This window comes from Crinia signifera, chromosome 1, assembly GCF_055691185.1.
Source record: "Crinia signifera chromosome 1, ASM5569118v1, whole genome shotgun sequence".
In the NCBI taxonomy this organism is placed as follows: domain Eukaryota; kingdom Metazoa; phylum Chordata; class Amphibia; order Anura; family Myobatrachidae; genus Crinia; species Crinia signifera.
In genome coordinates, this window is record NC_139217.1 from 398,890,383 (window position 1) to 399,034,561 (window position 144,179).

Consider the following 144,179-nt stretch of genomic DNA (forward strand, 5'->3'; position numbering starts at 1 on the left):
AAGACAAGTCACACTCTGGAGAAGTCAAAGCAGAACTAACTTTTACAAGAGTCATTGTTGTCATGCCTGTTGCTGAAGTGTCAGCAACACCATACTGGCCTCATTATCGGCCTGTGGTACCCAAACATGTGGTGAGAAGCAGGCGTTCTATAGGTGCTGTTGTGGGCCGCCTTACCTCCTCCTCCACCGCCGACGGCCATGTTCCTGTAGCCGTCTTTCAAAACATGGCCGCCGACGCTAGCCGCTCAGGAGTCAGGACAGCCTGCAAAGCAGGGATGCTCTGCGCTGGAGAGGCACTCTCCCTGCTATGCTGATCCTGCTCCTTTGAACTGCTGCTGCCGCACTTGTCAAATTGTATGACAGCGCAGGCAGAGCCAGCACTGAGCAGACGGCAGCAGGGAAAAGCACAAGGGGACAGAGGCAGGCTGTGCTCATGGTCCGGGCTGTCCCCTGTGCAGATGTACATTAAGGAGACGGCAACAGTAGCAGCAGCAGTACAGGAGTTGCCACAATACCTGAATACCCACCCCTGGTCAATCCATCAGGCTGTATATATCACTGCAGCTGTAGTCTCCAGGAGCCTGGGCTGACTAAGGGGGAGGTGTAGCGCGCAGCTCCTCTCCTCCTGTGAACTTGAATTAAAGCCTGGCAAGTGATCTCCTCTCCTCCGCACACCATGCTGCATCCGCCCCCTCCTCATAATCTATCCCAGCTACTACCCCACCTCCATATATATTGCAGCGGGCACATTAAGCACTGGGATTTTGGGTTTTTCTAAAATTGGGAGCACCTAAATCCCAAATTATTTCTTCTGTTTGCAGCCTGTGTTGCTGTTATTGTGCAGGGGCAGCAGCCTATGGTATCCGGTACTTATGTAGTATCTGGACGCCCGATTATCGCATCGCATCCGACCAAATCGCATGCGATGCAATGCAATGCGATGGACCCGATTTTCCATAGGATTCTATGGGAAAAAGGGTCCATTTCATTTCCCCACTATCCAACTACGCATGGAGTTGGATATAAACCTGTGGCGAGCGCAGCGAGCCACCGAGCCCGAAGCGTGGCGAGTGCAGCGAGGGGACGCGGATTTGTTAAAAAGTATTCTGCATCCCCTCGCGGGGCTCGCTGCGCTCGCCACGCTTCGGGCTCGCTACGCTCGCCACAGGTTTATATCCAACTCCATGCGTAGTTGGATAGTGGGAAATGAAAAGGACCCTTTTTCCCATAGAATCCTATGTTAAAATGGACACAGTCCATTTAAACAATGAATCCTATGGAAAAATCGGGTCTATCGCATTGCGTCGCATGCGATGGACCCGGTTTTTTAATCGGGCGTCCAGATACTACATAAGTACCTGGTATCCTTGTTATTCAGGGTTAGCAGCCTGTGGTGTCCTGGTTATTATGCAGGGGGAACAGCCTGTGGTGTCCTGGTTATTATGCAGGGGGAGCTGCCTGTGGTGTCCTGATTATTATGCAGGGGAGCAGCCTGTGGTGTCCTGGTTATTATGCAGGGAGAGCAGCCTGTGGTGTCCTGCAGTGGCGTAACTACAGTGGGTGCAGGGGGTGCACTTGCTATGGGGCCCGGCCGCTCCGGGGGCCCGCGAGCCCAGCAAGCAACCCCCTGCACCTTTCGGCAAGATGAGGTAGAAGCCGGGCACGGGCGGCAGTGATAGGGTCCCCGCCCGGCAGCAGCGCAGTGCATAACAAGCGCTGTGACAGGAGAGTGGAGTGGAGACACTCACACAACGCACCCGCCGCACCCGCCCAGCAACAGCGTGCTGCCTGCTAGGAGCACCACGGCAGGGACAGGGCCTCTGCCCGGCACCAGCGCGATGCATAAGGCCCCCGCACCAGCCCAGCAGCAGCGCCTAGGAGCACCTGCCGGCGGCGGTGACAGGGCCCCCGAAGCATTTTGAGCCTAAAGCTGGCCGCAGCAACTGCCAGCAGCAGCTCCAGCAGCACTCAGACAGCGGTAAGCATAAGCAGTAATTCCCTGGCGCAAAGAGGTGGCGGTGGGGGAAATTTGGGTTGGGGTATACAGTTTATGTATGTAGTCAGTATATTGATATATATGGATTGATGGATATGGGAATCAGGGTATGTATATGCAGTATGTATGTACCGTTTGTATGTATGTATGTATGTATGTATGTATGTATGTACAGTATGTGGGAGGCACTGTATGCATGTTTGTGGAAGGCAGTGTTTGTATGTATGTATGTATGTATGTATGTATTAGGAAGGCTATGTATGTATGTATAGGAAGGCTATGTATGTATGTATGTATGTATGTATGTATGTATGTAAGGCTATGTATGTATGTATGTATTAGGAAGGCTATGTATGTATGTATGTATGTATGTATGTATGAGGTAGGCAGTGTATGTATGTATGTATGTATGTATGTATGTATGAGGAAGGCTATGTATGTATGTAGGCAGTGTATGTATGTGGAAGGCAGTGTATGTATGTGTGTGTGTGTGTGTGTGTGTGTGTGTATGTATGTCGAAGGCAGTGTATGTATGTGGAAGGCAATGTATGGACGGGATACCTACGCTGTATGTATGAGGAAGGCTATGTATGTATGTATGAGGTAGGCCATGTATGTATGTGGAAGGCAGTGTATGTATGTATGTATGTATGTATGTATGTATGAGGTAGGCAGTGTATGTATGTGGAAGGCAGTGTGTGTATGTATGTATGTATGTATGTATGAGGTAGGCAGTGTATGTATGTGGAAGGCAGTGTATGTGTGTATGTGGAAGGCTGTGTATGCTTGTATGTATGTATGTGAAGGGCAATGTATGGATGGGATACCTACGCTATTAGGATGCTGGTGGTCAAAAGAATGATCTCGGCATCCTGAATCTGAGAATCATGACAGAGGTTCCATAGCACCCTTCCCCTCTTCCACTGCCCTTCTAACATTCCCTTGCATCAGCCTAACCATCCCCTCCCCACTAGTGCATAAACCTAACCCCCTATAAAGTGCCTAAACCTTCCCCCGCAGCCTAACCGTAAGTCGCCCCACTAGTGGCTAAACCTATCCCCCTTTTCTCAGTATCCTGCTTACCGCATACTTACCATTTGGGATGCCGTCTGTCGGCATTCCGGCCTCTATGCAGTTCCAGCGCCGGTCTTTCTGAAGGCAGTCCTGATGCCAACATCGGTATACTAAAGTTTGGCATCAGGACCGCCATGATGCGGACTGTATGTATGTAGGCATGTATGTATGTATGTATGTATGTGCGTGCGTGTGTATGTGGGAGGCAGTGTATAGATATATAGATGGATATGTATATATAGATATATCTCTATATATATAAAAGAAAGGAGGGGGATGAATGTATGTATTTATGTATGTATGTATGTATGTATGTGAGAAGCAGTGTATGTAGGACCTGTATTGTGGACTGTATTGGAATACAGTCCTGGTGACCCCACCACCCACACTGCCCGCCAGCCAGCACTCGGGACACACAGAGTTTTAATAGAGGATAGCTTTTGAAAAATAAATCTTCACAAACGAGTGGGTTGCTTGCTGTGCCAACATTAAGATGCTGGCAACACTTACCACACCTCTTGTGCGGCAATAGACATGCTGACTTTATTGGAGACCTGAGTTGGGGGGGCCCCTTCAAAAAATTTGCTATGGGGCCCACAAAGTTCTAGTTACGCCTCTGGTGTCCTGGTTATTATGCAGGGGGAGCAGCCTGTGGTGTCCTGGTTATTATGCGGGGGAGCAGCCTTGGTGTCCTGGTTATTATGCAGGGGGAGCAGCCTGCGGTGTACTGGTTATCCCAGCCCCCCCCCCCCCCTTTTACTTATGGGCCAATGCTCTGAACTTGCCCCCTAGGCTAAAAGTTGCCAGCCAGCCCCTGGTGAGAAGGCACCCAACATCTGAGCGGGTCTCTATATTTACAGACAAAAATCCAGCCAAGGTTAAGCTGGTGACCCAGGGCAGAACCTCCATTGATAGTAAACAAGCTGGTCATTATTTTTAGGATAGCCAAGCTCCAAGTCTGCAGGCGAATCCAAGTGAGGCAAGATACTTACCTCCTGCGGGTATCTGTACCCTAGAAGGCTGGGTATATATGAGAAGACATCAAGTTTTACGAGAGGTATCTGGAGGACGTTAATGATAGCAGTGGTTATGATGTGTCTGTGTCGTGGGTTTGTGAGAGAAGTAACAGCAATGCATTGGTATACAGTAGGCAGTTACCATTGTGACATCACAAATACTCAGAAAGAGTCAGTGTGTGACAAACTGCCAGTACAAAGTAGCTGACAGCAGCTGGGAGTGCTCTGTGTAGGGAGGCAGGGTTAGTGTGACATCACAATGACAATGACATCACAATGCATTCAGGTGTCCGGTACCGATGGCTGTATGGCCTATGCTTAGGAGATGGAAGAACACTTTAAAATATAAAAAAAAAAAAACACTGCGCACAGGGTGAAGCCCATGGTGCTTAGGTGGGAACAGTTTGGGAACCACTAGCTTAGGGGGTAAATCAGACTTCAGACTTGATCTCAGTTGTGCAATTTTGCAATCTGTTCAATTACGGAATGACTGGGCATGCCTATGGCTCGTAGCATGTATGCCCAAGGCCAAATAGTGGTCAAAATAGTGTATAGATCTAATCACAATCCCCTTTCAATTTAAATAACAGGATGCCGGAGTTTGTGGGTGGTAACCGGGTGTTTTCTGGGTGTGTCAGGAAAAATGCAGCTGTGTCCAGACGGTTTATGGGAGTGTCTATGATATCAGCGTCGGCTGATTAGCCTGATTACAGTATGTTGCTGAGTTATGGAAGGGACCGATCTGCTCACATTTGCACAGACCGGGAAAATCATTCCATGGTGAGTGAAGACAATAGTGAATAGCGTTCCATTCACAATTCTCTCTCAGACTTGCACATGGCAGGATTTCACTGTCTGGGTGCTGGCAGGGCCGGCGCCACCACTAGGCAAATCTAGGCATTTGCCTAGGGCGCCGGCCACTGGAGGGCGGCATTTTGCTCCCCCTCCCCCGTGCCGCGGGGGTAGCTGTCCTGCGGCGCTGTGTATTTAACCCCTTGAGTGGTTTGCCCAGAGATTTTCCGGGCTCAGCTGCGCTGCCGCAGCGGGCTGTCCCGGAAAATCTCCGGGCAAACCACTAACATACAATAGGTGCGCGCCAGTGGTGTCCAGGTGTGCACCACTGGCGCAGCACCTCTAGTGCCCACCCCCCGCCACAAACCTTGTGTCCCCCCCTGTCTCCAACATGACCTTTTGTCCGGCGGCAACGATCCCCTGCCGCCCGCTAGCCGCCCGCCGCCCGTCACTCATTTTACAGTGACGTCGGCGGCAGGCTCGGGTATGGTCGGCGCGGGAGGACTCGGGAGCGCTCAGGCACCCGAGTCCTTCCAAGTGACAGGCGGCCGGGAGTCTGACAGCGCAGCGGCAGCACGGGAGCTCCGGCGTACTAACGCCGGAGCAGAGGTGAGGGGGGGGGGGGGAGAGGCTTACAAATACACAGCGCCGCAGGACAGCTACCTCCCCCCCCCCCCCGGCACCGGGGCGCCCCCACCCCGACTCGCCTGGGGCGCTCCGGTGCCTTGCACCGGCCCTGGGTGCTGGCTATCTAACTCACAGTCATCTGCGAATTTGCAGGTGAGTGGTCAGGTCTAAATTAGACCTTCAGTACATCTGGACCATAGGATGGAATTCCAGTGTGGTTGATAGGTGTGAATTGCTGTTGCCATGGACTTCATGTACGGAGATCAGACACAATGACGCCACGGAACGATATCGCTAACAATATCATTCAGTGTGTCTGCTCTATATCGTCCACCCAGGAGTTCAAGGGAAATCATTGTCAACATAATTTGTAAATTATATGATCTAGTGTGTATGGGGCAGTAGAGCTTGTAGATAATACCACTGGAGTACCTGCTACAATCTTGGCTGGGGGGGAAGACACACATTGACTGGTCAATATGCTATTATATTCTATTGTAAGTACACCATGTATAGGAGCTGCCTGTTACAATCAGTGGGGCAACGATATATAATCAATACAGTCATACTGAATGATGGGTGTAATATTGGGTATTATAAGAGATGGGGACCTGCTAGGCTGCTATAATCAGTAATGTGGTGGGGACCACTCATTTATAATGCAGTCAAACACTGATAGGATTGGGTGTATTGGTGATAAGAGAAGATGCTTAACACATACCTCCCAACTTTGTCCACAAGCAAGGAGAGACCCCAAATTAGGTTGCGTGGTCTATGGTCCCAGCACTCCTTCGAGGCCACGCCCTGTTTCAGCCGCTGCGGGGGTATGGCCAGTACTCTGAGAGCTACTGGCCACGCTCCCAACCCCTCTGTCTCTCTGAATAGATGCTGTGTGAGCATACATACAGCATCTATTCCCTGCATCTAACCTGGTCGTCTGCCAACCGCATAACACAGCGTACCGGTGCACAATGAAGAAGCACCAGCATGTATGTGACAGCACCAGGGATCTAGGGATCTGTGCCACTACAAGGAATGTAAGAACAAGTGTCCTCCCAAGATAATGGCAGAAGAGGTCAGAAGAGTGGAGACGACCAAGGTGAGTCCATCGTTGTGTGCAGTTACATATGTGTACACCGGGCCTGGTTCGGGGATGGACGCAGTGGGTAGCACTGCTGGGTCTTTGTACGTAATATGATAATACTGGATAGATAACTAGCCACCTCCTGGACATGCTTAGATCCCATGCAATCTGTGCATCATACACACAAGGATCCGTGTATTGGGATTACAGGAGTCACATATTACTTCTGTACCTGGAACATCACACAATAGGCACTCTTTGTGCCCCTCCGACCTAACATAGGCAAATCTAGGGGGTGGTCCGGGGGTGCACACATTTTGTAGCTGAGGGATGGGGCTTTCCAACGAGCCCAGACCCGTGTCTCTAGCCCCCTGGGAACCAGAGATACTGCCAGGCAAAGCTGGAACGTTTTCCCTATAGGATAACATGGGACCTGCTAATTCCGACCCCCACCCAGTTCAACGGCTGCCAGTTCCCCCTTCGGCATCACTGAAGCTCGAGGTTGATCTCAGTCGAACCCAAATCGCTGGGCCTTCAATCTGATACCAGGCTGGATCCATATGGGTTAATTGGTTCCACGGATATTGAGGTTAAACCATTTTTTCTTAAAAGTAATTTCATGACTGTTTATGTTCTTTGAGGGCAGATTTCTCTGGAACCAAACAGCCCAGTTTCACAGGCCCAAAATCATTCGAAGCCAACTCAAAAGTTCTTCAATATGATACTGGTCTCATGTAAATGGGTCATTTGGGTCCGAAGATATAGCTGGTTGGTTAAAGGGGGGTAGGGAGAGGGGAGTGGTTGTCCCTCCCCCTCACACCAGAAAATGCAGGGACTTGGCTGGTGTATAAGGGGTCAGCCTGGGAATGTCCCTGCATGACCCTGGGACCATATTCCCAGGTAAATCCTTGCATTTGCTGTTGTGAAAGGGGTATTATTTCAAATAGCCGTGACCTGCAGTGCTCTGAATACAGCTGGGAAGCCCCCTGCTCTCTGCCCAGCTATCAATGACTGTCACCCCTGCAGCTTCCGCTCCAATTCTTCTCCCCGCTTTCACCTCAGCCCGCCCCCCCCCCCCCCTTTAAGCATGTGGTGCCGGCGCCCGGCGTGCTCCCCCGACGTCACGCACAACAACAGCGCACACAATATTTCAAATGTCCACTCGGCTAGAGGGGACACCAGGAGGGGAGTGGGAGAGTGCTCTGCGCTGCGCTTTGTTCCTCTCCCCATAGAAGCAGCTGCACTGCTCTCCATCTCTCCCTGCAGCAGCAGCGAAGGCTCATATAAAAATTTACAGTAAGTGGCACTTTTGGGGGCATTGCTTAAGGGACGCTACAAGTGGCGGTATGTGGGGGCATTACGCATAATGTGTGGCTTAATGTGTAAGGAGCATTATGTGTGCAGCATCATGTGTAAGGGACATTATGTGTGCGGGAAGCGGTCATCTATTAGAATAAACTTAGGTCTACAGTCATTAGGTCGACCCCACTAGGTCGACTGGCAGGAAGGTCGACCTGACTTAAGGTCGACATGGGCCAAGGTCGACATGACTTAAGGTCGAATTTGCATAAAGGTCGACATGAGGAAGGTCGACTGGTCATAAGGTCGACATGGGTTTTTCACTGTTTTTTGAGCCGACATGTGCTGACAGGCGGTATTTTATGCCCTACCATCCACTAGGGCGTGGAGGAGGTTATTAAAGCTGTGGCGAGCGAAGCGAGCCACCGTGCCCGAAGCATTGCGAGCGAAGCGAGCGATGCGAGGGTCCGATTCTCATTGCCAACTGTGTCCATGTCGACTGTGTCGACATTCGGGAAAAAAAACAGTGAACAACCCATGTCGACCTTATGACCAGTCGACCTTCCTCATGTCGACCTTTATGCAAATTCGACCTTAAGTCATGTGGAACTTGGCCCATGTCGACCTTAAGTCAGGTCGACCTTCCTGCCAGTCGACCTAGTGGGGTCGACCTAATGACTGTAGACCTAAGTGTGGTCTGACAGATGTACCTATTCCATGTGTGCAGTATCATGTGTAATGGGTACTATGGTGCGCGGCATCATGTGTAATGGGTACTATGGTGTGCAGCATCATGTGTAATGGGTACAAGGGTGTGTGGCATCATGTGTAATGAGTACTATGGTGTGTGGCATCATGTGTAATGGGTACTATGGTGCCATCAAGCAAGAACCCCCTAGCAATGAGCACGTAGGTAAGCAGCACTTATGTGGCAAATATGTAATGGGCATTACGGTTTGTTATACAGTATGTAATGGGCATCATGATGTGTGGCACAATGTGTAATGGGCATTATGGTGTGTGGCCTTATGTGTAATTGGCATTACGGTGTGTGGCTTTATGTGTAATGGGTATTACAGAGTTTGCTAAAATGTGTCATGGGCATTACTGTGTATGGTCTAAAGTGTAATGCCACACCCCTTTTTGTGATGCCACGCCTCCTTCCCATGAGGCCATGCCCCCTTTTTGCCACGCAAAGGTCTTCCTACTATTATGTCTAGATCTGGGACCACCCATTTCCATAATTCTAGATTCGCCTATGCCCAGGATACCCTGATTGTCTGCTTTTATACTGTAGTTATTGATTTGCAGGGCAAACTGTGAAAGAACAATAGACATATCCCTCTGGGTGGAACTGGAAAGCCTCCCCCACAACATCAATCAGCTGCTGCTTGTTTATTAACAAAAAAGAAAACACAGACTGAATAAAAAAGAAAAAGGAAGCAAAATAATCTATACAGAACCATAAAGCCAGCAGACTAGAACAGTGTCAGTAAGGCTGTGTAGGATATATTGTACTGATTCTGGTCGGGAGCAGATACAGATGGAGCCTGCCCGATCACCAGATCTCATGTGCTGCCGCAGGCTGGCGGACAACAGCTCCATCTCAGGGCTGGCGACCACAGCAGCCACCTGCATTAAGTACAACAAGGATCCTCATAGACATCCTTGATTTTTTTATTTGCAGTCTTGGTGGTGCTGCCCCCAGATCCCGGCACCCTAGGCAGCTGCCTAAAGCTGCTTAATGGTAGAGCCGGCCCTGATCCTACATAATAAAAGGCTAATGCTGTTCCTCTCCTCCATGGAAGGAATTGTATAGTTGTGCGCACTGGTGGCAATTCGATTGCGCCTGATGGAGCAATTTAAGTGTTGCTCTGTTTTGGAGGTAACAGATGTTGGCGCTATTATTGTCATGTTGTTCAATATATATAAATATATATATAATGTCCAGTATGGAGCGGCACTTCCTCAACAGCAAGCAGTAAATAGTGGTGCCTTCCAATGATCCCGAAGGGATCCAACACATCCAACAGACGGCGGCACTCAGCAATACAAACGGACTCAGGATAGCAGGATTTGTCAACGTTGCAAACCTCTTTTATTGGGTGTCCTGAGGAAGAACCCAATAAAAGTGGTTCGAAACGTTGGCAAATCCTGCTATCCTGAGTCCGTTTGTATTGCTGAGTGCCGCTGTCTGTTGGATAAATATATATATATATATATATATATATATATATATACATATATGCATGCATACTGGGCCTTATTCAGATTCATTCAGTCATTCATTCATTCATTCATTCATTCATTCATTCATTCAGTGTGTTCGCATGGATGACCGATGTTTTGTGTCTGCGCAGGTGTGTTTCTGTGAATGTGCAGACACAGTGTTGCGTGCACCCACAGCAAACTTTCGGTTCACCGGGTGCACGCACCCCACATGCCAAACGGGGGGCGGAGAAGGGCGGGGGGTGCTGGGCAGCCCCATTAGCATATGAGAATTTCCAGCGATTTTGCGGGAGATGCAATGCGATTCGATCTCCTGGGGCCAACAGAGCAGTGAATAAATTCGCACGGCACTAAAATGGCCCATGAGATGCGATGCAAAGTGATTTTACTACCGAGAATAGTCCTGTACACTTAGAGCATACAGTGCGCCCTGCTATTAAACAAGTACCCAATAAAAGTATATGGGCGAGATGTACTAAGCCTTGAAAAGTGATTCAAATAGAGGGGTAGATGTATGAAGCTGTGATAAGGAAGGAGAAGTGATAAAGAGCCTGTTACTTTATCACCGGCCAATCAGCTCCTGACTGTTCAGTTACAGTTGGGAACTGATTGGCCAGTGATAAAGTACCAGGCACTTTATCACTTCTCCTCCCTTATCACTGCTTCATACATCTACCCCTGAGAGTGATAAACCACCTACCAATTGGCCTCTAACTGTCATTTTCTGCCAGTCTATAGAATGGCTGATTGGCTGGTGGTTTATAATTCTCCATTTTATCACTTTTCAAGCTTAGTACATCTGGCCCTATGTGTTGTAATAGGATGCTGTGAAAAGATGCAGATAACTATCTTTAGATACTAAAGCAGTGGTCAGGGAACAGGAGTAAATTACCCAAAATGGTGTAGAAATTATATTCCTGGGGGTAATGGACAGTTGCCCTGCCGAGACACAGCCGGGCATGCATATGAATCTATATGCATACCCAGCTGTGTCTTGGCAGTGCGACCGTCCGTTACCCCCAGGAATTTAATTTAATTGCATATAGAATCTATATATAGAATCTATATATGCATGCCCAGCTGTGTGTGTTAAGGGCCCCATACATCAGCAATTAATTGTGACAATTTTCAGATATAGAGATGATTGCCACAATTAATTTTAGATGTGTGGGCTCCCCCTTTTGGCAATCCCAATCAGAATCGCCAATCGATTGCTTAATCAGGTTTTTAAACATGTTTAATAATCTGGTATTATCTGCGGATCTTTTTTAGATGTGTGGGCATTCCCAATTCGTCTTCTTCATCTATTTACATTTAGAACAGCTGAAATGACAATCGATTGGGGCAATTTCCAGATATGAAGATGCAATCTTTAGATGGAAAAATCTGCCGATCACTGAAAAAAATCTGTAATGTGTGGGCAAAGTCGGATAGATCTGAAAATCCATTTATCTGGCCAAAATATCTCAATATCTAAAAATCCATAAATTGTGATTGCTGATGTATGGGGCCCATTACAGTACTGTAGTGTGTCAGGCCCTTCCCTGCGTGAACTTGTCTTGCGATATCACTTACAGCCCCATCAGCCGCAGTATTGTTGGCATGTCAACACCGTTCTTCAAATGAGGGTCATGTCACCCCGTTTTGAAGGCGTGATGGGTCCAGGATCTAGGGTCTGAGTGTGCGGATCCTACATCAGAAAGCTCACACAGGCTGGCCAGTGCCTAAAACCATCGCAAACGATGGGTTGCCATGGTGATCCGAGGCAGGGTGCACAGACGATCTGGTTTCATTTGAATTTTAATGACACCTAATGTTCCCTGCAGGTCAGCAATTCGCACCAAACATGAATTAGGCCCAATGAGCTTATTAGCTTTCCCCATGGTACATTCTGACTATATAACTTAGCATTTACACCAATAGTATGCACTGATGTTATCATTAGCCTCATGGTGCACAGTGATAAGCAGCAACCTATGGTTATATCTTGTTATCTATAACAATAATATGCAGTGATAATGCTTAACCTACGTATTAGCCACAAGGTACACAACATTTATATGCAGATTATTAACTATCCCATGATATACAATGATAATACAGTATGTTGCTTAGTAACAGTCATCATGGTGTGTATTTGTAGGTTAGTAATTATTCCCATGATACATAGGGGCTGATTTTGAGATGGGAGCAAATAAAAACACAAACACTTTGGATCTGGAACAAGCATAAGTAGTGCAAATATATTTATTTCAATACTTTTATTTGTGTGCAGGCTAAATCCTGGCTGCTTTTGCATGTAGCCGACAAATACAGTACTAGCCTACAGTGTATCAAACTGAAATCTAGGGCGATATTTAATGATGAGATGTCCACCAAATGTAAAACTATGCCTTGTAAGCTAATTCCCCTTTAAAAAAAACATCAGAGTTCGGCAGACATCTCGCACTGCAGCTGAACTCGGGAGGCATTAAATCTCACCCTAGATTTTAGATTGTTACACCCACCTCAACTCTGCAATATGGTTATAGCAATGTGCAGTTGCTCTTTTTAGCTTTGCTCCCACAGCCCCAAAGCAACAATATGAGGGAAATGTACTAATATGGATTCGTATTAAAATTCGTATTCGTATTTGTATGTCGAGGTGTTACGAATGTGTACGCACGCTGTTTTCGTAGACGTATTCGTATTCCGGAATGGAATGTACAAAGATGTTTTATTTTGAAAAGTCGTATTTTCCGATGTCGTAGCCATTCGTATGCTGTTTTACGTACGTAAAAATCGTCCGTGAAATTCGTACATTGAAATACGAATGTCGTAACAAGTTTTGTTTGAAACCTTAGTTATTTTACGATTTTTCGTAGATTACATTACGAAAAGTCGTAAACAGTTTAACATACGTGAAGACGTAAACGGAAGCTGACCTGTGATTGGTGTCTTGTGTTTACACATGGGAGGGCTCACACAGGCCTATATAAGTCCTGTTTGACCCACTAATGCTTGTGGGTGTAGGTTGGAGTGTGGAGAGAGGAGCAGAGGTGGCTTGTTAGGTGTGGTGAGTATTTTGATCAGTGTGATTTCTGACTGTGTATTGTTGCTGAAAGGTGTCTTGTGTTATTGTTTGTCTTTGTATTGTCAAAGTTTGTTTTTTATTTTTTTTTGTTTAAGTGGCTGTTGTGTCTATATTTGTGTGTGTGTGTGTGTGTGTGTGTGTGTTGTGTTAGAGTGAAGGAGCTGGAGTGTGTTTAGTGTTGTTTGTGTTTATATTTCTGTGTGTTTGTCTTTTGAATTTAGGGGGAAATGTCTGAGAGTGGGGATAGCTTCATGGATTTGGGTGAGGTAGAGGAGGTGTTGGTGGGTGATGATTTGCTTGAGGAGGAGGAGGAGGAATATATGCCAGAGGAAGGTGTGGGTGATGATGAGGATGATGATGATGATGTGTCTGCTGCCACCCCTGCTGCCTCAAAAAAGGGCAACAAAAACCCTGGCAAGAAGATGCCTATGTTCACGGCTGCTGAAAGCAGTGCCCTTGTGAACACTATAATGAAATACAAGGCACCCCTGTTTCTGCAAGCAGTTTCTGCTGGACGAAAGGCAGCTATATGGAGGACTGTAGTAGAAGTGGTCAATGCCCACGGGTCTATTCAGCGTGACTTTGCCAGCTGTAAGAAGCGCTTCTATGACATTCGCCGCCGTGTAAAGGCTAAGATGACCAAGGCAGAGAAACATGAGCGCAAGTATGGGGCCAATGTGCCCTCCCACATTGAGTGGAAGCCCTATGAGCGGGCAATGGCGACTCTGATACCCAAGGTAGTCATCAGTCCACCAGGTGTCATTGATTCTGATGCCCGTCATGCTGGTGAGTATAACTTTTGGGGAAGGGATTCATATTGCTGTGTATTGTTCTGTGCAGAGTTATTTAGCTGACATAGTTTAATCAGCAATGAGGCACCCTCAATAATTAGTGTAATTGTGCAGGTCACATGATACATGGCGCACATGTTTTTTCTGATTGGCAGTAATTTTGTATGGACACATTCCGTCAACACAACCACTATGTTGACATGTGTTTGTAAGGGCTTGTAATGGGGACATGTATAGTGTGTGTTGTTGTTGTATTATTTTGTTGTGTTATTTGTTGTTCTTTGTGCATGTAATCACAGCTGCCCGTGCTAAAAAAGACCGCACCTCATCCCCCTCTGGATCTTCTGTGTCCGGACACAAACATGGGTCTAGCCAAAAGCAACACCATCGTGGTCCCCACACTACTGGTGTGTCTAGTCGTCATGCTGCAAGACTTCAAAAGGCACACTGTGGTTCAGTTGCATTGCAAGATGTGCAATTATCAGATGATGACACAGGTGTGTATTGTTATAAAGTGCGTCATCAAAATATTATATGAGTCCACAATCATAGAAGCGCCTAAGTGACACCATGGGGATTGACCAACAGGAAGGCCCTCTGCAGCTGTGACTGAGACTGTGGTGTGTACATTACAGCCATGCAGAGATTGTCTGTGTCCTTTTGATTGATATTGTTTGTGGCAAATTACTCATTATGCACACTTCTCTCTCTCTCTCTCTCTCTCTCTCTCTCTCTCTCTCTCTCTCTCTCTCTCTCTCTCTCTCTCTCTCTCTCTCTCTCTCTCTCTTCTCTCTCTCTCTCTCTCTCTCTCTCTCTCTCTCTCTCTCTCTCTCTCTCTCTCTCTCTCTCTCTCTTTTAGTAGTGTTGGCTAAGTTTCCTTTGTTGTGTCTTCTCCATACAGCATCCAAGGTACCATCACGGTCGGTTCCGGCACAGTCACGCAGGACATCTGCAGCATCCTCCACTGAGCAAGGGCAAGGCGGGTTGTTTGATGTGGAGACTGGTATGTGTTCTACCACTAATACAAACACACCATGTACTCTTTCTTTCTGTATGGCTCTCTCTCTCTCTCTCTCTCTCTCTCTCTCTCTCTCTCTCTCTCTCTCTCTCTCTCTCTCTCTCTCTCTCTCTCTCTCTTTTAGTAGTGTTGGCTAAGTTTCCTTTGTTGTGTCTTCTCCATACAGCATCCAAGGTACCATCACGGTCGGTTCCGGCACAGTCACGCAGGACATCTGCAGCATCCTCCACTGAGCAAGGGCAAGGCGGGTTGTTTGATGTGGAGACTGGTATGTGTTCTACCACTAATACAAACACACCATGTACTCTTTCTTTCTGTATGGCTCTCTCTCTCTCTCTATCTCTCTCTCTCTCTCTCTCTGTCTCTCACTCTCTCTCTCTCTCTATGGTTTCGTCAATTTAATACTCACTTCTCTCTACCATACAGCATTGCGCACAGCAGCACACACTGTCCCATCAAGGCCACACAGGTCATCAGCAGCATCATCCACTGACCCTGCCCATGGCCATTCTGATGTCGGGAGAGGTTAATATGTCTTCACAGCGTCAGCTGCAGCATAAACTCTGTCTGTATGTGTTTCCCATTCTCTCTGTTTGGCTTACATTTTGAATGTCTCCCTTTACACATCCATACAGCACCCCGTCCTGCAACGCACACTGACCCCTCAAGGGCACACAGGACAACAGGCTCATTCACAATTGACCATGGCCAAGGGGATGTATCGGATGCTGGGAGAGGTGTGTTACAATTTATCCTCATCTTTGCCTGTGTGTGTGTGTGTATCTGTATGGTGTTGTGGGAATAATATTTTATGTTCCTATCTCCATACAGTAATACGTCCTGCACCGGCCTATGTCCACACAAGGAGCCATGCCACACCACTCTCCAGTGTGTACAATGTTCCCCTTGGGGACTTTTTCGAGATCGAAATGGGTAATCCTATTTTTCAATGTATGTTTATTATTTTTTTTTTTGTGTAATTTGGTGTGTCTCTCTCTCTCTCTCTCACTCTCACACTCTCTTTCTCTCTCATTTTTTGCCATGGCCAATAAGGAATGGTTTTGTGCTTTTTGGTGTACAAATCTTAGTACCAGTATATTGGTTGCAGTATGTACATAAATGTTCCCATGTAGGTTTTTTCCAACGGCTATATATGTTTCCAGATATGTACCTTTGTTGACTGAAGTGTTGTTGGTACTGTGCTTATATATTGTTGTGTTATCTGCAGCGCCAAGCCCTTCTGCTGGTCCAGCGAGTGTGCGCCAGTCAGCCCCTACAGCAACGGTCTCGGTGGCCCCTCAAGCCACTGATGATGACCTTGATATAGGTAAATTGTTCCCACATTCTATTGTCTGGTTTTGAGTAAAGCAATTTCCAGGATGTTCATCATCTACATTTGATCCTGCATTTATTTGACTATTGGTGCAAAGCATGCTGGTGTCATGTGTCTGTGATCCACATCAGGTGTAGCACAATGTGTCATTGTGAAATTTGTGTGCACAGTATTGGCATGAACCTTGAAGGTTTAATTTCCATTGTTGACACTTGTCATTTATCTCTGTTTTTTCAGCACAAGATTCTCAAACAGTAACTTCCCAACCACTTGGACCAATGGTGATTCTACCACCTGTGCTTACCCCACAACGCCACACCACTCAGCAGCAACAAACAGACAAACGTAAGTTATGATCATGTGACACATAACACACACCATGACCATAACCAGGTGCAATGGACACCCTCATCCCTGTAGTGTAGATAAATGTAAGTTTACACCTGTGCTTATGTGCAAAATATCTGCTCATGCTCATCAGCACAGGTGTGGTTAATCAGAGTTCAATCGATGTGTCAATGAGGCAATAATTAGCACACTCCTGTAGTTGCTAATGTTATTTTGTGTGTGGTGAGTTTGTTTAGTAGGGCTAATCTACCCCAAATAACACTGATCCACCACACACACAGAAATTAAAAAGCGCTGTATGTTGTGCAAATGTACATTGACACGGACATGAAATTTGGGATACTAGATTAGTCTGAACAAACGCCTAATGCAAGACACACATCAGACCAACTTCCCTCCAAACAAGTAGTTGTTTGGGGAAAAATAAAAACCTGGTACTGGATGGGTGCAAAGTCCAATCTGAAAAGAGTTTTAAAACCCATGATATTGCTCTAAATTAAGCTGACAAAATCATTAAATGTAACCGATTCAACTACAGTACCATGTTTGCATGTCAGTTTTTGTTGTTGTTAAGATGTAGCCCACATTAAAACCACAGTAACAAAAACATTCGCTCCCATCCAGTACCACCTTTTAAACAATCCAAACAACCAGATGGCTGGTTGATTGGAAGTTGGTGTGATGTCTGCCCAGCAGAACAGAGGTCAGATGGAAATTAGTTTACACTATGGCATATTTCAAAGCCACACCATCCGTGAGCCTGAGTGTGTCCTTCTTACAACCAGAATAAGTGGATTGTGGGCCTAACCAAAATAAACATCTAACTCATAAAATTACTTACCTAACTCACTCATCATCTTTGTTAATGGTTTGGGTGTGTTGGACTGCAAACATTTCCATGCCAATTTCACTAACACACTTCCCACACAATCAAACTAATTAATGTGGAGATGCAACTAATGAACACAACCTTTTTTGGGCACATCATCAGTGCAGCAGCTGACACCAATGTTTCAGTTTACATCACATACTCTACATTAGAGTGAAGCTGCTTGCAATTAGGCAACACACATTATTTGCCAGTAACCTTTAACACCTTAAAGCTATATTTCGCATTCCATTACATGTGGTTAGCAAACAGTATTGCGGCTGTGGAAGAGTTAAGCCTTTCATGGTGACAGCACCAATAATGATTGTGTGATTGCATTAGCTGCATTTATTAGGCTCCAGCCTTATTAGTCATTACACAGGGGAATTGACCAGGAATCACAGTACTATGTTAATGTGCACATACAGCAGTTAACAAACACATGGTATAGTGCAGCCATCCTCTAAATTTGGCCCTCCAGCTGTTGTGAAAGTACAAGTCCCATCATGGGCTGCCAGAGTTTGGGTACTACCACATGCTAAAACTTGGCCAAGTCACGCTGGGATGTGTAGTGTCACAACAGCTGGAGGGCCATAGTTTGAGGATGCCTGGTATAGTGCCAATTATGTTCAACAAATGGTTATAGTTGTATGAACATTTGTCAGGTTAGATGCATTTCTAAGCTAACGCACATCGAGTGTTTGCAACCATACCAACGCTTCCAACAAGCACACACACAATAATGTGCAGCAGCCTCTACAGTGTCCATACTGTCATTGTTATCATTGGTATGAAAGTATAATACCCATATAGGCATGTTCATTTCAGGAAAAGATGACTGAGCAAGAATAACATAATGCTTAGGATATATGTTTTTATTTACATCATATGGTCACTTTACATTGTCACATATCTAACAGAAGTTCTCACTTGCAAAACTAATTCGTTGTGTCAAATTATTCAATAAGGCAATGTTAGTGTGATAGCATAAATGTAGTATGACAAAATATTCATCATAACCTTTCATTATAACAGGTGTGGAGATACCAGAGGACAATGCACCTGCAGCAGCAGAACAGGAGGATGACTACTTGGCCCATTTCAGCGACACAAACCCATCAGCTCCACCCAGACAAATTCAACAGCGGCCACAATTGCCAATATGTCCACCACAGGAAGCTTGTGGTCCAGGTGCGGAATTCACATCATCCTGGGCAGCACAACAAGAGCGCGGCGAAGCCGCATTGCAGCGACAAGCCCAGAACATGGACAAAATCCATTTGGAGATTTCGCGAATTGGGAAAACCCTCACTCTCCTGCACAAGGACAACCGGACCCTTTTAAAGTGCATGACAGAGATGCGTGTAGAAAATCTCACCTTCCAAAATCGCATGCTAACAATTATGGAATCCCTTATCCAGCAGCAGAGTACACACAGCAGGCTGTTGGAAGATATTTCAGTGTCATTTAAGGAACGCAATCTGCTGGCAGCCGCACACAGCCCAGCCTCCCAGAGCAGCAGTGGCACGGGTCAAACAACACCACTCCCATCCCCCACACGCCGCACAACCAGACACACGCAAAAAGACACACAACCTGCAAAGGGGTCTAGGGCGTCAAAGCGTGGGGGTAAATGAATATTGCTTCATACAACTGTGTCCAAGGCAATGATGTTATGTTGCCACTGATGTGCTTATTAAAGTTATGTTTGAACAACACATTTGTGTCGTCACTTTCCATTGATGCAACAACACAGCACTGATGCTATTAGAATGTCACTTTCAAAGCAAAAACACACCTGTGGTAAGTGGGTTTAAATGTCTACCTCACAGAACGGAGTTATGTGACAGGCAAAATACACAGGCCACACACGCACAGTACAGAATATTGAAAATGTAGAATGTGGTCCAAAATAGGAAGTATATGGTGATTGATTAGTCCAACTCCAGCATTGGTGAACATCACAGATCTGCAAAGAAATATATGATTAGGCAACTTGGACAACACATACATACACCTATAAAGAGAGGGACCACTTACTTACACACAGTACAGAGGCAGCCAATACATCTCAATATCAACCACACAATGAAGTATCTGTGCATTGTCCACACACATCTGTACCAGCAGCACTGTTTGAGAGCAGAAAACACAGGTTGGTGTTACATGCTGCATACTTCATAGCTTTACACACACATAAGGGTCGCAACATTTTGCCTATCATGTGACCCTTGCAAAACCCCCTGCACTAACACATTCCCTAAACCATTCACATAGATGATTGACATCTTGAAGACCTTGTAAACCCATGAGACTCACCATGCAGATTGGCAAAAGGGGCAACTTAGACACACATCAACCATGGCAAGGGCAGCACACACAACAACACCTGAGAAAGGTGTATGAGGAAGGGCTGGTGGCTGCATGAGAGAAACAGGTTTTCAGTGTAAAATTTGTACACCAATTATAAGTGCACAATCCCAAACATTTTACTAACTCGACCACAAATTATAAAAATAACTAAAACACTTACAGACCATCGACAGACCAACCCCAGACATCCAGGTACAAGACCGCACAGGTGTTCAAGGCCCACACACATGTGTGCATATTGCACACACATTCAGCCTACAAAGGCAAATGTGTCAAGTTATGGTAGTCAATTTTACAATTAAGATGAATGTAGCCTTTTTTTCATTTTGACCATTTTTAATGCAAAACCAGTTAATGCAATCATGTTAAGCATTGTATCCAAGGGACAGCAGACTTAAGGTGCCTATACACGTTACAATTATTGTATACAATATTGTATACAATATCACTTCTCATAGCATATTGGTTTGGCAATGAGATGAGATCTAGTACAAAAAGTATGTGCTACACGTACTTTTTGTACTAGATCTCATCTCATCTGAACTCATTGCAAAACCGAGATGCGATGAGATGCCATATTGTATACAATAATTGTAACGTGTATGGGCACCTTTAGCCGTCACAACCGTACAATGGTTACCTACAAATTCATAATGGTGCACAGGTGATGGTACATTTAAGTGGCAGACACCCAGACACATGTAGCAAGACCACAGCCATATAGCATGGACGGTATGAACAACACATAACATAGATACTCACCACTAAAGTATGCCTCAATCAGTTCCTGCCGAATCTGCCGCCCAGACACTGAGCTCCATCTATCACCAGATGTATCATTCTCCAAATCAGCCTCGCTGTCTTCTCCGCCCTCAATGACTGGTAGATCTTGATCCAGACAGAGGTTGTGAAGAAAACAGCAAGCCATCACAATTTTCGAAACCTTTTCGGGGCTGTACAGCAACAAACCACCAGACTTGTCCAGACAGCGGAAGCGAGATTTTAACACTCCGAAACATCTCTCTATCACACATCTGGTGGCCTTATGTGCACGTTGAAAATTGTGATCTGATTCAGAAAGGGGGGAAGACAGTGGAGTCAGGAGCCAGGATAAACAGGGGAACCCCCTATCCCCTGCAAAACAGTAATATAAACACAAGAGCAACACGTGAGTAAATGTTTGGGAGCAAACACACATTAGGACATGTATAGAGGCAAACAACTGATATTGTAGACACATTTGAGACTGAAAATGATGAGGAGATTTTCACTCACCCAGCAGCCAGCCCTCTGGCATTAATCCGGCTTGAAATTCATCAAAGAGGACTGACTGGGCGAGGATATAGGAGTCATGACATGAGCCAGGGTAGCCTGCAAACACACTCATGATCTTAAGATTGGCATCACAGACCACCTGCACGTTGGTACTTGTGCTTCCATGACGATTGTAATAGGAACGGGCAGTATCCCGAGGTGGTCTCAGCTGAATGTGGGTGCAGTCAATTGCACCAAGCACATTTGGCATGCGTGCAATCCGATGGAATGCTACCCTAACATCATGCCACTCTGTCTCCTGGCTTGGGAAGCAGATTGAGGCATCTATATGTGGCTGAAGGGCTTGAAGCACCTGGGTCAGGTACCTGGACAGTGTGGACTGAGATATTCCAATGCCATGACCAGTGACATGCTGAAAACTGCCAGACGCAAGAAAGTACAACACAGCCAGCAGTTTATGCAGGCCTGAGACAGCGCAAGAGCGTCCTGTCACAGGATCTAGCTCCAGTCTAATGAGGCCATACAGACGGAGAATGTTTGAACGATTAAGCCGGAACATCTGTATAACGACATCATCCGGCAATGCGTCAAAACGTAAACGCGGCCTAAATAAACGGGGCCTACGCAGCCTCTGGGATACCTGCTGAAACTGCTGAACATGCTCAATTTCATGATGCCCGCGTCTTCTGCGCTGGCACTGCCAAGACATTAGCGCTCTGCAAGCCCACACTGAAGCAGTAGTATACATATAAAAGTCTGCCATGGTCAGAGTCAGGTAGTGTTTGTAGGTGTTGTTGAGGCTTTTATAAGGCACCAATTATTCATTAGAAATGTGTGTGAGTTATTAAGCTAATGATAACAGATGTGTCCCATTGGTGCTGAACAAACATACTTCAAAATAGACCTTCCTAAGGCAGGTCTATTTTGAAATACGATTCCAAACACGAATATTACAACTTCACGCATACGACTTTACGCATTCACGAATACGACTTTTAAGTACATTTGAGAATACGCATAGCACATTGAAAAAACAGGCGTATTCTTTCGATGGTGTAGTCTTTTCGTAGACATGCGTAGTCGTATTTGCAAATACGACTACGACCTCAATACGACAGGATTACGACAAAACACATTTCACGATTATACGATTTTTGCACTTGATAATTGACCATTTCACGAATACGACATAATTTCACGATTTTATCATTACGAATACGACTTTTTTCTACTTTAAAATACGAATCCATATTAGTAAATTTCCCTCTATGTAGCTGTCCAGGGTGCTGAGAGATCTTAAAAAGCTGTGTTACTATCCCCATAGTACTCTACACAACATACTCAGTAATACACTTAGATTTCATTGGTGTACAAAATATGTAACTGTCCATGGTGCCACTTGATCATTGGTAGCTTAGTTATCATGACCATAGTAAAAAACGATATTATGCAGAGATATAAGAACTAAAAGTAAACTTATCGCCCTGTCTACCACTCCTGTGTCACCCCTGTCTGTCTTTCCCTCCTCTTTAGAATGTAAACTCTCACGAGCAGGGACCTCTTACCTCATGTGCTTATCCTTTCTTACTTCAGCAGTCTTCGACTGCACCAAAGCATGCTGTTTGCTGCCACCTGGATACTTATGTTGCAGCAATCAGCTGATGTTACTATAATCATTTACCCTGTACTTGTCCTGTATTGTCTTCAACTGTAAGTCACTGTTTTTCTGTTTTGATTATGTGTACTCTGTACTTGGGCGCTGCGGAACCCTTGTGGCGCCATATAAATAAAGTATAATAATAATAATAATAACAACAACAAATTGTGTAGCTTAGTAACTGCACAATAAAAAAAAACGCTACCTTTTGACAATACTGTATGTTTTATAGTAGTCCCTGGCTTTTATACATCATCATGTGATTTTAGGTTGTAATTACATTTCAGTGTTTCACCATAATAACTGTTGTACTGTAGCTGCATTACTGAGAAACGTAGCCAGAGTTTGCATGTCATCTTGAACTCTGAACTGTCCTTTGTTGCCCACATTCAATCTGTCCCAAAATCATGTTACATTAGGGACGTGCAGTCAGGGGAGGTAGTGCTTCCCCTGTAATTTTATTTAAATAAGAATGTCAGAAGTGTTTTATTTTTTATCAATTTTGTACCGTGTAAAATAGTTTGGAAGGCTAAAAAAGCTCATTAAAATAAATACACAGCAGCCACTGTCAATTAAGCTTCTAGAGGCTTCACTTTTATCCGTCTCTCCCCTACCTGCACGTTGGTGGCGTGGGGGTATCTGCAGCAGTCGGGGGCTGGGGGGGTGGACACAGCCACCACCACACGTCACTGTGTCACATAGATCTACAAACTATATCCATATGACCACTTTACCTTGCACAAGACACAGCTAATACCCTAATCCAAGCTCTCATTTTCTCGGGCAGCGATTATAACAATAGTCTTCTTACTGGTCTTTCTTAATAGATACTTTCACCATTTCAATTTAGTTTGAATGCAGCTGCAAGGCTAATCTTTCTTGCTAAATGTTCATTGTCCCTCCATTGGGTACTTATATTTGACCATATTCAATATAATATATTTTTATTCACACACAAGGCCATTAACCAAACAACACAACATACATCTCTTTGCTTGTCTCAACATATCTCCCAACCTGATCTTCCCCACATCAACATCTATCATACACATACATAAGAAATTCCCAAATGCAGGACTTTCTTTGGACTGCACCCATTGAAGGCTGATTTAGACCCGTTCATTATGGGCCGAATTCCTCCCCATCCCCGATGGGGTTTGTGCATGCGCAATCCCCAGGAGCAAACACCTTTGGCGAGTTCCCAACTTGGGCATTCAGTCCATAGTGGACAGGGGGTTGGAGCAGAGGAATGGCTAGCATTTTTTAGGGATCCCCGTAAAAACACTGTGTGTTCCTCTGTGAACGCAAGCAGCTGACATCACATGACGCCAGCGCCCGCGCCAAATTCGGCCATCTCCGGCCAAGATAAAAGTCAGCCTAGACTGACTTATCTGCGAACGGGAAAAATAATCATTCCATGGTGCGGACGCATGCAGGGGGGTGTGTAAGCGTACACATCCCTTAGCATGCGAGTGAGGCAATACGCGTGGCGCGGGGGCACACATATGGCCAGGCGGCATTGACCTGTTCGCTAGGCTGCAAACATTACGCAGCATAGCGAACAGGTCTGAATCAGGCAATAGGTCAACACCAAAAGGTGAACATGCAAAATGTTAACATGCCAAGGTTGACACAAAATGTCAACACCGTCAAATGGACGACGGTGTTGACATTTTAACTGTCTTTTTTACTTTTCAATTTTTGGACTTTTTCACACTTTTACATTTACATGAACGCCGATTGGGAACAGCAAAAGTGTGCCGAGCGCCCCGGTAGCGCTGCAAGTCACCATGTGATGGTACGCGCTACATTAATTGAGGAGCCAAATTAACAGATGTCAACACCGACACACAAAAAATAAAGGAAAAACTTGTGTCTACTTTACCATGTGTGCACTTTTTTCATGTTCACCCTTTGCATGTTGAAATTTTGTCTGTGACAGAATCATTAACTACTTCAGCATCATCATAAAAACCCCATTCAACATAACTAACCAATTTGTGATCATTCATTTACTTATCCCACAACACCAATTAATTCCATTCAGTGAAAATGATGAGAAATTATTACATTTTCCACAGGGACAGAGATTACAGAGCAACACAATTACCATGACTTAAGTCTGCTGCACATGTACAGATCAGTTCCATTTAGTGGCCTTTACTGGTTAATAAGGGGCCTATTCCTCATCACTGTCCTAGCACCAGGGCAATTCTAAATTGCTCCAGTAATTACTGTATGCATCCACTGCTGCAGCTCCCAAGTTGGATATGTTATCATCTGGATCCGGTGGTGTAAGTGCAGGAGCAAATAGCTGGATAAGTAATGTATCTGCTTCTAGTACAGGTTATGGGTTCTAATACAGGGTGTGACCATACCTCCCAACATGACCCTCTCCAGGAGGGACACAATGCTATGTTTCTGGACTTCCCTCCTAATTGTTGACTACCATCACCTGTGTTGAAACACCTTTCTTACACATGAACCTGTTTAAAACAGGTGACGGCAATCATACATTAAAAAGGAAGTCCAGGAACAGAGCATTGTGTCCCTCCTGGAGAGGGTCATGTTGGGAGGTATGGTGTGACACTAGAAATAAAGAGAGTGTGACATCTAAGATCTTGCTAAAGGTGTGAACACACGTACAGATTTATATGTCCAATCTATCCGGTGAGAACAAAAACCTGGAAATGTATGGGAGCAAATGACAATCAAAAATTTCCACCAAAATGCAGGAAAACAGAAAAAAAAAATATGCTTTGATAAATTTTGGGTACTTATGAGTTATCCGGGCGCCCGATTTCTAAATCGGGTCGGATCGGGCACATCGCATCGCATCGCATGCGACCATCGGATGCGATGCGATGCGATGCGATGACCCGATTTTTCCATAGGAATCAATGTTAAAATGGACTGAGTCCATTTTAACATGGAATTCAATGGGAAAAAGGGGTCCTTTTCATACCCCTACTATCCAAGTGGGCATGGAGTTGGATATAAACCTGTGGCGAGCGTAGCGAGCCACCGAGCCCGAAGCGTGGCGAGCGTAGCGAGCCCCGCGAGGGGACATAGAATACCGTCCCCTCGCGGGGCTCGCTTCGCTCGCCACGCTTCGGGCTCGGTGGCTCGCTACGCTCGCCACAGGTTTATATCCAACTCCATGCCCACTTGGATAGTAGGGGTATGAAGAGGACCCCTATTTCCCATTGAATTCCATGTTAAAATGGACTCTGTCAATTTTAACATTGATTCCTATGGAAAAATCGGGTCATCGCATCCGATGGTCGCATGCGATGCGATGCGATATCGCATCGCATCGCATCTGATTGTATGCCTTAACTTAAGGCATACAATCAAAAAATCGGGCGCCCGGATAACTCATAAGTACCAAATTTTGTTATATCAGAACGATTTAAACTATTTGTCTGACTGGTCACTGTCTGTTTTCAAGTGTTTGGGAACAATTGTTTGATTGTCAGTTGCTTCCATACATTTCCAGGTTTTTGTTCCCACCAGATAGATCGGACAGATAAATCTGTACGTGTGTACGCACCTTAAGAGGGGGACTAAGCCACAGAAGCGATATCAATGGCTTTTAATTAACTGATGTAAACTCACAGGGGAGGAGGGGTGCCCCCTTGTGAGCAGGAGCCCGGCGATAGATGACTCCATTGATTCCCAGAGTAATGCCTGATGCTGAACAAGCTCCAAAAAGTGCCATGAAAATAATATATCAGTATCAGTTCAGTAGTTGTAGCAGTACAATGTGCTGCAGATATACAGAGCACTGAATTTAACAGTCTGCTTGGAATTATATTAATACATAAATGCATGCAGCTGATCAGTTTCTCAATTAAAGGAATGTGTGGGAGTGTAATTTAAAAGGGCATTCCAAGCCGTTGTGGCATCCTACACGAACTCCAATGTTGCTAGATTAATGTATTAGTGTATCAGGTATCCCAGGATACCCTGATTGTCTGCTTTTATACTGTAGTTATTGATTTGCAGGGCAAACTGTGAAAGAACAATAGACTCATATCCCTCTGGGTGGAACTGGAAAGCCTCCCCCACAACATCAATCAGCTGCTGCTTGTTTATTAACAAAAACAAAACCCAGACTGAATAAAAAAGAAAAAGGAAGCAAAAGACTCTATATAGAACCATAAAATGAGCTCAAATGAGACCAGCAGCATTATCTCATTTGCAGGAATGTTCTTTCAGGTGTAAACTAATGGAATAATTGACAACTGCCATCCAGTCATTAGGATCCAAGATTACTCCAAAATCCCTTTCCCAGTTTAGTAGTTTCTAGGGGGTCAGGGGATACAAATATATTATAGTGTTCAAGCATTGTTATTGGCCCCTTCGAGACCCAAGTCAGGCAAGACTATAGAAGTGCCCTACTAGTAGATACTGGTGAAACAGGAGGCCAGGAGACTGAGATGACCTTTAATCTTTTCTAATAAAAACATCTTTCTTTCTTTGATATGCTGCTGAATTTCTGTACTCTGGCACTGGCTGGTGTATTAGGAACTAATCCAAAGTCACAAGCTGTGTTACATATTGTGCTGCTTTATGATAACATGCAGCATGGTAACTGTCATATGCTGTGATCATTTCTATATGTGTAACATATAACTATGCCCATGGTGGTGTAAAAGAGGATACTACACAAGACCAGTAAATAGTAGTAACAATATGTGACATCAGTGCAGTAACAGTAAAACCCTTCTTTTTACCCGTGTTTGAGATCCGGATATGCAGACATGGGTTGACCCGTTCTCACTGCATAAAAACACGTGTTAAAAGGCAAATTACCGGGTAGAACTTCTTCATTTGCCTTGCAGTGAGAAATTAGTGGCCAAAAATGCATCCAGTTTTGAATTCAATTACAGTAGTTGCTGTAACCACCCCCACCGGCAATGAGTTCCAGAATTTTACTGCTCTAATGGTGAAGAATCCTCTTCTGAATTCAGTACGGAATTTCTTTTCCTCGAGCTGCAGTACATGTCCGCGTGCCTGTTAGTGAACAAATCATCTCCCAGTTCCATATGATTCCCAATCCTGTATTTGAACATGCTAATCATATCACTTCTCAACTTCCGTTTTCCCAGTGAAAACATATTCAGCCTGGTTAACCTACCTATGTATTCTAGTGATTCAAGACCTTTTACTAGCTTAGTCGCCATTCTCTGTACCTGTTCCAATTCATTTACAGTATGTCCTTTTTAAGGTGCGGTGCCCAGAACTGAACACAGTACTCCAAGTGTAGTCTCACCAATGCCTTGCAAAGAGAGATACTATCACATTGGCATCCCCTGAATCCATTCCCCTTTTAATGCATGCCAGTGTCCGGTTTGTTTTTGCTGCTGCACTTTAGCAGTGTGCAATATTACCCAATTTTTCATCCTTAAATCCTTCTCCACAGCAGAATTCCCTATAATAACTTCATGTAGCCTATAAGCAACTTGCTAATTTTTGTTCCCATAGTGAATGACTTTACATTTATCAACATTAAACTGCATTTTCCATCTTTCCCACCACCTTTCCAGTTTAATTAAGTCACGTTGTAGCGTTTCCACATCCTCTCCTGAGTTAATTTCCTTACTCAATCTCTTGTCATCCGCAAATATTGCAATTTTACTCACTATGTTACTTCCTATATCATTAATTAATATATTAAACAAGGTGGGTCCCAATATTGAACCTTGTGGGACTCCACTTTGGGTCTTACCCCAGCTGGAAACAATGCAAGGTCTCTTAAGCCCCGTACACACGGGGGAGATATATTGCTCAGCAATATATTGCTAGCAATATATTGCTGAGCAATTTATTACTCAGTTTCTCCATTTCATCAGTGACCAGAGATGGTCGCTGATGAAAGGGAACCTCTGCCGGGGGGAGCCACAGAGGTAATCAGCTGGTCGCAGGAGCATGTTCCTGCGACCAGCGATTACAATGGGGCTGAAAATGAGAGCGCGCACGCGGCGATTTATCGCCAGGGCACACTCCCATCACTGGCAATATGGTCGCCAGCGACCATATTTCCAGCGATTTCAGCCCCTATCGCCCCCGTGTGTACACAGCTTTATGCAGTCCCTGCCGTGGTGAATGGGCAACGACACCTGCAGCAGTTGAAATTGATGCAGGTGTCGGAACGCTCAGTGCTACTGACTGTTCATACATTGCCCGGCATATCTGTGCACTATCTTGTAGATAGCAGTGCTGATAAGGACAGAGACACTTTTCGGTGTCCAGAATTCACAAAAGGGCAAGCAATTTTGTGTGAATTCAGTCCACAAAGGGTGAAATTCAGGTTCCGTTGCCACAGTTTAAATGCTGCGGCAACAGCACCTTGCACCCCTAATAATGAAAATATTCACTACATATATGGAACATTTGCTATAATATCAGATTATTTTTATAAAAAAAGTGCTAAAACGAAATTCTACTCAGCAGTGCAAATGACATTCCGATACTTTATACTGTATATCTATGTTGAGTGCCTAATTTAATATGAAATGCTCAGTATTATGTGTCATTGCAATGTATTTATATACATTAAAGAACTGGACCAGCACTATCCCTGTCACAGCGCCCCTCATTTCACCTGTTTCCCATCTAAAACCAGTGACTCTGATTTGTGTGTACAGGTTAAGTGAATGATGGTTTAATGCCTACTTCCCCAAGCAGAATATATACAATGACTGGCGGGGGGATGCCAGTGGTCAGAATACGGACACTGCTTTTCCTAAGTAAAGGAATCCTGACAACAGTCTGGTTAGTATCCTTACCTTCTCCCTGCCTTTCCCTAACCCTGCCCGCTAGTGCTTAACTTTTGTACCCTTCTGTACCCTAAACTTAATCCTGCCGCCCCGCAGCCAAACCCTAAAAAACCCCATCTAAGTGCCTAACTCTCCCTTCCCACGGCCTATCCCTCCCCCCCACCCCCTGTAGTCTAACCCTAAAGCTGGGCACACTCAAAGATTTATTTGTCCAATAAATATGGTGGGAACAAAAATCTGGTAATGTATGGGAGCATAAGAGAATCAAACATTTACTCGCAAACACTGGAAAACAGACAATGGACACTCAAATTGGTTAAAGACATTTTACTTTTGTACATTTTCCAGCATTTGGGAGTGAATGAGTGTCATTTGCTCCCATACATTACCAGATTCTTGGTCCCTCCATAGAGATTGGACAGAAATCTGTAGGTGTTTACCCAGCTTAAGTCCCAGCAAGTGCCTAAATCTATCCCCTTCTCTCAGTGTAACTCTAACCAGCCCCAAATACTTGCGTTCAAGATGCTGGCAGTCGGGATTTAGATGTCAGTATCCTCGCCTTTCTGGCCGCTAGTTGGGATGCTTTTGTTGTTTTTTTTTTACTGCCAACGTCCTATCCACCGACAAGCTCACCGCTTCCCCCTCGCTTTCACTAGTCATAAGGAGTCACTGCCATGTAAGCTCACTTACTCCATTTACTTCACCTTTGCATTTGGCTGTATGTGCAATTGTATACCCTATACAGCTTGCAGATACCTTGTACCCCCATATAAATAAAAGAAAATAATAACTGTGGCTTGGGTGGTCCAGGGCACTTACTACAGAGTTGCCCCTATGGTCATGAACATATTGGCAGGTCATACAATAAAGACAGTGATTACATAATTATAGAATAATAGAAGGCGCATTTAAAAATTTGGAGAATGAAAGAAATTGGTGAGATGGAGATTGCGCTATGAGCAGCTCTAATTATAGGTGAGAAGGGAAATTAAGATGGCAACACCAACCCTCTTAATGAAGTACAGTATGAAGAAAAAAGGACCCTTTCACCTGAGTAAAAGTGCTTATAAAATGTAATATTACTCTCCTGGAATGTATAGTTGTCTCTAACTTCTTCTTGAAATTCTCTCAGAAGATGAGACAACTATACATTCAGAATCAGAATCAGAATCAGAATCATCTTTATTGGCCAGGTATACTTGCGTATGCTTGGAATTTTTTGTGGTAACAGTGCAGCATCAATCAGGGAACACAAAGGGGGTGGGAAGAGAGGCATAAACATACATCACATACATTTCACTTGTATCTAGAAAAGTTCGAGTTAGTATTTAGTATTTGGTATGTTCAATACGGTTTAGTTGGTGGACAGCTATTGGGAAGAAGTCTTTTGTAGTTCTTGTCGTCTTTGCTGGGATGGACCTAAAACGTCTGCCTGACGGAAGGGGTTCAAACAGGTTGTGGCCAGGGTGTAGCTTGTCCGCCAAGATCTTTCCTGCACGCTTATTGACCCTGGCTAGGTATAGTTCTTGGACAGTGGGGAGCTCCGCCCCAATGATCTTTTCTGCCATCCTCACCACTCTTTGCAACCTTCGTCTGTCATTCTCGTTTGCTCCTCCGAACCAGATTGTGATCGAGGAGCAAAGGACAGACTCTACTATGGCAGTGTAGAAGATGAGCAGCAGCTCCTGCGGGATGTTGAATTTCTTGAGTTGCCTCAGGAAGAACAACCGCTGCTGAGCCTTCTTGACAGTTGTAATGATGTTGGGACCCCATTTGAGGTCGCAGGAAATCTTTGTTCCTAGGAATTTGAAGGAGTCGACCCTCGACACTACTCTGTCAGATATTATGAGTGGGTGCATGGCATTTGGTTTCCTTCTGAAGTCCACCACCATCTCCACCGTTTTGAGGGGGTTGAGGTCAAGGTTGTTTCCGCTACACCATTTAGTTAGCCGATCCACCTCCCGTCTGTATGCCAACTCGTTTCCATCCATGATTAGGCCGATAACCGTTGTGTCGTCTGCAAATTTTATAATTTTTACTGACTGTTCTGCTGAGGTGCAGTCGTTTGTGTAGAGGGAGAAGAGCAGGGGGGAGAGGACACATCCTTGAGGGGCACCGGTGCTAATTGTGCATGTGTTTGATATGAATGCGCCTGCTTTTACCGCCTGTTTCCTTTCAGTCAGGAAGTCAGTGATCCAGAAGCATGTAGGTTCTGGGACTCCTAGTGAACGGAGTTTTGGCTCCAGGATGTGAGGGATGATAGTGTTGAATGCCGAGCTGAAATCAACAAATAGTATCCTTGCATAGGTGCCTGGACTGTCCAGGTGCTGTAGAATGTGGTGCAGCCCTAGGTTGACTGCATCCTCGACACTTCTGTTTGCTCGGTAGGCAAACTGCAGGGGGTCGAGGTGAGCATTTGTAACAACTCTCAGGTGGTTCAGCACAGTACGTTCAAGCACTTTCATGACCACCGATGTTAGTGCAATCGGCCTGTAGTCATTGAGGTCTTTCGCAGTTGAGCTCTTGGGAACCGGGACGATAATTGAGCCTTTGAAAGAGGTGGGGACCTTGCACATTTCTAGTGAAGTGTTGAAAATCCTGGTAAAGATAGGGGCGAGCTGTGTTGCACAGGTCTTGAGGGCAGTTGGACACACTCCGTCTGGGCCTCCAGCTTTCCTAGGGTTGACCCTCTTGAACATTCCTTCTACCTCTGTTTGGTCCACCTGGAGAGTCTGGGGGTGGCAGTTTTGGAAGGAGGGTGGGCAAGCCGTTTTGCCCCGGTCAGGGAGAGCAGTAGCGCACACAGGGGGATTTCTGAGTACCCAGAAAACCCCCCCCCAGGCTGAAAGCTGAGGGTCCCCTCTTTCCATGGGTACAAGAATTTAAAAAAATCGGTCCTTGGGAACCAGAGAGATCTGCCTGTCAAGCAAGCTGTCCTCCCACCAGAAAATTATGAATAATAAGCCCACTCCACTATACACCCCTCCTCTGCGTATTAAACATCCTCTACCACCCTGGAAGTTATGTATCAGGGCCCCTTCATTCAGCCCAATGTCCCCTTCTCCCACCCCATCTCCCACCATCTGTGAAGTAAAAGGGTAATTAGTGGAAATTACTGATCCAGTCCCTACATGCTGAGCGGTTAATATAATACCCCCAACCACCCGCAGGACATCAAAGCTTCCCCCACCCCTACCGCTGGAGGATCGGTAGGGGTCCCAATACATTGCTATGCCCAGGGGTCTACACTGCTGTTGATGCCCCTGTATGTATTTGTATGTATATGTGTGTATATATATAAATCTCCAAATTCAGAGGCACTCTGATCGAAATAAATGTTCAACACGGTATTATCATAACATGGCTGTATTTAAAAAGCCAAGCGCTTTCGATGAATACACCTCTTCTTCAGGCCACAGCAATCAACAATACATTGTACTTACCCCACCTAAATACCCCATCATCAAGTGTTGGTCTGCTCACTTCCCCGCCAAGCACCGGCCGGCGTCCCGCCGGATGCTATCATCCCCCGGCTTCCGGTGACGCATCCTCCTGAGGTCAGGGAGCACCATCTGCATATATATATATATACACACACACACACATTTGGTCTATCTATAATACTTTAACTGACCCGACATATACTGGGTCACCTAAGTGTCCATCTTTGTGCTTTGCTCCACCGCTCTGGAAACCCCGTTCTAAAAATCCTGAGTCTGCCCCTACAGGAGAGTAATACTTAAATATTTAATTATAAAACACTATGGGTGGGATGAATGACGCATCAGATTTGGGATGTGGTACATGCTGCCACTTACCAGTTGCATAGTGACATTAATACTGCCAGAAAGGAGTTGACCTTTGTCATTATACTGTAGGTCTTCTGGGTAAAATACTTTTTACAGGGCGTAAAGAGTGATCCAGTAGATCGTGTCGCCTAATAGGTCCATGTACCAGAAAGCCTTCTGGAGGGTGGTATGGGGAATTATTATTATACTTTATTTAGATAGCGCCATAAGGGATCGGCAGCGTCCGGGCATACACGTCAGATATGGTGGACGATCTAACCTGCCAACGGATCAATATTACCGGATAGGCCGTCTGCATATATACTATTGTCTGGTGGATCGGCCGAGGTGAAGCAGGAAGCTCTATTCCTCCTCAAATTGTCAGCAGAGCCATTAGCCTCAGCAGTTTCAGGCTGAGAAGTGCTAGTGTATTAGCTGTGTGGTTTACATTGATGTGCAGCAATCCATGACAGTTTAGTCTGAGCGGCGGTAAATTAATTATAGGTCAGTGGTTCTTAGGAAATCATTATTGTGCCCACAGTTAACCTCTGTCGGCCGCATGGGAAATTTACCACAAATATATAATTTTTACTACAGCCACAATGCCACCATGGACATTATATAGCCCTTGGCAACTATATTTATACAGAGCCTTTATTTTTCTTTTTTCTATTATACTCAAAACAAAACTGACCATTTTTTTGTTTTCAGGAACCTTTTTTACATTACTCCTTCGTGCTGCTATAAATGTGTCCCCATTTGTTTTTGCGCCATATGACATGATTTTTCATGGTGAAACACATGGGGCCCCATTCAGCCTGGTCATTAGGCAGCCCAAGCGATTACGATCCAATGCACATGGATCATAGGGCCTTATTCTAGTTCACTCTTAGAGGCAAATTCCTTCTTAGCTGGACAAAACCATGTGCACTGCAGGGGGGCAGATGTAACATGTGCAGAGAGAATTATGCCCCTTTCAGACCGCACATGTTAACCGTTATATTGCAGTTTTTTTACCGTTTCAAAGCGGTAATGTGTGCGGTCTGAAAGGTGCCTTTACCGTTTCCAAAAAAACGTTTTTTGGAAACTGTAAAAATGGAGGGTCCTACCTGTTTCAGACCCATTTATTTGGTGTCTAGAATGGGTCTGAAACAGTATTCCCTGCCCCCAGTGCAGGGAAGGGAATGATCCCTGCAAGTGGGGCACTGTGTCCTGCCCTGCCCGGGGTGAGAGCGGGGGCCGCTGCTACTGCTGGCGGCACAGTGGGAAGCTCCCAGCAGCAGCAGGGTGTATCAGACAGCGCCGAGGAGGTGAGCGGGGACGGTCGGCTCTGGCTGGGGTGCGGGCAGCTGTCTGCCCTGTCTCACCATCAGCCTGGTACCGGAGTGCGGGCTGCGGGAGCCCGATGTGGATGTCCTCCTCGCCCTCTGGGCAGGGGGGAGGGCGGAGAGCAGCCAGCGGTGCAGCTGATGGAGAGCGGGCAGGGGAGCGCATGGTGAGGTGATGGAGGGGGGTACCACTTTATACTGTATTGCTTTCACACCGCAAACCTGCTATAGACCCGGTATTTACATGCGGTGTGAAAGGGGTTAAACTTGCTCTGACCCGTTTTAAAAAACGTTTTAAATACCTGGTCTGAGCAGGTTTTGCGGTGTGAAAGCAGCATTAGATTTGGTTGGTTTTTTTTCAAAGTGAGATCTATATTGCAGTGTAAAAATAAAGCCGTCTGTATTTTCCCTGCACAGAAACAAAATAACTCACCCAAAGCTAATTCTCTCTGCACATGTTACATCTGCCTCCCTGCAGTGCACATGGTTTTGTCCAGCTAAGAAGGAATTTGCCTCTAATAACCCTTTCACACCGCACTTATTAAACGGTATATTACTGTTTTTTTACCATTTCAAAACGTTTAAGGCTGCAGTGGGAAAGCGCCAGAGTTGATTTACCAATTAAAGAGAATCGGTATTTCAAAACGTTTAAAAAGCAGAGTCCTACACGTTTCAGAGCCGGTTTTTATGCAGTGAGAATGGCTCTGAAACGGTATTTAGTAAAAACAACAGATTACAGACGTGTGATAGGCTGTTTCCTGCATTCTGCCTTGAAACGTGTTCAGGGGATTAAACGGGTTGACTGATGTGAATGGTACTTAAACGGTATTTAAAACGGTAATCTACTGCAATGTGAAGGCTCAGACCCGTTTTAAATACCGTTTAAAAATACCAGTTTTTTAAACATTTTGGCAGTGTGAAAGCGGTATTAGAGTGAACTAGAATAAGGCCCACAGACACCCTGTGATAAAAGCCAGGGTTAGCTTTTCAACTTTGGCTGTACCCAGGGAGATTGACAGACGGACGGCGTTTGGGGGTGGGACCTTGTCATTTCCTGGGAGAGTGTCGAAAAAACGTAGACGGGACCTCTTACGTCAGCGCCGTAAGGCGGCAATACCATTTGCAGAATTGCACATGGGCAGGATTTCACTATGGTGGGGCGATGGCTAAATGATCACTGGGAGACACATGGATGGCTGAAAGTTTGTGCATGTAAGGAGATGTAATGTGTATATCCAGTATGTACCTGGGTTTAACCTTTAAAAGAGATTTGATTTGTAATTGTGTGTGAGCAGGAGTTTTGTAACCAATTTGTATGTGCAACTGGGTTGTGTCAGTAAATGGAGTGATGATCCAATTGTTTTGTATTTATTTTGGCCTAAAAATTCATAGTAACCTCTATAAAGGCTGTTTATTGTCATTAAAACAGTATTTGATGTGTATATAGTTCCAGTATATGTTGCTGTCTTCATGTAAATTGCGCTGGTCTATAAATTGGTCTCATTTATGCTGCTGTGGGTATGTGCAGTCACAGTAAGCGAAGCGTCCAGTCTGTGCATAGGGGTAACTAGTGCTGCCAAATAAACTGCAAACAGAAATACTACATTTAATTAAGATGTAGTTTACTATATACCGAACGTGGCACTATAAAGATGATCTAAAATTGGATATACCACAGAGCATCACATCACAAAAGGAATAAACAGCCTAGGTTATTAGTAAGTATTTTATTAGAAGCCCAATTAGACCCATATATTTATGTGCAGGGTTCTGTGTTCTTTAATCATATTATAGCATTCAAGCATGTGGGAATTCTGGAAATAACCATTAAACTTTTCATGCATACAGGCTCCTGTAATACGTATGTAAGTGTAGTAAATCACTGGTATGGATTAATACAGTGGTTCTCAAACTCAGTCCTCAGGACCCCACACAGTGCACATTTTTCAGGTCACCCGGCAGGTGCACAGATGCACTCATTACTCGCTGACACATTTGAAAAGATCACAGGTGGAGCTAATTATTTCACTTGTGATTCTGGGGGTTATTCTAGTTCACTCTGACAAAATCCTTCTTACTGTAGCTGGACAAAACCATGTGCACTGCAGGTGGGGCAGATGTAACATGTGCAGATAGCATTAGATTTGGGTGGGGTTTTACTTTAAAGTGAGATCTATATTGCAGTGTAAAAATAAAGCAGCCAGTATTTACCCTGCACAGAAACTAAATAACTCACCCAAATCTAATTCTCTCTGCACCTGTTACATCTGCCCCCCTGCAGTGCACATGGTTTTGTCCATCTAAGAAGGATTTTGTCAGAAAGAGTGAACTAGAATAAGGCCCTCTGTGAGGAGACCTGGAAAACATGCACTGTGTGATGTCCCGAGAAGCAAGTTTGAGAACCTGTGGATTAATATAAATGGTCTTATAGTAGCTTTAGCAAGATATCATGTTTATCAGTCTAGCAACTACATAAAACAGACATGAGCGTTGTCACTGGATATTTATTTGCCTGATATAATGTGTTCAGTACATTACCACCCACCTTTAAAAGTATAATCATTGTATTGCTTTCTTCTGGCTTCTATTAAGGCAGCTCAGAACCTTGACATACTATATAGCAAGTTTGATTGTTGAATAATCCCAACGGAAAGACAAACAATGGATTATAACATTTGTCATACTGTAGACAGCAATATAATGCAGCAGTTTTGAGACGTATGAGAATGCAACAGCTCCATCTAGCTGTCAGAAGCAGTAGTACAGCATGCATTGTATATCGTAAAATGTAAACATCTGTAACTGCTTGTTTGTCAAGGAAAATGGCACATAGCAATTAAAAAAATGTTACTTTAGTTTTAAGTGATCAAGCTTATAAAAAAAAAAATATAGAGAGTGGAGAGAGATAAACTACCAGCCAATCAGTCGAACTGTTATGTTACAGGCTGTGGTTGAAAAATGACAAATGGTTGGTTGATAGTAGCTCACTCTCCACGTTATCACTTATGAAGGCTTAGTAATCTGGAGATGTATTATACCAGCACATATCGTGCCACTATAGCGCTTCTTGCTTCACCTCTCTACTGAAAGCTACATGACGAGATGTATTAACGTATTATTACCGGAGTGAGGGAGTTAGGTCCTCGCCAGAGCCCACAGTGTATTGGCCTAGGGATGATGCACTGTCTCTCTCCTTGTGACCTGTGCCCCTGGGCAAGGTCTTGCTACTCTCTCAAGATAGCCCATGCATCACATAACCGGAAGCTTCCATAGCCAGGGAAGGAGCTATCCCTGCTGTGGGGGTAATGTCAACTGCAGCTGTGGGATTGGTCAGTGCCACTGACCGTTCATACATTGCATGGCACATCGGTGTGCTATATTTAAAATGATGTCAGGGGCTCCTGTCATTGGCCACATATATACTCCTTAATACATGGAGGAGAAGCAATTTCCATGCACACAACGTTGTTTTTGTTATAAATTAATACATAGAGCCTCATCTGCTTGACTACTATACGTAACACTTCCCTGAGAGAAATTACTTCACAACTAAATATTGTATCTCGTTTATTTCAAGCTTAATGGGTTGAAATACTAGGTTATTGGACCTGGGTTATTGACTGTGGTGCTTTCACATTGCACATCGACCCGGGTCGAATCAGCAATAACCCGGGTCTGACCGATGTGAAAGGGGTAGGCTTTATTTTCTGATTGACCGACTGATGCAAGCATAGATCCAATGTACTGTAAATCTTATTTGAACTATCTTTAGTTCCCTCAAATAGTTTAAATGTGTTAATTGTCAAACAAAAAGTATAGTTCTGAAACCTAAATGTTCTGTTTGACTATTTTTCAAAATGAAATCTTTCACATAAAGTTGCCTTTTAAGTTAAAATATCAATCATATTGCATACAGTGTTAATGCAATTGTGTTGTGGCAACTTACAGGCAGCACTAACGTGTGGGAGGCTTACAAAGGGGATGGCGGGGGTGTGGATCCTAACCTCCCTGTTTAAAACATCATGGCGTTGTACGCATGGATTAAAGGACAAATCCTAGCTACTGAGAACACATCTGACACAGAAGCATTATCAGCTTGTCTGTAGGTACCCCACCGTGCTTCATTTCATTGGGAATATTTAGATCAAGCATTTTCTGAGGTCCCTGCTACTTTACCACCATGATTAATAGTCTTGCAGGCACGAGATACAATATCCTATAATTTCAGCATTGTTCCTTGTTTCATTGATCCATCATTCTGCCAAGTGAAAAGCCCCTACAGTCCTTTCAGATTACAGTAATTATTTCCCTGACTCTTTTTTTTTTTTCTTCACATTTCTAATGTCAGCTACAATAAGGTTAATTATTGTGATTCTCATAACAGTGTGGGGGATATGCTTCCATGAATTCTATATTATAATAGGGAAAGAGCATTTATGTTTCTAATATTCTACACTGTGATTCGTGTAGGGAGAGGCAGAGTTTAACATACAGTATGAACTACGTATTTAAACAAGTCATATATATATATATATATATATATATACAGTATATATATATATATATATATATATATATATCTCCTATATATTTGGCTACATCTGTCACTCAAAGTGGGTGTCTGTGTCTATAACGCTCTGTTCCTGGACTTTCCTCTTAATGTGTGATTGCCTTCATCTGTGCTGAACACCTTTCTGAGAAATTAACCTGTTTAAAACAGGTGATGGCAATCATACATTAAGGGGAAGTCTAGAAACAGAGCATTGTGTCCCTCCTGGAGAGGGTCATGTTGGGAGGTATGTGACAGAGAACCAGCCCAGTGAGCCCACAGACATTGCCAGACACCCACTGCCTTCCCATGTTGCCCAGCACTGCTACTCCACAGCCACCAGGTGAGCGCCCCCCTCCCGCGATTTGCGGCAAAACCTCCCCCCCCGCGCCCCCCCCTCCCGCGTTTTGCGGCAAAAAAACCCCCGCGACCCCCCCTCCCGCGATTCGCTGCAAAAAGAACCCCCCCACGACCCCTCCCGCAATTCGCGGCATAACCACCACCCCGCGACCCCCCCTCCCGCGAATCGCGGCAAACCCTCCCCCGTGACACCCCCCCGATTCGCACAAAAAACACCCCCCCCCGCGACCTCCCTCCCGCGATTCGCGGCAAAAAGAACCCCCCCGCGACCCCCCCTGCACGATTGGCGGCACCCCCCCTGCGACCCCCCTCCCGCGATTCGCGGCACACACCCCACCGGAACCCCCATGAACCCCGCTCTCCCGCGATTCGTGGCACCTACCCCCCGCAACCCCCCCCTCCCGCAAATCGCGGCACCCCCCGCAATTCGCAGCAGCCCCAGGATTAAATGGCACATGCAAAACACTGACATGGCTATGGTCGACAATGAAAAAGGTTGACATGAGTTTTTGAAGTTTTTTTGTAATTTTTTGAATATTTTCATATTCATTCTCATGTGTTGACATGGACACCAATGAAGTGGCACACTTATGTCAACATTTACATGTGTTGACCTTTCTGTGTTGATTTTTTCTTGTGGCGATTCACGTCACACCCCCCCGCAACCCCCCCTCCCGCGATTCGCGGCACCCCCCGTGACCCCCCACCTCCTGCAATTCGCGGCAACCCCCCACCGGAACCCCTGTGAACCCCGCTCTCCCGCGATTCGCGGCACCCACCCCCGCGACCCCCCCTCCCGCAATTCGCGGCACCCCCCCGTGATTCGCGGCAGCTCCAGAATTAAATTGCACATGGAAAACACTGACATGGCTATGGTCGACAATGAAAAAGGTTGACATGAGTTTTTGAAGTTTTTTTGTCCTTTTTTGAATATTTTCATATTCATTCTCATGTGTCGACATGGACACCAATGAAGTGCCACACTTATGTCAACATTTACATGTGTTGACCTTTCTGTGTTGATTTTTTTCTTGTGGCGATTCGCGTCACACCCCCCGCAACCCCCCCTCCGGCGATTCGCGGCACCCCGGCACCCCCCTGCGACCCCCCCCTCCCGCAATTCGCGGCAACCCCCCACCGGAACCCCCATGAACCCCGCTCTCCCGCGATTCGTGGCACCTACCCCCCGCAACCCCCCCCTCCCGCAAATCGCGGCACCCCCCGCAATTCGCAGCAGCCCCAGGATTAAATGGCACATGCAAAACACTGACATGGCTATGGTCGACAATGAAAAAGGTTGACATGAGTTTTTGAAGTTTTTTTGTAATTTTTTGAATATTTTCATATTCATTCTCATGTGTTGACATGGACACCAATGAAGTGGCACACTTATGTCAACATTTACATGTGTTGACCTTTCTGTGTTGATTTTTTCTTGTGGCGATTCACGTCACACCCCCCCGCAACCCCCCCTCCCGCGATTCGCGGCACCCCCCGTGACCCCCCACCTCCTGCAATTCGCGGCAACCCCCCACCGGAACCCCTGTGAACCCCGCTCTCCCGCGATTCGCGGCACCCACCCCCGCGACCCCCCCTCCCGCAATTCGCGGCACCCCCCCGTGATTCGCGGCAGCTCCAGAATTAAATTGCACATGGAAAACACTGACATGGCTATGGTCGACAATGAAAAAGGTTGACATGAGTTTTTGAAGTTTTTTTGTCATTTTTTGAATATTTTCATATTCATTCTCATGTGTTGACATGGACACCAATGAAGTGCCACACTTATGTCAACATTTACATGTGTTGACCTTTCTGTGTTGATTTTTTTCTTGTGGCGATTCGCGTCACACCCCCCGCAACCCCCCCTCCGGCGATTCGCGGCACCCCGGCACCCCCCTGCGACCCCCCCCCTCCCGCAATTCGCGGCAACCCCCCACCGGAACCCCCATGAACCCCGCTCTCCCGCGATTCGCGGCACCTACCCCCCGCAACCCCCCCCTCCCGCAAATCGCGGCACCCCCCGCGATTCGCGGCAGCCCCAGGATTAAATGGCACATGCAAAACACTGGCACGGCTATGGTCGACAATGAAAAAGGTTGACATGAGTTTTTGAAGATTTATTTCATTTTTTTAATGTTTTCATATTCATTGTCATGTGTCAACATGGACACCAATAAGGTGGCACACTTATGTCAACATTTACATGTGTTGACCTTTCTGTGTTGATTTTTTCTTGTGGCGATTCGCGTCACACCCCCCCGCAACCCCCCCCCCCGCGATTCGCGGCACCCCCCGTGACCCCCCACCTCCCGCAATTCGCGGCAACCCCCCACCGGAACCCCTGTGAACCCCGCCCTCCCGCGATTCGCGGCACCCAACCCCGCGACCCCCCCCCTCCCGCAATTCGCGGCACCCCCCGTGATTCGCGGCAGCTCCAGAATTAAATTGCACATGGAAAACACTGACATGGCTATGGTCGACAATGAAAAAGGTTGACATGAGTTTTTGAAGTTTTTTTTTTCATTTTTTGAATGTTTTCATATTCATTCTCATGTGTCGACATGGACACCAATGAAGTGCCACACTTATGTCAACATTTACATGTGTTGACCTTTCTGTGTTGATTTTTTCTTGTGGCGATTCGCGTCACACCCCCCCACCCCCCCGCAACCCCCACTCCCGCGATTCACGGCACACGCACACCCCCCCGCGATTCTCGGCACCCCACCCCGTGACCCCCCCTCCCGTGATTCACGGCACACCCCCCGCGACCCCCCCTACCATGATTCGCCGCAACCCCCGCCCCCATAACCCCCCTCCCGCGATTTGCGGCAACCCACCCCGCGACCCCCCTCCTGCGATTCTCTGCAATCCCTCCCCTCCCGCGATTCGCAGCATCCACCCCCCCACAACCCCCCCTCCTGCAATTTGCGGCACCCCCCGCGACCCCCCCTCCTGCAATTCGCGGCACCCTCCGCGACCCCCCCTCCCGCGATTCGCGGACACCTAAGTTGCAATACAGGGCATCTTTCATACAATTCTAACCATATTTCTCATATACAAACGTTCACAAATTAAGGGGGCGCAGCCCCTTACGACGGTGTGAAGAGCGCCCGTAGGGCGCGATGAATCACCTAGTATATATATATATATATATATGTAGTCATACATATATATATATACATTGTAGTTCGGCAACCAATGCCGTTACCGGGCTGCCAAAGTGATTGACAGCTCCGGACCCATTTAAACCAGCAGAGCGATCGTAGTAGCCACGCCCTCTGACAAAGTCTATACGACGAAACGCGACAGGGTGTGGCCTACAACGCTCCCTCTCTCTTCACGACTGACGTGTGGTTCCTGGATACCCCTGCACGCCTCCCTGCAAGCCAGCATAGTGGTGTTTATGGTGGATCCCTGTTCCTGCGCAGACGTGTGAGCAGCTTAGCCTGTGGCTATGTTTTAAAATCTTGTGGTACCCAGCCCACAGTGTTTTTACCATTGGTACGAGTCTTTATCTGCCTGTACCTGGATTTTATTATTGTCCATTAAATCTTTTAAAAAGTGATATTGCACCATGAAGCGCCTTCTCTCTGCCTTTTCCTAGATATATATATATACATATACACACACACAGTGTATATATATATATATATATATATATATATATATATATATATATATATATATATATACACACACACACATATACACATACACAGCCTATTATACTGTACGAGGGTGGATCAATAAGTACCTATGTTCAGAATGAAGACAAAGATTTTTCAACATTTTTTTATTTATTTTTCAACATAATCACCTTGACGCCAATACACTTTTACGATTTGTCAAACTTACGATGGCCTCCTAGTTTGAGCTGAATTTTTTTCCCACGAGCCCATTTTCAAGTTAGGGAACATAAAGAAGTCGCAGGGAGTACGGTGGATGCGGCAACAATTCATAGCGCAATTCATGCAATTTGGCCGCAACAATTCCGGATGAGGGATTTGGTGCATTGTCGTGGTGAAAAAAAAACGAACCAATGAATCAATCTGAAATTTGGTATGGCGTTGTTTGAAAGATGGCAGTACACGATAGTAATACCAACTTTCCGCAGCAATGCCACCTGTCTTCAAACACAGGTACTTATTGATCCACCCTCGTATGTCATATCTAGCTCCTGGGACAAGTCTGGGCTAGCTACATAGAGCACAACTAGCTCTTTCTGTGCACTGCAAAAGCAGACATCACTATCCATTGTTGGACTCCGGATCTTATAATTTACTATTAAATAGAAGAAATGAACATGCAAATTATGGATGGCCATTATCAATGGTGATAGTGCAAGTTGTCATCTATGGCACCATACTATGCAATGGTTAACCCTCTATGGTTTCACCTATCGCTGGTCTCCCATTTTTTATTTGACTATCTGGCCTGTGAGCTAATCAGAAACTGGGTTGTGGGGCTTCAATGGTGTCAGGGACGGGGCTATGGTCTGTGTTATTATGCCATGGAAAAAGTATTCTACATCAGCCACAAACCATCGATGACTATGAAACAGAGACGGTCATCCCTAATGCAAATAAAGGATATGATAACCAAGGGAAGGAACGCATACGTACAATTGTGGCGCTTGTTGCCCATTAATGTTTTCCTACATCAGACATTTATTTCTTGTATGGGAACAGTTAATAATGATTATAATCGTACTTGCCTTTATTTACATTTCTCCACCAGGAGATCCTGCAAGGGAGGATCAAGTGGCAAAAAGCGGTGGCACACAAGGAAACTACAGTTGCACCAACCATATGTGGAGATTTGCCTCTATGCCAAGTTGTACAAATATATGGATTGTTAGGTCGGCAGTGACCACTATTGGTCAACAGGCAGAAGGTCGACACATGAAAAAGCTTGACATGCATTCGTTGGACATGTTCAAAAGGTCTACATGAGCTTTCAATATTTTTTTGGGGGTGTCTGTTTACATGGACATCGTAATAGTTGTACCGCATCCGGTCACATGGCTCGCTGCAGTCGCTGTTACATCCTCCCTCTATACCCACTGGATTGTCGAAGTATGAACAAGACTGTTCTAAAAAATGTAAAATCATGAAAAACGCATGTCAACCTTTTTCCATGCCGACATTTTGCTTGTGTCGACTTTTTGAGCATGTCGACTGTCGACTAATAGGGGTTGACCTAATCACTGCATACCAAATATGTACAGTGCAAAAATCCACCATGCAGTAACCAGTGTCCATGGCCCAGAGAATCCCTGCTTCACCAGCCCTGGCTCAGACACCTGCATCGGCCTGCACCATGATGTCTGGGTGACCTTCTCTCGTCCAAGACCCACCCATCCCATTTGGATTCCCGATGGGGCAGTGGGGAACCAAGGGGTTTTATTTATCTTTCCTTGGCAGCGGAATAATCTACAGTCAATGCGTTAATAAAGGACAATACTAAATGTTTATTGTTTGCTGCTTAGTGAAAAGTGAATTTAACGCAAGGAAAAAAAGGCATATCAGTAAAAACAGCAGCATTTCTAATAAAACAGTAAAACTGTACTTTTTTCAGCAAATTGTTATCTACACAAAGTGTCTATCTATACAATTGTAAACATTACATCCGAACAAACTGAAAATATTCTGATGATCATGCCGTGATAATATCTCATTGGCATGCACTCCACCAAAGTTATTTTATCTCCTTCAGGCAAAGACATCATCAGAATTTCTCACAGCAAACTCCAGCGATGGAAGCAAAGAGCTCAGAAAACCATTCAAGCATCCAGTTCATTCACAGTGGATGGGCAAACTGTAGGCTTCTGAGACACTCGGGGGTGGATGTATGAAGCAGAGATAAGGGAGGAGAAGTGAGCCAGAGGAGAAGTGGCTCATGGCAACCAATCAGCACTGAAGTAACATCTATAATTTGCATAATATAATATTATACAGAGCAGCTGATTGGTTGCCATGGGCCACTTCTCCTCTGGCTCACTTCTCCTCCCTTATTACTGCTTCCTACATCTACCTCTCAGCAGGGACAATGGGGCAGATGTATTAAGCTTGAACAAGAGATAAATTCAAGGGTGATAAGGATAGATAAAGGTCCAGCCATTCACCTGCTAACTGCCAAGTTACAGGCTGTGTTTAAAAAAAATCAGTTAGCAGGTGATTGGCTGGACGTTTATCTCTCCTTATCACCCTTGGATTTATCTCTTGTTCAAGCTTAATACATCTGCCCCATTGATAGGGAAGGGCCCAGGCACCTCTTTTTGCCCACTTCAACGCAAAGCCCCCCCACACACACACACACACACACACACCGCCCCCATCTGCCTCCGCTGTGCTGCCTGCGCTGCGCTTGGTGCACTGTACGAACTACAGGCTTCTTCAATGTAGGATGCCGGCTGCCAATTAAAATGCTGCACCGGCTTTTGAGCCAATCAGAGCTTGTGTACCATTAGCCAATCTGACTGGCTCACCAGCCGATGCTGCATTTTAATTAGCCGGCGTCCTGCATTGAAGAAGCCTGTGCTCCGGGACCTGCTGGGGGAGGGGGGTGGGAGGAGGTGCCCGGACTGGAAATCAGTCCTGGGCCCCAAAATTCCTAGTGGCAGCCCTACCCCTCAGTGTGGTTTGTAATCCGTTTAGAATGCAGTGTGAGCAAATTCTGACCATATTCTTATCTAAATGTGCAACAATTCTGAAAAACAAGCATGTTCTTGCTGTGCTAAATGGGTGCATAGGTTAAAGTTCTGTATACAATGTAATAAATATAACTTCATTCTTAATATTGAATTACTTTTATATCATCTACCTATGTCAATTTATAATGCCAGGTAGTATCTTACTTTGTTTGTAAGTAATCAATTGTCTAAAGTAAAACTATACTTCCGTCACCTATTGTAATCTTACTTTAAATACAAAATGACTTATAAGATTTAACAGGGAAAAGTCAGTTAACAAATAAACAGTTAACATTTAAACAGTGCAATTAGTTTGAGAAGAAGTAAAGAACATACAGTGTATTCAGCTGAAAGTAAAAGTGCTGGACTGGGTAAGCGTCTGCATTCCACCCCATGCCAGCATTTGCCCACCCTGATCTAGGACAGCTACTATAGTGCTCTGTACAGAATTATTCAGGTTGCTTGTATACAGTTAACGGAAATCATGAAAGGGTTTCTTCTATTTAAACACCGGTTTCAATCATAGCAGATTGCAAATTCACAAGCGTGTAAGCAGGAAACCTGTTCAGAGAAAAAAAAAATACGGGCAATTCATTAATGTACAATAAAGATACAGTATATGATAAATGTTACTTGTGTGCCTAACAAGGTGGGTTATCCAGACCTGATCGCATGGCTGCGGATTTGTAGTGCAAGCGATTATCGATAGTCTGCAGATGCACAAGGCCATCCTGCGATGAATGATGCCATTCCGTTTTGTCAGACTGCATTTAGGTCTACAAGCATTAGGTCTACACCATTAGGTCGACTTGCATTTAGGTCGACCTGACTGAAGGTCGACATGCGTTAGGTCGACAGGGTCATTGGGTCGACATGTGTTAGGTTGACAGGTGTTAGGTCGACAGGGTCATTAGGTCGACAGGGTCATTATGTCAACAGTGAAAAAGTCGACATGGTTTAAAAAAAGAAATAAATAAAAAATGTCATCATTTTTTCAAGCGTCGACAGAGTCAACATAGCACCGCGTCCACTCGCCATGCTTCAGGCACGGTGCCTCGCTACGCTTGTCACACTATTTTATTCTCCCACCACGCCCTAGTGGATGGTAGGGCATGAAATACCGCCTGCCGGCACATGTCGACTCATAAAACAGTCAAATGACCCCATGTCGACCTTTTGCATGTCGACCTTCCCCATGTCGACCGGATGACCCTGTCGACCTTATAAAAGTTGACCTAATGACCCTGTCGACCTAAGTCATGTCGACATAAATGCAGGTCGACCTAAATGCAGGTTGACCTAGTGGTGTAGACCTAATGCTTGTAGACCTAAATGCTGTAGACAATACGACCGTATCCTGATAAAACATGCTTTTTTTTCTTCCGCTGGACGTATGCAAGTTGATTGAAGGAATACGGCGTTTGTGGGCGGTAACCAGTCATTTTCTGGGACTGTCAGGGAAAATGCAGGCGTGCCCAGACGTTTTGAGCGGAAGCCGTGTCAGGTCAGCTCTGGACCTGATGCGACTGCGTCAATCACAGCCGCAGAGTAAGTCCTGGGCTATGCACAGAGTGAAACAATCGTTCGATGGCGAGCCTTGCTAAGCAATTCACAGACTTGCATGGGGCGGGATTTCACTCAGACTGGGCAGCAACTATCTAAATGCAGGATGCTGCTAAATCACAACACAGCCAGCCAGCCTGAATAACCCCCATAGTTACACCCTTTCCCTGGCTTTGATATCTTTATTCAGGAAAAAGTGAATCTTACATATAAAGATGTTCTACTGTGAGTGCTAGAGCTCCAGTCTCATACGTCGACACTGCTCTCATTGTCAGTCTTCCTCAGCACCAGGTTTGGATATTTATGGGGTTTATGTAATAGCCTGCGAGCTGCACTCCTGGAGATTCTGGGGAGTCTGCCTGTATTTTTGGAGAGGCAATTATTAAAAATGCGCAACTAGGTTGGTTTTGCCTTATAAATGATTGCTGCTTTGAAACTATGGGCAGACTTGCCGGAATTTCCACAGAGCGTGCAGCTCGCAGGCTATTACAGAAGCACTTTTCTCTGAATTCAATTATTTATCTACATTGCATCCGGAAAGTATTCATAGCGCTTCACTTTTTCCCACACTTTGTTATGTTATAGCCTTATTCCAAAATGGAATAATTAAATTTTTGGTACTCTTTACCTAGAAGGGCGCCCACAATTTTGATCGTGGGCATCGTTAGGAAAAAAAAATTGCGTCAGTCACATCGCATGCGTCCAAAAAATCGCATGCGATGCGACCGACGCGATGCCCGCGATTTCCCATAGGGAACAATGTTAAATGTCCCAGTTGACCCGATTTTCCTGTTCAATGTCCCAATTAACCCGATTTTCCATAAGAAACAATGTTAAATGGCCCACAGAGGCCAAATAGGCACCCTGAAGTGTGAAATGGCCCCCCCAATTGTTAACGCCACCCCACGATCAACGTCAACCCGAAGCGTGGCAAGCGCAGCGAGCCCGCGAGGGGCGGCGGTACGCGTCCTACGACCTTTTCATACCCCCACTATCCACGTCGACGCGGAGTTGAGAATAGAAAGTGTGGCTCGCTGCGCTCGCCACCGAGCCCGAAGCGTGGCGAGCGCAGCGAGCCCCGCGAGGGGACGTGGACAGCTGTGAAGCCCGCGAGGGGACGCGTATACCTGTGAAGGTGTCCGCGTCCCCTCGCCACGCTTCGGGCTGGGTCACACTTTCTATTCTCAACTCCACGCCGACGTGGATAGTGGGGGTATGAAAAGGTCCCCTCAAAATTCTACACACAATACCCCATAATGACAACGTGGAAAAAGTTTTTGTGGGGATTTTTGCAAATGTATTAAACAAAAAGTAATCACGGGTATATAAGTATTCATAGCCTTTGCTCAATACTTTGTTGATGCACCTTTGGCAGCAATTACAGTCTTAAGTCTCTTTGAATAAGATGCCACAAGCTTGGCAAACCTATATTTGGGCAGTTTCACCCATTCATCTTTGCAGCTTTCCAGCTCCATCAGATTGGATAGGAAGCATCGGTGTGCAGCCATATTCAGATCTTTCCAGAGATGTTCAATCGGATTCAAGTCTGGGCTCTGGCTGGGCCACTCAAGGACATGCACAGAGTTGTCCTGAAGCCAATCCGTTGTTATCTTGGCTGTGTGCTTAGGGTCGTTGTCCTGCTGAAAGATGAACCGTCACCGCAGTCTGAGCTCAAGAGCGCTCTGCAGCAGGGTTTCATCCAGGATGTCTCTGTACATTGCTGCATTCATCCTTCCCTCCTGACTAGTCTCCCAGTTCCTGCTGCTGAACAACATCCCCACAGCATGATGCTGCCACCACCATGCTTCACTGTAGGTTTAGTATTGGCCTGGTGATTAGCGGTGCCTGGTTTCCTCCAAACAAGACACCTGGCATTCATACGAAATAGTTTAATCTTTGTCTCATGAGACCAAATAATTTTGTTTCTCATGGTCTGAGAGTTCTTCAGGTGCATTTTGGCAAACTCCATCCGGGCCATAATGTGCTTTATACTAAGGAGAGGCTTCTGTCTGGTCACTCTACCATACAGGCATGATTGGCTGCATAGTTTTCCGTCTGGAAGGTTCTCCTCTCTCCACAGAGGAATGCTGTAGCTCTCACAGATTGACCATCGGGTATTCTTGGTCACCTCCCTGACTAGGGCCCTTCTCTCCTGATCGCTCGGTTTAGGTGACGGCCAGCTCTAGGAAGAGTCACGGTGGTTCCGAACCTCTTCCATTTACGGATGCTGGAGGCCATTGTGCTCATTGGGGCCTTTGACGAGCCATGTAACACTGCCCGCCGGCCATGCAAACACCGCCCCCGCCACTTGCCAAATTTCCCCTCAGCACTGCGAATGGATGTTTTGCATATACATACATTGGCAGGCTTGCATGCGGGCCTGAAAACATAAGTTGGTCGCCAACCATCGAATGATTTCTGTAGCGCAAGTAAATCTAAGTCAGTCTCTGCTGACTTAGATTTGTGGTGCCCTGCTCAGAGGACAGGACGGGCAGCTGCCACCCCGTGCCATCAGCCGCTCGCCCCAAAAAGGCAGGTGGCCACCATCATTTGATTTCCTGGGTGCACCCAGGAAAACAAATTGACAGGGGACCAAATTAACCAGAATCACCCCCATTGTGTGTAGAATTTTGAGGGGAAAAAATGAATTTATTGTATTTTGGAATAAGGCTGTAACATAACAAAATGTGGAAAAAGTGAAGCGCTGTGAATACTTTCCAGATGCTCTGCATAATATATTACTATATGCTCTTGCTGTGTAACATTATAGAATCTAAAACTTTGCTAGGCACAAAAAAGCTACAACGTTTCTCCTAAATATTACACCATGTTTTCTGACTCTTTACTCTGGAAAGAGCATAACAGAATGGGGCTGTCAGAAGCATTTCTTGGCACACTCAAAGTTTTAACATACTACACAACACAGTTTTCCAAACTTCCCCATTACAGTCCAACTTAATATCCTTGTTTCAACACAAATAACTAAATTAGTACATGAAATCAATTTTATTTAACCTTCTGGACTCAAGAATGGGTATCCTTAAAACCTGGACTGTAATGATGGAGTTTGGGAATCTCCAGTACAGTGGATGCACAGAAGTGTACAGTATGCATTTTTCTTATATGTTTCTGCAATTTCCAATCGGAGACATCTCTGTGCATGAAATGGGCATTTTGATACAAGAGCTGGGCAGGAACAATGTGACTGCACTGTCCTGTAAGTGTGGAGCTAGAGTTCTGTGCTATGTGCAGAGAAGCATGTTTCAGAAAGATGTCTAATGTCTAACAATGGGCTAGCGCTATAGTCCCTATACTAATGGTGACAGATGTGCCTATGGAAAAAAAAATAGTGGGCAAAGTGACTTCCCATGGACCCTTCTCCCACCGAATTAGCCCTATGGAAACTGGCATTAGCATATGGTACTTAACCAGGCCTCTGCATCATCACGCAGACAGGCACAAAGATTCCATGTGCAGGTTTTGGTGGAACACATCCAGCTACATTAAATGAATAATAATCCTATTATATATATATATATATATATATATATATATATATATATATATATATATATGTCTCATGTTAAAATATATAATTATTATATAATATATAATAATTACAATACAGTATATATATTGTGTGTGTGTGTGTGTGTGTACACACACACACACATACATAAGAAAGCAAGAACAACTAACCACTAGCCTTGCAAATACATAGATCCCCCGAGCGGCTAAACAAAAGACCTTCTCCTTTTATCTTCCCATTGATTTCATAGATGGATAAATGGCATGGGGCATAGATGTAGAGATCATTACTTAGAACAGACTGGAGTCAAATCTGTTCATTTCCCCCATGAGAACATTGTTCCTGTCGTTACAGCTGTCAATGGAATCTGCAATTGAGGAATAAAGCCTTTTCAAGGCTATTTGGATAGATTCCTGCGGTAGATAAAGTTGTCAATACCAACGTCAGGACTCATCCCCCTGTGTTAATTACTGGGGAGAGTCTGTAAACATTATGCCAATAGCATTGTGCCCCAGTTCCAGGGCAGAGACACGGCACACTGCTGACAAAATAATTTTTAGCGGATTCAATACACCCAATATTTAGTAAATCAGGGATGTCTATTGTTTCCTGTATTAAATAATCGATCCAATGATCTATCGATGTATAAAGTCGGATTTTTCTCTGCGGATTAGCCCTTAGTATTTGATTTGCAAAACCTACAAAACACTGCAGAGAACACAAACTTGACACTTTTTACCCCAGAGGGTATGGTTACCACACAGATAACATACACTGGAAGCAGTAATCCTCCTCTCTATATGAAGTAAATGTCTGTATAATGGAGAATGTTTGTACAGGATAAATATACTCACTGAAATAAAATGGCACCTGAGTGTGGCTGCTTGTCAGTGAGAGACACTTCTATCTCCCAACAGAATTCTGTCCCAAAGCAACAATAACTGATCCCCAACCTGCGGCTCCAGTTCCTAAAACAGATCAAAAATGTGAAAAATACATACAACGAATTCACTCAAAATCACAACAAACTCACAAGAACAATGTAAACTACTAGTAACCATAATTCTTCACACATGCAGTAAATACAGAATATCAGAGACCTAGAAATACAACCATCAGCATATAACAATAAATCCTCCTGCCTAATATGGTGTAGGTACCAGCAGATTCTTTCATTCCTGTAACAGTAGGACTACCATGGTTGAGACTTGTTTTCCCAGCACATCCCTCAGATGCTCGATCGGATTGTGATATGGGGAATTCAACGCCTTGGGTGAAATTTACTAAGAGGAGGCACCCCTAGGTGCAAAGTTTTCTACCGAGAATTTCAGAAAACAATATTAAATTAAATAAGTTGTGCTCATATTTCATCCTTAGTTATGTGGTGAGGGACAGGATTCACTTCTGTTTATACACAGATTTTAAAACTGGAAGCCACAAGCTCTGGTTTTGCCTATTACATTGACCATAAATAATTTCAATCGGTTCTGGACCACCAAACCGAGGCACCCCTGCAAGTGCTCTGAGGCACCCCAGGGAGCCTAGGCGCACAGTTTAGGAACCACTGGGTTAAATATTTATACTTGTATAATAATAGATCATTGTGTAAATACTTTTATGAAATTGTGTGTAAATTGTATATGTAAATGTTATCATTTATGTGCAGTATGTACAATGGTGGCAGTGATTATAAGGTTCATTTCATGTATATACGCACATTGGTGGCCAGGGCTGACAGGAAGCTCTCAAAAAGCCTCACGTGTCCAGCAGTTGTCAATCTAAACAGCTGTGGCTCGAGACAGAGGCGGGAAAACTGACCCCTCCCTCACTGGGCAGTGGAGGTCACATGGTGCCTTCAAAGGGCTATATAAGAGATGTCAGCAGCAGCTGACAGTCAGGCTGGAAATCCCTCCCTTAAGTGCTTGCTCCTCTCCCTGTGTCCCGAGCGGCAGCCTAGCTGTAAACTGCCAGGCACAGGGGGAAGGAAAGGGCAGAGCTGGAGAGGGAGCTAGGATCGCTGCAGGAGCTGTGAGTCCCCCCACGCTGTGTGGGCAGCAGCACCTGCCAGCATTAAATCCCCTGGCGCTTACCTCCGGCTCTCTCTTGCTGTCAGATGGCAGCTGGGAGAAGTAGCTGAGGTGCTTCTGCATTAACACAGCCTGGATCCGCTGCCCACCAATACAGATGTTGAGGGAGGAGTTTGGGGAGTAGCCATAAGCTTCAGATCAAGCTAGTGGCTAAAGACTCAAGGAGAGATATGTATGTAACATCATACACTACAGGTAGGTACTCTCCATATTAAACCACATGCAGGAGAAACAAACTGCAGCTACAGCACTGACAGCCTTAGGTAAGGTGCCCATACACGGTGCGTTTGCACCATGCGATGCGATACGCGCTCTGCGGGCATCACATCTGACAGAACAAAAATTATGTGCTGCACATACTTTTTGTACTGCCCTCGGATCGCATTGCATCGCATGCGTTGCGATGTGATCCAGCCCATTATGGGTACGATCATCGCACGTGTATGGGCACCTTTAGTGAGACTATTAGGAAGTAGTACTGTGCAGTAACCGTAGAAATAACAGCAATAACAATGCAGTTACGTTATGTGATAGGAAAAGAGGCCATGGTTAAAGAAGTAGGCAACATGAAAGTTGTATCAATTGGTGAGGACAGTAAAAGCACACTGCACACCATATAGTAAATGCAGCTGAAAGACTAGGGCTCATAATAGCCACAATGAATGTTGTTATATGCACTGTGGCATGAATAGTATACCAAAGACAGCTCAAGTGGCATTCTAGTGTTCATTCTAGCATTGAAAACCCATGCAGTTACTCTTCCCTGCCTGTGGTGTCGTTGGCTGCAGTAGTGCTTCTAGCACAGTGTGGTCTGTATATAAGCATTGATATGCCTACCATACCTGTGCTAGAAACACCACAGCAGACAGCGACACCCCAGGCAGGGAAGAGGAACTGCATGGGTTTTCAAAGATAGCGGGTGCTCAAATGAACACTACATTATATAACAGAGACTGGAGTATACATTTTGAATTGAATGTTATTCTAATACAGCGGTCCTCAAACTATTTTGCTCTGGAACCAAACAGTAAGAATAATTACAGGGCGAGTTACTGCAGAAGGTCATCTCATCACATGTGTAGTCAGCAGACAGCACATACATGGCAGCATTGTGGAGGCACCAAATGATGGGAGGAGTCTAACAGACAATAACAGACAACACAACAGATTGTTCAGACTCCTTGTATCACTGACTGATATTAGAAAAGTCATCAGCCTAATGGTCAGCAACATGGAGTCGTGACCCCATGCTGAGAAGTTCGGGACCTACTTTTTGACCCCTGAATTTCTAAAACCAGGACCAGTTCTTTGAGCCCGGGACTGGTTAAGCTCAGGAGGGGGGACCCCACGCCGTTTAAAAAAACTTTTTTTACCAAAAAACGCAAATTAACATGTCTCCAAAATCAAACATTTTCATGACTAAAAATCACACCATATCACATTTTTCACCCACAAATTCGCATCCCAATAAATAGTTTTTTTTTTAATTCCCGATTTTGGAAAATGTGACAATGTGCCATTTCAGAAGCTTATTAAAAATCGCATCCCATTATCGCATCACCCTTTAGCTCTTTCTACTTTATCTCTCCCCAAAGCTTAGTAAATAAACTCCCCTATCTAATACATCCCCCTCTTAATAAGGAAACTGCAGCATTCTTTGTTGGAACTAGCCCTATTCCAGCACTATTAGACAGACTATGAGACTGTGAGATGACTACACCTTTACCCAGTTGTCAAACCCATATGCAAAGGTTACCTGTCCATCACGGCTGATCTGCACTTTCTTATTGTCATTCCATGGGTTCAGCAAGTGGTGGGCAAATTGAAAAGGCAAGTTGTCCTTCCTTATCCATTCCACCTTAAACACGCCTCCAAGACTTGTGGATCCCCAGTCCTGACTTTTCTCCCGGCCGATCTCAGAACACATTCGTGCAAATCCCTAACAAACAATAAAAGAGTTCTATATAGTCACACAGTGAACAGACAGACAACTGAATGTCATCAAGATGGGTTTCTACTACAGTAAACTGTCTTATGTCCAATTGTATACTAGGGGTACAGGAAATGAACAAAGGTTCAAATCAGATGGAAAAATCATCCATGATACAGGATTTTACAAATATTAATTGTGTATTGCACAAGGCCCACCGTAACAGCTCTGACCCATCGAGATATTAACATAATTTAATATGACCAATGCAAAACCATATTTCTCATAGGAAACCATTGTTAGATAAGGACACTGGATTTTCACCTGGAAGTGTCCAGATCCCTGCACAGAGAACACCAGATACACAGTGCTGCTCTCCCAGAATGCTCTGTTCAGCTTGCGCTCGTTACTTTGAGTCGTAGACCAGATCCCTTTCTGCTGGGAGATTTCAAGGTTTCTCAGGTTGCAACTCTTCATGATAAAGTAACGCACTGACACGTTTGGTCGCGGTGATGGGGATTGTGAGCCCTATGAGACAAAGAAAAAAATATACTATATTCTATTTGTTTGCTATTTACTGAATATAGTACAATAACTATAGCTTAAATTCTGTCAGATATAAACCTCTACTCTGATGTAATAAATGGATACGTCTTTTAGTACATGTGATATCAGTGCAGGTGTTACCTTGAGTGACGCAGGCGGAGTAGGACTTGTACAAGGGCTACGGTAGCTACTGTTTTCAGAAACGTTCACAGCAGACTGATCTGACTTATCTTCCAGTCGCTTCGGGTGTAAAACGCTCCTCTCAATATAATTGGGTTGTTGAGAAATAGCTGGTGACGGAGCTTTCACACTTGTTCTGCGGAAGAAAAACCAAACAAACAAATAAACTAGAATATTGAACCGCAAGGCACATAGATATGCTTTCAGACCGCAAATGCTGGGTCGCACCCGGGATTAGGAGACGGGTCTGTCCCAGGAGCGACCGGCATGTGCGGTCTGAAAGCTCTGCCGCCGATCCGGGTTATTGCCAATTTGTGACATCACACAAGGGTGGGGCTGAGTGCATGTGCCATTGGGGGGTGGGGAGCAGGTAGAGCTTGGCGATGACAGCACTGCCTCCTCCATACTGTGAACGGGACCCAGGTCGCTCAACCCAGGTTAACCATTCACACTGCACCTCGACCCCAGACAGAGGCATGTTCAACCCTGGACGTAACCAGGGTTGAACTTCCGGGTTGCTCGACCTGGGGTGGCCCTTTCACACCGCACCTCGAACCAGGTTGGTAAATGTAGCCACCCAGCAATTACCCGAGTTTACAGTGTGGTCTGAAAGGGGTATACAGTCAGAGATCGGCATCAATACACATACGGGAACATAGTAATAATAATATTATTTTTAATATAGCACTTTTCTTCAAATAGGACTCAAAGAGCTTTACATTTGACTTGACAGCACACAAAGCAAGCTTAAGAGGATATTAGTGAAATGCTTGAGAGAACAGGAAAGTCTTGAATCTATTTTTAAAGGATTCAACAGTGGGGGCCTCTGGCACTGTACGGGGTAGAGAGTTCCATAGTCAGAGTCACAAAGTTAAAGGTCTACCCCCAGATGTGTTCAGGCAGATTCTAGGTATTGTTAATAGTCCATTCTCTGCAGATCGCAGTAATCGAGAGGGGCAGTAAGGAATCAGAGGCAGCTTCCATTACCTTGGGCTCTGGTCGTGAAGGGCTTTGAAAGTTATTAAGCCAATCTTAAAAGCAATTCACCATCTTACAGGCAGCCAGTGAAGGGCATAAAGAATGGGTTACATGACAGCTGTGTGCCGGAAGTAGCGGCTGGAGCCGCCAGGAGAACATAAATCACTGCTGAGCCACCAGGTACAATGTCCACAATGTCCAAGTTGACATAACTAAATAATAAATGTCGACATGGTCAACGTTGACATTAGGGTAATTTGGACACTCTCATGTAGATATAAGGATTGTCTGCATATTATACCTAATATGGCCATGCAACCATCTTGAGCTAAAAATGTGTTTTGTGATATAGTGAGTTATCCTGCTAGAAGCAGCCATTAGAACAATGGTAGACTGTGGTCAATTAGGGATGTATATGGTTAGCATGAGTACTCAGACAGGATGTGGCATTTAAACAAAGTTGATTTGGTGTTCAGGGGCTCATCATGCACCAAGAAAGCTTCCTTACACCATGAAACCACCACTAGCCTGAACAGTTTAAAAAAAGCAGGATGGAGCCCATAGATCACATTTCTTCATGAATTATGCACAGGACTGGCTTATTATATGTAATTGATAGGTGGGTTTGAGTGTTCAAAAAAGTTTTACTTGCTGGGTATTACAGACCCCTCAGGACCACAGTAATCCTGGATTACTGTGGTCCTGAGGGGTCTGTAATACCCAGCAAGTAAAAGTTTTTTGAACACTCAAACCCACCTATCAATTACATTACCACACCCAACACCAAGGGGCTGAGCGCTACACTCAATCTACCTTAACTGCGTAACTCAAGTCGGACTGGTCATCCGACAAGTGAAGCAGCTAACCCCGACCAACCGGGAGCAGTGCGCAGGAACCAAAAAACCAATACCTTGGCTTATTACATATTTGCATTAACAAGCATGTGTACAGGTGTACTGAATAAAGTGACCACTGAGTATATTGCACAACCAATGGCGACCCAGCAATCTCACCCATGCTAGTTTTAGATGCCCATAGGGCAGTGATCTGATTTACATCTAATGCCAAGATAGTCAGATCACAGAAAATACAGATGCCTCTTAAACAATATTTCAATAATTCTACAACACAGGTTCTCAAAGTAGGTCCTCAGTGCATGTTTTGCAGGTCTCCTGACAGAATCACAAGTGAAATAATTAGCTCCACCTGTGGATCTTAAAATGTATCAATGAGTAATGAGTGCACCTGTCAGATGACCTGGAAACCTGTGTGGGGTCCTGAGGACCGAATTTGAGAACTCCTGTTCTACAGGGTTTGGGGAGGTCTACAACTGGCTGATAGCAGCAAAATTATAAACAGCCCTTCTGCCTTTTTTTTATATGAAAAAGCTGTCAAGGCAGGGAGACAAGTTCTTATTGGTCTATTTACTTATTCACATCTTCCCTTGATGGACATACTGTTACTGTAAATATGGCGAGATTACCATGTAAATGAATATGCATTTGTTAATACTGTAGGTCTCTATACAGCATGCTATAAATATAACTACAGAGTGCCCAATCATAAGTATAGTTCTGACTTCTGAATCTCCCTGGGAAACTTATTTTATGAAATCCAGAAAACGATAACCTTCTTCACTGGTTGCGTCAAATTCATTGGTTAATACACTACATAACATATTATTAAATAAAGTGTTCTGTGTCAGCTTTTAGAGTTTATATATTAATGTTTAGCATTGTTTTCCACTACAAGTTCTGTTTCGATATATAGTATTCACATTTTAAATCACGTTCTAAAGTTGGGTACACACTGGAGCGTGCACAATCGTGTTTTGTTCTTCATTAGCATACACAAGACCACCAGCGTTACGAAACAGCATATTGTGCCGACAGCCCTCCAGTGTGTACCCAGCTATATTCTAACAAATACAATGCATCACTTAGATATAGATGTGCGGTGCGAGACACATGATGCAATTGAGCCACCTCGTCCTATGCAATTCTGCTAGCGCGCCGTATCATTTTCATCCAGAAATGCATAGGAGTATACCTATCTGTAGGTTAGGAGCTGTTGTATAAAGTCAGAAGCACAGGTCAAGCGATCTTTTTAAATTGAAAAGGAAATTTTTTAGAAAAATCACAACGCATGACTTTTGCAGAGTCCAAGGTGTGCCAAATTGTGCCATACATGGTGCAATAAAACAAAGATGTATGTGGACACATCCGTATATCCCCTTTTTTGTGTTCGGGTAGTTTTTCACAACATTACTTGTTCCATTTGATGCTTTAACCACATATAAGCTACATTAGAAGTAAAATAAGAATAGCAGAGATCATACCTGTCTGAACTGCAGAACTCATCTGAGAAGTCGGCTTCCGCTAAACTCTTGCGACTATTGTTTGTCCTCCAGGATGAGGACACTGGAAGTTCTTCGGAAGACATTGGTCTTGGCCTTTGCCCAATTCCAGAAGGCTGCTGTAAACCTGCAGACTGCTCTTCAGTGCTCAAAACAGCTATGACCGAACGGATGGTGGCCTCATCTACTTGTGACCAAGGCTTGGAGGGGGCCTTCATTCTCCGCAGGAACAGGCTGTGCCATTTCTGCCTCAGTTGTAGCAAGAGACCAGCAGCCTTTAGAAGGAAGTGTAAATTAAGTTTCCAACAATACAGCCACAGTTTAAAAAAAAACTCCATATTTGTATACAGTAAGAAAATAGGAATCTACTACTTTTAATTACAATACTGTAGATTACTTTTAATTTACCCCCCCCCCCCCCCCCCCATTTCTACCCCCTACCATGGATTACAGACAACTGCTTTCCTGGATACCCTTGGCCTTAGAGAGCATCGTCCTCTGTATGCTTAGTTGTCCCATCAGTTTCAGCACAGGGAACATTAGACAGTACAGTTTACAACCTAGGGAGAGCTAGGAGTACGTACTAGGAAAGTCATAGGAAAGACCAAGATTCAGATAGTGACCCGTGACGGTGTTGCTTTGTACCTGGTAGAGAACTTGACTGAATTAGACCTAAAGAAGTCCAAATACAAAGTACGCTGAAGAAGAAAACACTGGTCTATACTCGATCATGCTCTGGAAAGAGTAACGACAGCCAGACTTGTTGACACTTAACAAAGAACATCCATAGGACAACAAGCACGACTGGACAGGAGGATTGCTGAGAAAGGGAGAAAATTCATCAGCAGATGGGAGATTGGGATAGGACCAGACTGGACAGGCCCAGATATCCATTTGGGAAAGATCTAAATAGACCTACACACACTTATATTACAAGACATAACACAGCCCCCCCAAAAAATGCCAGACTCAGAAGTCGTACTGAGCTGAAAGCCAAGGAGGCACCATCTCCCAATGACAACCATAAAAATAATAAATCATCCTGACCCCTAAATTATTTGCAGTTGGAACAAATTCATTCAAACTCTCCCCGTCCGTACTAAACAGGCTATCCTGGACTGCTTCCAAAATACGTCTTGGTACTCCCTCCAACTCTTACAGAATGCTCCACGTCACTTTCAACTAAACTCCCATATATAGACCACAACACATTCCACCTCTCCCTCCGCCTCCATGCTTTTTCATATACTCCATATCTTTAATCTATCTTCTCCTTGCTATTTGCACACCGATTGGATGAGTCGATGGTCCGGGACAGTTACTGGGCGGGTACTCTGATGTGACATCTGGTCACCTGCCATGTTGAGGTAGGACCAGGTGATTTAAGTGTTTATATGCTTATATTTGCATTATGTCTTATTTTTTGTTTTTGTTTTTTCTATTTTATTGTATTACTACTTTCAATTATGTTTCAGGTACTCAGTTACTTAGATCACTATACTGATTCAATTATATAGTTAAATTGATAGATGGAAAATTTATCCTAAAATATCAGCCGAGAAATTATCGATTTTCATTTAGATGTCTCGGGAGACCACTCCACTCTCTACCTACATAGTGACTTGTTCTAAAAAGTTAAAAAGTTTTTGACCCTCACAAATGTTACTTTAATGTCATCATCCATGACTGGATGTGTTGTATCATAACCCTGTTTTACGAGGTTCAATAAAAATATAAAAAATTAAATAAAATAAAAATCACTCCAGCAGCAGTAAAGGCAGCTGAAATGCATCTAGCTACTTGAGCACCTAAAGAAACACTAGCTGCTAGAAGAAATGGGTGGGGAAGGGGAGAAGGAGCCTGTGCTGCTGCTAGTCCCAGTGTACACCAGAGGATGATAGAAACAATCTGCTAATGATGCTATATGTCAATCTTCCCTTACATAGAGGAGAATAGCTGGAGCTCACAGGATCAGCATCTATATAATTAATATTGGTATAGCCAGCAGGGTTTTTCAGTGACAAGAAGAGAATAACTGTGGGTGAGCCTGTTTTCCATCTCAATCTGCTGCTGTCTTAAATGGATACTCAGCCCCTAAAAAACTCCACAACATATATACAATAAAGACAGCACAATTAAAATGGAAGAAAATGACCAAAAATACACACTGTACAATAGGAGATTATAATTATGGGGTTTTTTTTGTAATAAATGTAATTTTTTTTCCATTTCAATAGCGCTGTCTTTATTGTATATTTATTTTTCAGTGAAAATAATGCAATACTAAAATTGGCCATAAGGTGTCAGCGTATGCAAATATATGTGTTGCTCTGATCGTATTACCTCAGGATCAAGTTTAAAATGTAACCACTCATCCAGCTTTAGTGTTGCCATCATAGCTGTGGTGCGATCCTCCATCTCACTGTCACTGCTGTCATTGGGAACACCATCCAGTGCTACTGCAATATACGGAGTGAGAAAAAAGTTATTTCTTAGAAGAATGACGGAGTTTTCCAGAAGTAGCAGAATCACAGAAATACTGTAGATACTGTGTGTGACACTACATCAATCAGGACACGTCTGAGGACTGTGTGCACTCATCCCTGACAGCGCACTGTCCTGTCCTAATGAAATACAATGCAAGAGAAGGTGTTTAAGCGTGAAGACAGCTTAAATCCCTGCTGATATTTGTTATGTAGTTTTTCTTTGCCCCTCTGGTGTGTTAGTGCTTAAAGTGGTTATTCAATACAATCTGAAACTATGTCATATAATAGGTAATATTTTGCTGTTGAAAATGGTACAAACTTTTCAATCCAGGCATGGCCAAACTCATGCCTTGTCACAGTTTTGTTATAAGGGAATTCTAAAACTATGGAAAGGCATGCTGGGATGTGTAGTTTCACAACAGCTGGAGGGACACAGTATGGCCATGCCTGTCTTAATCTGGTACTATAATAAAAATATATCTATATAAATAAGAACAACTCAACATTTAGAACCACCATTATACAACGGTGATTAATGTGGTGGATTCTGCGATATCCAGGAAAACAAAAGTTTATGCTGATTTTCCCATCGGTGTCGATTTAGAAGTGGACACTAATGGAACCACCGCTGCATCTTTGTAAGCGGCGACTGTACATTAGAATGTAAAAGCCATGGGAGGTGTCCTAAGTACAGAGGCTCCCACTGCACGAATCTCCGGCATTCTGAATATAGGCATGATGAATGCAAACCCTGGCATGGTATTTGCATTTTATCTGCCAATGCACTTTAGGATTTTCACCATGCTATGCAAGTTTACGTTTATTAGTCAATGAAGAACCAGGCGGTGAGATCCCTACCGCGGAAGTTAGATGGCTCCTGTAAGGCATTGCTGGGTAGTCTGGCGGGTCCTGAGAAGATCACTACAGTGACAGGTGTAACCACAGAGCAGCACCTAATATTAGAAATTCTATGAGCCCGAGTCATCTCGTCATAGATCAGCCAATCAGTGACCAGCGCTTGGATGGCAGCCGCCTGCCCGTTCTCAGGGGGGATCTGTCCGTAGGGAAAAACTTGTATTAGCATTTGTTCATGATATAATACATCCTACTTATTATGTTCTACAGTCACTGGCATTAGCAGTAAGTCAAGAGGCATCAAAACATTCTCTTATAGATCACAGTTTTGGAAACTTATTTCGGTACTCTTTACCTAGAACGGCGCCAGCGATTGAAATCGCGGTCGTCGTGGGTAAAAATCGCGGTCATCGCGGGCATCGCGGGTAAATCGGGATGACCACGATTTTCCCATAGGGAACAATGTTAAAACGGCAGATTGACCGGGATTTTACTGTTAAATGCCTCAATGGACCCGATTTGGGGCCAAAAAGGCCAAATTAACCCTTAAATGTCCCCCCAAATTTTTAACGCCACCCCACGATCCACGCCAACCCGAAGCGTGGCGAGCGCAGCGAGCCCGCGAGGGGCGGCGGTACGCGTCCTCCGACCTTTTCATGCCCTACTATCCACTAGGGCGTGGTGTGAGAATATAATAGTGTGGCGAGCGCAGCGAGCCACCGAGCCCGAAGCGTGGCGAGCGCAGCGAGCCCCGCGAGGGGACGCGGATACCTTCACAGGTAGACGCGTCCCCTCGCGGGCTTCACAGGTGTCCGCCTCGCCACGGACACCTAGGAAGCCCGCGAGGGGACGCGCATAACTGTGAAGGTATCCGCGTGCGCTCGCCACGCTTCGGGCTCGGTGGCTCGCTGCGCTCGCCACACTATTATATTCTCACACCACGCCCTAGTGGATAGTAGGGCATGAAAAGGTCGGAGGACGCGTACCGCCGCCCCTCGCGGGCTCGCTGCGCTCGCCACGCTTCGGGTTGGCGTGGATCGTGGGGTGGCGTTAAAAATTTGGGGGGACATTTAAGGGTTAATGGGCTCTGTGGCCCATTTAACATTGATTCCTATGGCCAAATCGGGTGGATTGAGGCATTTAACAGTAAAATCGGGTCCATCGCGCCTTTTAACATTGATTCCTATGGGAAATCGGGAGCATCGCGTCGCGGGCATCGCGGGTACATTTATGGCCGGCCTCGACGCGACCGACACGATTTTCATGTTTAACATTGGTTTCAATGGGAAATCGCGGGCATCGCGTCGGTCGCGTCGCGGCCATACATAAATGTACCCGCGATGCCCGCGACGGGCGCCCTTCTAGGTAAAGAGTACCCTTATTTCTATTATTCAAGATTTTATATTACAGCTACTTCTGCAGTTTCTAATACATGTAGCTCCAATTGTGTATAGTATGCAATTAATGACGTCATTTTATAAGAGTTTAACATATTTCCATACATTTAATAAATTAGGGTTTGGAGTTTAAAACTGTATGGGGTATATTCAATAATTTTTAAGAGCTGTGACACTGAGCAGCGCTGACTGACCCCCTGCACACAACGTTTCCCCATTGCTAGGTTTGTGCAGTGATGGGGAAATGCCATGTGCTGCCGCTAAAACTGTGAGGCTCGCGGCTAAATGCAGCGGGCTTATCCGCGAGCCTCGTTGTTTGGGGGAATCCTCGCCGGCATCTGACAGCGAGGATTCCCCCGGAACAGGGTGAGCGTCCGGCGCAGGGGTTAAACAGCGAGAGTCGCTTGTTTTCAGCGATCCCCTCTGTTTAACCCCCTCTCTGGCCACATTGAATACGGCCCTCTGTGCCCTATGTTAAGATCTGTGATTGTATTAATTCTTTACCGGCATTATGTGCAGCATGGAGGCAAGTTCCCTGGTCTGGACAAAGACGATTAGTGCAGACATCCATGTGAATGAGCTCTAGCTATGGTAGATGTTCGGATATTGCATATCAATGTTTAAGAGTTTATTATACATATACTTCCTACACTATGGGCTTTCATCTGACATCATTTCTATTATTTATGGGCATTGATTGGCCATAACTATCTCCCTTATACTAGTATACTTCCCTTCCTCTACTTCATCTTCAGTCTCCTTGACAATTTTGACACCTACTTCTGAACTGATGCTGATTTTAGTTCTACCAGCTATACCCCTATTTATACTGTATCTTTCAACACACCCTGTACGTTACCTTGTAATTTGTTTTTTTTGTTTGCTATGTACGGCGCTGCGGACACTTTGCGGCGCCTTATAAATAAACGTACTACTACTACTACTAGTATCACACAGGGGTACGTTTGGCCCATGTATTGACCTTGGCATTTATGAGCTCCAATTGTCATTATTTATGAGAACAAAGCAGGAATGTAAAAGCAGCAGGACCAAGATTACATGCTATACATGTGTTCTTATTGGCTGGGAGTTGGAACAGTCACACACAATGGCCCTTATTCTGGTTCACCCGCAAATCCAAATTCCTTCTCAAATGGACAAAACCATGTGCACTGCAGGTGGAGCAGATGTAACATGTGCAGAGAGAATTAGATTTGGGTGGGGTTCTACTTCAAAGTGAGATCTAAATTGCAGTGTAAAAATAAAGCAGCCAGTATTTACCCTGCACAGAAACAAAATAACTCACCCAAATCTAATTCTCTCTGCACATGTTACATCTGCCCCCCTGCAGTGTACATGGTTGTTCATTTAAGAAGGAATTTGCCTTTGCGAGTGAAACAGAATAAGGGCCAATGAACATTTCATCTGGAAGCCAAGGTAATCTGTAGTTGCTGGAAAACCTTTCATGGGATTAAGTATGTACACACTTAGATATTTTTAAACTATATTAACGGTAATAATATAGTTAATATTATTGTACATATCCTCTAGTCTGTATGCACTATCGTTAATTATGTACGCTCCCACGAGTCATTAACGACCCCTCCTGTGCCTTGGAATATTATTTCAGACTTTACATGATATACAGTACATTTTTATACTGACTCCCCTACACAGCTGCACAGGAGTCAGGCTGACCATCTTTATCCCATGCCTTGGAATATTACATCTGATTTGATACATTTACCTTTTTGTACTGCGGCTGGCTAAGGACTGACGATGGATGGAAGCGCACACGCTTTTCTTTGGGACTGGTGAGAGCCATAGTCTCTCTGTCCACATGTATGACGTTGGGATACATGCCAGCAACAAGAGCAGCTTTCACTACAGCCCAATTCTCAGAGTTTGTATTCACATCTCGGATGTCTCCTCCTCCACGAGCCCTAACAAACCCTATGGAAAAGCAGAAAGGTGACCAATCAGCATGATGCGATCATACATTGCTTGTTACTATATATATAGGATCGGATAGTCACCTGATGCCCTGAGTTGGCCGAGAAGCTGTGTTCTCATTCCAATGATAATTTCCATAGTAGCCTGAGAGAGAAAGTTCTTCTCGCAGAACGCTCTCTCCCAGCCATCGCTTCGAGCCTTCTGCCAAGCCTATGAAAAACAGGATTTTCTGTAATTAAAGGTCACCTTTTATTGTGACATACAACACATAAAGCAACAAGGTACTGCAGAGGATGGCAATAATGCCTTACCTGGAAGGCCCTGAGTAAAGCCATGTGGTCACTAAAAGTCCCTGCGGTGAATCTCTTTCTACACAACATGGCTGCACGCTTTTGGGAGGCCTGTGTTGGTAAGACAAAGGGATCGCGATATGCTAAGGTGCAGGCTATGGTCAGGATGGGGTCTAGGCACTTCAAGACAACAGCACACAGCACCATTTTGCCAAGGTGAGGTTCTACAGGCAGGTCGGCCAAATGATAACCAAGTTCTGTCAGATCCTCCCAAGTGTCCATTGCATCGATTGACTGTAAACACAAAGCATCTTGGGACAATTAGTAGACACAAACAAACAACAAACACACAAAGATCTTTTCATGTTTCTATTTCCTCTATATGTGTGTGTATATCTTCCATTTACCGAGGCGGAGAATGAGGGTTTATTGGAAAGAAAAGAGGGGTATTCAATGCCCCTGGAGGCAAGCTATATGGCGAGCAGTGACAATAGTTTGCCGTCAGAGTATTCAACACTCTCCCCTTAATTTGCCGTTTCCACCTCGCTGATTCTTTTCGGAATCGCTGCAATTGTGGTAAACTTGGCGGCGAGGATTCCAGGCAAACATTGAATACAGCAAGGGGGGGCTGTGCAGCGAGGATGGCTTTTCCTCGCTGAAAATAAGCCATCCTCACCATACAAACCCCCCTCGCCATGGTATTGAATACCCCTCATTAAAGGAAGTGTTGCTATTAGGGTTCATTTACATGCCCATAAAACCTATACAGATGGTTTAAAATGATTGCTTTTGGAGCAAAAGAGCGAGACCCTTTTTCTTGTGCAAGACTATTGCAGCTAAAGTCTGCAGAGAGAGATTATAGCACGATCCGTTACATTCATATAGCCAGATGTAGCTTCTCTAACATGCTTAGGATAGCACACCCTCTTCCTTAACCTGATCTGCAAAGAAAGCACGGAAATCCAAAGTAAAAGAGATAGTCTGCAATACCACATACTTGCCATGGTGTTCACTAAAATGTCTGCTGATCCCTATTCTTGCACAGCAATGAAATACCATGGGATTCAACACTGTGTTTAGCACTGGAGGACCATACCTATGCAAAAGGTAGGAGAAGACACCCACCTCCAAAATGAATGCTGGGTTTGAATGTCACAGTTGCACACTCCAAGGATGAAACATGCTAGGACACTCTTAGCATTCCAGCAGAAAATCATGACTGCATCAATCATTACCATGACATTGTCGTACTGGATAAGAAGGGAGCTGCCCCAATCGAGTGGAGGAGCTCATATGAGTGCAGGCCCAAAGCCACTGCAGATAAAAGGCACCGCTTTAACACACAGATGTTAAACGTCTGACTTTCGGCTCTGCATTAGCCCTTTAGGGGTTTTTAAAGAGGGATAGGGAGATATAGTCCCTCAATCTAGCGGAATTCACATGGGTGTTCACACGGGTGACTGATGTTTAAGGTCTGTGCATGCATTCTCATATGCGCATGTGCAGGGCCTCTGTGCGGGCACCTTTGCCCACTTGCATAGCCAGCGTGACACTCGAACAGGGGAAGGCGGTATGTGCGTTTCCTAGGCATACCTACCAAAACGCTGGGTGCGCCCAGGAAACCGATGGGCGTCCCCATGCGAATGCGGACGGGTACCTGCCTTACGGGGGCGAGCGGCTGACATCACCGGCCATCAGCCACCGGCCCAGTTCTCAGACCAGGATGCCGCAAGTCTAAGTCAGCCCAGACTTACTTAGATTTGCAAGCACTGTAAAAATCATTCGATGGTCGGCAACCATCAAATGATTTTGGGCCCGCACCCTATCCCTGCAAATAGATGTTTATGCAAAATATCTATTTGCAGTGTGGCTTGCTAAGCAGCGAAATACCGCTGCTTAGAGAGCTACCAGAATGACCCCCATACTCCTCTGCTATCTTAATCAGGTAACAGGGGTGGAAGAACTCAGTTGGAGGCAAATATAATAAAGGGAGGTATAATAAAACTACAGTCTCTTTACGGATTTAGTAAGCCTGCTCGAAGAAAAAACTTTGAAAGCTAGTCTGCTACCTTCTGTGTTTGTGCATGTGTGAGAGAGAAATAGATGTAGTTTCACTCACTGCCAACAGATGGCAGTGTTTTGGAGACTCACGGACACTAGACATATATATTGATAAGTCAACCTTCTTTGGTATCTTAGTAAACTGTACTTTATTGACTGTGAACTTGTTGCAGTAAACAAAAAAAACAGGTAAGGCTGTTGAGTATACACTGAATACAATGCAAGTTTAAAGATTAAAAAAAGAACAAGATAAAATGAAATTACAAACACCGTTAGACAACAAATTAAAAGATTTATCAGGATTCCTGCAGGCCTAAAATAAAGCTACACACTAGTAAATGGTAAAATGTCAGAAATAAAACCAATCTTACCTTCAGCATCTGTACCGCATTTCGAACAATTAAGGCTGGTGGGGGTTCTGGAGCCTTCATTAGAAAATCAGCAATTGGACAGTTTATTGGTGCTAACAATTTTGTATGCAAGCAGAGTTCCTGTGTGCACAAAGAAAGAACAATGTCAAACAATGGCAATCTGTATGCAGCTTTGCAATACTTGGGGAAATACTGCATTGGAGATCAGTGTAGGGAGTTATTTATGAAGCACAATCCATTTACTTGAATGCAAGCTTTCAATTATAAACTGTCAATGGATAGTTCAGCGCTTACATGAAGAGGCATTCGTAGTAGTTCCGGTGTCTGAAACTCCAACATATTCTCAAAACGGAGTCTGCTGAAGAGCCGGAAACAGACGCCAGGTCTGCAGCGGCCAGCCCTGTAATACACCATCAAACAAGTCTGACCAAGGAAAGCAGTACCAATATAATTTTAGATGGGGAAGGATGACAGAGAACACCATTAAATCATCATCAACAACCAAACCAAAATACTATACATTAGAAATATAATCTATCATTCTGAAGGCTTCCATTACAGTACATACAAAATCATCACAACCTGGGCTTTTAAAGGGTCAGGGAATCTCTATATATTGGCAGATGAATGATTGATTCAGGAGAATTTCACCCATGCACAGCAGCGAGACACACGGCTGTACATCCCTCCCATATATACACACTTGTCTCTAGGGACCAGATTTACGTTAGCAAGGCCTTACTGAACTCTGCAGCCAGCTACTGGTGCACTACTGAATTCAGCCTGGTAAAGCTTGCAGTAGTTTGATGTTCTGACCCTTTACTGAGTAGTCACATTTAGTAGGTTAATATCCTTGCCGATGAGCATTTTTGGATAAAAGAGAATTTGTTTTATTGTTCCGGTGTGCCGCTGAACATCCCACCCACATATCTACCTATTACAGCAGGCTGAACATCGCTGGTTATCCTGCGCGCCTCTATGGAATGTGAGGAAAAACTAGCGATGCTGTAACAGTACACTGTGGCTAAGCCACTAATTGTATTGTCCCCATTTAAAAACAGGAGACTTTTTGGGGGTAAAATATTAAATAAACTGTATTATTTATACACTATTGCATAGAGAAAATAGACCAGTAATAGGGTAGATATCGCTAGTAGAAGTAATCTTTTGCACAAGATAAGATATGGTCACTTATTTTGATAGCCTCTATTGGCACCTTGTTATTAATTAAATAATTATAAGAGTTTAGAAGTGAAAGTTTATATGTAGCTTAGTATACATATTCTCTGTAGTAAGCAGACCCTGAGTGACACAACAATACATACACATTATTGCAGCATCTTCCTAGATCTTTTTGTAAAGATCTTAAGGCCCCCCATACACTACCGCAATGTGGGTCTATTTCACTTGCTCCCAATGAATCGGTCCAAGAAATAGGCCCAATCAAGGTCTGTGTGATGTCCCCTTGGGCCCGATGCCAGACCAGCAGGCAGGACCCCCCTCCAGGCAGTGGGGAACAGGGGTCGCATGAGATCCATCATATGTGAAAGGACCGCATGCGATCCTGCCACCTGGGAAGGTCCTGGGTGGCAATATGAATAGGATACTGGTCACAGAACCTAAATGTTACAAAGCAAGTATCAATATTTACATAAAGCTCTGGTATCACAATGATAATTATGCCCCTTTCAGACCGCACTTTTTACCCATTATTTTGCCCTTTTTATTTTGCCGGGAATTTATGCAGTCTGAAAGGTGCAGAGTGAATTTACTGGTTCTATTGAACTGGTATTTCTAAACGGTAATAAAGCAGGGTCCTTCCCGTTTCAGACCCGTTTTTTTTTCATCCACTGTTTTCTTTTATACCTGTATGAAGAGAGGCGCTATTCTGTCCTTTATCTGTTCGTGCTTATGTTAGTTTATTTTACTACACACACATGGCTCGGTGTATTCCTTATACAGATTCTGTATTGTACAAAGATAACATTAATAATGCATTACCTTCCTTTCCTTTGAATTGCACTGGCTTTAGAAATCCAAACCATTTTAAGCATAGTGACATGGTTCAGAGCATCAAAAGATTTCTACAAAAGAAATGAAAAGCATTAATCCGCAACACTGGACTTTCCCAGATAGATTTATTTTATAATAATAAAAAAAAAAAAAAAAGAAATGTACAGTAGGTAGATGGGATTCAGTATGAAATCCCGGCGTTCAAAATCCCGCCGCCGGAATCCCGACCGCCGAAATCCCGACAAGGGGGGGACGTGGATCGCCCCCCCTTGCGGGCTCGCTGTGCACGCTACGCTCGGCATGCTAATTTATTCTCCCTCCAGGGGTGTCGTGGACACCCACGGAGGGAGAAAGTGTCAGGATTTCGGCGGTCGGGATTCCGGCGTCGGAATTCTGAACGCCGGGATCCCGACCACCGGGATTTTAACTGCATCCCGGTAGATGCATTATTGCTATACAGGTAAGCAGTGTACCAAAAATAAATAAATGTTTTTATTCCATGGATTATTGATCCGTGCCGCGAATCCCTGACGACTAACGATGATTCGGCATATTAAGAATCCTGACTTGCCAGTACCAATCATTAATCTTAATCAGTGAATCAGAGAGTTCCTACGTGTTGGATCTCTATGCTCCTGGACCGTGGCAGAATGGCGTCCATCATACATATACAGTATGGGCCCCATTAGATTGCCATTTTTGTAGGACAAGAACCTGCACAGCAGTTTTGTCTCATGTAGAACTTTCCCAAAGGGTATACCATAAATTATTTGGCATATAGACAACACTATCAGCTCGTTTGTGATAACTACCTACTGTGCACAGTGCAAAACTGACAACTTTTTATTTCATCAAGTGGCATTTATGCCAACCACAAATATACAAGTACTGTATGTAGACTTTTATGGAAAAGCCAGGATCAGGGGAAATATATATTTTGCAAAATTTTTATAAAAACACTTCACCATTTTAGACTCTACTAATACTATTTAAAGACTGAAAAAAATATCAACCCAACTTACATGAATATAAAAAATTTACAGCTACATATATTCTTAAAGAATTCCATGTAGCCTAAGAAACAAACCTTTCATGTATATATCTATGATTATAGTGTTGTGTTATAGTGTTAAGTTGTGTATTTTTTCTTCTTTATGTTCTTGCTTGGCGATGCACTGTTATCACAAAACAATCCTCGTATGTGTGAGTTTATTGGTCAATAAAGCGGATTCTGATTGCTAAATCAATTTCTTAATTTACATGCTGAATTGTGTCTTTTAAAAGTGTAAAATGTGTAACCTAGCCAATACAAAAAGGGATAGTTCAGTATCCCGGCAGTGGGGTTGCCAGCATTCATTATAGTCACCGGCATCCCAACTACTACCAGGAAACTGGCGCAGGAATCCCAACTGCTGAGATGTTGAAGTGTAAGAACGCCAGGGTGGGCGAGGCACTAGGGGGGACTTAGAGTTAGGCTACATTAGGTTAGGGTTAGGCTAGGGATTGGCACTTAGAAGGGGGAGTTTAAGGATACACACTTAGAAGAGGAGGTTAGGGCTGGGCTGCAGAGCAGGGTTTAGTTAGGGGGGGGTATGAGGGTTACAATCAGGCACTAATGGGGAGGGTTAGGGTTATTATAAAACTAAAAAACTCAAATTATTATATTTTTGTTAAATCCTTTCCACTGATTTCATTTGGAAACACTGCAACCATGGAGTATAGAGGCTGAGACTTGGAGTCTGGTACTTAAAATGATGTGTTCCTTGGGGGAAGTAGTTATTTTGGTACTTGTGTAGTTTCACGGCGGCACTTCCCTGCGTATCGCATCCATTGCAAATCACATGCAAATTGTATGCAAATATTGCATGCAATTTGCATATGATTGAAACCGCGATGCGATTTATCACAAACCCACTATCCACGTCAGCCCTAAGCGTGGCGAGCGGACACGTTACACGTCCTCGCGACCTGTTCATACCCCCACTATCCACGTCGGTGTGGAGTTGATTTTATAAATTGTGGCAAGCGTAGCGAGCCCCGCAAGGGGACGTGGAAAACAAGCCCGAAGCGTGGCAAGCGCCCGCGGAGTACAGTCAAGTAATCCGGCTGCACTCACCACGTTTTGAGCCGGAAGCGTGGCGAGCGCAGTGAGCCCCGCAAGGGGGTGCGGAAAACGAGCCCGAAGTGTGTCGAGCGCAGCGAGGGGACCCAGATTACTTGATGTGTATTCCGCGGGCACTTGCCACGCTTCGGGCTCGGTTTCCGCTGCACTCGCCACAATTTGTAAAATCAACTCCATGCCGACGTGGATAGTGGGGGTATGAACAGGTCGGGAGGACGCGTACTGCGTCCGCTCGCCACGCTTCAGGCTGACGTGGATAGAGGGGGTGTGCTAAATCGCATCGCGAATCGAATCGTATCGTATGCAAATATGGCATGTGATTTGCATATGATCAGCTGGGAAGTGCCGCCGTGAAACCACACAAGTACTGTTATTTTTAGTCAAGCCCCAAAAAACACAGGACAGACACCCTATTGAATCCCAAAAGTCCTTAACCTAAATTCCTAAAGTCCTAACTTTAATTCTGAAAGTAACAAATTCTGCAGATTACTCACAGCACACAGTTATGATCCTAACATCCTCATATAAGTGACATTTTTACTAGCCTCAAATACGTTACTGAGTCTTAATAGTCTAATACCAATCTGTAACAGCAGAAATAACACAGTACATTTAACATGTAACATTTATTTATAGGTCTGTTTGCAACAACTTTCGACACACAAATATGTCCGCCCAAGATGAAACACCGTATTAAATGAGGATGACACATCCACCACGGCCCAGCAAGTCTAAAATGTATGTCATAAAGGCCCTTATTCTGATCGGTGCGGACTTTTCCGAATTCTTTCGGATGGCGTTTTTTAGCCGTCTGCGCATGCGTGGCGATCGCTAGGCACATGTGCCACGCATGGTCTCCGTACTTGTTCTCACTAATCCCGTACAGAAATGTGCACCGCATACATTCGGGCAATAGGGGTGTGTTATGGGCGTCATGCGGAATGACACAGGGGCGTAGTTTCAAAGTGGGCTAAACTGGGCGGAAACATGGGCGGACACGGGGGAGTACACATATTTTGGTAGGCGTGCATTCGGACAGCACGCCGAATGCACGCGAACAAAAAGGGAAGAAATGTGCGCTGTCCAAAAGGTTACTCTTGCTTTGCGGACACCACTCGGTCATGCGCTATGCAATCGGAACGCCTAATCAGGACGGACGCACCTCAACCAATGTCACCTGAACCAAATACAATCACATACTTTACCCATTACTTGTTAATTACACGCTTCTCACTGCTACAATTGGAAGCATTGCAGCTTAAAGGGAACATTACATGCTGCACTTGTCACACACTTTTACACAGCAAATAATGCACACAACTTAATAATATTAATACTAATACACATGCCACTTCTGCATGTATAAATTAATACAGACATTTGTGGGGCCAAAATAACATTTATTAAACCAACTTTGGCAAAAATTTAAAATACATAACAAAACAAATGGTACCATACCAGGACAAAAATTACATAATAAAGAATAAATAGCCACAGCAGAATCATTGGGAACACATCAGGTGGCTTCACAACAAAAGTACAGCACCAACACTTCAAGTACAGCACACTGAAACAGGGCAACAGAGGAACCAAACATGACATTTGAACCGCGGGCAAAAGTGGTGACCCTGGCCACGGATTTGGACACAGGCTGCTCACACACACAGCTCAATGGAAGATTTGGGAAGACATAACGGTGGAGATTAATGGGGACACAAGTTCATTTGCGAGCACGTTTGGCCCTGGCAGGCTCCTTGCCACGTGCAGCAGCTCTTGTGCCTCGTCCACGGCCAGAGGCTGATGGTGGCTCATGTGGAGGACCTCTGTGTCCTGCTGCTGGACCAGTGATAGTGGTCCTTTTGTTATGTTTTTGAATAAAAGTTTGCACTTGTTTAAGAAGTTGTCTGTGTGTTATTTTAGTCTTTAACATTAAAAGTATAAAAAGCATTTAACACACAAACATGTGGATGTTTAGATATGTACACAGCAAAAGGGTAGATAACATTTTTATCCCCATAGGGAATGTTAGGGTTAATGTATAGTGCTTGTAAGTGTTTAAGGATCAATTAGCTAAATAACAGATGACCAGGAGCAACAATCTGTTCTCAAAGTGGTTTGCTAATTGCATAAGTGTGTCATGTGATCTATGTGGGAACTCTGATAACAGTAGTCTTGTTGTATGCAGAAGTACACCGCATCTGTGCGTAGTGGCCGGTTCGCGTCCGTTCTGACGCGGGAAGGCCGTGCATACGCGGTCAGACCGTGCAGAATCGGAGTGTTTCCCCCGCACACGCATGGTTTATATGTCGTCCGTACACACGCCCTGTTCTTACAGAGTGAGTCCGTCCGAATGCGGAGGACACGTGGGCGTTTCTACGGACGATGGCCGCACGCTGCCGCACAGCGATGCGTGCGGCCCGCACCGAAAGAATTCGGGAATATCCGCACCGATCAGAATAAGGGCCAAAGAGACAGACTAGGATAGACCCTAATGTCTAGTGAAGGATGCACTTTGGCCATAGCTGCCTCATGTACCCAAAGTCTACAGGATAGGGACATGCAGGTAGTTGCAGTGGTAGCAACCTGCAGTGGCATCGACTACTCTTTGTTGGAGCATAATGCAGCTCTTCCTAGTGTTAGCTGTGGGAGGAAGGGGGTTCATTCATGACATGTGGTGGCACTAAGCTGCCAGAGCCCCCAAAAGGCGAGTTCATGTTGGGAGCAAGTGGTAGCACTAAATGGTATTGCCTGCCACAGCATTGGTCACCTTGTACATGTGCGCAGTGTAACAGAAATGATATTGTTGTCTCATGAAAAATAACTGCAGGTTTTCAAAATACAGGGGGAGCATTAACATATGGCAGATTATTTCATTTAAAAATCCATGGTTTCTCCCAGCTCACTGAATGGTATTAGTAACCAGCCTAGAACACTACATGATAATAGAATTCAGAGAAATTGGTTACATATATTTGCGCAAATTTATGTGTATGTCCCCAAGCCGTCGTCAAGGCTTCTCTGTATATTGGGGGTCCCTAGCATTATATCTAGGTGCAGGGTGCGGAAAAAGAAAGCCCAGAGTAGAACACCATCTATATGTAGATTATTTAATTTAGTCATTTCGATACAGGTTTCAACTTCTATACGCCACCACTGCAAGTGCCCACTAATTCAATGCTATGCTACGCTACTAATAAGGTAAGATAGAACTTAGATAACTACCTAAATATATTAGTTACAAATATATATAAAAAATACTTTATAACCCATGTCTATACATTTATTGCAGATATACAGACATGAAAATCTTTACCTCTTTCACTTTGCCAGAGTCAATAACAAACACAACGTCATTTACTGTGATACTGGTTTCTGCGATGTTTGTGGAAAGTATCTGTAATACAGAGCAATGTTATAACAGATTCATCGGCCCTGCCTAGAACCCAAGCACAAGTATAGTTCATAACTGTGTGTACTTACAATTTTGCGGATGCCAGCTGGAGGATTTTTCAGAACCTTCTTCTGGTCTGCTGTCTGCATGTTTGAGTGCAGCATGAATACCTGATACCTTTCAGAGGTCAAGAAAGAGGAAGAAGTTACTGTACATACGGCAATAGATTGGCTATTAAGGGGTAATTTTCTAAAAATCTGTTTTCAGTGATTTTTAAATCGATCAAAATAAATCTCAAATCGACGTTTGGTTTCCCGAGAGCGAAACACACATTTGCCAATTTTGATGATTTTTATATTAACTTTGAAATGTTAGTAAATGTTGTGTTTTTGCCATGGAAATACAACATCAATTAAGATCGATGTAAAATCAATCAAAAAAGGCCTTTAGTAAATTTACCCCTTAGTCACACACCTTCTGGACACTTGCACTGATACCAGAAGCCGTGACAGAAAAGAAAAGTGGTCTTTATTTTATGAAAATACCAGAGTCATTTGACATCATTCAAACCTGTTAACAGAAATCGTAAAACTTCCTAAAGACATGCTCTAACTAACGTAATAAAAGTACGGTGCATCATACACAAGACCAATATGGTCCAAGTTATGCTCCCAATATTGGTGCTTTAAAGAACACTTCCCCAAGGCTAACTGAAAGGCTGTTGGTACAGATGATTAGACAATGGATCCAATTTCTCCAAACATGTGGTGTACACTAAAATGTTTTGTAAATCTAAATATTTAGAGAGAGGACTTTTCCTATAGATCTTCATATATTATAAAGAATAGAAGATATTGGAAAAAGAGAATACAGAACCCATACTTGTTTATTCACCTCTGAGCTTTATCTGCAAACCTCTTGTCATCAAACAATATGCGGTCTCTTAATCCTACAATTTCATCGTACCCCGGGAGGAATATCAGCACCGCCCCTTGGGAAACAAACCAGAACAAGCATACTTTGAATGCACAAACCTTACACATGGCATGACAATCCTTTATTAATCTGTATCCTCAAAGTAGCAAATACACAAATGAACAACACAGATGGAGTATTGTCCCCTGCAGTTAACAGTGTGCCACAACTAAGTGAACGACCAAAACCATTGTGTGCCACTGAGTGATTTACAACTTCAACTTAGTCTATCCAAAAAGCATATTACAAATGACATAAGGTTTCATATCAATTGCAAAGGCTATATCAAATACACATTTTCCGCTGAAATAATTCGGAATTGTAATGGCTGTTTTCTCACTCTGTTGTCTTACAGCGCTGAAACCTTGGATCCAATTCCAACCAAGGCCCAATATATGTAGAGTTTGTATGTCTCGCCAATGTTTTGGTGGGATTGGTCCCATACTTCGCACAAAATAACTGGTAGCCTATTAGTTTCTGAGATAATTTTTTGGTACTTGTTTCCTAGAACGGCCACAATCGCAGCCATCGTGTACCTTTAAGTTAAGGTACACGATGGCCGCGATGGACCCGATTTCCATTTTGCCGTCAAAGGGAAAATCGGGGGCATCGCGTCGGTCGGGACCATTAACATTGGCCCCGACGCGACCGACGCCCCAGATTTTGCCATAGGCTTCAATGTTAAAATATTTTTTAACATTGAAATCGGGAGCATCGCATCGGTCTTGTGCCATTATAATGGCACAAGATGAGATGGACTTGATTAAGTCCATCTCACATAGTAAAAAATGTGAAATGGGCCAATATGACCTATTTCACATTATATATGGCCCCGTCGTCACCCCACAATTGACGTGAACCGGAAGCGTGGCGAGCGCAGCGAGCCCGCGAGGGGTGGCGGTGTGCGTCCTCCGACCTTTTCAGCGTGGCGAGCGCAGCGTGGCGAGCGCAGCGAGCCCTGCGAGGGGACACGTATACCTGTGAAGTTATACGCGTCCGCTCGCCACGCTTCGGGCTCGGAGGCTCGCTGCGCTCGCCACACTATATATTCTCAACTCCACGCCGACGTGGATAGTAGGGAAATGAAAAGGTCGGAGGACGCGCACCGCCGCCCCTCGCGGGCTCGCTGCGCTCGCCACACTTTGGGTTCACGTCAATCGTGGGGTGGGGTTTACGCAGTAAAATTGGGGGTCTAGGGAATATTTTACATTGAATCCAATGTAAAATCGGGTCCCAGGGACCCTATTCACATTTGATTCAATGAAAAAATCGGGTCGGTCGCATCGCATGCGACCAAAACGCATGCGATGCGATTAACGCGATTTTTCCGACACGACCACCCCGATGGAAATCGGTGTGGCCGTGCTAGGAAACAAGTACCAATTTTTTTTATTGTATATAAATGTGATCGGCAATATAGGTTTTAAGCCCTGTTGGGGCTGGGACTGATGTGAATGACTAAATATTCTCTGTAAAGTGTATATGTGTGTGCCCACATAAATAACTGTTGTTATTATTAATATTATCTAATAATAATACAGGTTGAGTATCCCTTAACTGAAATGCTCGGGACCACGAGCTATTTGGAAAAGGGATTTCTCCGGTTTTGGAATATTTTTTTTTTTAACATACTTGACCTGGTCCCCTGGTTGTGCCCTGATGGTCCTCCAGGGCGCACTCGCACAATGCACCCCTGGGACCGGAGGTGACGCTGAAGAGGACCATGGACGCCAGGGGACGTGGTAAGTAAGAAAAAATGCTCAGGAAAAAAAATAAACGGAAATATTTCATAATTTGGATATACGGATACTCAACCTGTATTAATATTATCATCAAAAGTAAAAGCAGACAGTACCTGGTTCATTGCTTTGGCATATGCTATAAAGTATGTGCATTATCAGATCAAGGTCAACCTTTTCGTCATCAAAACTGTGGTGGTAAGCTTTAAGGAGTTCCTGCTCCTCTGCACTCATGTTACTGCTGTCATTCTGCACCAGGGAACTTTCATCCAGACTGCCAGGCTCCAGAGAAGCACTACATCAACACACCATGAGAATGAGTCAATACTACAGTACACAAAAATGTTACCTGCCAGGTGGTGCTTGTGCTGTGTACAAACGGTGCAATTTGACATTCGATTTGAACTATATAGTCAAAATGGAATCGGGATCACATAGACATCGAATGGCAAGAGAAAGCTTAAAAACATGTTCTATCCCGATTCAATGCCGATGCGCGCTCCCGTTCAGCTGAAATCAAAAAGCCAAATAGATATTGTAGGAATGACTATGTAGTGCAGATTGAATGTAGATAGCACGAATTGTATGTAAATAGCACATGAGTTAGCAAAATTACATAGCAATTGAATCTTAGTCGAATAGCAAAGGAATTTCACTGTGTGTATACACCACTAGTCCTCTTTGCTGTAAAATATTAGGAAATGGTGCAATTTAGCCTTCGATTTTGAATATAGTGTTAAAATCGAATTGCGATCCGCATAGACATCGAATGGAGATAGAACATGTTTTTAAGCTTTCTATCCTGATTCGATGCCAATGTGCAACGGAATATGCTGCGCTATATAAGAAACTTAATAAATAAATGCGCGCTCCCGTTCAGCAGAAATCGAAAAGCCAAATAGACAGTGCAGCAATGACTATATAGTGCAGTTAGTATGAATTTTATGTGAATAGCACATGAGTAAGAAAAACTGTATAGCAATCGGTCGAATAGCAAAGGAATTTGTACACACCATAAGACTCAGGTGTAAACTAACTATATCATGGTTGATGAAAAATATTGTGAATTCACAAACTTATGGATTTAGTTGATAATCACTGTCAGCTCACAGAACACTTTCCCAAACTCCAGGTTTAGAGGATATATCATGCTTGAGCACAGATAATTAGTACAGCACTGCATTCAATTTTATTCAACCATAAGCATTTATATCCTTAATATTTAGAACGTTCGTAATGGAAGAGTTTTGGAACTCTGAACAACGAGGAAAAAAAAGTCCTATAAATGTAAAGTATAATAAACCATGTGTTGTGTTAAGTGGAGGAGACTTTTTACCTATATGACTCCAACAGGTCCACAACTTCATTCTGTTCAAAGTGTTTACTCCAGTCCAGAGCCGTCCTGCAAATATACAACATTTAATAAAAGAAAATTACTTATTACTGGTTCACATTGCTTCTGCAAATGGACAAAATCTTGTGCACTGCAGTTGGGGCAGATGTAACATGTGCAGAGAGAATTAGATTTGGGTGGGGTTTTACTTCAAAGTGAGATCTATATTGCAGTGTAAAAATAAAGCAGTCTGTATTTACCCTGCACAGAATCAAAATAACTCACCCAAATCTAAATTTATCTGCACATGTTACATCAGCCCCCTGCAGAGCACATAGTTTTGTCCATTTGAGAAGGAATTTTCCTTTGTGAGTGAACCAGAATAAGGGCCACTGTGTATGTAATGTTTTATATGAAGATAAAAATACATGCACTCCGTTTTCAGTTCTACAGTGATCTTTATAAAAAAAAAACCACATTGCATAGCAAAGTCGCCTGAAATGTTTTTAATGTTTCTCATTAAAGACAAATAAAAACAATACAAAAGATTCCTATTGTAAATAACTATCTGGCAAGTCACAGTGGGCGAACAGGTTACTTACAATGTAGTGCCCTAGCTACACAGACTAGGGGGGTTATTCAGTGTGTACCAATATTTCTGACAAAGCGTTGGCTAGACTGAATATGTCGAATGTAAATTTTAACTATAATCAGAGAAAAGTGACGATATTTCTGACTTTCAGATAATCGGCAGTGACTGAATAGCCCCCTATGGTTTGGATCTGTAGTAAGAGTGAATCTCTCCCATTATGCAAAACAATGGGGACACCGGGCCTGAAGTGGAAGCTTCTGCATTTGCTTCTATTGGCAGAGACGAGAAAGCAAAAATAATGTTTGTTCCCATGCCACCCCTTGTGTAGATGCCTATGTCTCAATGTACAGCACTAAGAAGCCCCCATAACACGCCTACGACACAGAGTTTAGCATTCATTCCAGGGCACCCCCAGTCACTGCCTTAGCCTCTCTAGAGTGCAAATTCAAACACATTTCTAATGCAGAGTACACACTAGGGCTAGGCCAATGGTTTTCAACCTTGGTCCCCAAGTACCCCCAACAGTTCACATTTCCGGGTCACCTAGCAAGTACATTCATACTGTATATACTGCAAATAACAGTGCATCCCCAGATCTGCACATGCTCAGTGCAGCGCCTGCACATCACTAACCTAGTGAATAACCGCCTAGCCCAGGGGTTCCCAAACTTTTTTGAATCACAGCACCCTAGAGCATGAAGATATTTTCAAGGCACCCCTAGGCCAAATGCTTCTTAACGAGAAATTCAGAATTTTTTATTTTTATTTTATGTCACAGTTATCTGGTGAGGGACAGGATTTGCTTCTGTTTGTCCACATATATTATGATTGGCAGCCACAAGCACTGGTTTTGCCTGGTACATTGACCATAAATAATATGAATTGATCTTGGTCCACCAACCCAAGGTACCCCTGGGAGTGTCCTGAGGCACCCCAGGGAGCCTAGGCACACAGTTTGGGAACCACTGGCCTAGCCTCAAACTGTTTGATTATCTAGTTGTATAAATGTAAGGCTATAAAGTCCATTAAAAAGAATAGTATGCAATAACTAAAATATCTAGTTAATAGTATATATGTTTGTGCTATATCTACATGAAATTGACTCAACAAGACAATTCAGAGCACATATGATGAGAAGTTGAATACAGAGCATACGACAATTACCATCCATTTGATGCTTTAGCGTGGACGTTGGCTCCCATGCTAATAAGTTGCTCAACTTGACTTAAAAAGCCGCGTCCAGCTGCCACCATTAGAGGAGATGCACTCGTCTCACTGTGCCTGTAGTCAACTAGGTAAATAAGATTGTGAAGTAAAGTAAATATACAATATTATAAAGGACCTAAAATAGTAGCATATAAGCTAGTGCACAACAAGTCCCATAGAAAGAAAAGGGAGTGCTTGTATGACTGGCATTTATGTATGTCTTACCATTACTGCCAGCTACTGTCTGGGGCTGTCACTGCTGGAATATCATATCTGATGGAAAGTGGTACACTGCTCGTATGGCTTTACCAAACAGATATCAGTCAGATATGGCACACCCTTATCTTAAGCCACAAATCCTTTATTTTCCTATTTCAGTAACCATGCAAACAAATCAAGTCTAATTTACACATTCAGTGTAATGAAAAATATGTAAATCGCCCACCTATAGCTAATCTAAACATGTTGTAGGGAGGTAATTAATTGGTGGCAATTTTTTCACCTAGGTGAAAAATCTGCACTTCCCAATATTTTGCAAAGGTAGAATTTCAATTCCACCTATTCAGTGCTGATTTTTCGACTAGGTAAAAAATTTGTCACGGTCGAAAAACACGTGGATTGGTAAATAACTCGCAGAACCAAGTGTTTTCTGCAACATTGCAGGCAAAATTTTCGCCCGATTTTTGCCAATGTTGTGTCAACCCCCAGAAAAAGTATCACTCCATCGGCGAAAAAGGACTTAAAAACTTTATACAATAGGACTGGAAACATGCCATTTTTTTGGCCAGCCACAAAAAAAAAAAAAAAAAAAAAAAAAGGGAACCGAATACCTCTATACTGGTAAAAATATAAAAATATCCACCATTAAGACATTTTGATGTGAGAGGTTAGAAATGAGCCTTCTGCAGCACTGCAATCATTGTAGAGCAGTAAGTCAGGCAGTAAGTGAAAAGACATATAAACACAAACTTACCGCTAACATTTTCTGTCAGTATCAAGTGAAAGAGTTGAGCAAATGCATCTACATCTCTACGTAGCCAAATATCAGAGAGACAAGAGTCCATTTCCTTTATCAGCCAGGGCTCCAAACAATTCACATCCTTCTCTGTCTTTTAATGTAAAAAAGATGCATTCCAATGTCAAAAATAATGGTAAAAATATTAATGACTATTAAATACTACAAAATAATTAATCTAAATAGCAGACAAAATCCTCAAATATAACAGATGTGCCCACATACATCAACCCTCCGTGCGCTACAAGTCGCGTTATTCATAAAGCTTGAGCGCCACATGACATGTCCGTACTGCTAAGCATCTGGTTATGGAACTTTTTCTGTTAAAATGCATCTTATTTGTAATATGATGTGCATAGGTCATGGAGTTGCTTGTGCTTCCTATATGCATATTTTTGAAAATTAGACACATTATAACAGCAAAAAATTGCACAGAAGGACGCTTGGCACTACCAAGTCAGGCCATGACTTAAATGCTCAAGGAGGCTAGATGTATGCAAATGGATATTGGCTTCTATAGTGGCTGCAGCGCCAATGGGTAATGGTTTCTATAGCATATGGCAGGCCACAAACAGCTAATTTTGCTAAACTAACCAAGGGTCTAGCGACAGGGGACTGTAACTGATCTTGAATAATATTGATTATAATATGATTTGACTGCATGTGGATGGCCCAAATTGGCAAAATCAGTCTGTTAGGCATGTTTAGGAGGACTCTATGGTAGCCTGCTATCTAAGGATGACATTGTCTTCTGACCATCTTTCCGCCACGACCAACAATGAGCCTTAAGCTGGCCAGAGCTGAATTTCCCATTAGGCACGTGAGGCACCGGCCTAGGGGCGGCACATGTTTGGGGGCGGCACTTGGATGCCTGTGATAGTACTGTCAGCCCAAAATGTACCAATAACTGCAAAATATCCACTGTACTGTACTATATTCCATCTTAAATAGAGTGTAAATGGATAGGACATGTAGATACTGCCCCTATAAACTGTCCTACTTAGTAAACATTATTGTTGTGCCTAGGGGCGCCCTCATCCCTAAATCCGCCCCTGAAGCTGGCCATACATCTACAGATGTATTGTCCGATCTGGTTGGTTGGAACAAAAACCTGGTAATGGATGAGACCAAATGACAGTTGACCATTTGCTTTGAAATGCTGGAAAACTGTCATTCAGGTATTACCAGATTGTGATTCCAACCAGCCAGATCAGACAATAAATCTGTAGATCTATGGCCAGCTTTAGTTATTATAATTTTCTTTTTAGAGCAGACATGGGCCAAGTGGTTTTTATCTGACATTACATTCTATGCTTCTATGTATGTGGACACATCCGCAAATGGAAAAAAATAAGTTATGTATCAGTCTATGATATGAAAATATCTGCTGCAAGACTTAAGGTGCCCACAGACGCTACAATTGTACTGTGCTATGCATTTTTGTCTGTACAATGGTTCTATACAATTTTTCTTCCAGCTTGCTATGCAATGTGCACTTGGATGCATGCGATGTGATGTGATGAACCCATGTTTGTAATGTTAAATTTCAGATGTAGTCTAAAAAGTACGTGCAGCACGTACTTTTTTAGACATACAATATCGGGCTCCCGGGAACGCGCATCGCATCGCACAAGCCCATAAATACCATCCAATAATTGTACATAAGATGCAATTTGTGCTTAAAAAGTACAAAACGCATTCGATAATTGATGCGTCTGTGGGCACCTTAAGTGTTAATAATCAAGGAAGTTTAGTGATTATTAATACATATGACTCTAAAACATATGTCAATCCACAGTTTTTAAGAAATTCCAGAACGGCACATTGGAACAACCAAGTTCACCGGTTTTGCCATAGAGACTTGTGAACGACAATTGGTCACCAACATCGGTCCATATCTTTGCCGCTAATCATGGCAAACACCCTGTGTTTGCCACGACTGGCAAGCTTGAGTTTGTGCACAAGCAGCATGCAGGCACCCGCATTTCATAAGATCGCCTGGGGGCGTACGCTCCCGTTAATGGGCAACGACTAGTAGGCATGTGCAGCCTGTTCATGGGCATTGATGAGGGGGAGCGGGTTACCTTTACCAAACACAATTTTTAAAAAATCATCAAGCCGTAATAATAAACTCTTTATCATTTTATTTAGTGCTGAATATTTGCATATTACAGGTGCAATGTTATACGGGGAGACAGTTAATTTATCTGCACAAGTGCACAGGTGATTCTCTCTGGACACCGAACTAAACCTCAAATACAGTTAAAGATGATTTCCATACCAACTGACTGAATACAGTGTCCCCTCCGTCATCTAGCAAATCATAATCCCCAGAGATGCTGGTAACGCTCCTCTGCCTCTGTGTGTCAGCCTTGGTGCTGTTTTCTTTCACAGAATGCCATTCAGACAGCGTGGTCTTCTGCTTCTCCTCTGGTAACACAACAAATGGTTTATTTAATCAATACAGTTTATGGCTATCAGCAGTCTGACTGTGGCACCGTCATGTGTTGTCTCTGTAGCCTTCAATATAACAACTACAGTTACAGCTATGTACCAGCATACTCTGCATGGGGATATTCTAAGCATTGGCCAAATTGAAAATAGTGCTGTCGGGCTACCATATTCTGGTAGAGGAGACATCGCCGAAAACTAAATAAGTATATTGTCGTCGTCATCGTCATCATCATTAACATTTATTTATATAGGGCCACCAAGTGTCTGTATAGTGTTCATTCTAGCACCCGCCATCTTTGAAAACCCATGCAGTTCTTCTTCCCTGCCTGGGGTGTCGCTGTCTGCTGTAGTGCTTCTAGCACAGTGTGGTCTGTATATCAGCACTGATATGCAAACCAGACCTGTGCTAGAAACACCACAGCAGACAGTGACACCCCAGGCATGGAAGAGGAACTGCATGGGTTTTCAAAGATAGCGGGTGCTAGAATGAACACTATCTGTAGTTCCATACAGGAAAAAATACATTGAAACACAACAAATTCACTATAAAAAGTATAAAACAAGGGGATGAACGAAATGGTGAAATAATGACAAAATAATGAATGAACACTCCCGTGTCCAAGACTTCTCTCGCGCTGCCCCCCTGCACTGGAACAACCTCCCGCCACCCATCAGGCTTTCTGATTTCCTTACCTCCTTCAAGCGCTCCCTCAAAACCCACTTTTTTCGACTAGCCTATCCCTCCTCCTAACCTCTTTTGATCCTCCTATCCTGCCTCCGTTCCCCTCCGTTCCTACTTATCCTGTTGTTTTTCGTTCGTCCACCCACCTATTTTTAGTATGTTAACTCTTATGAGTAGGGTCCTCCTGCCTCACGTACTCACCCTACCTCTTTACCTCACCTGTGCTCCTGTCCTGTTCTTCCCTTCCTCTACTTCTTCTTCAGTCTCCTCGACAATTTTGACACCTACTTCTGAACTGATGCTGATTTTATTTCTACCAGCTATACTCCTATTTATACTGTATTTTTCAACACACCCTGTATGGTACCTTGTCATTTGTTTGCTATGTACGGCGCTGCGGACACTTTGCGGTGCCTTATAAATAAACGTACTACTACTACTGCTGGTTAAAACTGCATCACTCAATTACCCAGTGCCCTGGATTGGCATGTAGAAAAGATCACAGCCATAAGTGGGAATCCCGGCCGTTTTTGATGGCTTGCAAAACTAATTTGACTGATGGTATTCAAGGTACTGACGGTCGAGTGTCGGAAAGTCCTGAAATCGTCGAAAACCGCTGCGAATTGTCGGAAATTCGACAATCCACGGCCATTTCAGAAAAAAATGATCCGACTTTAAAAAAGTCGGATCTGACAGCCTTCAATGCTGTCAGTAATGGAAGCATTGCCGTCATTAACAACAGCATTGAATAGGCGAGTGACAATATTTCCCCTGTCGGGAAAGATTGAGGACTGATACCCCTTTCACACCAGCCTAATTTCCCGTTATGGGCCCTGGAACAATCCACGACTAGCGCAGGTGTGAAAGGTTTCCAGGCCAGAATCCCGGCAAAAATTGCCAGGATTTCAACCCTGCTATGGAGCAGGGTTGTTCCCGGGTTTGACCCGGGGACCTGTCTGGTGTGAATGGGGTAGGGTATACTTACCCATGTTGCCGATCCTCTGTGTCCTGTCTGGCTGGGGATCCACACAGGTGGCGGGCGCAAATGATGGGACAGGCGGTGGATGATGATGATGCAGCTCTCTGACAGCAGTGAGGGCTCCGGAGAGCTGCGTCATCTTCATCTGCCACCTGTCCCGTCATTTGCGCCCGCCGCCTGTGTGGATCCCCGGCCTACACAGAGGACAAGCAACCAGAGTGAGTATTCTCACCACCTCCTGCCCACCTCCGTTTGTTCCAGGATATGCTTGAAAGCAAGGGGACTAACAGAGGTATTTGTTCCTAATAAATACACAATAAATAAAATGCAACTTACCACATTGTTTTTCTTTGTTGTATTTAAGCATCTCCTTATTTGTGTACCCTGTAGTCCTTAAAATATCTTGTAAAAACATTTCCTTTACTTCAAAGGGACGACCTTGTACTTAAAGGAGTGTAACACAAAGAATGGATCAAGTTAGAATTACAAATATTTTCTTAAAAGTAGGAATATAATAGAATTACGTTGGCAGAGTTAAGAGCTGTCTGTCCCGACCCATGTCCGTCCCCCATTGTCCAAATGCCCTGGCAGCTTTGAAACTCCGGCAGTTTGCCCATGCGTAAACCCACACCACCGGCCGGGGAGCGAATTCGGACCTGAGCGATCAGGTCTGAATCGCCCCCTTATGATGAATTGTTTTTTACTCCAAGATAAATAACTAGTAAAGAGAACCTAACAAAACGGTCTGTTTTAGGCTGCTGTTCCTGTCACACTACTCTATTGTTTGTGCCACTGTGCGCAAGGTGCTTCCGAAGGTGGCAAGCAGAAGTCAGCACGGATGTACCAGTATTACACGTCTATACGCCGTACAATATGTGCAATAAGTAATAAGCACCCAGAGGCTCTAACTAAGTGGAAATCTATCACCTGACAATTTACCGAATATCGCCTGGCAATTAATGAATCTGCCTCAGAGGAGGTAAGTGATCACTCGCTCTTTCAAGATGATGCTACTCTATAAGCATTAGTATGTGTGATGTATTAGCATTCTGAAACGGCATTTTTGCCATTGGACAAGACTCTAGAATAATGCATTAATGGAACACGTCCTTCTTAATTGTTTGTTTGTTCCTATATGTACAGTATCCTCTTTTTGAAGTGTAAGCATTTGGCACTAAGATACTAGCGAGATATACTCCATTTCTATCATTTTTACAAATGAAATATTTATTTAGACAAACTCACTGTATATAACAGGGCAGCCTCCAAAGTATCGCAGAAATAAGTTGACATCTAATGCAGCACTGGAGAGAATGAGTTTCAAAGATGGGTGCTTTGGCATTACGTCCCTCAGTTTGGTTAGAAGAAAGTCACTGAACCGGTCCCGCTCATGAACTTCATCCTGTTATATAATCATTAATATCATCTAGTGTTACAAACACAAAATAACAGCGATACTCGACATGCTATTTTAGGTAGCAAAAGACCTGATGACAATATAAATAACTTTATCATATGAATATATACGTCAGAAGCAAAGAATGGATACACCAACATAAATCTCTTCTCTTATCTCAAAATATCTTCCAAATCGACCTTTCGACAAGATCTACGTCTCTCATCCACACGCATTACTCTCTCCCATTCCGGATTACAGGACTTTCTTAGGGCTGCCCCCTCTCTGTGGAATGCTCTCCCACACACAAGACGACTCTTCTCCAGTCTCCAAACCTACAAGCTTTCCCTAAAAAACTCACCTCTTCAGGCAAGCTTATGATGGGATAGACAAATGACCCCTGTTTGAGCAGATGGCTAAAGGTCATCTACTAGCACGAACAGCATGTCTGTGTACCACGACCTGCTAGGCCTTTGGAGCGATGAGAATGATCATGTCGTCATCTCGCTTCACCCAATTGAGAAGCCGCATTAGAAAAGGGGTATGATGGGAACGGATACAGCAGCAAAGGAGTCAAGGTGTTGAATACCATTCATTCTGGATCCAGAGTTCTGGAGCAGTATAGCGGGAGTATAGCCATGAGATTAATTTGGGGAAGTCCCCATTGAACCACTACTTGATGAAATACTTCTGGATGGAGAGCCTGTCTGCTTAAATAGACCGCCTCCCTGGATAAAGATGGCTGTGATTGCTAGTTTGTACTTTTTGGCCCATCAAAGGATCGGAGTTACCTCCTGCATGCCCACTCTACTGCGTGTCCCGCCATGTCTTCACGTGTGCCACCACTGTGGCATTGTCAGATATATGCAACACAATGTGCCCCCTACTGAGGAAATAAGGCATTGCCCAGGCTAATTCTGTCACAAGTACTTTTTTTTACTTTTTCATACTTTCCCATCCATGTGGGCTCCATCTGGAAAAGGTAAAGTGTGCCGAGTACAGCAGTAGAGGTGCAAGACCTCTGGCCCAAGGCATGGGGAGCAAAGCCAACCATTCAATGGTACGTGGTACAGTAATTTGGAGTCCATGTGCTCAGGTATCAACATTAAAAAATGTGAAAAACTCATGTCAACATTTTCATGTGTTTACCCTTTTGAACTTTTGCTGGTGTCGACCTAATATACCAGATTAATATTCCTAGTACTAAGTACCAAAGTAATAATGACCCTATTTAGAGAATTGGCTTATCAGAATAGAATGGCTACTCTTTTATTGTATTTTATTGTATTTTTTTGAGTACTGTATTGGAGAAATTTGATTGAGGGACATTCTCCTTTCATAGTGTGCGCTAGATTACCCAAGCAGGGGAATATGATTGGAAGGCTGTACTCCCCTACTGCTCTGCATGGTATGCTGCCCCTGGGTCGACAATGTATAGGCCGAAAGTCATGAGGCTGACCACTAATTGTCGACAATGACTAGGTCGCTACTAAAGAATGTCCGACATACCCTAGGTCAACACAAGCTTAAAGTCGACATAAATGTTTTGTTTTTTTTAAAGGTGTTTTTTCATACTTTACTATCCAAGTGGGCATAGAGTGAGAATATAATAATGTGTTGAGCGCGAGGCACCGGGCCCGGAGCATGGCAAGCACAGCGAGCCACGCGAGGGGACGTGGTAAGCTAGTCGACATAGGTACCAAAAAACTTGAAAAACTCATGTCGACCACATGCAGGTCGACCTTAATCTTGTGTTACCCTTCTATTAATGTCGACCTACGGTATGTCAACCATTCATAGGTATCGACCTAGTGACTAGTCACTGTCAACCATTAGTATTCGACCGAGAAATCGTCTATAATCTATACCGTAACAGTTCTGCATACCCGTTCTTCTGACAGAATCTAATCTCTGGTAGGAATCCACCATTTACAGCGGTACATTTGTCTCTAAAGACAGCCCCAGAGTCTAATAAAACATTTCTGTATGATAAGGGTACAGAATGTGAAGCAAGATGCCAGTGAGATTGTCCTGTGCGTAATACTGCAGCTCTAAGCTTACTACAAACAAATGACGGCCACTTGCTCATATAGGGTAAAAAGGAGAGCAATAAAGTAAGGTAATAAAAAACTGTCATGTGATATAAAAAAAGTGACATTTTAATTATAAGATCAATGACATATGGATTTGGCTGTGGCAGGAACATCAGTCACCACTTCATGAAACAAACAAATATAAAGTCGAAGGTGCCCTTAGCATTCATTTACAACACATTACACGCTCCGAGCTATGCGAGTTCATCATTTACAACAACACAAATTCCAACCATAGCGATTGTGACGGCTGTATGCGTTAAAATTAATTCATGAGATAAATGTGGATGGGATTTTTATTTTAAATACATAAATCTGTCTAACGCATCAGAATAGACCAAACCCCGTTCATAAAGTTTTATGAATAATAAAACAAAAGCAGGGAGGTGGATAAAGGATGGCATTGATTTGTTGTTTAAGCACTTTGCTCACCAGGTCATACAATTATGTCCTTTTATAATCTGTGATTCCAACAGCAGCCAATACAAAACTGACCCTGCCTCATAGGAACCTTGAGGACATATCACCCAATAGAAGATCCCAGCATACAGTAAATGTGTTCTCTAGTGTTTTGCATGTACACTCTGTTTTAACACACTGCCATCTAATTCCAGGGAATGCAAAGGAAGGCTGCCAGCACTGGGTTAAACCAATTCCCCTTTAGAAAATGATATAACCACTATAAGAAAAATAAGTAGCAACCATAATACTTCAATAGTTAAAAATTCCAATTTGTGTATCAAAAATAACATTGATAAATAGACTAAGGGTGTATTCAATTGATACCGAAATTGGCCATGTTCCAAGCAATCTCAATCGGACATGAAAAAATGTTGGATACAGGCAGGGAGCACAGCCCCGGGTGTGCAGCAGCAGTTTACATGGCACCATCCTCCTGTCCGCCACCTTCCGTACCCTCCCGCCACCTCCCGCACCCACCCTCTGCACTCATCTGTCCCACCGCCGGACCAGGGGCCTTATTTTGGTTCATTCTTTCTGACAAAATCCTTCTTAGATGGGCAAAACCATGTGCACTGCAGGTGGGGCAGGTGTTACTTGTGCAGAGAGAATTAGATTTGGGTGGGTTTTACTTCAAAGTGAGATCTATATTGCAGTGTAAAAATAAAGCAGTCAGTATTTTCCCTGCACAGAAACAAAATAACTCACCCAAATCTAATTCTCTCTGCACATGTTACATCTGCCCCCCCTGCAGTGCACATGGTTTTGTCCATCTAAGAAGGATTTTGTCAGAAAGAATGAACCAAAATAAGGCCCCAGGTGAGAGCATCTCCCCCTGCCGCGCTCACCCGGTCCCTGCGCCGGCTAAATGAGCATCAATCAGTGGCCAAATCCAACATCCGGATTTGGCCGCTGTATTGAATAATGGATGATGGATCCATTCCATCAAAAGAATTTTAAAATGGATCCGGCATCCATTGAATATACCCCTAAATAGAAGCAAATCAGTTACATAAACAATCAACAATAAAATATTACTCGATAAAGCCGTATAAATATCACTTAAAATGACAAACATATAAATACATAAAGTACTCTTCTACATGTGAGGCAGGAGGTCTGGGCTGTGCAACAGTGGGTCCGCTGGTGGCCTGATCAGTCCACAGTGTCAAATGATGGACAAACAATAGTGAAAGGCACAGAATAATCCCTTTGCAAAGCACTTACAATTCATTGACATATATAATGGCTGGTATCCTAGGGCAGTACGTCTAAACTCTCATGCGCTGCAAGTGTAGACTGTAACTATAGTTATTCAGCTGGTAGATCATCTTACCACAATGACATGAGTCACAGTTGAGAGAGTGCTGTCTCCAGCCATGAGAGTGCGCAAGAGGACTCCATTAGTGCAGAACGTGAGAAGGGTTTTGGGAGAAACACTGTTAAATAAACAGATTAAAATATGTTTCAGTTTTTTAGAAATTGGTTAGACAAGAAAGCAGAGACATCACTGTACAGCAAAAGAAAATGTGTCCGGGAAACTATAACCATTACAAAGTAGGACGATACAATGGGAATGCTTTTAAGATAGCTAAAGGCCCATACACACTGGCCCTTAATCAGATCTGATCGCAGTACAAATTTGTCTTCAAAATGGACAAAACCATGTGCACTGCAGGTGGGGCAGATGTAACATGTGCAGAGAGAGAGATTTGTGTGAGTTATTTTGTTTCTGTGCAGGGTAAATACTGGCTGCATTATTTTTACACTATAATTTAGATTTCACTTTCAACACACCCCACCCAAGTGTAACTCTCTCTGCACATGTTACATTTGCCCCACCTGTAGTGCACATGGTTTTTCCCATTTTGAGATCAAATTTGTACTGTGATCAGATCTGAATAAGGGCCACTGGGCTACTTTGAGCTGAAAGTCGCTCAAAACAGCCTGTTTGAGCGGCTTTCAGCTCAAAGCCGCCCAGTGTCTATGGCCCGGCGATGAGCGCTGCTGCGTGCTCCCGCATCATCACCGGGAAAGCCGATCATCTGCTGGTGTTACCAGCAGATGAACGACGTTGAGGACAGCTTTGCCTAGCTCTGCAAAGCCATCCTCCCCCCGCTGACCGCACCGGGCAGGGGAAAAGCCGCTCAGTGTGTATGCACTGAGCGGCTTTCCCCCAGTAATGACAGCAGTCATCGCTGTCCATACACGCTGGGCATAATTGCCCAGTGTGTATGGGCCTTAAGAGATCAGTGTTCCCGCTAGGCTGTTTTAGCGTTTTTTAAAGGGCAAAATGCGCCCTGCCCGTCTCGCAGCGCCCCGCTAAAACAGCCTCATGGGGAAGCCCAGCGTCGCCGTTGACGGTGATGCCTGGAGCTTCCCAGGCAGCACAGTGGATTCGGAGGGGCCGGGCCCGCCCCCTTTGATGACTGTGGCGGCCGGACCCGCCCCCTTTGATGACAATGGCGGCCCAAGCACGCCTCTTTCATGACGTCGGTGGCCCGGGCACGCCCCTTTCATGACGTCGGCGGCCCGGGCACGCCCCCAGCTGTGACGTCGGCGTGCCCGGTCCACCCCCCCCAGCGCCCTGCCCAGTGTCACTCCTAGAGTGAACACTAGAGATTACACCCTAATGCCAGTGGCGAGTAAAGGCCATTTTACACCAAAATACTGTGTTTGGTAGGGACAAAGTGCTAACAAGGACGTGTGAGTGAAGCCGGTCGCTTTTGGGTCAGGTACATATAAAGGGCAGTATTCAATGCTGGGGGCGAGTTGTGACAGCAAGCAGGGCTGCCTGCTCGCTGTCACAGCTCGCCCTGTCAGTATTCAACTTTTTCTGAGGCTCGCGGCTAAACGCAGCGGGCTACCTGCATTAGCAGCGACCCTCGCTGTTTGGGGGAATCCTCACCGTCCTCTGACAGCGAGGATTTCCCCGGAACGTTGAATAGGGTAAGTGGCCAGTGCGAGGGTTAAATGGCGAGGATAGTTTGTTTTCAGTGATTCCCGCAGTTAACCCCCTCGCCGACCGCATTGAATACACCCCAAAGTCTGCTTTTACAGAGGTGTGTTTGGAAATAGGATGCTGATTAAATGTATTTAATACTATTTCTTTGAATAATATTAGTGGAAATAATAGACATATTTTCATTTTGTAATAAATGACCTGTCCCCCAGGAAATAGGTAGCTATTATGGTGTGTAGTTGCATGTGGCTCTGGACATATTGAGCATTGTTGTAGCCCTAATAGCAAAGTAGAAGTATTTAGCTATCGCACTAAAGCGCCAACATGTCACAAGAGGCCAAAAGTAACTGGAGTCTGGGAGGCTTAAGCATGGGGGAGCTGTGAGACTGGTCTTTCGAAAATACGTGACTGAGTGGTGGAGGTGGAAAGATGACAGAGCACTGGCATTGCTGGTGAAAAACACATACCCCAGCGACTAATTGTAAGGTTGCAAGTGATAACACTGCCCAGGCTGATACATGTGCAAAACAAGTGGATCAATATGGACTGGTTAAAGGGACACGGTGGTGGATGCTTACTTTACAAACTATATAAAAAGAAGCGCCAGTATTGCCTCATATAAAGGTCACCTTTATTTGGATGCTGTGCTCTTGCAGGTCTAGTAAGAGCTACTGATAAGGAAAAAAAAAACACATCTATTCTTAAACATTGTGAATTCCTCCGTCAGGTAAGCTACAGCATCTCTACACAAATCCTGTGACACATTGCCATCCATTTTCTGGCTGCCCTCTGTTGAAGTCAGCGTCCCAAGCCAATGTTCTGCACACCACCCGGCAACCGTGACCCAGAGTAAGTCAGGAAAAAATACTGCTGCAGCTCCACAAACCACAGGCAAGCAAACGTTCCAATAGAACGCCAATGAGCGACTATGTTCTCAAAGCTGTTGGCATCTCAGTATTGTGCTGTTGACACTTAGAGTGAAGAGTCAATTTAAAGCTTCAAAAATGAAAAATGGTAGTGTTTTGCATTTGCACTGGCCTTTAATGATGATAATAAATGACTTTACTTAGAAATAAAATATGTATATAAAAAGGAAGGAGACAGCGATGTTGCACATACCGACTCTCTAGACGGATCTGGTATCCAACACTTTGGCCGATTTTCTCTCCCCTTTCAGCTGCGACCCTTTCAGCAACAGCAATTGCTGCCAAGCGCCTTGGCTGGGTGCAGAATGTGCGGCATGGGCTTCCGTTTCTGTAGCAGTCATCAAGGAGGAACTGAGGGATCTAATGGATAGAATTGCAGGTAAGGAATTAAGGTAAAAGGAGAAGACTGCATAAAATTATGTGTATATGTATATTTCTTAATTTGGTCTGAGATGGACAAATTTGGGACGGGTGCTGACGTCATGTGACATCAGTCGCCCACCCCGAACAGACATCGGACCACCTGCATTCGCAGGGGTAAACTCAGGGTTTCATGGGTGCACCCACTATTTTTGTGGGCAAGACCATGAAACGCTGGGCTGGACTGGGCTGGCCCTGCCCCCACCCCCTGCTATCCCTTCCCGGAGCGAAAGTCACGGCATATGTGAAACTCGCCTAAACTCTGGGGTTTGCCCATGCATAAACAAAACCCGATCATGGACGGGGCCAATTCGGACCCTAATGAATGGATCTGAATCAGCCCCAAAGTGCAATACAGGTCATACAAAACAGACCGTTTCTTTAATTATACCCATGATGCACCATCACACAGCACAATGCAGTCACCTGATCATGGCCATTATTAGATAGAATGGGGTGACTAGCAGTAACAGAGCGTAGCTATAAAAAACTCATCTGCCATCAAGCCACTGGCAAATAGTGATGAGCCTCCAGTAAAAAAGAAGCAGAGAGAGAGATGAGAGAATGTAGGAACAAATCAAGTTTTGGTATCATGGAGGTTGTGTTGGTGCTGTGTAAGGAAGTGGGAGTATAGGGTAATATGGTGCTTAGTCCTTCCACAATGATCCAAATCACTCATCACTTCAATCAATTCATAATTCCACAATGTCACCAGAATACAGAAGCATGCTGAAGTGACGCCACTTGCAGGATAGACAGAGGCAACCTTAGAGTGTTCTTTGTCCTATCATACATGAAGATACATAATGGGAGGGAACACAGACTAGAAATTGGTATAGAGTGTATGGGCAATTAATGAGAAGCCAGCCTTACACGGTGTTGCTTATTGTCAGTGCCCTCCCCCCCCTGATGCTTTGTCCCCCCAATGTAACAAGAAAAAAATAATGATATGATCTTCAGGTTTCCTTTGTATTGGTCACTGCAAACAGTAAACAACTTTTAGTCAAGTTGCTAAAAGCTCCCCACCCCCATCCCAGATTCTATTTCCTCAATTACACCGTGATATCAAAGATTACCTGAGTAGTTTTTCCTGATCCAGTTTCTCCAACAACCAGAACAACTTTATTTTCCTTAATAATTTGAACAATTTCCTCCTGTTTTCCAAACACTGGTAACGACTGACGGAAGGAATCAAATTCAGACTCTCCTCTCTTTATCGGGACTTGGGGAATTCCACTGTTGAGGCGGCCACTGGTCTTGCTCATTTCACGGTTCTCTTCATACAACAAAAATGCAGGAAAAGGTACATTAAACCTAAGCTACACATCCAGATTCTAAACGTAAAGGGGATGATATACTATAGGAATGGGACCTTAAATTAAAAGCAATATTGCCATTTAAAGAACCATATAGGCAGCGGTGGCACTAACGGGGTGCGACCAGCACCAGGGTGACACCATAAAGATGCACCACACCCCCGCCTGCTGCATGCACTGGGCTCTATAATATGGAAGCTAGATGTAAAAACCTTATACAAACCAAAGAGAGAAAACAATTATGGCCATGCCATACACAGAGTCCACGTGCCCTCTCCTACAATCTCTGAGAAGCACTGATAGACCTGTAATGAGTACTGCTGCACCAAAAACTAGAATGGAGGAAGGAAGAGGTTTGGTTTAAATTTCATTTTTGAAATACAGTAATAGCCCAATTCAGATAGGGTTGCAGATTGCCTCAGCCATGTACAGATATGTTATTGTAGTAGGAGGCGGCGTCTGATGTAAGTAGACACCTCCTGCATGTGTGATCCAGTGCTGTGTCTGTGGATCAATTGCGACACCATTGGCCGACCGAGTAACCAGTGACGTCATGCAAGCTGGCCGCTGCAGCTCCTTCCAAGAGGAAATCTCAGGCAAAAGACGGAGATCGTGGCCTTGGCAGTCCCACGGGCAATGGAAGCCATATCTGCCCCCGTCCTGCATCCAACGTGGTTTACAACATAACGTCTGCAGTGGTTCTGCTTCGGACATAGCACATGCACAGTACTGGTCCTGCACATGTGAATATGCATAGAAATGAACATCTATACTTTGCAACTACAGCAGTAGCATTGGGAACTGACTTAGGCTCCAGGCTGGATATGCCTGTTTTATCGCACCAGGTTATTCTGAGCCTGCGACGACTTGTGCCCATTACATGGCGATCCTGCTATAACTGGTTTTGAACGTATTTGCTCGGCTATGAATAGATTTGTAGCCATACACATCCATTTGCACAGCGATCACAAATTCGAAATTAGGATTTCCCTGTAGCAAGGAGGCTTAACTGAACACTGGCCACTGCCAATTCGTGGCCTTGCGATCAGGTTTGAATAACCCCCAAAATCCAAAGACAAACAGTATTTTGTCGAAAATGGCCCTAGATGAATATATCTGAATCTGTCTATACAATATACTCATTCAGCATAACCTTGGGAGAGAAACACAATATGGAATGTCACTTAAATGACCTCAGCTGTAAGTAAAGGAATAAAGTACTGACCAGCTTCTACTGCAAACACATTGCCGCGTTCGGTCTTGGGAAGCAAATCCGTCCTTTCCTTGTTGGTGACCGGGAAGCGCTGGATGAGGCTCCGCATGGCCTGCTTTGTGTTTGGCGTCAGGCAGCAGGACATGAGTGCGCCAATGGCTTCAGAGCCATCTTTCTTTCTAATTGTCAGATACCTATTAGTCCCTTTTCTGAAAAGAAACCAAAAATAAGTAGTAAGACATTATTACATTCCTTTTTTTATTCCATCATTATTAAATCAAACAGTTTTTTCCCAGGTTGTATATTTGTGTACGACAAATGCAGTATGTACGGTATAGCCATACAGTGTACATAGCTATTACTACCTTATATGCCTGCAATGTACACTCAAATGTTGCTTCAGCAATTATACACATTGGGTCCGATTCAGACTCATTCGTACGGGTCTGAATTCTGCCTCTTCCCCCGACGTTCATGGTCTGCACACACTTGCTGAGCCGTTTGCTCCAGGAGGGGCAGAATATGGGCATGTAGGGGGGCAGCAGCAAGGGGACACCCAGAGTTTTATGGGCAACCCCATAAAACGCTTTGCATTCCCCTGGGAAAGCAGGCGTGGCGATGCCTGCCCAGGGCAGGCGGCTGACGTCACATGATGCCACCACGAATTCAGAGATCAGCGGCTATCTGAGAAGTATCAACATATGCAGCCTAGTGAACAGGACTGAATCAGGCCCATTGTGCACACCTGTCAGCGAACAGAGCTGAATAAGAATCAGCAAATTCTGAAAAAGAAAACTAGAACACATAGACCCAAGAACACCTGTATTTCAGAGCGAGAACGCTGCATTTACAGTATTTGGCGGTTTTGGTCCTGACCTTGGGACCGATTAAGGATTTACATACTGTAAATCCAGTAGTTACATAAACCTCCAATGGCTGCAGACCTGCACACATGAACATCAGTCGTATTAGCCCAAGAGCTGCAGCATGATTGACATGCCACTGGCATTCGAGGTCAGGCACAAACAGCATTCAATAAAATGGCCGTGTACGCCATGTTTTCTGGATGTGCCGAAGTCAGTGGCTGTGTACCCAGCTTTACTGGCGCCTGCAGCATGATTTGCCCCAGACATCCTGAGTAACCTTATGGGTATTCAGATGACTGTTGCTCTCACAGATGGTCTGATGCAGCTGAGCCAGTTGGAGGCATCTGTTTACACAAGACATTTGCGTTATTTGCATATTATTGCACAGCTGCTGCACACAAAGAGGTAAGCGCTGGCACCAATAACATCCACACCTAGTTTAGGGATGTTGTTGTGTGAGAACTAGCTGGCTGGAACCGGTCTCACTTAGGACCTCTGAAATGTAGATGACTAGCCTATATATTTCCCCTGATAGCAACATTTGTGATCTTATATTGCTAAGCCAATACTCTGAACAGGTTTGGCTCATTAGATCTACAGTAAAAAGATTGATAGTGCCTAGGTCAGGCATGTCCAAACTATGGCCCTCCAGCTGTTCTGAAACTACAAGTCCCATCATGCCTTGCCACAGTTTTGTTATTAGGGAATGCTAAAACTATGGCAAGGCAACAGCTGGAGGGCCACAGTTTGGACATGCCTGGCCTAGGTGGACATAAAAATGGTCGCCACATGAAAGGTTGATGTTAATTGGGGTGTTTTTTATTTTATTTAATAAAATCATGAAAAACTCATGTTGACCATTATCATATTAACCCTTCAACCACATCGATCTAATGCATGTCGACCAGCAGTGGTGGACCTATTGACTGTGGACCTTAAGTCCAGATACCCTTTTAACCTCACCACCAAAACAGCCCTGTTCCTGTAGGTCTTGCATATACAGGGCCTGCACAATTTTTGTCCTCAAGAAATGGACATAACAAGTAACAAATATATCCACAAAAAGTGCCATACCCCTTGCTCTTAGAGATTAGCCCAAGCGACTGCGCAAGACGATGGATGAACGCTCTCTCCGTGCTGGTCAGAGAAGACGGGAATTCCAATTCTTCAATGACAAAAAAGGAAATAGAACGTATTTCACATATCTGCAGATATAATTATCTTTGTACATTACGGTCATATGTAACATAAGTAGCAGTACATTAAGATCCATATAAAGATCAATGTGGTGCAGTCTATGCTTTTACTTCCAGAAGACAATCCATAAAGGACTGTACTACGGAGGTTATTCTGGTTGACTCGCAAGGCTGTGACTTTTGCAGCCTTGCAAGTCCACCAGACGCCGCCTGGCCGCCCCTCACATGCCACGAATCCCCGCAGGCATGCGAATGGATGTTTTACATAAACAAACCTCTGTGGGGTCTCTGATCTGCAGGCGCCCTGTGCGGGAAGCGGGCGGGCAGATGACATCTGCTGACGTCAGCTGCACGCCCCCAGCGTCATCTGGGAATTACCATGAGAACGCTGAGCGTTACCGTGGGCGAATTCCATGGCCTGCCACCCCACGCTTGCACTGTTGTGTGCGAGCGCCCAGTGAATAATATATTCGCTTTGGCTGCTCACGCACAGCGGCTGCCCATGCGCATAACGGACTATTGCTCCCTACAAGTACATGGAGGGGAGAATGTCAATCAGAATAAGGGCCTATATGAGCAGATCTATGTGAATGGCCATGTAGGTATGTGGGTAGCAGATTGGGTGCCGGACAGGATCCCGACAGTCGGGATCCCGACTGTCAAAACACCGACAGCCAGGTTCCTGACGGCCACCTGCTGTTTTCCCTCGTTGGGGTCCACAACCCCCATAGAGGGAGAATAGAATAGGTGGCAAGCGTGCCCACAGCGTGGCGAGCGCAGAGAGCCCGCCATGCTGTCTGGGTCCGGCCAGTCGGGATCCCGACGACTGTCGGGATCCCGACTGTCGGACCCCTGTACCACACCCTAGTGGGTGGTAGGGCATAAAATACCGCCTGTGGGCACGTCGGCTCAAAAACAGTAGAAAAAAAACATATCGACCTTTTGACTATCGACTTTCCCCATGTCGACCTAATGACCCTGTCAACCTACCTGCATGTCGACCTACTTGGTGGTGACCCAATAACCTATATGGTCATTGGGTCATATTGTAATCAGTACTAATTTTCGAAACAATGTAAAATGTTCCATTAAAAAAAAAGTTTGCCCTATTTTAAGAGCTTTTCAATTCCACCGTTGAGTAAAATTGGTCCCGGTCACCATCACTGCTCCACCCCCTACCCCAGAGATCGGCGCACGTGCAGTATGGTTCCTGCGTGTACATCGACTGGTAAATATGGGAGTAGTGTGTAAACCATTGACTCTGTGCCAGAGTATGGTTAAAGGGAAAAACCTAGGCAATGCCCAGCATTACAGCTAGCAACCCGGCAAATGATGGGTCCATAATATTGGTCTTAAATAATCACTTACTGTCTGTTTTTTAATATAATTTGCAAATAAATTAATTTTCATTATGTGAAACTGCGAAGTTACATTTTACAGATATCCAGCTATTGGCGACAGTGTGCTCTGCGGCAGACCCTTTGAGCTCCTACTATTTGATTGTCAACTACTATACTCCTACAGAATGCTTATCCCATGTGACCTGTGATATTCAGCAGAATTTCAGAACTTGTATTATACTGTTTAAATGTACATAAACTTCAACATTTCATCTTCTTTTATTTTGATGTGAAAACTAATGTATAAATAGTTGTATTTTTCACACATACATTTATATACTTGTGTGCAAGCCAGCCAATGCCATACACTAGACCAACTTTGATCCAACTACGGTTGGTTGGTTGAACTGAAAATCTGGTAATGTATGGGAGCAAAATGACAATCAGCAATTTGGTGACAAAACCAGGAAAATGGACAAAAACATTCGACAATTGTTTAAATCAAACATATTCAACTACAGCACCTTGTCTAATTGCTACCAGTTTCCCATCGTGAACATGGGTTGGACCCAGGATCGCTATCCCGAGTCTAACCCTGCTTTGAACCGGTCCAGCCCTTTCAGATTAAACCCGGGTTGTCTATTATACAGAGGGGGAGCCAGGATTAACCCTTCTTATAACTTGGGTCAAAATAACGGATTGGTCGACCCAGGTTATTCGGGGTGGTGTGTTCACAAGGCACCTTGATCTCGACCACTATAACTTCCTCCATTTCTAGACAATTTGTCTTACCGTGGACTGATGAACATCAAGGCTTTTAGAGATACTTTTGTAAACCTTTCCAGCTTTTTGCAAGTCAACAATTCTTAATCATGGGTCTACTGAGAGCTCTTTTGTACAAGGCATTGTTCACATCAGGCAATGCTTCTAGAGAATAGCAAACTCAAACCTGGTGTGTTTGTTATAGGGCAGGGCAGCTTTACCCAACACCTACAATCTCTTCTCATTGATTGGACTCCAGGTTGGCTGACTCCGGACTCCAATTAGATCTTGGAGTAGTTATTATCCTAGGGGTTCACATACTTTGTCCATCCTGCACTGTGAATGTTTAAATGGTGTGTTATATGGAGAGTGGGAGCTGGATATGGAGAGTGGGAGCTGTGAAGTCAGAGATTGGAGGTGGAGTAGATAGGGACTGGGGCTGGGATGGAGAAGTGGGCTAAAAACGGTCACAGCTCAAAGTGAAGGAAAAAAATCGTCATAGCTTAAAAGTGAAAGTAAATTGCAAAAGCCGTCATTTTGATGGGCTTTTTAACTAGTTAGTTTATAAGGGGATTTTTGTAAGAACTTACCGTTTGAACCCCTTTCTCTGAGTCCAGTCCGGTGACACAGCTCACGATGAGATGTAGGAGGGGTCCGCAGGAGCCAGGCACCTATGCTTCATGTCTTTGGGAGCAGACTCCTTCCTACTGCATCCCATAATGCCTCAGTTCAACTTCAATAGCACACTAGATACAAAACTCAGTACAATGCCTGAACATCTTATATGCAAACTCATAGAACCATAAGATGACAACACATGAACGGTACAACTTACTGAGCGTAAGGGAGGGATCGCTGTGTCACCAGACTGGACTCAGAGAAAGGGGTTTGAACGGTAAGTTCTTAAAAAAATCCCCTTTTCTCTTTTGTCCAGTCCGGTGACACAGCTCCCGATGGGACGTTCATGAGCCGATCCTTTGGGAGGGTACACTAAGACTGACAGTTCTCATCACTGTCCGTCCAAATGAAGCGTCCTCCGACGCGAATTCATGAAACCCGGAAAATTTGGTAAAGGTGTGAACAGAGGACCAGGTGGCAGCCCTACACAACTGCTCCGCCGTAGCCCCATGTCGCACAGCCCAAGAGGAAGCAACTGACCTGGTGGTATGGGCATTGATCCGTGAAGGAACCGGTCTACCTGCCTTACAGTAGGCGAAGGCAATAGTGGATGTCAACCAACGAGCAATGGTCTGCTTTGAAGCAGGCCACCCAATCTTATGCACATCATACAATACCAGAAGCAAATCAAATTTGCGAAAGTCCTTTACCCTATCCACGTAAATTCGCAAAGGCGCGAACCACGTCCAATTTCTTCAATTTGTCCCTATTCCTCACTCCCTCAGGAGGGGAAAACACCAGAAGAACAATGTCCTGATTTAAATGAAAAGAAGACACTACCTTAGGTAGAAACTTAGGTACTGTTCGAAGCACAGCCCTATCATCATGAAAAATAAAAAATGGCGACTTGCAGGACAAGGCACCCAACTATGACACAGGCCTAGCCAAAGCAATGGCCAACAAAAAAGTCTGTTTCCAAGAAACATATTTGAGATCAGCCGATCTCAACGGTTCAAAAGGAGGATTTTGCAATACAGACAGAACTAGAGACAAATCCCAAGGTGCTACCGGCTATCTGTATGGAGGTTTAAGTCTGGTTACGCCCTGTAAGAAGGTCTGAACCCTCTTTTGAAAGAAAATCCCCGGAATGAACACAGCCAGCAATACAGGAATATTGATTTCCGCCCAGGTGAAAATCTGCAATACTTCCTTCATTGCCATCTTGCTGTGAGTTCCTCCCTGGTGGTTCAGGTAAGCCACTGTTTGGCATTGTCGGACTGTACTCGTAGCGGTGATCCTTTCAGAAACTCTTCTGCTTCACACAAAGCATTCCAGACTGCCTGAAGTTCCAGGATATTGATTGCAAGCCTGGATTCTTCCCTGAACCAGAGACCCTGTAACCTTAGGTGAAGGACAACCACCCCCCAACCCCTGAGACTGGCATCGGTCGTAATGACCAGCCAATCACAGGAGCAAAGGGAACGTCCCAGTTGTAGAGTCTCTACATCTGTCCACCAGTTCAGGGATTCTCTAGACTCCTGAGACAGAACTAACTTTTCCTGCTTCATAGTCTTTGTGTTCCCCGAACAGCATGACAGGATGTTCCACTGAAAAATCCTCGAATGGATTCTGGCAAACTGAAGTGTCTCGAATGTGGCCACCATTTTCCCAAGCAACCGTACTCCCTACAACACTGTTGGTGCAGGAGCTTGTAAGATTGTCAGCACCATCTGACGAATCTCCACTGCCTTGGGTTGTGGTAGAAACACCCTGTGCAGGTGTGTGTCCAAAATCACCCCGAGAAATTGAAGACTCTGGGTGGGTGTCAAATGGGACTTGGGGAGATTTAGCACCCAGCCCTGATCTCGTAAGAATTGTGTCGCGATGCTCAGATGTTCCTGAAGCTTCTCCGCCAACTCCGCCTTGAATAAAAGGTCGTCCACACAAGGTATAATTACTATTCCTTTCAGTCTGAGGGCTGCAGCCATGACCGCCATCACTTTTGTGAATACCCTCGGAGCCATTGCCAGACCAAACGGCAGAGCTTGAAACCGTCAATGGTTCTCTCATATTGCAAACCGGAGTAGGGACTGATGTTCCTTGTAAACGGGTACATGGAGGTACGCATCCTGAATATCCACAGATGCAAGAAACTCTCCCGGCTCTATGATTAAGAGCACCGAGCACAGGGACTCCATGCGAAAATGATCGACCCATAAAAGAAGATTTAAAGACTTTAAATTTAGAATAGGTCTGAAAGACCCGTCTGGTTTGGGCACTAAGATAAGGATTGAATAAAATCCCTTCTTCCTTTCCTCCTGAGGTACCGGGATTACTACCCCTTACTCTTTGAGTGACAAATCTGCCCCCAGGATTACGGACCTTAGAGATGCGGTCCGAGGTAAAGGAGTAGGAAGAAATCTCTTTGAAGGGATGACCCTGAGATTTATCCGGTAACCTTCGGAAACAATGGAATAAACCCAAGGATCCCCTGTGAAGTCTTTCCACCTGTCCAGAAACTGCAGGAGGCGACCCCCTACTCTGAGCCCAGAACGGGGAGCCTCCGCCCTGTCATGCAGAGGACTTATCCTCACCTTTTGCTGCATGTTTCTTTGTAAAGGCCCCAATCCGTGATTTGGGGTTCTTTCCTCTACTGGCATGTAATCTACCACGCCCTGTCTGTCCTCTGTTAGACGCTCCGCCGCAAAAGGAAGAGCGAAAGGACGGCTTAAAAACGCCAAACTTAGATCGCGTAGATTTAGCTGCAGTTGGGAGAAATGTACTCTTTCCACCCGTAGCCTGTTTTAAAATGGCTTCCAGTTCTGTCCCAAATAGTAACTCGCCCTTAAACGGCAAAGTTTCAAGGGACTTTTTTGATTCGCTATCTGCCTCCCATGCCTTTAGCCAAAGTGCACTTCTAGCTGTAACTGAGGTAGCGGAAACCCTAGACGCCATCTTAGCACCTTCCTCACCAGCCTCACATATCAACTTTTAGTCAATGTAAAAGCTTCCGAATCATGGTGGAGCTGACTGCTCAGAGTCTCCGCCCACTTGATCATTGCTTCAGCAACCCAAGCAGAAGCAATAATGGGAAGCAGCGTGTAACCCACGCGTTCAAAAATTGCCTTAAGACAACCTTCCACTTTTTTATCCACTGGATCTTTAAAAGGCAGCACCCCCTTGCACTGGCAAGGCTGTGGATTTAAATAATCTGGCCACGGATGCATATACCAATTTAACTTTTTCCCATAATTTTACATGTTCCTCCGGCATTGGGGTACATATTAGCATATTTTTTAGACATTAATAATCTCTTGTCAGGGGTTTTCCCTGCTTCACCCAGGAAACCATCCCTTCATCAGAAGGAAAACAAACAGGGTTCCTGCGACTCTTTTTAAATACAGTGTGCAGGGGCTTTTTCTTCCTCAGAAAGATTTAAAGCCTGCTTCGCAGCCAAAATCAAATCCTCAACACCAGGAACCGAAGCTTCAGCTTCATCACTCCGGTCCCAACCCAAATCCTCCTCACATACACCATCATCATCAGAATCCAAATTCAATAGTGGTGGCGTAGAAAAAGGGTGTCTACGCACAATATCCTCAGGGGATTTGGTAAACTGCTCTATCAACGATGTCATCTTATGAAGACCCTGAGCAGTGCCCTGCATAGCTTGCAACAAAATAGGGTCCCCCTGAGCCGAGGGTAACCGACCCCACAGAAGTCTGAGAAGAAGGGATATGGCCAGGAGACCCTAACAAGGAATCCTTTTTCATATTTAAAGCCTCTGTTAATGCATTCATGGACCTGCCTAAAGCAGCAGCCCAAGCTGGTTCAGCTAGCTCAGACCTTGGGACCTGCGACCCACTGGGAACAGAGTCACATGAAGGGCACAATTCCCCCTGGTCCCCCTGTTCACATGTTAATTGAACTTCACATTTCTTGCAGTAAATAAACATGTCCCGTGCTCCCTCCTCCAATGCAGCAGAAGTGCACCCTTCAGCCATGTTAATAAACACAATGCAAAATGCCAGGCAAAGCACAGAATAATGTATCAGCCTTTCCAGGAGAGACTGCACTCTGTGTCCAAAAATCCACCCTATTCAGTTCCGCAGCATGGAGAGAAAGGGCGCCAATGCACAGTGCAGGAAGAGACCAAGTCTCTGCTTCAGTGGGGAGGTTAGCCTTTTTTGCACTTTCTCCCCCTTTAGCCACTCCCACAAGTGCCTCTCCTTACCTCCAGTGTCTCCCCTTCAGAATGAGACAACTTGGAGTTGTCCGGCAGCGGGGGATCCGTCCCCCAATATCCTTTTCTGCAAGGAGCCGGTTAGGACACCCCCGGAGCCCAGTAAAAACCTCTTCAGCTGAGAGGTTAAGCGCTGTGCAGAGGGAGTAATAAGTTTCTGTCAGCCTCCGCTGCGCTCTCAGTGTGTGTGAACTTCAGTATGAAAGTAAAAACCTAACTAGTCTAATAAAATTCCAAAGAAAAAAGTGCAGCTGCAGCTGCTCAGCATAGCACCCACTCCTGTGGGCACCTAAAACGAACTGAGGCATTATGGGATGCAGTAGAGAGGAGCCTGCTCCCAAAGACTTGAAGCATAGGTGCCTGGCTCCTGCGGACCCCTCCTACATCCCATTGTGAGCTGTGTCACCGCACTGGACGAAAGAGAAAATGGCAATCACTTGGGTGCACACAAGGCCACACATTGCGTCTCAGCAGGATGATATGATGATATAGTCATTAGGTCGACCCCACTAGGTCGACTGGCAGGAAGGTCGACCTGACTTAAGGTCGACATGGGCCAAGGTCGACATGACTTAAGGTCGAATTTGCATAAAGGTCGACATAAGGACGGTCGACTGGTCATAAGGTCGACATGGGTTTTTCACTGTTTTTTGAGCCGACTAGGGCGTGGTGGGAGAATAAAATAGTGTGCCGAGCGCAGCGAGGCACCGTGCCCGAAGCATAGCGAGCGTCCGATTCTCATTGCCAACTGTGTCCATGTCGACATTCCGATCAAAAAACAGTGAAAACCCCATGTCGACCTTATGACCAGTCGACCTTCCTCATGTCGACCTTTATGCAAATTCAACCTTAAATCATGTCGACCTTAAGTCAGACCTAGTGGGGTCGACCTAATGACTGTAGACCTAAGTTCATTCTGACAGATGTACCGATTATATATATATATATATACATATATATACACACACACACACATACACATTCATACTAAGGTTTGAGTGTGTGCATCGATGTTCCCTAAATAACGCCATAAGGGTATAACTAGAGGGTCGCGGACACTGATAAGGTATGCTACTCGGCACTATGCTTAGGTACGTCCATAGTTAGGAATAAAGGGTAACCGGTTGGCATAGCACTATACTAACTGCGCAACTGGCTTATTGTCCTTCGGTTTACTATATAATAGGATTTAACAACATGCAGTCAAAGCTAATATCATCTTCAGTGACTGTACATTCTGTGGGGGTCCCGGTGATGTTACTCAACGATATAGTTCAGTGTTTGACATGCGGATCATTCATTTTGTGGCACCGCATATTGTACAGTGCATAAGAGAGACAAACCTGCTCTTCAGACAACAAGATCAACAAACCATTAACAACAGGGCCCTTTTTATGGCATTTATTTAAATGACTAATACAAATGAATGGAAGCAACGTGTAGTAGAGAAAGACAAACCAAGCCTACCTTTTTGGTCACTAAATCGAAATCTATCCAGTGAAATATTGACTGCTATTTTCACTTCTTCATCAATACGAATGTCCTTGAATCCCTTTGCTTTTCCAGACTTGGAGGAACCCGGCTTTTGTAATGGGTTAGGACTTGGTGACATGCTGGTAGAGCGTGACATTTTACTAAAGGAATAAAACAAGGTAAAAAAATGTAACTGTTTTGTATAATCCATGCTCATATTGCCAGTGTACCAGGAATGCCAATGGCTTCAGTATGTATAGTTTTGCCATCTACGGTAGTTACCGCTGACCAGGAATCTGAAAAGGTTCAGAACATAAATTGAAGAACAATAACTTGATCAAAGGAGATATGGAAAATTAAGGGCGAGATGTACCAAGCCTTGAAAAGTGATACAATTGGTTGGTGGTTTATCACTCTCCATCAGCTCCTCCCTGTCATTTTTCAAACACATCTTGTGACATGGCAGTTAGAAGCTGATTGGCTGTTGGGTTATCACTCTCCATTGTATCACTTTTCAAGCTTAGAACAACTGGCCCTTAATCTTTTGTAATATTGGGCAATGATACAATAATTAACTAGACCCATGTAAAGGTGCCTATACACCAGGGAGAGTCCACAGCGATTTGCTATCCAATTTCGGCAAGAAATCGTATGAAAAAAGTGTCAAAATCACGTGTTTAACATGAAGTCTGATGTGATGCGCGGTCCCATGAGCATCGCAGGCAATACGGTGCACATCGTGAGAGTTTTAGTACCTGCGATATATATCGCATGTGATTTCTCGCATGACTCACTAGGCTGACATTTCAAATAAAGGTACTTGTGTAGTTTTAGGGCGCCAGTAAAACGCATGCGATGTGCGATGCGATTTATTACCTGTTCATACCCCCACTATCCACTACGGCATGGAGTTGATTTTATATAGTGTGGCGAGCGCAGTGAGCCACCGAGCCCCGCGAGGGGACACGGATTACTTCAAATGTATTCTACGGCCGCTCACCACGCTTCGGGCTCGGTGGCTCGCTGCGCTCGCCACGCGATATAATATCAACTCCATGCCGTAGTGGATAGTGGGGGTCGACATGGACACAGTTGGAGTTGAACCGCAGCCGCTCGCAATGCTTCGGGCACTATTTTATTCTCCCACCACGCCCTAGTGGATGGTAGGGCATGAAATACCGCCTGTCGGCACATGTCGGCTCAAAAAACAGTGAAAAACTCGTGTCGACCTAATGACTGTCGACCTAAACCCATGTCGACCTTGACCCGTGTTGACCTTTAACCATGTCGACCTTGGGGCCAGTCGACCTAATGACTTCTGACCTAAGTGTGGTCTGGCAGATGACCGTTTCCCATGTACAGGTAATAAATCGCATCGCACATTGAATCGCATGCAAATCGCATGCGATTTACTGGCGCCGTGAAACTACACAAGTACTCAAATAAATACAGATAAGTACAGCCCATAAGATGAATCGTACGGTACATATGCATGCAGTAAGATAAATTGCATTAGATTTGTCACAACTTGATTAATTGTATGCAATATATCTTACGTGAAATAAACACTCAAGTACAAAATCGGACCTGCAGGACTCCCGAAAAGCTGCCAGGAAATCAAGGCAAATCGGATGAAGCCTCAGATAAGTCGACTTAGTATATGGATAGTTTATTTCATTTTATTTATTAAGTTTCTTATATAGCACATACATATTCCACAGCGCTTTACAGAGTATAGTTGAACATTCACATTACTCCCGGCCCCAGTGGAGCATAGTTGCTAAATTGTAGTGGGCTAAAGGACCTTTCATGGTTAGGTCTAAATTGTGTTGGGCTAAAGGACCTCGCAGAGGAGAGGTGGAGCAAGGTCGGAAGAAGGGTCCCAAACGGATGCTCGCCACGCTTTGGGCACGTGATGCTCGCCACCTGGTTACTAAAGGCAACCAGTGGTGGCGTGGATAGTGAAGGAGCAAGCCCCCCGGCCTTGCTCCTTCCCCTGGGCTTAGGCACAATTTAGCATCTACCGACCTTTTTCATGCCCAGTAGGAGGAGCAAGCTCGGAGCAACTCGTGGGCCTCCAGCTGTTGTGAAAATACAAGTGCCAGCATGCCTTGTCATAGATGTGCTATTAAGGAATGCTCAAACTCTGGCAATGCATGCTGGGATGTGTAGTTTTTCAACAGCTGGAGGGCCAGTTTGGACATACCTGGTCTAGTGCAATACGCAAAGAGCCGCTTATTGCATTTGACCCACTGTCATTCGGGATCTTTTCCTGCAAATAATCACCACAATATCAGATCCCAAATTACAGTCGAATCGACCAATGTATGGGGCCTTTAACTTATGAATCCATATACATATATTAGGCCTAATTTATATGAGGTCCTTAAGGAAATTGCATTAACTATCCTGCTGAAATATGCTAATGCCGCAGCCGCTGGAAATATTCCAAGATGACCACCACGGCCTTGCAGGTCCCATTCCCTGAAGACAGTAGGGACTCCTGCCAGTCTCTGTTAACTCACCCAAATATCCCTACAGTCAGTCACTTTACAGTCAAATCCTCACTTCAAGCGGCATTTATTATTATTATTATTATAGTTTTATTTATAAGGTGCCCGAAGTGTTTCGCAGCGCTGTAAGTAACTAGGCATTTGTGCAAGGCAATTGCAGTGCATACGCAGTTATCAAATACTTGCACAAGATTAGCTGTAAATATCAGGACTGTATCCGAATCAAGGCTATTAATGAATAAAGTAGAACATTCTCCATACTGTTGTAACATAAATCATACTGTAATGTCCTCATTTAGTTGTACTACCATCAAATATATTTATTTTCCATATACACATACTACCTTTTTATAAGATTATTATTCAGTTCCATATTCACAATGAAATCTTATTTTTACAGCCACATGAATGTCTTGAATTAGAGATTACTGGATTGCAGCTATACTGATAATTGTGTATAATAAATCTATATAGTTTTAAAAAGAAAATTAAATACATGCATATGTCCATGGTCTACATAGGTAAGGTGGAAATAGGCATGATATTAAAGCCAAATTAATGGGGGAGATTGGAGAGAGAAAATTGGGAGAGATAAAGTACCAACCAATCATATCCTGTCATATTTCAAATGCAGCATGTACCATAGAAAAGGATTGGTTGGAACATTATCTCTCTCCAGGATTGATAAATCTCCGACTATCAATGATGGGGGCGCCTGGTGAATAAGCGGAGTGTTTAGAATGGATTTAGCTAGTGACAGGTAGGGGAATGGGGAAAGCAGCCACCCCGAGTAGCCCTCTGTGTACATATACCTTGTTGAAATGCTATAATACAGAGGACCGTAGTAATAGACCGGCGGTGGGTGGGTGGAACAATGAGCTGCTGATCTCACGGTTCATGCTGCGCTGAGATAAACACCCTACGGAGGGGTTCGCCACTCTGTTCAGGGGCTGAAAGAGTTTGACTCCAATCGCACTCCGTACACCTCGGAAGGCCCCAGAGCTGAGACTATCCGCTGTTTCTCAGGGGGAGGAGCCAAGGCAAGTCACGGGACAAACCCACTATGATTGGGTAGGTAAGCAAAGCTGACAATGAAGCGTGAGAAAATGTGCGTCCATGATTGAAATGGGCAACAGAGCGACATTGCACCACAGCGTAGGTTGATATTTCTACAGGTAGTTCTTGGATTTTGTTCAAACTTGTTACTTAGACGTCAGTGTTAACATTATGGATAAGAGCACTATTAATGGCAAAGGCCTTGTTTCAATGCAGGGGGTTCTGCCTGTAACCCCTGTCACCAGGTAGAGGAGGAGAGGTAGAATAAAGTCTCCCTGTATGGTCCGGGCATGTAGCAAAAACCGGACGGTCCGGACCACAGGGGGAGGCTGTAATCTCCCCTTCCCCATGTCCCTGATAATAGCTATCACAGGGACCCCCCCGGACAAGACACCCCCCCGAACAGGACACCCCCCGGACCGGACCCTATAAGCTCCGGACTGCAGATTTTTATGTCCTGTCCGGCGGTCCGGAGTCTAGTCCGGTCCGGTTTTTACATAGTCCCCTATCTACTTAGTACCACCCTGTGACTCTCTACCCCAGGGGTGTCAAACTCAAATTCATCGGGGGCCGCATCATCAGTTTGGTCACCCTCAAAGGGCCGGTTGTATCTGTAGGACACAGATACAGTCCACTCTTTATTATCATAAATTATTGTCACTGTGAACTGCAGTGCATTAGGGCACAAGCTGCCTGCACAGGGGGGCAGCACTCAGTCTTAGGACACAGCAATTAATGATGGGCTGCAATGTGCCAGTGCACACACACACACACATAGGCAGAGAGTTTGACACTTACCCGCTCTGATGCGTCCACTCCAGTCTGAGCTGCTCCACCACCAAGGACACAGCTGCATTCTCACACAGGCGCATTTCCCCCTCCCTCCTGTGAGTAGCGCTCCTCACACTATCCAGGAGTAGGGGGCAGCGTGCTCCCGGTCACTGTGCAGTGCACACTCAGCAGTAAGTGACCTGGAGCGCACAGCAGCAGCAGCACCATTCACCACGACAGACCTGCTCTTTCCTCTCTCTGGCTCCTATACAGCAGGTGGGAGCGGAGGAGGGGTTGACGACCGGCGGCACTGCGCTAGAGGGCAGACGTTCCCTGGCTTGTAGGCTGCCGCGCATGCGCTGAAGAGGCGGCTTTCTTGTTTAAAAAAAAAAATCGAGAATAAAAGGTGAAGGCTGGCGGCGGCTGCGTGGGCCACATGAAGAGGTCTGGCGGGCCGGATTTGGCCCGCGGGCCTTGTGTTTGACACCCCTGCTCTACCCCCTCCCTCCCACCTAGGATCTCTCTATCCCCTCCTCCTCACCTATTATATCACTTACTGCCCTACCACCAGCATCTCACTAATCTCCTACCTTCACAGCCCTGTGGCTCTCTATTTCCCCCTTTACCTCCCTACCACCCTGCATCTCTATGCCCTCCCTCCCGCCTTGCATGTATCTATGCTCTCCATATGGAATCGGGACATCTGTCAGAATGAACTTAGGTCTACAGTCATTAGGTCTACCCCACTAGGTCGACTTGCAGGAAGGTCGACCTGACTTAAGGTCGACATGGGCCAAGGTCGACATGACTTAAGGTCGAATTTGCATAAAGGTCGACATGAGGAAGGTCGACTGGTCATAAGGTCGACATGGGTTTTTCACTGTTTTTTGATCCGAATGTCGACACAGTCGACATGGACACAGTTGGCAATGAGAATCGGACCCTCGCATCGCTCGCTTCGCTCGCGATGCTTCGGGCACGGTGCCTCGCTGCGCTCGGCACACTATTTTATTCTCCCACCACGCCCTAGTGGATGATAGGGCATGAAATACCGCCTGTCGGCACATGTCGGCTCAAAAAACAGTGAAAAACCCATGTCGACCTTATGACCAGTCGACCTTCCTCATGTCGACCTTTATGCAAATACGACCTTAAGTCTTGTCGACCTTGGGCCATGTCGACCTTAAGTCAGGTCGACCTTCCTGCCAGTCGACCTAGTGGGGTCGACCTAATGACTGTAGACCTAAGTTCATTCTAATAGATGACCGCATCCCCTCCATACAGTATGTCTCTCTACCCCCTCCCTACCATCTAGCATCTTACTATCACCTCACTACTGCCCTGCAGTTCTCTATCTCCTCCTTACCACCTTGCGGTCATCCTCGCTACACATATTACAATTAGCGGGCATAACAATGCGGAAACTACTGATTGACCAATATGCCACTCAAGGGGTGGTGCGGCCAGGATCTGCCCTAAATGCACTAAGGCATGTGGCCTCCTGGATTAAGGAAGGTTTCATGTAAAATTACACCAGCTCATTTCTCTGCGCTCTGTCACAGAGTCATTGTGGCGCAGGAATTAAGTGTGCGCAATGAAATGATGTCATGTCACATCTGAGCTAGTCCTTCACATTGCCAGTGGCAGCCAGGCTGTATACACTACTAGAAACAAAACAGTTACCATGGGTGCACCTGTGGTCCACGGGACACATCCAAAAAATTCCCATTAATACAAAAAATTGCTGATATAGGCTAAAATATGAGACTAAAAAGGCATGCTGGAAAATGTGGTCTTACTCCAGTTATGATTATGTACTAATAGAATGCAGTGCACTTTGGGTATTTTAAATTAAGGGAAAAAAATAATGTCCCCCACTGCCACCTTTCACTACTAAAATGCAAGATACAAGTAGAAATTGTTTATGAAGAGACCTAGTTTACTTTTACATTTGGGTGTAGCTGTAGCTATAGGACTGCAAGTACCAGCAAGCCCACTAATAACAACAGGCAAGCTTGGCATCAGCTACAGGCAAGCTTGACATCAGAGACATTAACAAAGTATGGGTAAATCATTTTCTGCATGTGTTTGCTCACTAAAAGTATCAATGAAGGGACTATGCTCAGTGTATTCACTATGAGATTAAGATAGTATGATAGTTGGACATCAAACAGAAAGAAACACACACAAAAAAATAGTTAATTTTTTTTTTGTATTACACTGTAAAACAAAGCAGTAAAAAGGCCAGATAGCACTCGCGGGATGCGAACCCCCGGAGGGATTGGTTTCACGCTTGTGAGAAATCAGAAGTAACCGCTGAGCTACAGCTGACCTGGGAAACTGCTGCTGACACTTTCTCTATCTCACTGTACACGTCACTCCTCTGCACATTTACACATGTCATAGTCAACATTAAAGGAACAAAGCAAAGGAAGCCTTGTCACGCTGCCCACAGTGATTTCTCATGCAGCTCCATCTGCCTGTGCAGTACGTGTTCTACTATAACTGCTGCTACTGTATGTTATAACCTCACTGCCTTCTGTCTGTCACTGGCTCATGGAGGAGTGTGCTGCCCCCATCAGGCCATTCTTCTGAATGCTGGTTATGGCTTCGAATGTGAAACTGCATTTTAACATGATTGTCTATAGTCCAATACCACAAATGGCAAGATTGTCTGAAATCCCAAACTGATTGCAAACACCGGCATGGTTTTGCGTCTGTGTGTAATTTTTAAGTCTGTATATACATATATATGTGTGTGTGTCCAAACTCTTAATAAATAAACAGACAGGACAGCTATGTGTGGTTAAGTCAATGTTTCAGTAATTCTTACCTTATATGCAGAACCAGTGAGGCCACTCCAAGAATGGGAACATAGACCTGGCTGGCGTCTGCCATTGATGATGTCATCATGTCCAATATCAGCTGGGAGGGTGTGACCTAGTGACCCATCACCATAGTAATAAGAGAAAGCGAACACTGCTGTACACTGTTTAAAAAAAAAACCCAAATTATATAAGTTAAACACTATAAAATGAGCAACATATAATCAGAATGTCCAGTTATCAGATCAAAAATAGCTAACAGGTCAGAAATATCATAACTATAATCGAGATATATAACATCTAAGAATATTAGCATAAAATACAGTAATAAATGGGAATTAGAAAATTGAAAGTACTGCAAACTCATTAACTCCATGGGGACATATTACATATAATTCCGTTGAAAGAATTGACAAAATTTGCTAGTTAAATCTGAGAGTACTAACTGAGATAGTCAAAGACACACCTTGTAGCTAAGACGCCTGAGCATCTTCGGTTACTATATGCTGTGGAAGTCTAGTTACACACACGCCATTTTAGGATAGTATGGCCGCCATTTTGGTTCGCAGAGTTGCGCAAATAAAGTTTCCATACCCGAGTATGTGTGACAAAGTGGACCAGAAGAGTAGCCATACTATCACACATAAATTCATAATAACATACTTACACTAAATGAAATATAGTTAAAGGTTTAGAACGCCACACATAGCTTAGTTAGCCCTGCACGCATCTGTCTGTATCATGTTTAGTACCGTTCCGTTCCGTTCATTATGCACAGTATTCCGGTCATTGCGAATATTTCGCAATATACACGGCCCGATAGTTATGGACATAATCCATATTCCAGAGACAGTTTCTGTTGAAAGTATGTAACAAAGGAATTTAGATGAAACTGGTTCTTATCACTGCTGACGCCGAAACCATCAAACAAAGGACTCTTAAAATTCACTCCCCTGCACCTAGTCAAACCAGGTGTATCATCTTACCCCCCAATCACAGTGGACCTGACATACGATCTCTGACCAATAGGAATGGCCTTTGACCTCCCCCTTCTGACCCTATAAGAAAGGTGACCCAGGGCTGCCTTGGTCACTTCGGCACATCTACCTTTCCCTGACTTTCTACCGGACTATAGTTCATCCCTGAACGATAGTGAGCTCTGACCGGACTGCGCTTCGCATATTTGATGAGACGGTAACGGTTGCATTAACGGTATTTATTCTTATTGTATTGTTGGCTGATTGTGTCTTGTATCTGTATTCTTTCCCCCTAGCAGAGCCTGTTTAGTATTCATTGTTAGTATATTGTATCACTTGTTATACCTGTTTATTCTTATTTCTGTAACCCCCTTTTGTCCATTAGGGACTTAAATACAACCTTTTTACGGAGTTCTTATCTCCTTATTTCTATACAGTGGTCGTGTCTGTTTATTCGCATAATAGCGATAAGGTATATTACGGACACTGTCCTTTAAGGTATATTCGCAGATTAGAGACAAAGTACTGCGAAGGAATCTCTTATTAAGGTATTGGTTCTTGGTGTACAAAATACAATAAAAGGTACGCTACGCTGCGCTACGTTTTGTTCGCACGTAGTTAGGTATAAAGGGTACGCAGGTTGCGGACTTATTACGTAACCTGCGCTTTTCACTTATTGTCTCTCTGGTCATATTTATACGCCATTAACAATTGGGGGCATCGTCCGTCCGCTCCACATTCCAGAACTCAGTACCAGGCGTGCGACCCGACCTATACCAGCAAAAGGGTGGAAGTATTATCCATTGCTGGATAGGCCAGGTCCGCGGCGGTGCGGGGTTTGGGAAGTGCCAGCGTTGAACCCGGAGCACAATAAGTGAAAACCACGTGTTTAAAGCATATATTAAGTATTTAGTAAACTGTACTTCTGCCTGCCACAAGTAGTTTAACGGGGTATAGTGTCTTGAGTTGCTTGTTCATTACAATATATGTACCACGTGCGATAAGGTTCGCACACGTGGAGTCTGTGTTTATTATAGTACATAGAGGATCCCCTCTGTGCAAAACTATAACTTTTATTGTTAGTTACTGCAAAACCAGGGACTCCGCCACGTGGCGACAAGTCCTGGGCCTTTTGCAGTAACGTAAAGAGTCTATTGTGTATTACGCAAGGTGCGCGCGCACGTGCCCACATCGGGAAAGTTTCGCATCTTTGTACGTGATTTACGGATTAAGTGCGGGATTTATTTCGCATCTTGATACGTAACTTTCGGACGGAGTTAAGGGATTTATTCCACATTTAGGCGCAATTACTGCGTATAGCGAAACCCGAGCGCAACCTTGCAAATACACTATAGAACACGTGGGTGGCCGATTCATCGGCGGCCTGTGAACAACGCACGTACACACGTGGCTGTTCATTGGTACTGCACATGCAGCACACATAGGAACTCAAAGGTGAACAGTATTAAACCACTAGCTTTATTTAAACAGTATAGTAATATACTGCGAATAAGGCGGTGATTAATAAAAGAAAATAAGTTTTTTTTCTTTTTGTTCATTTTTTTTAAAACAAGCAACTCAAGCGTTATTTTAATAGATTCCTATAGCGTATTATAAGGGATTTATACCTGCATAAGTATCTAGTGAAAAGCTACCGGCCTGGGAAGATTTTCTGTACAGAAATATTTCAAAAATAAGCATAAGACCAAGGTGTAACTAGCGCCCAGTGTGAAAAATAACTGAGGCGAACGGGTGTGTGACGGCACGACTCAAGCGCAGTGTAGTCCAGTGTAGGACAGTCCAGTTAGGACAGGGTGTACGTGCCGACGTACACATAGGAACTGCCCCTTCAGTGGAATTGATCCGCTAGGAGGGTACAAGAAGATACATCGGAACGCACTTGTTTCCGATTAGCTACTTTAGAAATCCAGTTTCTGGGGGCACAGGAAAACAAGTTTGTTGTGCCCTGGAGAGACTGGCCGCGCCTTGCAAGTTGACTAGTAGTTCGCTACTAGTTGAAAGACTTGGCGATTGAGTACATTACCTCGCATTGTGGGCTTCACGCTTGATTGCGGAATAGTGCCACTGTGTGGAGAAGTGAGTGGTTGGGGAGCTCTCAACTTAAATAACCCACCGGTATCTATTAGGCGTGAACGTTTGTTCCTGTAATTATGGGTAATAACGGGTCACGCTGTGATAATGTGCATGTTAGGGAGGAAGCAAGCCGGCCAAAAGGATCGGCTGCTTTTATTATGTGCAGGAAGCACGGTGAACTCGCAGTTGTTTACCAAAATAAATGGAGAAAAATGACACAAGGCAGCAAGTTAGAATTTCCCAGTGTTGGTAGCTTCGATCCAGAAATCTTATCAGCAGTAAAAGATGAAATATGGCTACTCTCCAGTCGTAAGGAGAGAGTGAAGCATATAGATATTCTTAAATTGTGGCAGAAGGAAGGACAGGAACAATGGGGAACCAGAGGTCTGGCAATACTTGACGCAATCAGCCACAATAAAAATGCAACCGCTGCCACAATAGAATCAGCTCCCCCACCCCCATATGTGCCGAAGGGGTTAATGACTCATAAGAAAGACATGAGTAATAATGTATCCATTGCTAACTTGTACCCTGTTTTTACCCCCTATAAGCAAGATACAGATCCACAAGGGAGATTCCTGACATCAGCCATCTCTTGCGAAGCTAGCGGAAAGGAGAGAGAGGCTGAGACAGCCCAAGCTGCTGCTGCCGTTCTGGTCGAGGAGATGGCTGATGCCAGGAACACGATTGGAGACACAGGTAAGTACACACAACACAGCACAGAGATAGTTGCTCCTGGGATGTTGTCCAATGGTGCAGGGGGGATACAGATCCACCCTCTGCACACAGTGGAACCTCCTTGTGGACGGGGAGGCGGGGATGAGGTAATGCCTGTAAAGGATAGTGACATGCACAATACATGGACACGATTGGAACGTCATTCAATCATCAAAAATTTCCCTGATCCCAGCAAAGATCTGGCAAAGTGTCAGAAATTTGTAAGGGAGCGAGGAAATTCAGATGAGCCCACCAATAAGGATTGGCGATACATGTTGAGAGCTTGCCTCCCTTCACACATAGATGTCCATAAGTTCATTCGAGACAGTGGTGTGGAGGGCGATAAGATTTTAACTGAACAGGGCAACCAGGAAAATATACGCCTAATAAATATACAATTGGGTGTATATTTCCCAGCGACAGTTGAAAATACCCTAGGGTTCACCATCACACAGAAAGATGGTGAGTCCACCAGCGGATATTTCAACCGTGCTTTACAGGCGTTGCCAAAACACTCTGGTATCCCCAGCCCCAGGGACAGCATACATCTTAAGGGAGGGATTGTCTCTGTGCTGATACAAGGTCTTAGGGAAAATCTGAGAACCAACACAGAAACCATTCACCCCAACTGCAGACAGATGTCAATACACACTTTAAAGAAATCTGCTGTTGATCTGGACAAACGATTTATGACAGAAAGACAAAACCAAATGGTATGTTTCAAATGTGGAAACAAAGGACACATAGCCAGACATTGCAGGGTAAGTAACCATAGGAAACATAACACATATGTAAGTAACTGGGAGACACAATGGGAGAAGACAGGTAGGTCTCAACACATAGCCATAGCCCCACCTAGTAGCCAACGCCGCCCTAAGCATGACACATATATGCAAACAGGGAGTAGGACACACATACACCCCACATCCAGGTAACATAAGACAATATCTGAGGGAGGAGCCTCAGATATGGGTAAGTGGAATAGTTTAAATATAAAGTTTTTTTTGTATCAAACCCGTTAACAACATTCCCTCCTGGTCTAGGTTGTGCCAAGCAATTAGTAGCAGCAATTGGGGTAACAGGAAAAGTACAGCATTACCCACTGACGAAACCAGCAGATGTTACAAGCGGGCCTCTGCATACCAAACACTCTTTTCTGTTGGCTGCAGCGGCCCCGACTAACCTCCTGGGTAGAGATTTACTATGTAAAATGGGATGTGTCATCTATTGCACCCCTGATGGGGTATTTCTGGACACTCCTAGAAATCTTACACAAGAAGTGCAAGATATGCTGGACAGTCCTCAGAGGCTAATGTTGTATTCCACTGTTATAGAGTCAAATCCATCTAAGGTAGCTAAAAACTACAGCACAAATACCGAGTTCCCTTTGAACTAAAGATGGGAAGGACACAGGATCAATGGCAACCATAGCTTCAATAGAAACCCTGTTAAAAACAGAAAGTATAGCGCCCCAAAGTACAGCTTCACCATTCGAAATCTGAGGTTGAGCTGGAAAAATACCCAGTGAAATAACAAGGTTCCCAAAAGAGAACTTTTAGCTAAATACCCCTAGACACAGCCCATAGTCACAACCACACTGGGAAACAGAAATAAAGGGAGGGCTTACAAATCAGAACAGGAGTTGAAAAGGGTAAGAACCAAATAGTTGAGAGCCAATTCCCCCATAGTGCTAAATCCTGGTGTCATCAAAATAAAAGAAAAATTTTCGGTTGAAAATAAATGTACACATTACTGTCATTAATATTTTCTACCCTTTTTGAGTTTTTCTCTCTCTCTTTTTCCAATTTTTTTTCTCCTTCCCCTACTTTTCTGTTCCAGAAACCTCAGAGAGCCACCAAGCCCCTCCCCCGGGTCTTGCAAGATCGCACACTGTCCTTACGGCCCACAAATGGGTAAATACCAATACAATGGGTTAATGATCTATTGTTATGTCCTTTCCTCATCCACAGCACCAGCAGTTGGCGATAGACAACTTCTGGTGTATCCTCCTGAGGCAGGACATAAGGTATCTCAGGACGGATTGCGGTTGCGCCTGAACAAGAGGGGGAGGGGAGGGAAATCTGGGACACATTAGTAACCATAAACCCACAAATCATAGAAAAATAGTTCGAAGAATCTGTCGCACTCCCAGCAGAGAAATACCATTGTGAATATGCGGTACCCCGTAAAGCGAGTAGTCACAATATAGATATTTTTCAGTAAATCTTGAACAAAGTCCCAATAACTTTAAGCATTACTCCTAATGTTACCCAGGGCAACCACAGCCACCATCTTGTGAAAAGCAGTCCAAGTAATGCACAAAGCATTCCCCTTCTACAAAGAATGAAAAGGGTTGTAAAACGCATTTACATATAAATAGGTGCAATCACAATACCCATGTCTTCACAGACAGATGTGGATAATAAAGAAGGAGAAACAGGCCTGATTACAGCCTTTGACATGGGTATGACTGACACAAGAGATCATGTGATTTAGAATATTAGACCTGCTGAGGGGGCGACAGATATAGTGACGTAAGAAACCTGGTGATGCCAGCCTGACCAATGTCGTACTACAGTGTACAATTAAACCCTATTATTTGAGCACTTCCTACTTGTCTACACAGTGTAGTTGCCATAGCACTACCGGTAAACAAAACTGAGAATGTGGTGTTGGGGTGTGTTTTAACTGTTTATGCTCCTCATATAGTCTGGACATTCCTAAAATTCTGCCTAAACATGTGAAAAATATTCATCAGCCAAGTCCACTAAATGGGAACTTGCATTGATGTTACCAGTAAAACGGGTAATATTGTAATCCCAGCAACACTCCTACCAGGTGTGCCCTCCAAGGCACAAAGGGTGGAGTGGTGCTGAGGTTGCTGGAATAGTGGAGTTTAGGGGGGAGCCGAGACGAATATGATTGCATGACATGTTTGAATCAGACCTTTGCAGCATGCCCCCAAAGGGTGGTAACAACCCATTGGAAGAGGAAAATCATTTTTCTTTCCACAACACAGAGAGGGGAAAATTGTACACTGGCTATACCGTAATAGATGGAAAAGGCATAGTAGAGGCTGAACCCATTGGACGTCTCACTCAGCAACAGCAGTCTCATTAGTAGTACTGCGGGCTGAGAGAAAAACAGCCAATATTCATGCCGACTCCAAGTACGTTTGTTGGGGTAATACAGAAGATCTTAGGCCCTATGGCGCCTCAGATGTTTTGTTTCAGTAACTGGCACTCCAGTGGCGCAAGCGTTGTAAGTTTAAAAGATTTCTGACAGTCACACAGCTGCCGGACAGAGTGGCTGTTATCAAGTGTAAAGCCCACATCTTCGATGAGGATTCAGTGTCACTTGATAATGAACATGCTGGCAAGGCAGCTGGGTGAGCCATGCGCTCTGCGGATAATGTTTGTGTTCCCCCCTGTAAATGTCAGTATATTCACATAGAAATACAAGATTTGTTTCCCCTGCAGGAGAAGCAGTCTGGAAGCCGAAGGGATATGGACAGGAATAGAAAGATGGACAAGGAAAACCAGTGACTCTGAGAACATGCCAAACTGTCAGGACAGAGATAGCCCATGGCCTGACTTGTCTTGACAGGGAAGGTATGTGGAAAAATTAGTCCGAAATTACTAGTGTGCCCACAGACAGGTAAGACGACAGGATCATGCCTTACTTGTCTGGGGGAAAGAAACTGCAACGGCTGTTCCCACAGAGCCATCTCCACATCCCTCCTCCAGCAGGATCCTCTGCAGGTAATACAAAATTGGCTTTGTACAGTCCACTCTAGAAGCATTTAAGTTATTTATTTATTTTTTATATATATATATATATATATATATATATATGTTGACGTTTGTGTGTATAGATATGGCAGCCCAGAAGCACCCTTGAGTATGCAAATATATATATGAAAGGTTTGTGTGAACCTTCAGGGACTGATGGTACACCCCATAATCTCTTTTTGTAGTAGTAGAATCACTCTCAGAACTCCACCTCATTGGTCCCCATCGAAACATTGCTTGGCGGGCAGCCACAGGTTATGGTAATCCCACAAGGAGATCCTAGACCACAAATGCAAGTGATGTATCCACACCTGGAAAACTGCAGCAAAAGGACTTTGTTGACACCTGTTGTGAACTGTCATAACCATGAACCAGGAGATGTTGTTGTTGTTTCCCCTGCTTTGCCATATACAGGTTGCTTGATAGACCTTTGGAAAGGACCACCCCAGATCTTGTTGACCAGCACTACCTCAATAACAAAGTCGCAGAGAGAGAGATTCGGGTACGTTCGTCCTACTGCCAAAGGAACAGAAAACCAAAAGGTCCTTACACTCGAGGGCGAAAGAAAGAAATCGCGAAGAGGCACCATTTCGGGAGGACTGGAGAGCAGCTAAGGTCAAGCAACCTGTACAAGCTACAAAAGGGACTGTGACACACCCCACTGGTAACAGGTTGGAAGGATCACTAACAAAATTTTTCCTTTCTCAGTTTTCTCTATTGTTGTGGGTCCTATTCTTGTCTCCCCCCCCCCCCCCCACTATCCGTTATCTTCAAAATCAAGGATACCGCCGCCGCACTGCTGCCAGGCATTGGACGGACGATACAGAGTTCTGAGAGTGTGTTACCCATCCCAGTTTAGGTCAAGGTAGAATCTATAAACTTGACACATTACCCAGGACCGGATGTTTGATAGTGATAATACCATCATACTTAAAAGCATACCAAAAAGAGAGACAACAAAGAGTTCAAGGGTCTGTTGTCACAAACAATACCTACCAAAGGATGCCATATCTGAAAAACGTGTATATGTTGTAACCACCCCTGTTTTTATTTTTATCCCAAAACTGTACTTTATCCTTCGTGACCCTGAGTAGATTGTTCGATAAATGCGGCCCATCGTTTATCCGTGATCCTGGATCGGCCAAGAGCAGATGGTTTACTCCCCTTATATGTTTATTTCATGGATCCCAATTTCTTTGTTAGGATTATGAATTTCTGTATTGTCGTGTAAAATGTATTGTATTGTAACAGTTTTATATTTACTGTTAAAGGGTGGACTGTGGAAGTCTAGTTACACACATGCCATTTTAGGATAGTATGGCCGCCATTTTGGTTCGCAGAGTTGCGCAAATAAAGTTTCCATACCCGAGTATGTGTGACAAAGTGGACCAGAAGAGTAGCCATACTATCACACATAAATTCATAATAACATACTTACACTAAATGAAATATAGTTAAAGGTTTAGAACGCCACACATAGCTTAGTTAGCCCTGCACGCATCTGTCTGTATCATGTTTAGTACCGTTCCGTTCCATTCATTATGCACAGTATTCCGGTCATTGCGAATATTTCGCAATATACACGGCCCGATAGTTATGGACATAATCCATATTCCAGAGACAGTTTCTGTTGAAAGTATGTAACAAAGGAATTTAGATGAAACTGGTTCTTATCACTGCTGACGCCGAAACCATCAAACAAAGGACTCTTAAAATTCACTCCCCTGCACCTAGTCAAACCAGGTGTATCATCTTACCCCCCAATCACAGTGGACCTGACATACGATCTCTGACCAATAGGAATGGCCTTTGACCTCCCCCTTCTGACCCTATAAGAAAGGTGACCCAGGGCTGCCTTGGTCACTTCGGCACATCTACCTTTCCCTGACTTTCTACCGGACTATAGTTCATCCCTGAACGATAGTGAGCTCTGACCGGACTGCGCTTCGCATATTTGATGAGACGGTAACGGTTGCATTAACGGTATTTATTCTTATTGTATTGTTGGCTGATTGTGTCTTGTATCTGTATTCTTTCCCCCTAGCAGAGCCTGTTTAGTATTCATTGTTAGTATATTGTATCACTTGTTATACCTGTTTATTCTTATTTCTGTAACCCCCTTTTGTCCATTAGGGACTTAAATACAACCTTTTTACGGAGTTCTTATCTCCTTATTTCTATACAGTGGTCGTGTCTGTTTATTCGCATAATAGCGATAAGGTATATTACGGACACTGTCCTTTAAGGTATATTCGCAGATTAGAGACAAAGTACTGCGAAGGAATCTCTTATTAAGGTATTGGTTCTTGGTGTACAAAATACAATAAAAGGTACGCTACGCTGCGCTACGTTTTGTTCGCACGTAGTTAGGTATAAAGGGTACGCAGGTTGCGGACTTATTACGTAACCTGCGCTTTTCACTTATTGTCTCTCTGGTCATATTTATACGCCATTAACAATGCTTCACACTGAAATTGCTGAATGAAGTAACATGCTGAGGTAATATGATGTTGAGGATCTGACTCTGGATTTGAAGTGGCACTAGACCTGGTGGTTTGGAATATTGCTGGTCGGATATACTGCCTCTTCATATACTGAACTAGAGTGAGAAAATTACAAAGATCCCAGAACAGAGGCGCAGAGTCTAACTCGGCAGCGGTCTTACCCAGAGACCTCCGCAAGGAAATTTAGGTTTTACTGTGTTTTATTGAGTAGTTTGTGGGCCCCTGCCTGGGTCATTTACCACCACATCAAGTACAGGAGGTAATTGCCTAGGTGACAACAGATAGGAGGCAAAGTTGGTGGATATCTGTTTCCTGGAAATTCCAGCAGGGAATCTGGAGTTTAGTTTGGGAACCCAACTGACGATGTGAGGCACTAACATATTACACTGGATATACCGCCTGGAACACTGGAGTGCTTGGACCAGGAATACCGCCTGGAACACTGGAGTGCTTGGACCAGGGATAACGTCTGAAGCTGGCAACTTGGATTTCCTGCGGTCTCCTTAAATATATAAGGGAACTCAGTAATTGGGTAGCAATCAGCTGCTCAGAGAATAGCACCCAATTGGCAGCAGGATGGATCAGGTAACCTGAGCAACATGTCTGCATCCATCTCCGGGAACCAGTTGCAGAGACCCCACCGAATACATTGATAGACAGACGTGTGTCCTGACCTCCTCCTGCCAAGGTTGCCCTTTAGATGTGAGAACAAATGGGTAAGTACTGACCCCTTTCTTCTGGGGTTGTAACATAATTTGGATGCAGACACAGATTGAGGTGACAACATAAAGTGGAATATAATCATTTGGACAAGGATTTATTTTACACAGTATTTACTGGAGATGAGTTGGTTTGGTTCCTAGAGAACTTACCTGAAACAAGACCGTCTTGATGAAGGCTCAATCCTTCGTGCCATTTTCTGAACTCAGAAGAAGGCTGAACTCTTTTGGATTTTCGCGAGATTCTTACTCTATATAAATCCCAGTGATTGGCGCCATCTTCATTCCGGCTATGTATTTCAGAAAGCACGGACATGTCCAAAAATTCCCCATTATTTGGTTATTTTAAATTAAGGGGAAAAAAGAATGTCTCCCACTGTCACTTCTCACTGCTAAAATGCAAGATAAAATTAGAAATTGTTTATGAAGAGACCCAGTTTACTTTTACCGTTGGGTGTAGCAGTTATAGGTTTGTAAGTACTATTTTGTGAATTTCAGAGATATTCACAATGTATGGGTAAATTATTTCTAGGGTTGAGAGGGTTTGAATTTTGTAAATCCGAACACTGCCAAACACCTGCACTGTTCGGGGCTTCACTCAAGGATGGGGTCTCAAGACACACCAAAATGTCATATTTCCGCCGTTGGATCTCGCGAGATCCAGACTCAATATCAGTCCCACGCTGTTGGCACCATCTTCACTCCAGCATTGGAGAGGGTAGTGGGTGCTGTGGTGATCTGTGGTTGTCAGTGGTGGCCTTTGGGGTGGCAACCTGCTATATAAGTCCAGTCCTGTGCTGCCTAGTGCTTGTCACGTTTCGTGAAGCACCAGCTGGAGTGTAACGGAGGCTGGGTGCTTTGATGTAGGGCTGTTGCATAAACGACAGAAGGGAGTGAAGCAATTGGATAAAATGAAACCTTTTTTAATAAAGATACTGCGGTACAAGTTATGAATGGTGGCACAATGAATAACTGTAGAATTTGATACATTGGAAGAATAATATTATACAATACTTATTGAAAGAGCTTTGAAGATGATTGATAAGTTTAATGATTGGATGATTGCAGGATTGGATGATTGGGTGATTGAAAGAAGGATTGGATGAAAGATTGGGTGATTAGATGATTGGATGAAGAATTGGATGATTGGGTGAAGGATTGGATGATTGGAAATAAGAAGAAGATGATGTCCAGTTGAATCTGTGCTGAGTAGGATCGTAGCTGCAGAACCAGGGATGCGACCACAGATAATAACCGTCAGGAATGAAGAAGAAGATGACACCCTTTGGGGGTTAACCTTGTCCTATCCTTATAGGCGGCAGAGGGTTCTGTGATGATATGGTAAAGCAGTGGACGATCAGCAGGGAGATTGGAATAGACTTTCACCATGATGCACGATAGAACTGTAGTGGGAACTACAGATAGCCAGGAGTACTCAATGATGTTAGCGGGTGGACATTATTGTACTGACTGCCGGTCTGGCCCGGCTAGTCAGTATTTGAAGGTTGAGCTGAGCGGTGATTGGCTGAGCGTGTGACCTCACAGATTGGAGCCGCGCAGCATAGGCTGTAGTAACCAGGAAGATGGCTGCCGCCAGATGCGGCGACAGAAACCAGCCGGCGGTGAGTATATGCGGAGGCGCTGCAGCCGGCATCTCTTGGCCAGAGGCCTAACCTGACACGGACCCATCATGGTGGCTCATGCCTCACGCCACCCAGAGCCTGCATGGCATGAGACTGCACACCACCACTGTCACCTGGTGGTGACAGAGTGATGGAGCGCAGACAGCCAGCATGGGAATCAGCAGCGGAGGTGAGCGCCAGGGCAGAGGGTAACCTATCAGAGGTCTGTGGGCTCGGGACAGCACAGAGAGCCAGGGTAGCTGACATGGTGGTCGTGACAGTGCTGCTAGTGTCCTGTGCTGCCTAGTGCTAGTTCTGCTGCTGGTGTCCTGTGCTGCTGGTGTCCTGTGTTGTCATAAAAGTCCATTGGTGCTGAATGATACTGCTGCAGTTAAAGTCCAGTCCAGTGATACTGCTGCAGAAGTCCAGTCCAGTGATACTGCTGCAGAATCCCAGTCCAGTGATACTGCTGCAGAAGTCCAGTCCAGTGATACTGCTGCAAAAGTCCAGTCCAGTGGTACTGCTGTATAAGTTCAGGCCAGTGGTACCTCCATTAAAGTTTAGTAGTACCGCCGTTAAAGTCCAGTGGTACTGCCTTTAAAGTCCACTGATACTGCCGCTAAAATCCAGTGGTACTGCCGGTAAAGTCCAGTCCAGTGAAACTGCGGTTTAATTCCATTCCAGTGATACTGCTGTTTAATTCCAGTCCATTGGTACTGCTATATAAATTCAGTCCAGTAGTACTGCCGATAAATTCCAAATGGTACTGCCGGTAAAGTCCAGTCCAGTGAAACTGTGGTTTAATTCCATTCCAGTGATACTGCTGTTTAATTCCAGTCCATTGGTACTGCTATATAAATTCAGTCCAGAAGTATTGCCGATAAATTCCAAATGGTACTGCCGTTAAAGTCCAGTCCAGTGATACTGCTGATTAATTCCAGTCCAGTAAAACTGATGTTTAATTCCAGTCCATTGATACTGCTGCATAAGTCCAGTCCAGTGGTACTGTCGTTAAAGTCCATTTAAAGTCCAGCCCTATGATACTGCTTTTTAATTCCATTCCAGTGATACTGCTGTTTAATTCCAGTCCAGTGATACTGCTGTTTAATTCCAGTCCATTAATACTTCTGCATAAGTTCAGTCAAGTGGTACTGCTGATAAAGCCTATTTGTACTGCCAGTGATACTGCAGTTTAATTACATTCCAGTGATAGTGCTGTTTAACTCTAGTCCATTGATACTGCTGCATAAATTCAGTCCAGTGGTACTGCAGATAAAGTCCACTGTTGCTGCTGTTCCAGTCCAGTGATACTGCTGCATAAGTCCAGTCCGTTGGTACTGCCATTAAAGTCCAGTCCAGTGATACTACTGCAAAAGTTCAGTCCAGTGGTACTGTCTTTAAAGTCCAGTGATAATGCTGCATAAGTCCAGTCCAGTGATAATGCTGCATAAGTCCAGTCCAGTGATAATGCTGCATAAATCCAGTCCAGTGATACAGCTATATAATTCCAGTCTAGTGATTCTGCCGTGAAAGTCCAGTGATACTTCTGCATAAGTCCAGTGATACTGTTGTATAATTCCAGTCCATTGATAGTGCTGTATAATTCCAGTCCAGTGGTACTGTTGTATAAGTCCAGTCCAGTAATACTGCTGTATAATTCCTGTCCATGATGCTCCAGAAAGATAATGGAGAGCAAAAATGTGGAGGTTAAAATAGTGAAATAAAAAGAACCACTTCCTCCTAGTGCTGAAGCTGCTGCCACTAGTTATGACATAGAAGATGAAATGCCATCAACTTCATCTGCCACGGTCGATGCCCAATGTCATCGTAGAGGGCATGTAAAATCCAAAATGCCAAAGTTCAGTAACACGAAGGAAAAAAAAATGTAAATTGTTTGAGGAGAAACGTAAGCTTGCCAATATGCCATTTATAAAACAGAGTGGCCAGGAATAGCTTGGCCCGGCCAATGATAATGACTAGTGGTTCAGCTTCACATGATGATTTAAGCCCTCCTCCACCCCCGATAGAAATTTTAAGAAATTTAAGCTGTCAAAAGCACAGCAAACATCAGTGCATTCTAAGATGGTATCACAAATCCCCAAGGAAAATCCAAGTGTGTTAGTGGTTGTGATGCCTGACCTTCCATCACTGTACGGGAAGAGGTGGCTCCTTCCACCATTTGCACGCCCTCTACATACTGTATGCTGGAAGGAGCACCCACAGTGAAGTTCCTGATATTGATATTGAAGTTGTCATTTTTGTAATACACCAGGAGGAGACTATGGATGCAGTTGGAGCTGAGGAGGAAGTTGACAAGGAGAATGCTGATGGTGATGGGGTTTTCTTAAATGAGGCACCAGGCGAGAAAGTTGATGTCCATGGGATGAAAATGCCGATCACTATGCCTGGGCAGAAGACCAAACCTCTTTGGTCTGGATCCATGATGCTGTTATCAAAACCATTTGACTATTGATGTTACAATGAAAAATAAGAATAAAAGATGTATAAAATTGCAGGTATTGGCATATATATAATATATGTAGGGGTGTTATCGCACAGTGGCTCAGTGGAGGCAGCACTGCGCTCTGTCACCCAGTACTTTGACTGGTACCTGTCAAACAGTTGTTTTTGTTGGAAAATGGGATTGGGGATGGGAGAGTGGTGGATGGGGGTTCTGTGTGCAAGCTCCCCCCCTTGCCAACCTTGATACAGCATCTACGTTATAGTAACATGCGATGCAATGCGATTTTAACCTTCACACTCCCTGTCATTCTTGCCCCCTGTCAGTTCCTCTCAGAAATCACTCTGAGGTGATATTTTGACAGGAGTAGAAGCATGAAGAAAAAGAAGTATACAGCGCTGGGTTTGACTGAATAAAAGAGTTACACAATTAACCAGTAAAATACATTTATTATACAAAATAAAAAGACAATTAAATTGTTATCTATAGAGAATTTTCATGGTAGGCCAAAAAAATGGGGGATATTAAAAAACAGTCTGGATAAGTATTGCTCCAGTGGATAAAGTTAAAGCAACAGTTCAATGCACCAATGCGGTTGAATAGTTACCAGATGTAGGGTTGGATGATCTATCTCCTATATTTTTGATGGAGAATTTAGGAAGTTCCCAGGGAATTGTCCAGCATTATGGATCCGGATGAACTCAGTGAGACAGCAGGGTGTTTCGGGTGGAGTGGTATCAGTACACCCAAGTACGCCTTTGTATCAAGAACCGAGACTGTGGAATCTTGTAGGTTTTTCAAGCCGGTCCGGGTGGTCTGGTAACAGGTGCAATTGAAGCTAAAACAGATGGTGGCTCAACGCGTTTCGACGTGTTAACACGTCTTCTTCAACCACTGCTCCTGAAGAAGACGTGTCAACACGTCGAAACGCGTTGAGCCACCATCTGTTGCTTTAACTTTATCCACTGGAGCAAAACTTATCCAGACTGTTTTTTTGATATCCCCCATTTTTTTGGCCTACTATGAGAATTCTCTATAGATAACAATTTAATGCCTTAAAAATGTGAGCTTAAGAGTGGCCAATTTTTTCCCGGGGTGCCGCTTATCATTACTGACGCTGATACGTTTTATATATTCGTGGGCAGAGAAGCTGACATCAATAGATTATTGTCAGCGTGAGCTCCAAATGTCCAACAAAACTGTGGTCTTGTACAATGCATGGATGCAGGAGGCCTGTACTATGGACCTGATGACACAGCCGCAACGGCGTATCAGTGTTCATATTCTTCATTGACTCCTATCATTGTCATTCTTTTTTGTGATTCTTGTCATTATTTCTTTTAATATGCTCTTTCATCATTAATTATTTACTAAATTATAGCAGTTCTTCGTTAACACGTCGTCATTACGACTATTGCAGGTGTGACTATATTGCAGGTGTGAATGTGTCCATAAAACACCCCCACTATCCACGTCATCCTGAAGCGTGGCGAGCGGACGCGTTACGCGTCCTCTCGACCTTTTCGTACCCCCACTATCCACGTCGGCACGGAGTTGATTTTATATAGTGTGGCGAGCGCAGCGAGCTACCGAACCTGAAGCGTGAATAGTACCGAGCCCGAAGCGTGCATGCAAAGTAAAAGTGAGATGCGATGCGATTTCACTACGCAGAATACCCCGCTACGAAAATAGCATACTGGGCGCCATGATAATAAATAACTACCAATTATTTATATAATTAAGGCCCTTATTCTGATCGGTGCGGCCCGATCAGAATATGCGGCCGCAACCGTGCAGGCGAATCCCCGCCTTCCATACGGATCGCCACCTGCCGTCCGTATGCGGATATGTGGCGATCCGCATGAAATTGGACGGGGATACGCCTCCTCCGTCTTGGGAGCAGCCCCTGCATTCGATGGTCGCCGAACATCGAATGCAGGGCCGCACGCTCCACCAGGTCCCGCAACACAAGACCACACGGACACTTGTCCGTGTGAAATCATGTATGGGGGCGGGCAGCTGACATCCGGCGATGTCAGATGCCCGCCCCGTACCCACGCGTCACGGCCTCATTACCATGCATACGCCCCGCGTTTGCATGGGAACGCCCATGAAACGCGGGGCGTATGCATAGGGTAATGAGGCTAAGTAGCCCCTCACGCCACTCTACGCCCCCTGTGCGGCGTATAAAGAATCCGTGCGGCGAAATCGCCTGCACATGCGCAGAGTGACCTCTGCACATGCGCAGACGATCAACATCGGCGGTCCGTCCGCATGCGGGAATTTCCGCACCGATCAGAATAAGGGCCTAAGTGTGATGTGATTTGTATGGTTGATGGACCTCCCATGTGTAATACCAAAAGTGCAGCTTTAAACCTAGTGGTGTAAAATGATAAGGCGTGTGGACAGTTATAATGCTGGAGATATATAGCCACATGTACACACGCACTGGGGTGCTCCTGTAATATCCAGCTTATAACTCTGACCACATATAGGCCCTTATTCAGATCTGATCGCAGTACAATTTTTTTGGGAAAATGGGCAAAACCTTGTGCACTACAGGTGGGGCAGATGTAACATGTGCAGAGAGAGTTAGATTTGGTGAGTTATTTTGTTCCTGTGCAGGGTAAATACTGGCTGCATTATCTTTACACTGCAATTTAGATTTCAGTTTCAACACACCCCACCCAAATTTAACTCTCTCTGCACATGTTACATCTGCCCCACCTGCAGTGCACATGGTTTTGCCCATTTTCCAAACAAATTTGTACAGCGATCAGATCTGAATAAGGGCAATAATTCAGAAAACTAACAGTGGACTCACCATTTCAGAAAGGTGTAACCATTATTATTGCTAATCAGCTATGTACCATAGCCGGCTTTGTACATACATACCACTATAATCATCATCATCATTATCAATCATATAGCACCAGTTGGAGTCACTGAGGTACTAATTAAGGGATCTATGTACTAAGCATCAGAGAGAGATCAAGTGGAGAGTGATAAAGTACCAGTCATTCAGCCCCTAACTGCCATGTTATAGGCTATTTTTGAAAAATGTCAGGAGCTGATTGGTTGGTAGTTTATCACTCTGCACTTTATCACTTTTCAAGGCTTAGTGGATCTGGCCCATAGTATGAAATGTAATGCAAATAAGTATTTCTAGTGTCATTCTTCACCTGCAACAAAACTTCCTTATTCCACCTTGTATGACTCTTGTGCAACAGAATGTACATGGAGTACATGTAGCATCAGACTGGGGCATGAAGGGCCCACCAGGGGAATACAGTGGTAAGGGCCCATGTTTAGGGGCTTGGCTAACTATTAGCGAGTGCATGGTGTGGGCCCCTTAATAACTGCTATTTATACAGCAGACTAGCCTAACCTGCTCTGCCGGTCACATAATAACATTTGTGGCATCTCCCTAAGAGGAGAAGTGTGATGTAGGCAAGTATGAGATACAGTAATAGAACACAAATACGTTATACTGCTTGGATTTGCTGAGAGGGAGTATTGTACATATACTGCTGTGTTTCCCATCTCTTAGTAATAGACAGGATCAAGTACCAACCAATCAGCATCAATCAGCTCCTACCTGTCAACCAATCAGCTCCTATCCTAACTGCCATTTCAAACATAGCATGTGAACTGGCAGTTCAGAGCTTCTTAGGTGGTACAGTATGTTATATCTCTTCAAGATCTGATACCTCTGCCCCCAAGTTTGAGAACCTCTGGTTTTAGGCACAATATTCATCTCTCAGCAGAAGAAAAGATGAACTAAAGTACTGGAGTCAGATCGTGTACCATCATTATCATCCCTGCGGACTGAGAGTGAATGTCATCTGATGGTGCTGCTCATGTAACAGTCAGAAGCAAACCAAGTAAGTTACATTAATATGGACCTTTATCAACCCATGCAGACTGTACCGATCGGGGTAAATGTACTGTATAATGCACTGATAAGAGTGGAGAAGTGAGCCAGTGTAGAAGTTGCCCATGGCAACCAATCAGCTGCTCTTTATAATGTTATACTGTGCAAATGTTACATGTTATGTCAATGCTGATTGGTTGCCACGGGTAACTTCTCCACTGGCTCACTTCTCCACTCGTATCACTGCTTCATACACCTACCCCATTATTGTGAGTTATAATAATGCTATATAACATTTATTACAGCTCATTATTACTGTGCTGTAAATTGATGTTGAATCTGCATATTGGGCCAAATTCAGCTTAAGTTGTGGCTTTACGATTACTCTCAAAACGTCAACTCTCTGTGCCAGAATGTGTGTGCGTGTGTGTCCGTGTGTGTGTGTGCATGTGTGTGTTGGGGGGGGGGGGGGGGGAGTCACACGGCACAGGGCAAGGCCGGCCCATAATTTTTTACTTAATTGGGCCTTCTCATATGCATACTGTCAAGATTTATAATCAGTAGTCTTGTGCGATTGATCTATTCCCATTTTGATGTACTGCCCAAAGCAACCAATCAAATTCTAGCTGTCTTTTTTCTTGTAAAACATATAGCTATAGATTGTAAGCTTCTGAGCAGGGACCTCCTACCTCTATGTCAGTGTGTTACTACCCAATTTGTTTTATCACTGTTTTCTACTGTAATAACTAGAGACAGGATTATATGCAACAAAAAAAGCTTGAAATATGCATGCAAATATGCATGAAAAATACTTAAAATATGCATGAAAAGTGTTAAAATATGCTACATTAAATAATAAAAAAAGTAATTTTTAACTTATTTATTTAAAAATCAGCATACAATTAGTTGCAAATAAACCTCAAAAATAGGCCCACAGCATCTGCAGATGTCAGTATGCTGGCTACTACAGCATCCAAATCTCTTCTTGCACCAACTACACGGACCCTCATATCCAGCGCCAGAGCCAGATTAAGGTTTAAATGGGCCTGGAGCTGAAAATTATCAAGGGCCTATTATGCGCAATAATAGGGGTTGCGGCCAGCATCTAATAATGTGGGGGACGTGACCAGTGTTCTGGTTGGGTGGTCTGCTCATGGGTGTGTCTCTATTTGTGTAAATAATTTCATATAATTATATATGCCTGGAAAAGGCAGGGGGCTGGCATAAGAAAAATGCAGGGAGATATATTGGCGGGTGCACTCCAAAGGTGCACCCGCAGGACGCCGATGTCCTAAGATACTTGAGGGGTGAGGCGGCACTCCAGTCATAAAAAAATACTGAAAGCCGAAACTTGGTAGACAGTATGTCAGCACCTTTTATGTGGTAACCTAAGTTTACCACACCATATACCCCTTATACAAATCATGCAACACAATAGTAACCCCTTATACTGTACTTGCTTCTTACACATTATGCCACATGGAATGAGCAAAAATTCACACCGATTGAGCAAAAATTCACGATATGCCACACAGATTAAGGCAAAATTCACATTTTGCCACATGGATTGAGCCAAAATACACACTATACCAGGCATGTCCAAACAGTGGCCCTCCAGCTGTTGTGAAACTACACATCCCAGCATGCCTTGACACAATCCATGTGGCATTATGTGAATTTTGGCTCAATCCATTTAGCATTCCCTAATTGCAAAACTGTGGCAATGCATGATGGGACTTGTAGTTTCACAGCTGGAGGGCCATAGTTTGGACATGCCTGCACTATACCAAACAGATTGAGCAATAATGCACAATATGCTTCATAAATAGGGGCATTGCGCGCCAAAGGCGCACATTAAAAATTTACACCATAATGCTCATTACATGTTAAGCCTCAAACCATAATCTCCATTACGTATTATGCCAAACACCATAATGCCTATTAAAAATTATGCTACATAAGTGTTGTATACCTACATGTTCATTGCCAGGGGTTCCATGCTCATTGCCAGGGGTTCCATGCTCATTGCCATGTGGGATTACATGCTCATTGCCAAGGGGGAATACATGCTCGCGGTAACTGGGGGACAGATAGCCATTAACAGCCGGGCAGAGAACAGAGGGCTGCCCGGCTGTATTCAGAGCACTACATGTCCCGGCTATTTGAAATAATACCCCTTATATACCAGAAAATGCAGCGAATATGGTCCCAGGATCTTGCAGGGACATTCTCGGACTGGCCCCTTTTACACCAGCCTAGTCCCTGCATTTTCTGGTGTGAGGGGGAGAGAAAACCACCCCCGCCCCCCTTTAAACAACCAGCTAAATCTTTGGAACCAACTGACCCATTTACATGTAGCCTTCAGATGATTTCGGTCCAGTGAAACTGGCCCGTTTGGTTCCAGAGAAATCTGCCCTCAAACAACATGAACAGCCATGAAATGACATTTCAGAAATGAAAAAAAAAAAAAGTTTTACCTGCAATATCTCTAGAACCAATGAACCCATGTGGACCAGGTATCAGATTGAAGGCCCAGCGATTTGGGTTCGACTGAGATCAACCTCAAGTTTCTGTGATGCTGTAGGGCAGACCTGGCCAAAAGGTAGATCCTGATCTACCAGTAGATCTTGGGGCATCCGCTGGTAGATCACAGCCAAATTAACAAAATACACGTGAACTTGAACATCTGACCTTTCATAACGCCAGCTCCCGTTAGTGCCCCTGATGTCATGACGGCACCGGAGTGCTGTGAAGAGCCCTCTGCAGCGGCTATATATCAGTCTGGCCCCACACCCACATATGCTGGGCTTACCGCTCTGTACCAGCACAGAGGCTCCTCACAGCACCAAGTACATCCTGAGCGACTCCTGGATGTAGTGTGTGGGGTGTAATTGTCTGATATGGGTGGTACAGTGGCTGCAGGCTGATGCTGCTGGAGTACAGCCGCCGCCTGCTCCGTTAATATGATACAATACCCGAGTGGTTCCGTGCTTGTGTCCTGGTTATCAGTCGCTGACTGACTAATAGATCCTATAACAGAAGAAAATGTCTGTGCGCTGTCGGACCACAGTGTAACAAATTATGAGCAATCACAAATATTCTGTTCAGGCAGCAGTCAGATGCGGGTACTTGGACCACATATAGAAAGAACACAAAGAGAGAAAAAAAGACAGACTGTGCTAAAATAGAAATCAAATGTAATCCAAAAATAAACATAAAGGTATCAGAGCAATTAAAATACAAAATAAAATATAACAATATAATTTCATTTGAAGGTAACTATGGCCAGTATTAGTAATACTATTAGTAATCCAATCACATATAGCATCTACCATTCTTATATATGTGACTATATAACTAATAGTAGAGAAACTTGTATGCTGCATGGGTGTATAGTGTGTGTAGGTATTTTAGCAATTGTCCGTGTTGATCGCCCCTGCGAATGTGGGGCAGAGAATCGGCTGTCCTGCAAGGAGTAAGACTTACTTTTACCGAGCGAATGATTTTAAGCTCAATCAGTCCGAGCGCTCTCACAGTGGAGCGAAGCCACCGCACAGCACATGTAGTCACCACCCCAGTATACGCCCCGGTTACCGCCCAGTTGTGCCCTCGCCAATCCATACGCCCACATTGCGACTACTCTGCATGAGATTGTTCGCTAGCGTATTTCTTCTCGTAAGGTCGCGAGTGTGCACGGTTGCCCAAACCTACACATGCGCCTTGCGAATGGTACGCATGCGCAGTGGGCTAAGATACACTCTGCAAATGAATTGGTGTCCGAGCGAAGCAAGCAGAATGTGGCCCTATGTGTGTAAGAGCGATCAGCAAAACAAAATCTATTGTGGGAAGCATAGGGCCTGTGAGCCTGGTTCAGAGGTGGATGCTATGTATGTATGTATGTATATATATGTATGTATATATGTGTGTATGTATATGTATGTGTGTGTATATGTATGTATGTATGTATGTATGTATGTATGTATGTGAATATATATATATATATATATGTACTGTATGTATGTATGTATATGTATGTGTGTGTATATGTATGTATGCAGGGCCGGCCACTGGAGGGCGGCAGTTCGCCCCTCGCCCCCCCGTGCAAAGGGGGTCCATGTCGGCTTCTGACAGGAGTCTGCAGTGGTGTCCTTGCTGCGCGGGTACCTGCGGCGCTGAGTATAAAGCTGGCGGCGGTGGGGGGGGGGTCCCTTCAGTGAATAAGAAATAACTAGCGCTATGCGGCGGTGCGGGAAGCGCTTCTGTTTTGAAAACACTGGCCGCACGGCGCACGCTGATTGGCTGAGATTCACGCTGATTGTGCAGTTCTTGATTCTTATGTATTTATATCTACAGAAATATACAGTTACCATCTCTACTGGCAGCAATGCCGTGTGCAACTGTGCCCGCCATCGTACAGTTAGATTTACGGGTCTGCAGTAAGGGGTTTCCGGTACTTTCATGCATGCGTAATAGCAAAACGAAATATCAGTATATGGGCCGCCTCCGAATCAGGCCCATTGACAATGGTAGATCTCTGCTAAATATGTGAACTAAAAGTAGATCCCGCATACCTCCCAACATGACCAATTCCAGGAGGGACAAAATGCTCTGCTCCTGGACTTGCTGCCAGTGGTAGTTGTAGAGGTGGGACTGCACCAATGTCACAAATTCAAAAAGGGGAGCCACACCTGCCAGTGAGTCCAGACTGTGGTGTTTGGGGTGGCAGTTTTTGGGGCTCCCCTATCTGAATTGTGGACTGTGCTGCAGCCCTGCAACTGCCACTGACATGAATGTCCAGAAAGAGAGCATCTTGTCTCTCCTGGAATGGGTTATGATGGGAGGTATGATCCCGGGACACAAAAATCTGGCCACCCCTGCTAGAAAACAATGTAACTAACTACAGTGAAAATTGTGTTCATATAAAACCTCACATTCCCAAAGATTTATAGGGAAATCCTGCCATCAAATAATACATTAGATTCTGATGTGAATGTAATATTTAAAGTGAGAAGTGAAATCACATTTCCCTCAGGTCAGCCATGCAAAAGATAAAGGAGCTGTGATGTCATAATGGGCCTCAAACCACAAACTGGCCAATCAGGTGGGGTCTGTGAGGTCATAGTGATGTCATAATCAGGGCTGTACTGAGGCTGTCTCACTCATTCACCTCACAAGACTCCGGACAGTGCGCAGCTCACCAGCAGGAGGACATACTCACATAAGGTTAGTGACTGGACAGAGATAAGGGCAGGTTAGTGTGATGCGGCGGCAGACTCGGAGCGTGACTACTGTAATATATGACTGACCACCTGACCGACAGGACAGTATTGGATAAAAACAAAATCTCACACCTAGGGAGGCAGAACCGTACCTAGCAGCCACTAGGGCTGTGACTGGGACACCGAAGGGCGGTGTCTGGATGGCGCTGAATAAACCCTGTATGGAGCGGATAGGACGTGTCGCAAGGCACTAAGGTGTCCTATGCTGCATCAATTCCCCCATTCGGATCCCTACTTATTAATGTGCAGGAGTGTGAGAGATGTATATTGTGCTTTAGCCATTACTTTGTTATTATCTGATACTGTTGTTATAGCTTTATCATAGTTTGGGCTCCATGTAAGAGTGATACTAAATCCTGGCAGCATATTGTGTTAGTGTCCATGTGATACACAGGATATGCCGCTGGTATTTACCATCACACACAGTATCTTTCCAGTGAGGACCAGCGGTGCCCCCTCCTCCGCTGCATCCTCTGCTGTGTTGCCAGCAGCCTGTTGGCAATGGGTTACTGACTAATGCACATACATGACGGCCGTCTGTGTATGTGTATAGAGATCAGACCCGGTGGGGACATAGGAAACAGAGTTAGAGCTGTCCTATATATTTCATTGCAGCCCTAACCCCTTATAGCACCAGAGACGAGTCCTAAAGGGGTTCTGGCTGATTCTTACATGGAGTCCTAATACTACTGGGTAGCTAGCTACCTTGTCTCTTTCCCCCTACCTTGTCTCTCTCGCCCCCTACCTTGTCTGTCTTGGCCCTTTTACCTTGTCTGTCTCTCCCCCCTACCTTGTCTCTCCCCCCCATTACTGTGGACATGCGCGTGCCCCCCGGTGCCATCGGGTGCATTCTTCATCATCTGGGAAAAAAGTTAAAATACAGATTTGGGGTGACAGAAGGGATGACGGGTTATATATAAGGTTAGTGGGTGGGTGGTTTGGGCAAACTCTGCAAAGTCTCTTAATGCCTAGAGGGACGGGCAGTCCATCAGCCATGGGTCCCCAGAGGTTTCCCCCACAGGGGGTTTTTCCTCTCCTGAGTGCTGATGGATGACTCCACCATCTTGTTCCTCTTATAGGACAAGTGTGTAAGAGTTCTGGAACAATCCTGTTCCAGTATTCCCTATTTTATAATGCAGAGCAAAAATAATATATACATTTTACTTAAAATAAAAGTTTGAATTTATTTATTAAATATATTTTGTGTGAATTTGTCTTTATTTATATTAATAAATGCTCCAAAAGGTCAGGAGGTCGCAGTGAGGGCTGGTGGGTAAATGAGATTAGAGGTGGTAATGGAAAGTAAATGGAGTAGGCTTACACCCTGATCTCTGAGGTAACCATACAAATGGGAGGGGCGTATGGAGTAGGCTTACACCCTGATCACTGAGGTGACCATACAAATGGGAGGGGCTTATGGAGTAGGCTTACACCCTGATCACTGAGGTGACCATACAAATGGGAGGGGCGTATGGAGTAGGCTTACACCCTGATCACTGATGTGACCATACAAATGGGAGGGGCTTATGGAGTAGGCTTACACCCTGATCACTGAGGTGACCATACAAATGGGAGGGGCGTATGGAGTAGGCTTACACCCTGATCACTGAGGTGACCATACAAATGGGAGGGGCTTATGGAGAAAGTTTACACCCCGATCACTGAGCTGACCATACAAATGGGCGGGGCTTATGGAGTAGGTTTATACCCCGAACACTGAGGTAACCATACAAATGGGCGGGTCTTATGGAGTAATGAATCAATGCCTCCGACTAATATGTGCTCAAGGTTTGGTAGGGAAACATTATATTTGTATGTGTTGTATGGGAATAATGCAAGTCGGTTATATGATATATGGGTTATTAACTCCTGATAAATAATAATAATAATAATAATAATAATAATATATACAAATAAAAACAAGATTTAACAAAGGAAGAAGAAGAAAAAGAAGAATTATATTTCTACAATATTTTCTCCAATTCGGCAAAGGACACGTTACAGATAACACGTATTACAGAAGTTTAGGTTTTCAGAGAATACAGAAACAATAAATAAAATACAAAGGTGTGACAGACATTTTGTGTTATCGATGCCAAGGATTATTCCTCCTACGAACATTGGGATTAGGAGAGATCATTGCATAATTATCAGAACCAGTCACGGCTCTTTCTACACAGGAGAGTCCCAAGCGAGGCGGCCATCTTGGACGCACTACGTAGGTTAAAATGTGCAATTAGCAATACATGACAATAGAACATACAAGGGTAAAATAAAAAGCAACCTATACCCCTTTCCCATCGCACCTACTGTGATTACCAGGTTCATGCCGGTTTCTTGCCGGTTCGACCCGGTAATTGGTGCGATGTGAAAGGGGTTACTGGGTCCTGCAAAGCGGTAGCAACACTGCAATATGAACCAGTAAAAAAGAAGGGTTCTTACCGGTTCGTTGCCGTGTTGCTTTGCGGTGTGAACAGGTTAATAAGGTCGAGTGACTTGTTTCCCGTTCACACCAATGGGGGAGGCAGTGCTTGGAGCAGCGCCAGCACTAAGCGTTGCCTCCTCCACCTCCCCTGATGATGCTCTGCCACGCCCCTGGGTGAGGTCAGCAAACCGGCAATATTGGCAGTTCGCTGAGGGGATGTGAACAGAGTAAAATGCAGGGTTGTCCAGGGACTGAACCGTTTCAAAGTCCCAGTGCGACCCTGCATTTTGTGATGTGAAAGGGGTAGGACAGAGGTTCCAATCACAGACAATAATTACATAACTGACCGAAAGTAAAAAAATAAATAAGAAAAACGATATTAATTCTGTGTTACATTTGGAAGATGTTAAACTCTGAATTGCATATAATATAGGCATGATCCCACGTGGATTGCTGACAGCTCAGGAGTGATAACTGTGGGCTGTGGTAATGGTTCCAGTGATACAGACTGTTCGGTAGGTTGTGTATGTTAGCAGCCTAGCGAACATATTTATGTATGTATGTATTTATATATATATATATATATATATATATGTTTTATGTTTGTGTATGTATGTGCAGTTGCTGATTCTTATATATTCATATCTGCAGAAATATACAGTTACCATCTCTACTGGCAGCAATGCCATGTGCAACTGTGCCCGCCATCATACAGTTAGATGTACGGGTCTGCAGTAAGGGATTTTCGGTACTTTCATGCATGCAGAATAGCAAAACTAAATATCAGTATATGGTCACCTCCGAATCAGGCCCATTGGTAGATCATAAATATGTGAACTAAAAGTAGATCCCGGAACACAAAATTCTGGCCACCCCTGCTGTAGGGGGAACTGGAAGCCAGTGGAACCGGGTGGAGGTCGGAATTAGCGGGTCCCATGTTATCTTATGGGGAAAACATTCCAGGTTTGCCTGGCGGTATCTCCGGTTCCCGGGGGGCTAGCGATGCGGGGCTGGTCTCGTTGGAAAGCCCTGACCCTCAGCTACAAAATGGGCCTATTTGGAGAATGGGCCTGGAGCTATAGCTCCATCAGGCCCATTGTTAATCCGGCTCTGGCAATAATTCAGAAAACAAACAGTGGACTCACCATTTCAGAAAGGTGTAACCATGATTATTGCTAATCAGCTATGTACCATAGCCGGCTTTGTACATACATACCACTATAATCATCATCATCAATCATATAGCACCAGTTGGGGTCATGGTAGGCAGGGCCGTTTCTAGAGGCGGACAAGCCGTGCAGCAGCCCGGGGCGCCGCACGGCTTGTCCGCCTCTGTTAACAGCCGCCCGGCAGCTCCCCCCAGCGCCGCTGCCTCCCTTTCTCCCCCTCTCCCCAGCCACCAGTTGATTTCCCAGGGGAGGGGAGGGGAGCGCATCGCCCGTCTCTCCTTCCCCTTGCTCATTGGGCTGTCAGCCAATCAGAGGAGCTTGCGGGCCAGCAGCCAATCAGGAGCCAGCCCGCAAGGCATGAATGGCTGACAGCTTCAGGTACACAGTGAAGGGGAAGGAGAGACGCGCGATGCGCGCCCCTCCCCAGCACCACCACCCAGGGCCACAGTGAGTTGTGCTGCTTCTGCCACTGTGGGGGCATATCTGGCGCATTGTGGGGGCATTTCTGGCGCACTGTGGGTGCATATCTGGCACACTGTGGGAGCATATCTGGCACTGTGGGGGCCATATGTTTGGCACTGTGGGGGCCATATGTTTGGCACTGTGAGGGCATATATGTGGCACTGTGGGGGCATATCTGGCACTGTGGGGGCATA

General features: G+C 44.5%; 2 protein-coding genes across 3 annotated transcripts; one reads left to right on the forward strand and one right to left on the reverse strand.

Moving 5' to 3' along the window:
• The first annotated feature begins 15,584 nt into the window (after positions 1-15,584).
• Positions 15,585-19,266, forward strand: LOC146031314 (uncharacterized). Its single transcript, XM_083158442.1, has 5 exons — positions 15,585-15,736; positions 15,831-15,932; positions 16,228-16,326; positions 16,570-16,677; positions 18,584-19,266. Exons 2-5 carry the CDS (start codon positions 15,929-15,931, stop codon positions 19,183-19,185), a joined length of 813 nt encoding a protein of 270 aa, XP_083014568.1. The 5' UTR covers positions 15,585-15,736; positions 15,831-15,928; the 3' UTR covers positions 19,186-19,266.
• A 26,972-nt stretch (positions 19,267-46,238) lies between these two features.
• Positions 46,239-112,270, reverse strand: YTHDC2 (YTH N6-methyladenosine RNA binding protein C2). Of its 2 annotated transcripts, none has more exons than XM_083151648.1 (31): positions 112,052-112,270; positions 108,721-108,887; positions 100,169-100,259; positions 98,241-98,437; positions 96,776-96,975; positions 95,473-95,639; positions 92,728-92,830; positions 88,689-88,845; positions 87,780-87,887; positions 85,610-85,758; positions 83,287-83,422; positions 82,272-82,398; positions 80,519-80,584; positions 79,299-79,477; positions 77,363-77,459; positions 76,558-76,645; positions 76,391-76,471; positions 70,944-71,026; positions 69,237-69,342; positions 68,943-69,062; positions 66,532-66,804; positions 66,304-66,430; positions 66,015-66,220; positions 62,874-63,069; positions 61,873-61,985; positions 59,512-59,804; positions 56,157-56,331; positions 55,794-55,997; positions 55,296-55,478; positions 52,307-52,420; positions 46,239-46,921 (listed from the first exon to the last, which is right to left on the reverse strand). In XM_083151648.1, the coding sequence occupies exons 2-30, from the start codon at positions 108,881-108,883 to the stop codon at positions 52,340-52,342; spliced, it is 4,269 nt and encodes a 1,422-aa protein (XP_083007774.1). In that variant the 5' UTR covers positions 108,884-108,887; positions 112,052-112,270; the 3' UTR covers positions 46,239-46,921; positions 52,307-52,339. The 2 variants fall into 2 exon arrangements, with proteins under 2 accessions (XP_083007774.1, XP_083007773.1); XM_083151647.1 differs by having other exon boundaries at positions 61,873-61,988.
• Between the last annotated feature and the right edge of the window lie 31,909 nt (positions 112,271-144,179).

Coding starts and splice junctions, on each gene's coding strand:
- LOC146031314 (XM_083158442.1), top strand. Junction 16,327..16,569: donor TGATGATGACCTTGATATAG/GTAAATTGTTCC, acceptor CTGTTTTTTCAG/CACAAGATTCTCAAACAGTA. Junction 16,678..18,583: donor GCAGCAACAAACAGACAAAC/GTAAGTTATGAT, acceptor TCATTATAACAG/GTGTGGAGATACCAGAGGAC.
- YTHDC2 (XM_083151647.1), bottom strand. CDS start 108,883: ATGTCACGCTCTACCAGCATGTCACCAAGTCCTAACCCATTACAAAAG. Junction 87,888..88,688: donor AGGCTGCCCTGTTATATACA/GTGAGTTTGTCT, acceptor CACTCCTTTAAG/TACAAGGTCGTCCCTTTGAA. Junction 66,805..68,942: donor ATGCGGTACAGATGCTGAAG/GTAAGATTGGTT, acceptor TTGTGTTTACAG/TCAATCGATGCAATGGACAC.